This window comes from Salminus brasiliensis, chromosome 14, assembly GCF_030463535.1.
Source record: "Salminus brasiliensis chromosome 14, fSalBra1.hap2, whole genome shotgun sequence".
Lineage (NCBI taxonomy): Eukaryota > Metazoa > Chordata > Actinopteri > Characiformes > Bryconidae > Salminus > Salminus brasiliensis.
This window is the reverse complement of record NC_132891.1, coordinates 8,952,465-9,096,643: the sequence shown is the minus strand read 5'-3', so window position 1 is coordinate 9,096,643 and position 144,179 is coordinate 8,952,465. Positions and strand designations below refer to the sequence as shown.

The following is a 144,179-nucleotide window of genomic DNA, read 5'->3' as shown; positions in this document are numbered from 1 at the left end:
TGACCTCAAGGAAGTGTGGTCTGAGCAAACATGCACAGAAGAGGAAACGCCTTGGGACATATAGCCTAGTGGAGCAGATATCAGGACTCTTGGGCTAAACAATAACACAAAAAGAATCTAAAAAGCCCAGAATTCCACATTTATTTTTTACATTTTTACATTTTACATATATAAAATACATATGCCATAATCCAACCTGTAGGCTAAATGTGCAGCCTTATTAAAACATGTTTTAAAAACATGATTCATTCAAAACAGTCTGTTTTTGGGACTGGACCAGTGATGGGACAAAAGTATTGGGACACCTGCTCAGTCTCAGCTTAGTGTTTCTTCTGAAATTAAGGGTTTTAAAACGAGTTTGTCCTGCTTTTGTTGAGCAACTGTTTCTACAGTCCAAAGAAGAAGGCTTTCTACTAGATTTTGAGGCACTGCTTTGAGGATTTGATTGCATTCAGCAACAAGAACTTTAGTGAGGTCAGGATGTTGGATGATCACCAACCCAACGCATCCCAAAAGTATTGTATAGAGCATCACATTACTCCAGAAAACACAGTTCCACTACTTCACAGCTAAATGCTGGGGCCGTTATACCCCTCTAGTCAAGGTATAAATAGGTTCATGTTCATCTACTACAGAGAGTCCTGTTCTTTAAGCAATACTTCTCTACAGGTACTAGACATGCTGCCCACTAGAATACACTAGAAGAGCGTGCCCACATACATTTGTTCTGAACAGGGTTACACATCACTCCGTTTTCCAAAAAAAAAAAACAACAACTATAGAATAAGGAATATGAATTCTATGGGATAAGCCCTTTTATGATTAGAGAACACACCAGGTGATGATATAGGATACATATTTGTGAAATAACAACAAATACAGATTTTTTTAAATCGTCCCCAATTGCCGCCCACAGTGAGGTGTTTATTAGGGCTGTTGGAATGACACCACTGCCCTGCTGATGCTCCTGCTTATCTGTTTCAGGGATTTCCTGTGATATGGCCCTCTCCAGCTGTGAGGCTGAACTAAAGCAGATGCTGCTCAACCCACACGGGATTCCCTCACCATCGAAAACAAACATGCGCACATACCAGGTCCCACCACAATAATGCTCAGTTTATCAGTGCCACACGGAGCTGCTCTAGGCTTTCCCAAACGGTGCAGCTGTATGAACATCTTACACCTTCAAAAATACAGGTGTCTGGAGCAATATCATAGAAGAAACACTTTTCTCTTGAGTGTGAAATACTTTTAAACTGCCAAAGAGGAATGTGTACACCAAGTGAAGTTCTTTACACTTACACATCTCTATTAAAAACACGGTTCTATATAGAACCAAAAGTGGCTCTTTTATGGCATCGCTCAAAGAACCATTTGAAGAATCTTTATTTTTAAGAGTGTACTCCTATGACTTGTAGGCATTAAAGTGTTATTAGGTATTAAAGTGAATACTGGTGTATGATGCTGTCTCGAGATATTGATTTTATCATATCATGATGAGCTCAAAAACAGAATTGATGCATGATGATATGGGAAACATATTGGTTCTGTCGACAGAAAAACAAAAATGGCCGCCAGGTGTTTGGAATTGACTCTTTTTTTTTTTAAAACAGTATTTGATTATGTAAATTTAATAAAACTATTCTTAATATATCTGCATCTTGGTCAATATACTGTATTTGCATTTCTGTAAAAATAATAGTTAATAGGTATTAACCAAAGATTTAGTATCTACACTGATCAGCCATAACATTAACACCAGTGTAAGGTGAAGAGAAAAACATTGGTTATCACCTGCAGGACAAATGAGCTAAAACTCTCACAGGAACCAAACTGTAATGGCTAGTAGACTGGGTCAGAGCATCTCCAAAAATCAGGCAGGTCTTGAGGGGTGTTGAAAAGGTAAAAAGGCTACAGGGTCATGGGCATTATGCAATCCATGAAAGCTCCACCTTACAAATTGTAGGGCCTGCTCTTAGCGTCTTGGTGCGAGATACCACAGGACTCCTTCAGAGGTCTTGCAGAGTCCATGCCTTGAATTGTCAGATCTGTTGTGGCCACAAAAAGGGAGACCTACTCAATATTAGGCCTGTGGTGCTAATGTTATGGCTGATCGCTGTACACTGGCATCAACATTGAATCGCAAATAGCCCCACCTTTGAGAGTTTTGAGAGAAGCCTTTACATATAGACAAGTTTAAAAAATGAGTGCTAGGAGACGTAGTCTCGTAGCTTTTACACCAATGACTGCATCTTGAAGGACCATCTGTGAAGATTCTCAAGTTTGTGGATGACACCACCGTGGTCAGTTTCATTTCCAACATTAGCAACCACCTGTTGCTAAACCCACAAATTTTTTTTGAAATGGTTGTGGACTTCAGACAACCCAGCCATGCCTTTGTGGTGTCTACTGTGGAGTCACTCAAGTTCCTCAAGTTCACTACCATATCCAAGGACCTGAAGTGGGAGGGGAACACATAGTCTCCATAGCCAAAAAAGTACAGCGGAGGATTTTCTTCCTAAAGCAGCTGAAGAAATGCAACCTGCCACAGGCCCTGAAGATCCAGTTCAACACAGCAATCATCAAGTCTGTCCTCACATCATCCATAACCACCTGGTTTGGATCGTCTACCACACAAGAACGAGCCAACAGACCATCAGGTGCACTCTGCCAATGCTTCAAGACATAAGCCTATATACCAGCAGGGTCACGACGTGTGCTGGCAAGATTATAGCTGACCCTTTTCACCCTGGACATCACCTCCTCTCAACGGTTCCCTCAGGTAGAAGACTCAGGACTATCAAAGCCAGCCCTTTATAGACATGCTCAAAAATGTTCCCCTAAGCTGCTGGCCATATTAACCATGGTGGGCCCTCATATTTTAACTCCACAGATCCTTACTGTAACATTAACATACTGTAAATAACAGTAGATTTTCTGTTACCATGTAATTAACTACATGTGTAATTGTGTAATTACATATACAAAATAATGCAATATCATTATACAAATGTACAGCAACACAACAATAACCTGCACTGCATTTTATCTAACATGTCAGTTTCATTTTGTAGGTCACTGAGCCACACACACCGTGTTTTAAAGAGCCATGTGTTTGGGTGCTTGACACCGCCCTGGCTCCTCCAAGCTGCAGGTTTAGCAGGGTATTAACAGATTTCAGCAGATAATGACGAAGATTTGCAAGAGACTCCTGTTTATTAAACTACTACTGAAACCTTTAGCTAGAATATATGTCAGTAGTGAAAGGATTAGTGGTGTTTATTTGTGCTGGGGAACAAAGTAAGGTTAGCTATGGTCTGATAAATGAGGGCCGTTCAGAAGGAACATAAAAGCATTCGATCACCATAGCCCACAAGTGAAGGCGCACTGAGTCCACTCCAAGCGCATCATATCCATCAAACAAAAATAACCGACCTCGTAAGGTTAAGAGCATTGCAGCAGAGCTCTTTCACAGTCATTAGTCACAATAGATTTTTGCCAGCTCCTCAGCAGTTCACTTACTGTCTTGGACACTTCGATTTCTCTTTCATCTCTGCTTACACGTTACGCATTTACAGTAATCGATCTGAGATTTTACTGACATTGAAACACGACCACTGCCTATTACTGTAAACAAAGGCCTCTTTTCCACTGCAGGGCCGAATGGTGCATGGTGAGCATGGAGGGTCAGCTACCACTGCGTTTGCACAGCTACCAGGCTTGTCCAACATCACTATCACAGCGTTAGTGCAGCCCAGCTCCCAGGCTTACCCAACATCACTATCATGGCATTAGCACGGCCCAGCTCCCAGGCTCACCCAGCATCACTATCATGGCATTAGCACGGCCCAGCTCCCAGGCTCACCCAACATCACTATCATGGCATTAGCACGGCCCAGCTCCCAGGCTCACCCAACATCACTATCATGGCATTAGCACGGCCCAGCTCCCGGGCTCGCCCAACATCACTATCATGGCATTAGCACGGCCCAGCTCCCGGGCTCACCCAACATCACTATCATGGCATTAGCACGGCCCAGCTCCCGGGCTCGCCCAACATCACTATCATGGCATTAGCACGGCCCAGCTCCCAGGCTCACCCAACATCACTATCATGGCATTAGGATGGCCCAGCTCCCGGGCTCGCCCAACATCACTACCATGGCATTAGCACGGCCCAGCTCCCGGGCTCGCCCAACATCACTACCATGGCATTAGCACGGCCCAGCTCCCAGGCTCGCCCAACATCACTACCATGACATTAGCACGGCCCAGCTCCCAGGCTCACCCAACATCACTACCATGGCATTAGCACGGCCCAGCTCCCGGGCTCGCCCAACATCACTACCATGGCATTAGCACGGCCCAGCTCCCAGGCTCGCCCAACATCACTATCATGGCATTAGCACGGCCCAGCTCCCGGGCTCGCCCAACATCACTACCATGACATTAGCACGGCCCAGCTCCCGGGCTCGCCCAACATCACTACCATGGCATTAGCACGTCCCAGCTCCCGGGCTCGCCCAACATCACTACCATGGCATTAGCACGGCCCAGCTCCCGGGCTCGCCCAACATCACTACCATGGCATTAGCACGGCCCAGCTCCCGGGCTCGCCCAACATCACTACCATGGCATTAGCACGGCCCAGCTCCCAGGCTCGCCCAACATCACTATCATGGCATTAGCACGGCCCAGCTCCCGGGCTCGCCCAACATCACTACCATGACATTAGCACGGCCCAGCTCCCGGGCTCGCCCAACATCACTACCATGGCATTAGCACGTCCCAGCTCCCGGGCTCGCCCAACATCACTACCATGGCATTAGCACGGCCCAGCTCCCGGGCTCGCCCAACATCACTATCATGGCATTAGCACGGCCCAGCTCCCGGGCTCGCCCAACATCACTACCATGGCATTAGCACGGCCCAGCTCCCGGGCTCGCCCAACATCACTATTATGGCATTAGCACGGCCCAGCTCCCGGGCTCGCCCAACATCTCTACCATGGCATTAGCACGGCCCAGCTCCCGGGCTCGCCCAACATCACTACTATGGCATTAGCACGGCCCAGCTCCCGGGATCGTACAACATCACTACCATGGCATTAGCACGGCCCAGCTCCCAGGCTCACCCAACATCACTATCATGGCATTAGCACGGCCCAGCTCCCGGGCTCGCCCAACATCTCTACCATGGCATTAGCATGGCCCAGCTCCCGGGATCGTACAACATCACTACCATGGCATTAGCACGGCCCAGCTCCCGGGCTCACCCAACATCACTACCATGGCATTAGCACGGCCCAGCTCCCAGGCTCACCCAACATCACTATCATGGCATTAGCACGGCCCAGCTCCCGGGCTCGCCCAACATCACTACCATGGCATTAGCACGGCCCAGCTCCCGGGCTCGCCCAACATCTCTACCATGGCATTAGCATGGCCCAACTACCGGGATCGCACAACATCACTACCACAGCTTTACGACAGCCCAGCAACTGGGTTCACCCAACATCACTACCGCAGCGGCCCGCCTCGCTTAGTAGTAACTAGCATTAGCTTCAAACACTTACAAATAAACTGCAGGGTTTCTGTATCAAACGTTGATGTTTAACAGCTGTGCTAGACTATGTTCATGAGTGACTGATGATCATCTTTTATGCCAATACCATAGCGCTATCTGCATGCTGAAGTCGACACAAACAGTCTTGTTTAAGTGGATTCAACATCATTTGGCAAACTGCATCTATACAATGCTGCTTGTCAGGGTTCGAGACGAGTGTGGTTTATGCATGCAGATTACACAATGCTAACAGATGAATTTCGGCTTCAGTAAGTCAGTCTAGTGTTAGCTAGCTAGCTACATTAGCCTCATAGTTGTAGTTTAAGACTAAAGAATGAAACTTTGGCATAATTATTATGAGACGCTGTGCACTTTCTAGTCATGCTTTAGAAATACAGGAAATGGAAAAGACACTGTAACCGGTCTAACAGGTCCGCACCAGCGTGGAGAGGTACGACACAGCCTTAGTATCCATTTGACCCTGCAGTGGAAAGGAGGCCAAAGTCTCAGGCCTGGAAAGTAAAGAAGCACTGATACAAAGATCAGTACAAAACTCAAGACTTTAGAACCAGGACCAGATCAGAAACATTTTATGTTAGTTTGCACCTTTTATTAATGAAAAAATATTAAATGACGCATTGGTGTATCACAATAAAAACACTATATCACGATATTGATATCACAATTTCTTTTCCGATACACAATATTTATCACAATACATGTAATCACAGACTAAAACATCAGTAACAACATATTCTTAAAAACTACCATTCAGGTCCTCTCCCATACTGGATACAGTGACTTTTATTCAACATCTGCTGATTAAATTATCTAATTACTAGTAATTATCCAGTCTAATTACACTGTTAGTAATGAAAAATGCAGCTGATCAGGGTTTATTAAGCACTAACAATATCCTCGCTATGCTTAGAAAAGCATATTGTTATCACAATAACAAAATTCATCCCAATATGATATAATATCTTCATAATGTCCAGCTCTACTATCGACTTATCGTACAATATATGGACAGGACCTTAATAATTTTTGCTGACCTCGATATTGCCCATTGTATTTACTTAAAGAGAGCCCATTAAGGGGAATGATAAGGTATGTTGATTAAAATCTGTGGTTTTGTTTTATTTATTTAGGATATTTAAACATTTTTTAAATTCTAAAATATAATTATAAAAATACAATGATAAAACTGTGTATCTCAAATTGGCATCTTTACAGGACAAGAAACGTCATTCTGGAGCATTTCTATTGGAGCACAAAAGAGAATAATTGGGACCCTTGTTCTGGACATGCTCATCTATTATACTCATGTATTGGAGATATTCTGCTTCTTTTGCATGAACCCAAACATTTTGTGCCAGACTGAAGGCCGTGGTGGTGACTCTGTGGTTATAATGTTGGGTTATTGATCGTTTGATATGCATGTCTGTTAAGTGGCATTCAAACTATGTACTGTGTGTGTGCAATCTTTTCTACTGAATTAACCATATATTAGGAGGATTGTACAAGGAAAATAGTTAAACCCTTGAATGCCAAAAGGCTTTTTACACACTTAGGTGTATTGATCAGTAACTACAGGTACTTCTGTACAAACTAGTGGGGCTGTTCTTTGGTAACAGAAGTTTATAATAACACTTTCGGCCCAGCAACGGTCCTTGTATGCAAACGTATATAAGAATATAAAAATGCATTACAAAAAAAAAAAAAAACAAAAAAAAAACATACACTGCCTTGGTTTCTGTAAAACTGAAAAACCAGTATAAGAATATATATATATATATATATATATATATATATATATATATATATATATATATATATATATATCATTATGCAATCTGGCAACCAATCATTGCCGATTCTTTTTTTTTACTCCAGTAATTATGACAGCCCTACTTCCTCTTTATGAATCCACACAAATGTGAAACTCTTCAGCAAAACAAAACATCCACAGTGACCCCGCTGAACCCGGAGAGTTGGACTTTGAAGGACAAACTCAGTGTTTGTTCATGCAATCGGCCTTTTGCTCTGCAAGCCCCACTGTGCAGCCGAGGCTGGGAAAGACAACAAAATGAATGCTGGGAGTCAACTGCGTCGCACTACCAGGGAAAGCCAGTTCCTCACGCAAGGTCACGCTGGGATGCGGGTGTGTGACGTACACGCGTGTACCACGTCTCTGATGTTTTAAAAGGGTCTGATGAAAGTCTAAGATCACAGACACGAGGCACTGAAAAACGCAAAGCAGCATCTACAGTGCATAAATGGAGGCCGACACTTAAGCACGCTTCCTACAACATAAACAAAGACATCCCCATTACTGCCACAAGTACACACGAGTCCGCTATAGAAGTAGGCCTCCTACGGATAGAGTGGAAGAGAGCGAGGCCAAACTCATTCAGAATGGACATTGAGATTCATCACCACTTCCGTAGAACTACTCCTACTCCTACCTCGAACACAAAAATAGAAAGAGAAGTCACTCGAGTCGCTGTGTGAGATGCCATCAATGAAAACGGTGTGCAATTATCTATATTATGTGCAGTTTGCTTTTATATATTTCAGGGGGACTGATAAAAACACTGCTGAATTTGCAGCATGGATGATGCCTTACATCCACACAGACATTTATTATCGCTGTGCTAATCGAAATTATGTGCTAACTACAAATCAATGCTGAAATAGCAAATTATGCTGGAAAAAATCCAGTGAGCTTCCTGTTGTCGTTAAGCCTTAATGTAAAGAATAATTCCACAACATTAATTAAAGGTGACATTTGTGAACTTCTTTCGTTTCTGAAGCTCAGCGGGTAATGTTAGGTCTGCAAAAGCTTGTGCCTGTTCAAGGGGCATGTTTTGTTGAAAATTTAATTAAGGAAACAATAAAATATATATTTTTTCACATCTCAACACATTCAGAAAAACATTTCTATTGTCAAAAATAAAAATCACTAATACAAACACAGCAGTAGCACTTTTGCTGATCTGAAAAATTACTTTGCACATTATTTGTTTTTAATGTTGACAGGAAAAATATATTGGAGTTTTATTTAGATATTATATTAGCAGGGAAGTTCATTAAATCTTTATTGTCCTCATTGGTAGCTTGCAAATATATAAAATAAGCTCACGCTACATGTAAAAGCTGATTTTTTGGACGTTTGATAATCTGGTTATTGAGGGATTCATCACTGAATAATCAATTCTTCCTTTCAATAATCAAAAATTATTTAACATAAAAAAAAGCTGCTTGTAAAAGATGAACTACCGATACTGCACCAATCCAGCCTTTTCAGTTTCGGTACATTAACTCATACCAGTACATTAACTTTGCATATTGGTCGATACCCGATACCAGTCTGATACCATTGCTGAATTAATAAACCGTATACCTCACCATGTGGGAGAGACTTAAGGCATCAGGATTGACTTCAACATTACTTTATATAATATAACAAATGAACACATAGATATAAATGTACTAAATTGCCATTTGTCATTTATTTATTTGCACATTTAGTGCAGTGTCCCACCACCAAATTAAAGAGAAAGGATCGGTTCCATGGATCAGCCTAATTATCCGATACCCAATCCAGCTAATTTTGTTAATATCGGGACCAATATCCGATCCTAATATCGGATCGGTGCATCCCTACATAAGTATTTATGTTTAGTGATCAAAAAGACATCATTAACTAGCTAACAATAAATTACAACTTCATACACATACCTGTGCAGATCAAACAGACAGAATACGTCCAGTGTTGAGCAATTTGGTGGCTTTTACCCAGTTCACTAATTCAGTAGAGACAGCTCTGTCTAACAGACCACTCCCACTACATCTACTGTATATCACTGTCCCATCTCCTGAGTGGACACTCTGACTTAATGAGTTTGTAACAGGCCGTACTAAACAATTAATAATCTGCCAAATGTATTACACAGGTTGATCCATGCATACTTAGGCCTGTAATTGAAACCTAAAGGGCCCCATTATCTAATTTTCCTTTGGCAAACAGGGACCACTTCATTTCACATTATATCCCCACCTAATATGTCTGTGCAGTAACCCCACATTAACTGACCACATCAGCCAGCTACTGGACTGCTTCTGAATGGATGTTCTTACAAATGCAGTCACTGTTGCAAAGATGGAAGAACAGGCTGATTCCTAAATTGAACTATGCAGGATCCACCAGCCTGCTCATTCTCTTTCAGAAAAAAAGACCTGCTAAATGTACCTGCAAAGGTACAGCAATGTCCTTAAAGAGTTTTAAATGTACACTCTTTTATTTTTTCCCAAAGGAAATGTACGCTGTCAAGCAAAAATCCTGTACTTTTTGATATAATAGGAATCTGACAGATGTTCTTTACACTCTGTGAAACGTTGATGAAGACTGAACCAATAGAAATGCTCCAAAAAAGACTGAGAATAACATCTTTGGACATTGATTTCCAATAAATGTTTTTTTTTTGTTCTCCTGTAAAGCAGTGCCTAATGTTTATCTGCTCCAGAGAGTCTTATTCTATGGGCAGCACTTCTTTACAGAGACTAGACAAGCTGAAGTTGAAGGGGCACCCTAAAACATTTGGGCATATTAACAGCTATTCATTTCCCACAAGTTTCTGTACTAAATTCTCATATATTTAGGTCAGCAGTCGTAGGATTAAATAAAGCATTAATAAAGTTAATAGGTTTGCACTGAGCGTTAATGAGACCATTTCTCCCGAGTCCTCCTACTCTGTTCTAAAAGAATGGCTCAGACGTCTGACACAGCCTGCAATAAGATCTAGCTTGTTTTGATTGGACTTCTCGTAAGGGAATCAGACAGCGAACACAGTGCCAGAGAGGAAGCCCAGTGCTTATTTACTTTCCATGGACTTTAAATTCTCCTTTCATGCTAATGGGCAAATGCTAATTTATGGAGATGATATCATGGATGGCAAACATAAAGCTAAAAAAATCACAGTATCTCAATATCGTACTGTTGACATACCGCTCGGCCCTACTCTTGAGGGCCACCCCCAGTGACAGCACTGTATCCTGCAAAATACCATTTTTTGAACTACTAACAATGCGAAGGTGGCCAACAGGCATCTCCCAGTATGAGTATGAGGCTGAGGCCACATTAACAACCTTCACAATGGTCTGGAGCAAAGCCGGCTCATATCAAGGTAAAGTAATGGAAAGGTAAGACTTTGGATTACTAAAGGATCCCTAAGAAAACTAAGGTCACCCCAAATATTGTAAGTGACACTACAAGACACTACAGGACCTCTATAGTGCTGTATAATAAATACCTGTATAATAAATAGAGCGCCGGGCTGTCGATAACAAGGTTGTGGGTTCGATTCCCGGGCTCGGCAAGCTGCCACTGTTGGGCCCTTGAGCAAGGCCCTTTACCGTCTCTGCTCCCCGGGCGCTGGAGTTGGCTGCCCACCGCTCTGGGTGTGTGTGTACTCACTGCCCCTAGTTCACTAGTGTGTGTGTGTGTTCACTACCACAGATGGGTTAAATGCGGAGGACACATTTCGCTGTCCACCTTTACCTTACCTTTACCTTTTTACTAATATGTAATAATACTAATAATACTATATAATAATATTGTAATCTGTATCCGTCCAAAATTGCTCTGAATTTGATCAGTATTTTGAAGCTCTTCCTCTGGCTCTTCGAAATTGGTCAGGATTTGTCTTCTCCGCAAGTTTCCTAACACCGTCCACAATGGGGTGTTAAAATCTGGTCTGGACATCACCTGAACCTCCTCAGCCCTCAACCCACTCCGTCACCTGATGAGTGGTGTAGCATCTGTCATTGTATTGCTGGGGCCTATCAAGTCCTTCTTGGTGGTTCTCCGCCAAATAAGCAGAAGACAGACATGTTGTCCAATAACATGTCATATAAACATCTGAGCAAGACCTCTATATGATACTACTCCTGTCCTCGGTACATGCACGCTGTCCTACAGAAAACTACAGTACAGGGTCTGAATCTACTGCAAGGACGCCCTGAACTTCTAATCACAGCAGACAGGAACAGGGATAGAAACCAGCCACCATATTTGTTCCAGCAGACAATCTGTGGTGTGACAGGAATGACAAATTGAGCTCTGTTGTGGTCCATGTGGCTGCTGACCACACTGAACGAGACATGGCACCACAGTGGCCACAGAAACAGGCTTCCGGGGCTGCCTAGAAAGCAGGTGCCAACCACTGCCCACGAGCCTGATTACACAGGCCGTCCTGACAGGCTTGACAAGCCCGAAGCACACATGGGTTCAGCGAGCAGCGAGGTCTAACTTCACTTTCAGTTCCACCTTAAACGGACACTGGTGCGCCTCGCTGCGCCCCTGCGCAGGTGCCAGAAGGACTCTGCTGCTGCACCATTTAAGGTGGACCACATAATTCGCCTGTGAAGCCAACTTCAGGTTCGCCGTTACAGCACACACACACACACACACACACACACATCGAGATTCTTCATGCTCACCCGAAATCCTGATCCATGGACTTGAAGAAGAATTTGTAGCTGCTGGTGGGCCGGTTGCTGAGGACATTTTTGAAATCCGCGAGCGTGACTTTGTCCGGAGAAACGGTCAGCTTGACTAAATAAGGAGTCTCTTCATCATCGATGTGATAGATTATTTTTGTCTCCGCCATGAGTGGGCTCTGGCTAGATGGTCTGGACAGTCATTGACAACGACACGGAGGGCGTACAGCAGTGGCGAAAATACCCAGCATATGTCTGCAGACCGCGGCTAGGAGGAGGACGCGGAGCTGTCCGAAGACATGGCTGTCAGTCTGTTTCACGTAGGGAAGCAAATAACCTCTCCCTTGGCGGAGTGTGAGATCTCAGACATAGTCGAGCCCGGTCCGGCGTCAGTGAGTCTCTCGGCACGGCAGCTCGGCTCGCCTGGTGGAAAACAGGAAGGGAAGGGATCGGCCGTGCGTTTGTTTTCCCACCCGTTTTCGGCGAAGTCCCGCCTTATCGCGAAGCGATTGGCTAGTCGCTCCGCTTCCCTGCCCTATGATTGGCTGTTGGTTCATATTCTCGAGCGGGCAGCTTATCACGCTGTTCATATGACGTGTATTATATTTTAATCACGTATGTGTTAAAATCTTAAAATAATAAATACTAATGATAAAACACTATTTCTGGTGCGTGTTGTATTTTATAAAGTATTTTTCTGAATAAATCCACTCCCCGTTTATTCTCAGCGTATTTGTATAAATGTGTATATGTTTATTAATACGGTTATTGGTAAAATATTACACAATATTAGTGCATTAGTACTTTATAAAAGCCATATTAAAAGCCCTATACTAAATTTTAAAATGACTGGTTAATTACTGGTTCTATTGCCTTAAATATATGATCTGTTAATTCTTTGTTTATTTATATGTATTGTTGTATATATATAAACATGTGTATTAACTGATGAAGTCGCACGTGTTACATATGAGCGACGAACAGAAAGGCCAGCTAAACCACGTTAAGACCACATTAGGTGTTGTTGATTTTTCAGTGGCAAAAAATGTGAAAACATCGAATTTGTTTATTAAACTCTCTGATATTTATAGACATAATCATTACTGAAATAAAACCATGTGGGTGGATTCACTTGTGAGTATGGACTGCTTGCCAATCCCAATACAGGGGGCAGGTGTTGTCGGAATACGGGTGGGTTTAAAATAACGCCTGAGAGACTGAGTTTAGGAGTTCTGCTCAGCGATTTTTCGTAGGGGGCTGCTGCCCTCTAGTGGTGCTCATAAAAAACTGCATGAAATATTTTCAGAGTAAATTACAATATGGCTTTTCTGCTCCAGAGGTATGATAACAATCTTTTAAAAATATGACTGTTTTATGGCATCACTTTATACGGTCACAATTCTTCCTCTTATTATTATTATTATTATTATTATTATTATTATCTGACCCTTAAAAATATAACAGCTTATAACAGCTTTTACTATAGTAAAAGCTATAAACTATTTATTAATGAAAGTATATGGTTAAAAAATGTCGTGGATTAATCTGCTGATTTTCAACATTTTTTTGTTTGTTTGTTTGTTTCATTGCATTTTCTTTAAATACCAGTATTAAGAAAATGAGTGCATCGAAACGAGAAGAATTGAAACCACAGTTCATGTGTTAATAAATGCTGGATCATTAAATTACGCAGAACTATCACTACTTTTACTTGAGTTTGGGTCAAGGATACTCCACCCACCTCTATCCCACGAAAGGTCGACCACTGGTAAACCTTCAGGACAGAAAGGCCGGATTACAGGTGTCTGTTTTTAAGAGCACCGCTAGGGGGCAGAAAACTACTTCCAAAAATCTGTGAGCAGAACTCTCCCAAACTCTCAAAATCTCCCAGGTGTTATTTCATACCCACCCGTATTCCAAAAACACCTGCCCCCTGTACCGGGTGGGCATGCTGTCCATATGTATTCTGTTTATTCGTGTTTATGGTAAATATACATGTGTTTTAACCTAAAATATAACACATAGATATGATCAGCGTGATAGCCAATCATAGGGCAGGAAAGGGGAGGCGACTAGCCAATTGCGTTGCAGGAGGCAGGGCTTGAACAGTATACAGTAAAATAACAGTCATGTAGCAGCACACCCACCTTCGAATTAGGTGGACACCTTAAATGGTGCAGCAGAGACCTTCTGGGCCTGCTCAGGGTCACAGAAAATGTGTAAGACGCAGATCCAGACACTGTCGTTTTCTAAAGGACTCTACTTAAACGTACAGAAGCACAGAAGGTAAAATACACCAGCAGACGAAGTAAAAGAATTGCTCAGATGTTTGGGGGCGATTCTTTCCCTTACTGTCACTCTTGGTGGATGGAAAATGGTCTATATCACTGATGATGAAGAGACTCCTTCATTAACCAAAGTTTGGAGTGGCTGTGTGTCAGTACCTGAGTTCTAACAGCAGGGGGCAGCTCTTCCTTACTGCAGTGTTCACTATGCCAGTGACTCAGTATCTCACACAGTGCAGCTTCTGTGCTTTTACTGAACACTTACTGAACCACAAAGTACTTACACTGGAAGGAAGTTAGGTTGTATCAAATTCATAGACGATAATCCATAATCAATAGTTAACTAGAAGCAAAGCTGCTTTTTGAACTGTGAAGAAGCCCAGTGAAATACTGAATACTGAATACTTAAGGTCACTCCCTGTGGTTTCCCATATTGGCCATATTGAAGCCTAAAGAAGGACTCAGACAGGTACTGTTCTTCAGCACAAACCTTCTACCTCCAGTCATTTAAAACTATAGGTAATAACAGAAAATGAACGTTGCATTTCTATATAATCTTCATATCTATTATAATATAATCTACTGTATATATCAATGTCAGGACAACACCATTTTTAGAGGTAGTTTTTAGAGCTGCCCTTGATGTAGTTGTTTTTTTTTATCAATATATTTATTAGGTTTTCATGCCATTACATCAAAATTACATATGACATAGATCCATCTGTATGCATCTGTATACATTCCCCCACTCCAAACAAGTAGTGCCATAAAACATCAAGTACATGACACAGAGCTATGAATTATTATATATATATAATAGGGGTTTTTTTTTTAATGACCCAAAATTACTTGGTAAAGTTACAGTTCGTAGAAATGAAGCAATGATACCCTGTACTGTTTTAATCACTTTTTAAGGCAGAAAATTATGCTTTCCGTAATTTTTTTTAATTCAGTTATTCAGATTTATCTGAGCAATAAGAGTCCATTTGTTTAGACAAAGATACACAAACGTGTCAGCCCCTTGGTATCTACCTATCCCAGGGCGATTCCGAGCCGCCCCCCACAGGCCCAAATAAGGACTTCCGCCTAATTTCCGTTCATGTGTTTGGTCACTTGTATCGGTTCATGATTCAGTTTGTTTGGTTCATGTGTTTCACCTGGGACTGGGGGTATTTAAGGAGCCTCCACACCGCCATTCGGTGTTGAGAATTGTATAGTTTTGAACCTTGACGTCACTCGAGAGGTTCCCCCCATGACTGGAGGTGTGTTACGGTCAGCTTCAGCTCGGTATCCACAATTCAGGAGCAGGTCACCCTGCTAACCACGTTATTAGCGAGGCTCGCTCGCTCACTGTCAGGATTCACTGGCTACCCACGTCCCAGCAAGGCGACCCACGCTCGCAGCAGCACGCTGCTGGTTCCCCAGCTCTCCTTGTCCTGTTATTGAGCGCTGCTCTAGTGCCTGCTCAGCTCCAAATTCCTCCCAGTCCCAGGTCTGTTATGTTCGCCCTTTGTGTTGTCACGTTTCGCACCTCTCAGTGCTGCTCATGTTTTTCGTACTCTTGGTGTTTTATGTTTGTTTGTTTAAATAAATGCCCTTGCATTGGATTCCATCTCTACAAGGGTTCGTCCCATCTTGGTCTGGCCTAGCATGCCATGACAAAACGTTTATGTAAATTGCAGTGGTTTTTGTTTGTGAATGTGTCCCTTTAACCATTTCTAAAGCTCTAAAGCACTGAAGCTATAGTTCTTCATAGAACCAAAAGTGGTTCTTCTGTGGCATTACTCCTAGAACCATTTAAAGCACCTTTACTATTAAGAGTAGCTCAAAAGGTAGGAATTACTTTTTTGAAAACGCATTCTTGTTACATTTTATTTCATTAGTGTTAGGCCCTCAGGGGCCTAATACTGTTTGTGTATGGATGTTGCAGAATGTAGAAAAAGGCATATCCCTCACATTAAAGGCACAAAGCCTAAGGTTATTATTCAGAGTGTGTCATTTAGCACGATTTACAAGATTAGACTACTTGGGATGGTTTGGAAAGCTGATACGACTCAATTTAGAGAAAAGTGTCCTCATCACTATACATCACTCCCCACTGGTTTCAGATCAGTCCCTGTTGCTTTGCTTTTAAAGGTACAGAGAATGTTTATTGTCCTTATACTGATACAGTGCAGTAGAATTCCTCTCTTTACATGTCGCAGCTGAGAAAGCCGGGGTCAGAGAGCAGGGTCAGCACCCATGGAGCAGAAGGATTAAACCCTTAAACAGGCTATGGACCGCAGGCGAGCCGAAAGTGTTATTACAAACGTCTATTAGCAAATAACAGCCTCATTAGCTTGTACAGAAGTCCCTGTAGTTATTGAATAATACACTGTATTGTGTAATATGCCTTTTCTGCTTTAAAGCTTAAGGTTAAGCTGCAGAAGTGGTATTGGAACCCACAACCCTGTGGTCAATAACCCAGCACTCTATTAGTCATAAAGTACTTGTGAACACTGTAAATCTGTGAAATTTAGGTCTACCTGAAAACACTTTACCTGTATTAAAGGCAAATAGACCAACCTGAGTTGATTATTTAAAAATAAAGTTTATTCAGTTTTAATGTTTGCCACAATTTGCACAAAGCCCTTTATATCAGCAGCTAGTTTTTTTTTAAAGCAAAATGAACAAAAAAAAACACCATTAAAAACTGCATCCAAAATTTGATTATATTGAGTCATGTCATCGTTTCCCAAAACCCTCACAGTCACCCACATTTTCAGTTTGGAAAACTTGGTCATATTAGGATATGATAAATGATAGTAGGAAATAAATGCAAAACTAGATATACATTATCACTGGATGTTCTCCAGTCTATGTAATGTATATGTTTCTACACTTAATCATAAAATACTTAAGCGCTAATGCCAAGGGCCATATCAGTTACTGATGTGGCCAGAAGCAGTTTTCTTAATTTGTCCTGCTTTTGTGGCGCGACAGATAACCAGCATAGTGCTGTCTGTGTGTGTGTGTGTGTGTGCAAAATCTAATACGAAAAGATAAACAAAAGTCACCAAATAACTAAATACCTGGCTAAATAGCAGTAAGATATGCAGAATATTTAGGTACTCAAAGCAACACTATGTAGAATATCTACTTGAAAAAAGCAAGTTAAAAATCATGTTAATGCTCCACTGACTTACTGAATAGGAAGAATAGTTGCTACTCCAAGTTCAGCATGCTGCTAAGTGCACTCTTTAACTTTTGGTGAAGTGGGCTAGATAACACTCGCGAGATTTGTGTAAAATCAATGTGCTTCTGCATCTTTCAGCTTATCCAGAAAAGCATCCTTTGGTGTCCTTTGGTGGTGGCTAAATTAGTGCAAATTACACTTCCCAAAAGTAGAGGGAGCCCTGGAGCATGAAATACCAATTCTCCATAATGCTGCTTTAAGTAGATTATGTCCATAAGTAGATATCAGATTATGTACATAAGTAGGTATCACTACAGGTGGCTGAGGTTAATGGTCCTGGAATCACAAATATCTGTTAATTTCCTGAGTTTATTATTATTATTATCTGGTTTCTTTGATTTCAGTAACACTCTAGCGTGATTCAGTAAATCTAGACAGCCACACTTGAAAGTACTGTCTGATGAGCAAAAATGTAGGTTTTGAATTTGGTTGAACTGCATTCTACCTGTGCCTCCAACACCAAAAACAAGTCTGATCTAACAGATCAGTCGAGACAGGTTTTCATATTCTTTGGTTTGTCTTCTTGCTTTATATGTATTTATTTTCCCTTCTTTCAACAGGGCACAATTTCAGCTTTAAACATGTATACACATGACTTCCAAATGATACTACAGTAAGCTTTCTTCAAGAAAAGGTTTCGCTGCATTTAAAAAACATTAAAAAAGACAATACTAAAAACATTACAAAAACAATTCTGTAGATGAGCATTTCTGAATATACAGTAAAGATTCCATGTGGACATCCGCAGTCTTCTTGAATCCCATACAGCCTGCCCTGGACCAGCCAGCAGCTCACAAACACTCACTTCCGGGACAGTTTCTCCATTTCTGATATTGAAACAGAAGGAAAGAAAGGCAGATACATATACATGTATTGCATGGCCCTCAACCAACACCTGCTGTAGCCTGAGGGCTTCAAATGAAATCACCTCTGTTGAGATCTATCATTTTGGGGGCGGGATAGTTGTTCATCTCAGCCCTTTCTTTCATGATGTTGTTCTTGTAGTCTAAAAAAAAAAGTAAAAAAAAACTACTATTATAATACATATAGGTAAATGAAGCTGATGGTAAGGATTAAGGGCTTTTTCACACCTATAGTTGACGAGTTTGTAAACTTTGTAAAACGATTTCTTCAGTTTATTGGTCAGACTTGTCTGGGGCATGAGCAGGAAAGTAAATGCAGGATAAAGGCCCTGTGCAGTTTAACGTGGAGCAACAGCGGAGATGGCAAATGTTTTCTCAGCTGTAGTAATATTTTGGTGATATACCAGGTTAACAACTATTTAGCTTATAGCTAATTGGGCCAAATCGAGGTTGAATCATGCTTTCACAACATACTAATCGCCTGATTGTTTTGGTCCGCATCCAAGTGTGTGTACTATATTTACACCTGCCTAAATGAACCAGAATCTGGTTTAACCAGACTAAAAATGCAGGTGTGAAACGACCCCAAATTTCCACTTCTAAGATGTAAATGGACACGTTTTATTACCAAGTCGGAGGTCTTCCTGATTGTAGGCTCTCAGGTCAGTGGCTTGCATTTCCAACTCAATTTCAGTCCTTTCATTCCTGTCCAATAGAGAAAAAGGAACGAGTTTTTAAGGTAGAAAAAGACATACTTTACTGCCATTTCAACCATTTTCATGTACACAATGGAACAAAACAGTGTTCTTCTGGGGTCATACACAGTGCAACATAAACATAGGGTCTGTGTTTACAAGACCACACAGTATAAAAAGACTCACTGTTACACAATTAAATATCTTGCACGCAACATTATTCTGAAGGAACTAAAGACTTAAGAGGCCATCAGCGTTGCTGCACAATGTTAAAGAGTAAATTCACTGCTTTTAGATACTTTATTAAGACCTTGACAAAGGAAGAATAACACTATTCCCAGCAGCAACAAAACACACAAACTTAAATGAATATTCACCGGTTTAACAGGGTCAAAAGAGAGAGTGTGTAATGTGATGCTCACTTGACCATTTAACACTGATCTTAGTGCTAAGAGGTTTTGGGAAACCTGGCCCAAATCAAACATGGATGTTCATCTGATGGACATCTGTTTTTTTCTTCGTTTTCTTTCGTTTCGTTACTTAGATCCATCAACTGCTCATTTACTCCTTAACTGGGTTGTCAGTTTTGCCGTCTTCCAGTCCTTTATCAAAGGTAGTTTTGGACCATGGTGCCACTGGCATTTGGATGTTTTGGGTGGGTGGGTTATTCTGAAATAGTCTAACATTGCACACAGACACAGGGTCAAGCTGGTCTTAAGGCATCATCTAGAAATGTAACACATTCAGTTTAACACTTCAAATATTTAAATACAGTAAAAACCTAAAATAAGACCAGGGTTCCTGTGTGTTCCCCATGGGTTGTGTACCCCAACCCATACATATGCTGCCCCAATGCTCCTGACAATAGGAGGCCAAAGACCAACGCATGCCTGCTTTGACACATACGTAGTAATCCACCAGCTCTTATTCCAAACGGCTGCCAATGTAACATTACTGGGCAACCAACGTGATCGGAGGAAAGCCTTATGTACCCGGCTCTGAAAGCATCACACTGAATGATGGTGGGGCGAGAGTGTCATCTATCCACCCTGGAGAGAGGCAACTGTGTTGTCTCAGGGGCCCCAGCTGCCAATGGCTAGCAGCATGGCCGGAATTTGACATAGCAATCCTCTGGTTATAGTGGTTCCTGGATTTCCCCCACTTTTTCTACCAGTGACAATGAGACAAAGTTGAGTCACTGCTTTCCGATGTCCGGAAGACACAGTGGGAGATTGCATTTCATTGCCATTTTTCTTGTTTTTCACATTTTCGGTAGCTGGTCTTTACTTTTACTTTCATTTTGGTGATTCAAGGTTCTGGAGATTTCAGGTTCAGGTTGAGATTTCTTACCAGTAGTAATTCAATAAAAAAAGATGCTTTGGCATCCTTACCTGCTAGACCTCCGGATATCGGCCTCTAGCCCTGAAACACACATTGCAGATCTTGTTAAAACAGCTAAAAAGATCTTCAACTTGTTGAACGTCCAGCTGTGATGCATACAATGGTATGATTCAAGTATGATGAACACTTGAATCATAGTATTTCATCTGAACAAATGACTCAGTGAGGCCTTTTTTACATTACTAGTAAATCGGTCCAAACCCAAGTCCACTCATGACCATACCTCCTTTCCCTTTGCACTGCCTTGTGGTCATGATGATTCCTATGAGCATGAGCAGTAGCAACAGGAAGAAAGCCAGAATGTAGCCAACTTGGTGCAGCAGGTGAGTTCGGCTCTCGGGCATGATGACGTTAAAGACATGGGACGCCTCAACCATATTTGTACCTGCACCAGACGGGGAGGAAAGGAGATTACAATTACTACAGTACTTGATGCAGCTTTTGATCTTGGGTAAAGCCAAATCCAGACACATTTGATGCTGGAGATATTCTTTCTGAAGCTTTGCTAGATAAAGAAAACAAAGCAATCAAGTTGGCAATGGTTCAGTCACATTCTTCAGGATGATACTGCATTATCCTGGTGCCTCTAATGGATAAAAAGTCCAGGCGGTTTGTTTTTCCCCTTCTCGTGTGTGCCAGTGAGAAAAACTCAGAGGAGGAACAGTGTTCCATGTCAAAATGGCTTAGACATAATGAGTTCCAGACCTGATGTCATGCAGCTGCGATGGAGAAAAAACACACACGGACCAGCCAAGAGGGGGAAAACAGGAGGAGGAACGTGTTGTTTGTGGTTAGCCTGTCTATAGAGCTTCTTCTCCACTTACTTCTTGCCACTAAAAACTGGAAAAAGGTTGAAGGTGATATCATATCTGTCACTTTTGATACTTTACTTTAAATAAACCCAGTCAAATGTTTTGACCAATATCAAATCTGTTTAATATTGTTCATTCTGTGATTTATGGATTAACTGTTTATGTGATATCATATTTTCTGAAAGTAATCTGGCTTAATCCGGACGCATCAGAGTGACATTAACACCACATAAACACACAAATCCTGTCCCTCAGTGTGTATTAAGTATGCTGTCAGCAAGTCTGTTTAAAGGGTAAATGGTGAGTGGGTTTATTGGTGACTTATGAAAAGGCAGCTTTTGGAAGAATTTATCACTATCATTATCTGTAATGCTTTACTCAGGAAACGCATTCCCACTGTATCTCTTCTACTCTCTGACTCACATTATTCATATGTCAGTATAGAGTCATATGCAAAGGTTTGGACTCCACTGTTCTGTTTGAACTTCAACATGCAATTCTCTGCAGATCTGAAAGCACTTTTCCTATTCTGAACTGAACTTAAACATAACATACAGTGAAGTGGCCTTTGTCACTCCACCATTCATGTTTTATGTTTTCCAGTATGTTCAGTTAAGCAAATGAACAGTTATTGTGCAATAAAATGTGTGAAGTCTGTTTAAATCTCTATTTATTTTTACTTACAGAATCCACAAAATATCGAATTTGACCAGGAGTGCCAAACCTTTTCCATATGACTGCGACAAATGAGTACTGGTACTCCTGGTCCAAAAGGGCATTAAAAATACTGACAACAAAATACTATTACATAACTATATTACTAATAAATAGGAGAATAATATTAAATTAAAGCAGCATTATGTGAACATTTGTATTTGTTTACTCTAGGGCTCCCCCTACAGTTGCAATGTGTACTTCACTTTTACACACCCATGATGTTTTCTGAGTTAATGACTGCCCTAGTTTGGTCTGACATCAACGGAAGACTGACCAATGGGCTCTTCTGCTACCCACATCAGACCAGTTGCCCACCCACCTGACTGACCGCAAGGCTCTCCTGCTACTCAAGTCACACCAGCTGCCCACCCTCTGTCTGCCTACCGACCATGTTGAAGTTTGCATGAACTCGAACTGTTTGATGTTTTTAAAGTAGTTTTGACCAGAGGAGGATGGGAGCCGCTTGTGAGCCTTGGTTCCTTGCAAGGTTTCTTCCTCCAGCTCTGAGGGAGTTTTTCCTTGCCACTGTCGATTTTGGCTTGCTCACTGGGGGTCTTTATGTTTTATGTTTTGTTGATCTCTGGTTGATCTTACTGAATTCCTGTAAAGCTACAGGAATAACTTGACAACGCCAGTTATAATAAGCTCAAATATAGACAAATATATTTGATTTGATAAAAACTTGGCGACTTAGTAGGAAGCTGCATGCAGTAGCAGCATGCAGTTACTCCAGTACCAGCATTTCTGCCTGGAATGGCACTGGCAGAGATGGCCTTCTCCCTATTACAGACTGTCTACCATCAAAAAGCTGTAATTTTTAAGTTAAATTGTTGCATAATTGCTTTAAATGTAGTACTACTCTTAGTAACCCTACACAGCAATATTAGAAGTTTTCATAGTTTTACAGTATTATAAGACCTTGTGTGCTTCTAATCTGTTCAACATGTAACACAGAGCTCTTGGGTGAAGTTGACAGGTACTAAAATCTTCAAAAAGATTCACCTTGGAGAGGAATGCAGTTAAAAACGAGATGTGAATCTAACAGAACCAAACTGGCTCCTGGCACAGCCTTTAATGTTACTGCAGGCCAGATGTTGTACAGATGTAGCAAACTTCCTTTTCACACCAAAAAACAGCCCACACTAGCCAGCGCAGGGCTGAGAGATACTGTCATAGGCCAAGAGGTTAAACTTGCAAAACTGAGAACGGCCTTAGCTGCCTCCTGTTATAAAGCAAAAGGTTTAAAAGCAAAAGTGAGCTCAGTCATTACTTAGCAGAGGAAAACCTGAGCTTTTCCAAGCTGGCTTAAGAAGGGAGAATAGTATTATATTCAATATGACCTAATACAGAACAGCAGAAAAATAGCAGTAGCTACAGTATTACCATTCTAGTATTGAGGGCTGAAAGCAATGAAGAGTTAAATAAGCTCCAAATCTAGATTTCAGCCAAGTCTCAGGCTTCATGTCCCACCACCAAAAGACCAGGTGTGTGGGGGGAGTGGGCTAACAGGACTGAGAAATAAAACACAGGAAATACTTGGGCAAGGCAGTGACCAGAAACACAGCAAATCCACATAATGACAAATGTTACTTGCCCTGTGCTGCAGCTTTGCAAGACTAAGATATACAGAAAATAATAACATACAGTCATATGAACAAATTAGGACACCCTATAAAAAACGTCTGTCTTTTCAAACATACACTATATGAACTAAAGTATTGGGACACACCTCTTAATCGCTAAATTCAGGGGTTTCATTCAGTCCCATTGCCGCAGGTGTGTAAAATCAAGCCCTGCCTTTACACACATTAGTCTGAGAATGTGTGGTTCTAAAGAGCTCACTGAACTCCAATAACGTGGTTCTGTAATAGGATGCCATCGGTGCTACTATGCAACGTCAGTTGGTTAAATTTCCCACAAGTACTCCACCATCGACTGTGAGTGGTATTATTGAAATATGGAAGCGCTTAGGAACCACAGCAACTGAACTCACGTAAACTTACAGATTGGGTCGCTGAGTGCCGAGGTAGTGTATTTTAAAAAGACAGAGATTTTCAATGGGGTGTTTTATTTTTTTACATGACTGTATAAGATGAATAAAAAGGTGCTGACTGCCAAATCATAAATAAGACATTACCAGGGTCATCATCCTGGTGTTCTGGGAGTTGTTTGGGAGTTTTTGGATTAGTAGGCTGAGGTTCAGTAGGTGTGGCTGCAGAGGGCAGGCCAGGCACAGAAGACTCCACGATGACCCGGAAGATCCGCCTCTCGTGCAGGCCGCAGTAGTGGTGGTGCAGGTGGCAGGAATACAGGCCTTTATCAGCAGGCTGTACGTCGTCAATAGTGAGAGAGAAATCGCCCATGTAGAAAGCCTCGGCCGAGATGTTCATCTTGCTGAGAAGAAAAAGGGGGCCATATTTTCGCTTCTCCCCCGAGGCATACAGATCGATAAGGCGGTCAGCACGGTCACGGGTCACCCCCGGAGCCTGAAAGTCCCAGTGGACCACTTGCTGTTGGCCCTCCTCCCGGATGCCCTCCCTCCAGAGAGAGCGGCGGTTCACACAGGGTAAAACCACGCTGTGTCCCACCAGCACCACGAACACAGACTTCTCCCCGTCCCACACACGCTTCTCCTTACGAGCTGCAAGGAAGTCAAACACAAGTGTGGGCCGCTTTATTAGAGACACACCTACCGTGTTGGCTCAGGTTGATAGGTAAAGCCTATAGCTAACCTTTTCATATTTTAATCTTTTTAAAAATATCTTTGTGCATCTGACAAGTGTTAGTCGTCTTCTAGCCCTTCATCAGTGGTCAGTTTCTGATTACAGGGCTGCTGTTGGCAGGATGTTTTTTGTGGGTGGACTGATCTCAACCCAGCGGTGACACCTGCAGTGTACCTATGGTGGTCTCTTTCCTCTGATGGACAGGGAAAAGGTGGCCTAAAAATAGTGCAGCAGCATGTATATATACATTTAATAAATAATACTATATACTATTGTAAAAAATAATTCTTGTGGAACCATTGCACGTGTAGGTTATATATATATATATATATATATATATATATATATATATATATATATATATAATTAATTCTGAGACTATATATAAGAACATAGTAAGATTATGAATTATTTCTCCCTGTTTTTACATTTCAATTACAAATTTAATTCTGTCCAAAATGCTTTTTTAAAGACATAATGCAGACAATGTTCTCATTTTGTTTGCATCAAGATTTTTAAAATACATCTAGACATAAGGTTAAAAAATCTCAATAACAATTTTTGCTTTACAAATTTGATCTTGGTTTGTTCTTTAGAAAAATGTTCACATTGTGTATAACAATTTTGGGAGTAACAATTTGTTTGTTTTAATGAACAATAACTTAAATTTAATCATTTTTACTAGAACTTTTTAAACGTAAAATAAGATATTTTTTTCAGTAAATGACAGCTCCTACTATTTGAATACTTTTCATAGGAAAGCTTTTAAGGATGTTCTCTGCCCTACAACACAATTACTCATTCATTTAAAGGCCCCATATCCTATATTTTTGCTGTGTTGTATATTTCTTTTTTTGAGGTACACTAACAATATTTATGTGGCTCTATATTTCAGAAATGTTAGAATACAGTTCTACACAACCATTTTTAAATCCCAATTCATCCTGGTTCTGTCACTTCATCTTTAAGACGTATATAAGACAAATGAGCTTGTGATTGTCTTGTATTTAGCCTCATTCAAAAAGCACTCCTGATAGCTGACATATGAGTGGGTGGAGCTAAACTAGGTAGGCTTAATGGGTGGGGATATGTAAATGAGGTGGTCCTTGTGACCTCAGAGAGACAGGAATTCCAAAACCTGATGTTTTTGCTGCTCAGGCTCCATATGTGGACTGTATGGAGTGAGGAGTGAACAGTGTGTTCTTAAACTGTTAAAGTTTACATCAAACTCCCTAAACAATCCAGGGTAATTCAGTTTTCTGTAATAAGGGCCTTTTAAACAATAAACACATATTATCACATTCACAAAAGATACGGACATATACTGCAGACTTTCTTACGGGACTTAGTAACGTTCAGCTGGATCTGAATGGACTGGTGAATCTTGCAGTAATGGTGATGCAGGTTGCAGGTGTAGATGCCTTTATCGTTCATGTCTACGTCTGCAGAAACAAAAGCAGTGAGCCATTCAGTGAGACCAAAAACATTTTCTATCTGCAAACCACAGCTCGGTTTATAAGGATCTTACTATGAATGATGAGGGAGAAGTTGCCGTCACTGAAAGCGTCTTTAGACATAGTGACGCGGCCCTTGTTGTAGGCGTTGTAGACACGCTCTGCTCCTCCTGAGTACATGTCTAGAACTCGCTCTGTTGTATAATCAGGCCGGTTCCGGATCAGGTCCCAGTGCACCACGCGCTGGCGATCCCGGAGATGGTCCCGCCTCCATACCATATGCTGGTTTTGACATGGCAACACAGCCTTCGACCCTGTGTGAAGAGTGATGTTCCTCGCCTCCACCACTACGCTCTGCACGCTGGTCTGGGCCCTCACTATAACATACACATACTGTGTCAGATACAATATAACAAACTGTTTAACTTTCCAGGACTTTCTATAAACTATTAGGTATGCTCAGATAGGGGGAGTCTAGGCTACTGCCAAAATCCGATCATGTACAGAAATTGGCACTACGTCTACCTGAATTAGCAGTACACAGAAGTATAGCATTTGCTTCTGTATGGTTACAAAAAAGATTAAATTCATTTTATTAGCCCACCATCACCTAAACTTTCTGCTTGTACACACATGGATAGTCCTGCAATTGCACCATTACCTAATGTGCATAAATATACTGTAGATAAGGCAGACACTGCCGTAGCTCACATGACATTCTTTTGTTTTTAGTAATTACTTACCATAAGGTGTGAGGAGGATGGCAGCAACTGAAATGCAAATAACACTTAAGTTAACAGTATGATCTACAATAAAAACGCAATAAGTTGGCAATTGGCATTGGAAATACAGTAGCTCAGTAAAACTAAAAATACAACAACAAAAATGCAGTGTTTTAAACCTCTTTTCCACAAGTTAGCACAGTTCCATGGGGTCTTAATAAAAGGTCTGTGGCATTCTTTGGTCAAAATCTCAAAGATTTAGCCCCACAGCGCCCATTCTCATGCTAAGTAATCTGGTTTAGAATGGCCGGTATAAGTGCCTTTTCCTTTAATAAAAAATAAGCCACTGCTCACCCCACTCCAATGATTTTTCATGTTTATTCTAATTTGTCCCTGTTTGTTTACACCAGCTGGCTAATATTTACTTCACCTTGAGTTCATATTTCTCTCTCATCATTATCTGCTGTAGCCTGCTGTACCTGCCTTTCTGTCCTTAGGTTTTCAGATACTCAAATCAAGAATGATAAACACCCACAATGCAGTTCGATTTCCTTTTTTACTGTCCACAGTCTATTTTTTGGGGCAGTGCATTTTTAAAGTAGCCCAAAACACGGCACCCTACTCAGATGGGGGCAATATAATTCTAATGGATGGCCTGTAACGTAGAAAGCTGAGCCAGATCGGACTAGCATGCTGAACGCTGTTGGAATGTGAATGTGAATGCTGTTTTCTGTTTTCAGACTTAGATAGCCCATGGAAAACTGACATGGATGTCTTATATCACAGTCTGTGGGCTGGTAGGCTCTCCAGATAGCCGTACGTATGTCCACAAGCACTGAAACAGTAAAAAACAGTTGACAGTTCCCTTTAAAAAACAGCTGACAGATAAGTTGTCAAGCGCACATATAACAGTACTCTGCAGTACCGTGTGTGTGTGTGTGTTTGGGGTCTCGGGAGATGCTGTAAGCACTACTGCGTCTGCTGTTTGCTCGTGTGCCGACATATTACCCAGCACAGAGGCCCTATTCATCCCCAGCTTGCTTGCTTTTTGCTTCAATCAACGTCTATGACCCAGAACCTAAACACTGTCAACATTCACCAGACTAAAGCCAAAGTCTGTCTGCTTTAGGACAACTTCTGAACCAGGACTTGCAAACTGAGATCCATTAGCCATTTTAAGTGAAGTAAAGACAGCAAAGCTGGCTGGGGAGGGCGACTGACGGTACTCAGCTGGAGCTTTTTAACTGAACCTATAAATATTCTAAATTTAGCGGCATGCATCCAGCCGTTCATATTAGTCATCCAAATGTGGTCAGCTTAAGTAATGTACTGACAGAGAATGAGGGTAAAAACCCATCTACTCCCAGAGCGCATTAGACCAGGTGGTTTTGCAATCACAATAAGCTTCAAAACATGGCCCACGGCTGAGAGGTATTATGCTTGAGGTGAGGATGCTTTCTTTGTTTCAGGTCCAGTGTTTTGGACCTTAAATCCTCCAGATGTGAGCAAAACACATGATCCTTTCTGTCATTTAAAAAACTGACATTTGATTCAGTAGTACACAAATAACCATCAGATACACTGAATGTCCAAATGTATTAGATATATTTTAGGTGGCACCCATAAGCTTTTCTAGTCCCATTAGAGAAGTACTGCCAATATAACAGGACTCCCTAAAGCAGATAAACACAAACCTATTGGCACCATGCCTAATGCCTTTCACACTGAGTTGTGGAGCAGTGGATCTGTGTTCTCTGGAATTATGTATGGCCTTATACAATACTTCTGGGATGAGTTGGGGAGTTGCGGATGAGATGGGGTGGTTATCATCCAACATCCTGACCTTATTAACGCTCTTGTCGCTGAATGCAATCAAATCCTCACAGCAATGCCCCAACATCTAGTGGAAAGCCTTCCCTGGACAATAGAGTTACTTATAGAATACCCTTGAGTTCAGAAGAAACAATAAATGAGCAGGTGTTCCAATACTTTTGTCCATATAGCCTATCTGCAAACAAGACATCATTAACTAAACTACATTCACACAAAGAAGTGCAAAGAGGCACTTAGGCCCAGTATCTAATGAAAGAAAGAGAAACTGCCTCGTAAACTTAAAGTAGAGTGCCATGCTGTCAGGAAGAATGAAAGTGCAGTTCACATAAAAGAGAGGATCTTGGTAACCACCGAGCCTGAGGACTGGGCTGAGCTGAAAAGGAAAGCATGGCCGCTCTGAAGAAAGGAAAAACAGACATTCATACCCTGTAATTTTCTTTATAAATATTCCACAATGAACCGGCGCCTCACACAGGAGGCTCGGGTAGCACTAAACGCTGAACAATGTGTCAGAAAATTGTCACACAGAAGCATGGAATTAACGCTGATGAGTCAGAAAACTGGCGAAGAACTCACGCAGAACTTTCTCCTCTAGTGAATCAGTCTTGGAAAGTGTGCCAAAAAAGCAGCATTCAAGCAGGCAGGTCAATGAAGGAGAAAATAGAATAGAATAGAATAGAATAGAATAGAATAGAATAGAACAGAATAGAACAGAATAAATCAGAATAGCAAAAGCTTTGTCTTATCCATACAGGACTTTGCTGATTGTGACCAAAGTGGGGTACACATCACTGGTTTTCCAAAACTCACCTGGCTTCTCTAGGGGATCTATAGCATAGTCCAAACGTTAAGATTTTGTGAGGAGGTCACAGGTCAGGTTTCTATCCTCTGACTCCATCACTGTCTTAACTCTCTACTTGACTCCAAGCTAAACTTTCTTGTTGGTTCTTGGCAGTCATATGGGGGTTTCGATTTGTCTTACCTGCTAGCAATTATTGCTGAGAACATTCTTGGTCTTCCTGATCTCATCTTGACCTCCACAGTTTCCCAGAACAGCTGGCTTATCTCTTAATAAGAGTCCGCACTGAAGAAACTGCGAGCTGAAAACACTTGGCTATCTGCTTCTAGCTCTTCGAATATTTAGAAAGTTGCTGATGTTGTTGATTCTGGTGATTTCTAAAGCTTGGAAACTTGTTTCATCTGACAGTTCCATGTCGCACTTCTGGTGTGATCTGCTCATTCAGGCTACACTGATGTCTTATTTTTATGTTATGAAAGAGTGTAGTAACTGAAGAGCATTACTCAGTAACTACAGGGACTTCTGTACAAAAACCCAATGCCAGGCATAGACTAGAGGGGTATACAGGCCCGGGTTGTCAGCATTGAGCTGTGGAGCAGTGGATCTGTGTTCTCTGGAATGATGGACTGTGCTCCATCCAATACTTTTGGTATGAGTTTGGGGAGAATCTTCCCTGGACAGTAGAGTTTCTTTTTTTCTTTAATAACTTTAATTTCAGAAAAAAAAACATAAATGAGAAGATGTCCCAATACTTTTGTCCATATAGCGTATCTGCCACTGAGACATCAATTGGAGACAAATATTACTAAAAAAAAAATAATTAACTAAAACTACACTCACACAAAGAAGTGCATAGAGCCCCACCAGTTTGTGGGCCTGGTGAGGCTATTCTTTTGTAAGCATTTCTTTGGTAGATATTTGTAATAATATAACCATGGGCCATATGCATTGGCCATAGGCTGTTTAAGGGGTTAAACAAAAAGACAAAAATGTGTTATTTGGCCAACAGAACCCAAACCTTTGCATTAGGCATATTTTTGTAGATTTTTGTAATGTTCATTTGATGCAGAAGCAGAAGCATGACGCAGATTTTAAGAAAGCCTGAAGGGAATGACAGATTTTTGGAAGGGCATATCAGTGATACAGTTTTAATTGTGAAAACTGTTACACTCTTAGTAACGTATTGCATTAAAAGTTCTTCTCAATGCTTGTCAGCTTGAGAATATAAATCAACAGTAAAAGCAAATATCTAAAAAACACTCTTTTTTTTTACATAAACTGGAGCACAAAGACAGTAGTGAGTGAGAACAAAGCCAGAGACCCCTGGACTGCTCAGACAGTTTCAGATAAAAAAAAAAAGCATTTCTCAAGCTCTCCCTCTCTCACAGAGAAAACATCCGCTGCGATTAGCAGGCCTGGCTTCAGCCTCTGCTCCTAAAGCAAACTCTCGGCAGCAGGCGTGCTGACGCTGCACAATTCCTACCTCTGATTAACCAAAAATCCAACACTCAACCCAAAATAAGGCTGGACGTACTCCAGCGTGTCCACTAATGGCTGATGAATGCTGTCCTTCGCAGAGATGTGGAGTCAGATCTTTTTCAGCAGTGATTCACAGAGGACTCATACACACTAAAGATTTTAATGACAGGCTTGGGGCCATAACTAGCACTTTTAGCCAAAAGCACAGTCACACTGGGCCTGCACTGGGGATCGTTTACACAAAGAAAGAAGAACCGCTATCAAAAAAAGCTGGAGTATTTTGTTATAATAAAAACATTCAGCTACTTTAAGTGGCACCTACTGCTGCCAGGCGTGGGCTAGATGGGTATAACCCCCTCCCTCCCCCAGCATTGAGCAGTGGAGCAGTGTTCTCTGGAATGATGGACGGTGCTCCCTCCAGTACTTTTGGGATGAGCTAGGGAGTTGGGGATGAGGTGGGGTGGCATCCAGCCAACATCCTGACCTCATTAATGCTCTTGTCACTGAATGCAATCCAATCCTCACAGCAATGCTTCTCCGAAATCTAGTATAAAGCATTTTTCCCTGGACAGTAGAGACAGTTAATCCAACCATAGCAAGCAAACCAAGCAACCATATACTTTTAATATCCTTGATTTCAGAGGAAACAGTGTGTGAGCAGCTGAGCAGACTTTTGCCCATATAGTGTATATATATAACACATATTTATGAATATATGATGAAACACTTTGCAGTCAGACTTTTACAGGAGAAAATAATCAGAATGAGAAATACAATGAGTGTGAATACAATGTAAATATACCAATCACATATTTAAAAAAGGTAAAGGTGCACGTATTTGTCACTGTACAGCGAAATGTGTCCTCCGCATTTAACCCATCTGGTAGTGAACACACACTCACACACACGTTAGGGGCAGTGAGTACACACACACACACACACACACACACACACACACACACACACACACACACACACACACACACACACACAGCCAACTCCAGCGCCTGGGGAGCAGAGACGGTAAAGGGCCTTGCTCAAGGGCCCAACAGTGGCAGCTTGCTGAGCCCGGGAATCGAACCCACAACCCTGTTATCGATATCCCGGTGCTCTAACCGCTGAGCCACCACTGCCCCACTTTATTTATGAATGATCCACATATGTGTATATGTGTATTATATATGTAATTATAATATACTTTTACTCAGAATCTATTTTTGACTCAAAATATTTTGACTTTTTGGACTTAAAATTATTTGAAATCAATAGTAGTGGTTTTTAATGAAAGTTAAATCTCACAATTTAGCAACAAATTTATCACATTTCAAAAATGGACATTAACATCTTAAGCCAATGAGTCTGCAAACAACCAAAACAAGCCTAATGTGTTAATAATAAAGTGTTATTATTTAGAAAATCATTTTAATAATGTTATTAAGCAACCAGTATCCTCCCTAAAGGTAAGTGTTATTCTTAAAACCACATTCAGTCTAAAACCAGTCAGGCAGTCTGAAACAGAACCGCACTGAAATCAGACAGCAACAGAAACAGCCTCCATGTTCAGATTCTGGACGTGTGGAGAAAAGTGTACAACAGAAGAAACAGCTACTCACTGAATAACATCAGAACCAGCTCCGACCAAACCCGTGGAGAGGAGCTCATGTCCATAGCTGGTGGAGGTGATGCTATGAGCTATGACTTGTGGACGGAAATCATCACCTGAGAAGAAGTTTGCCGACCAGCGACAACAAAAACTGCAGCACTGCGTGGACCACTGAGTGCCCTCCTCCTCCAGACTCCCACCATGAAATCCTAGACTTTCCCTGCCCCCATTTCTCTGGACTTCTTTCTGACTTCAGTTTTTTGTGTTGGTGTATTTCTTTCCTGCAGACAGACAAAGTGCCAACCAACATATCATTTAATGATGACTAAGCAGGTAGGTTTATTATTTGCCCCCGTCTCAAACTTATCATAAACACCGGCTAGGACTGTTAGTGTTCATAAAGTGATCATTAGGAACTGAAGAAAACAGCGTTGCGATGCCCTCTACTGGCGACCGGAGAAACTACTGTTTTTTTTGTTTGCATGATTTATTTTGGCAAAAAGGGTAAAAACTCACTCTTGACTATTTTCTGCATTTTTATTTTTATTTATTGATTTATTTGTAGAACTAAACATGACTTGGTTAGTGTTTACTGGTTAGAGCTCTGGGTTATTGATGATAGGGTTGTGGGTTCAATACCCAGGCTCGGCAAGCTGCCACTGTTGGGCCTTGAGCAAGGCCCTTCACCCTCTCTGCTCTGCAGCAATGGCTGCCCACCGCTCCGGGCATGTGTTTACTTACGTGCTTACTGTCCACTGTGTGTGTTCACTGTATGAGTGGGTTAATGGTGGAAACCGAATTCCGTCTGTGTCCGACACAAAGGGTGAATATGGTTGTCTTGTCTTCTTTCTTTAAGACTAATATAGTAGTGGTTGGGTTGGTGTAGCAACAACCGTTGTTGGCTGGGGATTGAATTCCCTGGCAGGTTGCAAACCATGCAACACCAATACACGTCCTTGGGCAAGACTACTAACACTACATTGTTAACACTACCTGTGATTCAAATGTAAGCTGCTCTGGATAAGCATGTCAGCCAAGTACTGAACATGTAAATGATATGCAATGATATGGTTCCCCAGTATGAACATGAATGCACATAGTTTATCGGTATAGGGTGATTAAAATTTTGGTAACTGTCACTATCGTCCAGGATTTTGGAGCATTGCCGTGAGGATCTGATTGCATTCACTGACAAAAGCATTAGTGAGGCCAGGATGTTGGATTATGAGCCCTACCTCATCCCAAAAGTATTGAAGAATTGGCTTCACTGCTCAACAACTTTGCGGTAGTCAATGCCTGGCATTAGGCACGGTTCATGTTTATCTACCCCAGAGAGTCCTGTGGTATTTGCAATACTTCTCAACAGTAAAAAAGTAATGGGTGCAACTTCTAGTTGATGGATGCATTCATTAGAATGGGTGCCCACAAACATTAGGACGTATAGGTGGATAACGAACTTTATAAACTTTTTTTTGTAACATTGACTATATGGACTATGGAGATCTAGTGCAACTTATAGCAATGTCCTACATTATTCATCTCAAGCTAAAGTAAAAAAGCAAAATTTGACTGGACCCTTTCAAAGGTTTGTGTCAAACGGAAACTATTCTATTAATGAGTAAGAAATACATAGACTATAATGAGGTGCTGAAATACGTGTTTATTTCAGTCATAATATTATAAAGTTGATACAGTTGATGAATCCACTCACACATTTCTTCTTCAGATGCAGCACAGGCACACTGAAGGTCTAAATAGCAACACCAGTTCTGAGCAAAGCATTTTCCACAACAATGCTTCATCTTTCCAGTGATCAACTCCACTAGGAAACATTCTGTTTGACATATATACTGGGTGTGATCCATCCATCTGGGGCCTTTTTCAGTCCAGCTCGTTTCCAGACTCTGACTAGATCCTTCTCAAACCTAGCCTGCAAACGACAGTGGGAGACAAGTCAAAAAGACCATGGTTAGAATCACCCTAAATTGCAGGATGCTACAGGTTGTGGAGTGCAGGATTGGAGCATGTACTCTGGCATGGTTAATAAGGGACCTTTAGAGGATGCTGCAAGACTGATAATTACCGTCTGTGGGTGTGTTTAGCAACACTCAGACAACACTCACAACACAGTTAAGTGTGAAATGTCATGTAAAAGTTTACTAATACACTACCGCCCTCAGATATGGTGTGAAGTCCTTATATCTAAATAAGGTCTTAATATCATTATAGATATGAATTTCGTGGCAGAACTGGCTTTCAGTGAACTTTCTTTATGGATCAAAATGAGAAACAAAACAAGAGTTTGGTGCACAAGTTTTCTACAATCACCACCAGATCTAATATTTGCACCTAATATTTGGTTAAATGTACCTTAGGAGGTTTCACCCTAACTAGGCACTTTTGCTAGTAATTGATGCGCTTCTTGCAGAAAGTGCATCACATTTAATACACTTCTACAAAGTACAATCAATAGTGTAGTAAGTACAGAAATGTGTGGTTTGGGATGCAGCAATAACAAATGCAACCATCACAGACTGTCAATGGAAACATAGGAAATGACAGAACATTTGTCCCTGAAAAAACAGCACCATCTTGTGGATTGAGACAGATGTGCTTCACTCTGGCAAGAGGCTTCTTATACACTAAAATATTAATGCTTCAATAATAAGACACTGACATTTGGGTCTCTACAGCATTTTTAACCTGAAACATTTATAAACTATAAAATAAAATAAAATATATTTTTGTTTCTGCCCCTCCTTTTGGCAATGTACAAGCAGTAGTACTACAACTTTATGATGAATAGAGCAATCAAATGGCTCACAATTAGCTGAAATACAATCATGTTACATTCACATATTTTAAGTCTAGGCTTGCATTTTGGGAACAGACAGAAAGGGTTTACAAACACACATTTCTTCATCTTTTCTAGTCCGTCTTGTCAAAATTGAATTCACTTAATAAATCTAACATTATCATGTTATGTTTTCCATAAAGCCACAGACCTGCTTTTTCTTCCGTCTGCCTTCCTTCACCTTCCTCCTCAGGAATTTTGTTCGTTTCAGCAGCTTCTTGTACTTGTGTCTGTTCATCTTTCTTCGCCGGATTTCGAGTACATTCTTACAGCTCAGAGGTGTCGAGCTCTCGCCATCATCCAGCACTGGCAGAGCAGAGGGGGGCAACACCACAGCTTCCTCGATCAGCTCCCCTTCCTCCCGTGGCACAGGGGCCTCCAGAAGCGTAGGTAGTGAGTAGCGCAGCGAGAGCCAGCTTTCTAAAGGGGAAACAGCTAATTTCCGGGGAACAAGGACCTCTTCCAGCTCTGGCTCTAGCACTGTCCATAGCTTAGGAGGGAGTTTGTTGTCAGCAGCTGAAGTAGAGTATCTCTGTGTATGATCAGAAACATAGCCGGCAGAATGGCAATACTGCACAGCATTGCATAGGACCTTGCACTGGTACTGCTGAGAACCTGGTAAAATAAACGTTACCAATGTTCAAATAGGTTCAAGAAATTAAATGTGTTTACAAAACAAAGATAAAGTTAGACCTGTTATATTTAGGCTGATCATAATATATGCTATTGTTACATGAGAAAATTAAATACCTTATTATTAACATGGACAACAATGAAAAACAAACAAAAAAAATCAAAAAGAATTTTTAAAATACAAAATAAATAATAAAAAAGGTAAAATAGACTAAAACATTATTGAATTATATTATTTATTATTATTATTATTATATTATTTATCACACACATACATACATACGTGTGTGAGTGTGTGTGTGTATATACACACACACACACACACACACACATTTACACACACGCTGGTCATAAAATTAGAATATCATGAAAAAGTTAATTTATTTTAGTAATTCCATGTGGGAAAAAAAGTGAAACTTGTATATTATTTTCATTCATTACACACAGACTGATATTTCAAGTGTTTATTTCTTTTAATTTTGATGGTTATAACTGATGCAGTATCTCAGAAAATTAGAATATTGCTTAAGACCAATACAAGAAAAGGATTTTTAGAAATGTTGGCCAAATGAAAAGCATGAACATGAAAAGTATGAGCATGTACAGTACTCAATACTTAGTTGGGGCTCCTGTAACCTGGATTACTGCAGCAATGCGGGGCATGGAGTCGATCAATCTGTGGCACTGCTCAGGTGTTATGAGAGCCCAGATAGTGTCTGATAGTCTGATAGTGGCCCTCAGCTCTTCTGCATTCTTGGGTCTGGCGTATCAAATCTTCTTCTTCACAATACCCCATAGATTTTTTTATGGGGTTAAGGCCAGGCGAGTTTGATGGCTAATTAAAAACAGGGATATCATGGTCCTTAAACCAGGCACTGGTAGCTTTAGCACTGTGTGCAGGTGCCAAGTCCTGTTGGAAAATGAAATCTGGACCAACACCAGCAGATGACATAGCACCCCAAACCATCACTGACCGTGGAAACTTTACACTGGACCTCAAGCAACATGGATTCTGTGCATCTCCTCTCTTCCTCCAGACTCTGGGACCTTGATTGATTTACTTTCATCAGAGAACATAACTTTGGACCACTCAGCAGCAGTCCAGTCCTTTTTGTCTTTAGCCCAGGCGAGACGCTTCTGACGCTGTCTCTTGTTCAAGAGTGGCTTGACACAAGGAATGCGACAGCTGAAACCCATGTCTTGCATACATCTGTGCGTGATGGTTCTTGAGCCACTGACTCCAGCTGCAGTCCACTCTTTGTGAATCTCCCCCACATTTTTGAATAGGTTTTGTTTCACAATCCTCTCCAGGGTGCGGTTATCCCTATTGTTTGTACACTTTTTTTCCTACCGCATCTTTTCCTTCCCTCCCTTTTGTGTCTTGCCCTCCTTGTGCATTTGCAGGTGTTTTGAGTTAATTAGCTGATTAGAGCATGGCACCAGGGGTCTTCAATATTGAACCTTTTCACAATATTCTAATTTTGAGATACTGAATTTGAGGTTTTCATTAGTTGTCAGATATAACCATCAAAATTAAAAGAAAAAAAACATTCTAAATATCAGTCTGTGTGTAATGAATGAATATAATATACAAGTTTTACTTTTTGAGTGGAATTACTCAAATAAATCAACTTTTTCATGATATTCCAATTTTATGACCAGCACCTGTGTGTGTGTGCGTGTGTATATATGTATATATTATATGCACACTTACACTCAGAGTGCACTATTAAATTCCAGTGTAAGAAAAGGAAACTGTCTGTGTGGTTGGTGTGGTGCAACAGATAACACCACCACCTGCCATTGCGTTACAACAACAGCATGTGGGAGACCAGGGTTTGATTCCCGGTCTGGGTGAGTATGCTGCGCTACACCAATAAGGTAAAGGTAAAGGTGCACGTATTTGTCACTGAACAGTGTACACTGTACAGCGAAATGTGTCCTCCGCATTTAACCCATCTGGTAGTGAACATACACTCACACACACACACATGTTAGGGGCAGTGAGTACACACACACCCAGAGCGGTGGGCAGCCAACTCCAGCGCCCGGGAAGCAGAGAGGGTAAAGGGCCTTACTCAAGGGCCCAACAGTGGCAGCTTGCCGAGCCCGGGAATCGAACCCACAACCCTGTTATCAATATCCCAGCGCTCTAACCGCTGAGCCACCACTTGTCCTTGGGCCAGACTCCTAACACTACATTAGCCCACCTGTGTAATACGAGTAACCTTGTAAGTCGCTCTGGATAAGAGCATCTGCTAAATGCCATAAATGTAAATGTAAATGTCTGGTTTTAGGAGATTGACCCACTGTTGCCAGTACTCACCAGGCAACCTGCAAAGCACACTGAGCCGGGGAATCACTCTTGAAACGATCATGACCAGGTTGGTGCGCTCTCTTCTACCTGTATTGTCGCATAATAAAAAGCACAAAGTCAAAATCCTGCAAATAAAAAGCCTTATTGGTCTCATTTAATGCTTCTCTTGACCAGACTGATCACTGCACAAATCCTGGAGATTTAAAAACCTGAATTTAACCAGCCCAGTACATGCAAGACAAACAACGATCTGCGTGAAGGTAACAGACAAATAAATAAATAAATAATAAACAATAAACCACATAAACTTTCTTTGTATAACAAGACTGGATCACACTAGCTAGCTAGGTAGGTAGGTAGGTAGGTATTGGTCAGCCATTAGCTTAGCATAGCTTCGTTGACATGATCGCAACAGTCAGTTGCCAATCATAGGCTACCAGCGTACCTGCCGAAGCTGGTCAAGGACATACACGACAATATAATAATACATTTATATACGATTAATCGCTCTTTAAAAAAACTGACCAAACCGGCGCACCAGTGCCTTCAAATGTCAATGTGACTCGGTACACTTCCTGTCCTCGCGCTTGACTCTTCCTCCGTGTTTGTGAAGGGTCTGTTGTTGGTTCCTAGGAGGACAAGCGAGTCCACTGACTTTACTGATCCCGTGTCTTTTCGCTCATGTGCTATTAAAATATGGCCAATATTGAATTTATGTATAGTTATATATGCATGTTGTGTGGCGTGTATATTAAAAAAAATAAAAAAATTAAAAAAGGGTACAGAGACAGTGTTGTGTGCCCGTTTTGAAATAACACTTGCTGGTAATTAAAAGTGTAATTTTAAAAATGTAATTTTAAATACACCGTCTCAACCACTCAATTACAAAAAAAGTATTATTATTATTATTATTATTATGACAACAACACTAGTACTATTACTACTACTACTACTACTACTACTACTACTACTACTACTAATAATAATAATAATAATAATAATAATAATAATAAACAAATTGTTACAAACAAAACTATCTTCAAACATTTTTACTTATTTAACTTTTTGAGAGCAAAAAATATATTCTGAGTATGGACTTCACAAGAGCTCAGAAAATGTCCATGTGGTATCTGGCACCAAGGTGTCAGCAGCACATCCTTTACATCCTTTAAGTTGTGAGGAGGGACCTCCATCAATTGGGTGCCCATGATTCTGTTGCTTGGTCACTGGTTGTTGTTCTTGGAGCACTCTTGGTAGGTGCTAACCATGGCATACCAGGAACACTCCACAAAATCTGTTGTTCTGGAGAAGCTCTAACTCATCACACTCTCTCATCTAGCCATCTCAATTTAGTCTCAAACAGAGTGGCGCAGATCCTTATACATTTGCTCATGTTTCCTGCTTCCAACACATCAACTACAAAAACTGACTGTTCAGGTAATGCCTAATATTTATAACCCACCTCATGAGCTGCCATTAAGCTGCCATTAAACAATAGTAATCAATGTTATCCACTGTATTGGCTGATAGGTGTATATTTGTTTATTTGTTGCAACAATAGAAATGAAAGGTAATTTGCTGTTTCTAAAATAATAACAGTCACGGAAACAAACATTCCTACAGCTATGGCAAGAAGTTGAGCAAGTTTGACACCATTATAAAGTCTGAATGCAGCCATACTTTCATAACAACAATAGTCGCCTAGATCATATACACAGCTACGAACATAGAGTTCAATATGTAGAGTTCCAAGTTCTCAACTTCAGCCTTCTTATTTACCTTTTCTGGCCAAAAGATGGAGCTATTTAATGAATTTACAGCTTTGGCCAGACACAATAATCACATCAGTGGTAATAATGAATTAAACTGCCTGATCTGAAACTAAAAATAAATCAACAAACTAACAAACATGCTTAGTTTAATGTGAGCTTTTTTATATGATGGATTTCTGCTGGAGGTTCTCTGTGGGTGTGTCTGTGGGTGGCCATCTCCATTTCCTCTCCTGACTACATACTGCCCTGAGCTGCCAGCTTATTACTAATTACTTTATTGTATGCTGTACCAACGTCTACATTGTTGGTGTAGCATTTACATTTACATTAACATTTACATTTGAAGTCCTATTCTAGCACTTCATCAGTGACCACAGAACCACTGTTTGCTGGATGTTTTTTAGTTAGTGGACAAATCAGCAAATAAGTGTTACATCACAAGAAATGTAAACATACCTCATTGCTGTGATACAATATAATTTGAAATATTGACAGTATATCTAAAATATTGACAGTTTAACAATAGAGATGCTTCTTCTTATTATGTCGTTGTTGTTGGTGTTTTCACTTTCCCTTACTGGGTGTCTGTTCAGCTCTACAGAAGCTCTGCTACTTTTGAATGCTAAAAAAAACAAGAAAATGGAAAGCTAATCTATTCTGTACTTGAATGCGTTTAGCATTACAGTCCAAATACAATAACATTTACAGAGCATTTACAGCTCATTTTACTCCTCATATCCTAGTGAGGGTCCTATAGTGATCCTTCTCCAGTAGCTGTATGGCAAGGCCCCTTAGAAACTGGCAGTGTTTAAGACATGACTTCTTATCATTTGATAATGATGATGATTATAAACTGTCCCAACCTCATGTAAAATCAAACGGTTAGAGGACCATGTCCCTTCTGCCCTACCTAAAATCACACCAGTGTTCAAAATCTTTAAGTCTTTGTATAGCTCACACCTGGGACTATACACCTGGGGGATGTTTGACACCCCTGCCCCAGACAATACGTAGCAGTCTAAAGTAGGTGTGAAAGTTTGAATCAGTATATCACTTCAATCACAGCTGTTCCATTAATGCATCTGTGCACACAAGGTTATATAAAAACACGACCTCTATTTTTGAGCCCAGTGTCTGGGGACAATTGAACTCTACCGCTACCTTGAATTGCCTGGAGAGATCCCATGAAATGCACCCAGCTGAGCCAAATGCAGTCATTTTCATAGTCCCCAGGTTAGCGTGCGAGTGTTAATGTGCAACTGTGCCAACAACAATCTTACATAATAAGTCAGTGCCAGGGCCTTTTTTGTTTTTAAGTCAAGTGTTCAAACCTGTTTAAATTCAGTCCTGCTGTATCAAGAGAGAAGTCCTCTGATTATAACCTATCAAAGATACCTTCACACCATAAACCCTTCAGGAATGAACCTGCAGACTGTTATTAAATTCATGCTTCTGGTATTTTATTTTGTGTGCCATGTGTGTTGCCTGGTAATGTGGATTCGAAGGGTTTAAACCTGTTAATATTGTGTTCACTGGTTTTATTTGGTTGTTTTCAGTGTAATAAAGTGTTGGGAGAGGACCTTGTACATACAAGATAAATACAAGATAAATATTCAAACCTCCTCAAATTAAAAGGTACTGTGGTGTTGAATTGAATGACAACAATTATACAACAATAAAATCTCAGTAAACAAAGGAAGAATATTTACTGAAATGTACAAACAGTCACCTTATACCCATTGCCCTTCAGTGAAACAATGAATTTATATCTTTTTCAGCTTTCATGTCAGCCTTTACCATGGTTTTAATGCACCTTGAACCTGTCCCTGGGTGGTGTTCTTATAAGCAAATGAAGGATTGTTGTTGAGCTTCCCAATGAGTTAGTCATGTTTTATCCCAACTACAGGTGAAACAGATAAGCAGTAGGTGTTGAAATCAGCAGTATTAAATAGGCGTTGAATAGTTGTTTACTCTTTTATCAACTGATAAAGATTTAATTTACATCCAGCTCTTAATTTAAAGTTTTTTGCATACTTTCAACGCAGTCGCTGCTCTTGACATGGTCTGAACATTTCATCATAAAGAGACCTACGAATAGAATTACTTAGAATAAAGTCACTTTAACTTACATTTATATAACATGGATATTCCTCACGTTACATTTAAAGGTAAGCATACGTTTGCCTCATTCAAGCAGAAATTCCAACAGATATTTCAGTTCTGGTTAAATAAAAATTTCTGTTCCATTACAGCCCCTACAAAACAGAGCTGTCACATAAAAAAACTACACAAGATTTATAATGCTGTAAAATGATTGTATAATAAGCTATAATACACTGCTTACTAATCTATAATAATAACTCAAGTAACTGTCTGAATCTACTTTTAGTCTTCTGTAGATGTTTTATAATTTTTGTCTAAAAGGGAAACAACAGGCTGCCGAAGATGACGATTGTTCAAATTTACCTGGGGGTATTTTTGTCAAACACTACGCTACTGCCTCTCATGACTCGTTCAGGCAAGCCAGCAGAGTGAAGACTTTGGTGTAAACAAGTCAACACCAACATGATTGAATAACCTACTTATTTATCAGTTCATGGTTCTTGAATGTGGAGCAATCCACGTCTCAACTTACATCCCTCCCTCCGCCACACACCCCCAATCCCTATAGGTTGATTTCTTCACACCCCGCTGTCAGTCCATCTTTTTTGCATGTCTGATTAGTTGGTGTTCCTGTGATGGTTTTCCACTCATCTAATGGTCAGCTGCAAAAAGCAAGCAGGAATTTCCCGCTTGGCTTATTATTAGACTTTTAGCATGCAGTAAGCACGTAACTTACTACTTTGTAAAGTACATCAAATATAAAAATCTATATTAAAACAGATGGAAACAGAGCTCAACATAGCTGAGCTGCGGTTATGTAACACATTGTAAAACAGCATATTTTTATGCTGACTGGGTTCCTCCCTGCGGAACATGTTTGGGTTTTCATTGTTTTACACTTAATTGGTTTTGCAAAAGTAAAATCTGGCAAAAGCCTCTAACCTAGCCATAAGCCCTTTCACATGAACCCATTCTAGATCAATACCTAAATTCAGTAAAATGAGGGGAAATGTCACAGAACTAGATCTGACAGATCTAAAGCAATGAGATTTTGTTTAGTTATAGTCTTAAATAAAAAGTACAAATGCCATTGTTTTTATCACATGTAACCTTCATGCTTTTATGCACAGTGTCAATTGGATTGGATCTATTGTTTTGTGAATAATCAATTGTGCCATGAGATCAAAACACTTAATTTAAATATTATTTAAAATACACTTTACAAGATATTTGTTGATTAAACTCACTTTTTACTCCCACAGTTTGATTTGACCAATTTAATTTAGGAACATATATAGATATAGATATAGATATAGACAATGATGGGTTAAGCTATTTACAGGCTGTACATAAATGTACGGACTGTAATGATTATTAAGACTCAGACCACTGTTTTAATTAAATAATATTTCTAACATATGACACAAAAATGATTTAAAAACTGATTCACATTTATTTAATCTCTAAGTTCTGAATAAAATGTCAATAACATTTGCTCAGAAAAATTATAGCAATTAATTAATAATGACCATATTTTTTAATGCTTTGATCCTGTGCTGAGTTTTTTTTTTTTTTTTTTTGTTATTTATTATTTGGAATATTTTCACTTGATATTAGTATGCTTTTATGTGATGTTTTTCTGTGATTTTAATGTTGGTGCAGTGCCTTCTGGGTATCTTGAAAGGCGCTTAATAATATTATTAATATTACTGTTATTATTATTATTATTATTACTAATAATATTAATACTTATACTCTTTGTTATTGTTCCTGTTAATTATTTGTCCATCAATTATTTTAATAAAATGTGAGAACACAACTTACACGACTAATAATATAAAAATATTTAGTTTGTGAAATTAGGACAGAAATACTCTGACGCACTTACTACCTTAAATCCAACATAAAAACCTGACACCCAGGACTCAGAGAAACTATGTCCCTCAGCACATGATGCTTGAGGGTTAAACCCTTTTGCTGCAGTGCTGCTTAGAACACGGCCCGTCCTGCGTACGTCACGGACAACACCCCCCTCCAGCCCACTGAAATCAGAGGGGTTCTATTTATATGGGCTGGCCCTGGACGACCAGTCATGACGTAAAACCCGGGCCTCGTTCAGACGGAGCGCTCGTTTCCGCAGTTATAAAACAGAAGCCGGCTGCTCCGGTCCGGCTGAGCTGCTAGTGACTCAAGAGCAGCGTGGAGGAGGCTAGCTAGCTAGCTACCGGTTAGCCGTCAGCATAGTTTAGCTTTATCTTTAACAGCGGGAGTGTACGATGACTGCTTAAAATGGCACAGAAAGACACGCTATTACACCTCTTTGCTGGGGGGTAAGTACGATCTCACGTTAAGTAAGCCAGCCAGCCAGCCAGCCAGCCAGCCAGCCAGCCAGCCAGCTAGATCAATTGGATGTTCAGCTACCAGTGCGTTTAACATCGGTCATTGCGTGTCCTGACACTGACAGCTAAGCTAGACTAATTTACGGTTTAGCGTTGATGAATAATATCGATAGAACAGGTCGTCGGCTAATTTATTGGTTCCGGATTGGTTGCTAGGCAGCTCGGTTCGCTATCTTTGAAATTCGTTGCTTTGTCATTGAGATTTGCGCCTTTGATATTTAAATGTTGGAATGTTATGCATTGTTGCGTATCGTGGAACGTTTAATACGTAACAGTTGAGCCAGAAACCCGTGTGTGTGTGTGTGTGTGTGTGTGTGTGTGTGTGTGTGTGTGTGTGTGTGTGTGTGTGACTACGTGTGGCTACATATATTGTGCTATTGGCCGTAAGGTGAAAGGAGACAGCTAGGCTCAGCTAAGAAACCCGCTAGAAACCTCACAGCGGGACCCTGTACGTCATATAATCCAACGTATCGTGAACGTTCAGTGTATGTCCTCTGACTGCTTTGGTGATGTTGGCACTAAACCGCTCAGTTTGAGATGTAACCCATCTGTCGCGACCCCACTGCCTCGTGTTATGTAAGTGTTCCTGTCTCTTCTGCCTTCTGCCTCTTTCCTGTCGCATGACCGCTCCAGGTCCGTGGTCAGTGCTAGCTGTGTAACTTTGCGCATTACTGTACTTCCATAAGCCCGTTAGCTTTTATTACTGACCGTGAGGACTTTAAGGCGAGCACAGTGGAGCTTCTGACTTTAATATTGGAGCCGGAGAAGCCGGAACACTGCGTCCCTTTCAGCTGCTGCACTTTCAGAACATGCGGGATAAGGAGCGTTAGACCGGTGCTCAGTAATCCACGTGTCTAGCGAAGACCCTTTCTAGAGCAGTTTTGGCAGATCGTCTTGCCTGGTGCAGGACTAGGGGTATAATCATATAACGAGAAACGTGGTTGTTGGTATGGGAGACTCCTGTTAGGCCTTTGAGCTTCTCCAAGGTCATCAGCTAAGGTTATCCTTTACTGACTGCCCTGACTGACACCCCCTGGAAATGACAGACACTTGTGACTACTACCAGTTGTCGCTGTCTTGCTTCAATGTTCAGGGTGTTTTCTATAGTTTCAAATGTTAATGTACTTTTACTGCAAATCCTGCTTTTAAAAATAAAGTTTATTATTATTATTAATGTGATTATTATATTTATTAGTATAGGATTAAGCATCAGTGATTCTACGCCGTATACTCTGTTCTAGAATCAGTTGAATGTTAATGAGCTTCTGTAGCTGAACCTCATGTAAAAGCTTTGTCCATAAAGCAGAACATGCATGCATGTGAGAATGCATGATGTTGTATTATATGTATATGAGCTCTAAGGCCATTTTTTTTTTGGTCATTTAGAGAAGTTCAAGGGCCGGTGGAAATGCAGGACTAATAGACTTGTTATACTAAAATGCTTTACATTAAAAAGTATGCATTAGAGACCAGTCATTATTTTCTACAGCGTACATAAATGTAATCAACAAAGTTGAACAAAGTGTGAATTAGTGACCTAGTGAGTGTAAATAAGCCTGGCCTTCTAACCCTCAATATGCCCCTCAAGTTGCATCAGACGCATTAATTACATCTCTCTTGCTCTTGCAGTTAAATTCAAAGAATTCCACAAATGAACAGCTTGGAAAAACCGTTACCGTCTAATTAGTTGAGTGTGACCATCCAGTGTTCAAAATAACCTTATTTCTTTTTCTAATTATAAATCGAAATGACCATGCGGTGATCACTGTTTATTTTTATTGTAATCTGATCACTTATCACTTATTTTATTGCTTTATTAAGAGTAAATTATGGCTTCTAAATGCATGGGTATTATTTTTCAAGCTGTACTTTTGGAGATAAGAGTTTGCTGTCTGTAATAAACACAAAAGGCAATAAAATCTATCTAATCTATTCCAAATCTAATATCTAATCTAAATCTATTTTCTCAGTTTTTATGGTTTAAAGTCTTGCCTAGAAATATTGATATTAGTGTATTAATGTATAAATATGCAGTTTAGGGTTTTATTAGAAATCTAAAGCACAGCTTTGAGTCAAATAGGATGCTTTGGGCTGTTCCGAGCTTATAATAAGCCTTTAATCTATTGGCAAGGTGCCTGTCCCTGTAATAAAATGTCCCTCTCAGGGAGATTCGAGTCTAATCCGCTCCTCACCTGAGGCGTGACGTAAAAAAGGTTGCGCTCCGAAGTCCCATTTGAAAGTGTGACACATCAGTATGGTGTTTGAAGCGGGAGGCCCTGTAGTGACAGTTAAGGCTAACACAAATAAAAGCTAATGGATGGATGTTTAAAGGATGTTTTGTAAATGTGAAGGCGTGTCAGCGTGTCATGTCACTGACTTGGGACAGAATGTCAACAGATCGGACGTCACTTGTTCATATTCTGTCGTCTGTGATGACCTGCTCTAAGCTCGGTCATCATCCCAGGTGGATTTGCAGTTTTGTTTGCTTTTAATATCTTAGTTCAAACGTAGTGTGAAGAATAACTTCATTTAGTAGATACTTTTTGGAGCAGCTCAGACTACAGCACCTATTAAAGTATGCGACATGATCTTTCTTGACTCCCTGTATGTTTAAATTGCCACATGAAACTCCTGGACTGTGTCCTGCTATCTTTAGTGCGCTGGGCTGATGAAAGCCATGCAAATTATTGCACCTTTTACATTTATAGTTTTTTGTTTTCTTTTTTTTGTTATATTAAAGTACTTTTATTGGTCTGTCTTTACCTGTTCTTTTTTATTTTATTTTGTTTAAGACAATTGAACAGTGTAATTATTTATCATTTAAGTATTTCCAAACTTGTGCATTCGCTTTCATGGGATTGAACTCTGATGTTACTCAGATTTGTGATCTGTAGATGTGCAGTCGATACTACCTACGTCATATTTAGCCCTTTTGCAAGAGCTCCGTTTGTTCTCCCTGACCTGCATGACTCTCAAAACAGAGAGGGTGGTGATGACAGAAGGAGTAATAGCTCTCCAAGTCTGCAACGTCTCGTATAGCGCCCATAGTCCACCTTCTCTTTCAAAGCAATCTTAAGGCCAAATGATCAATATAGTTACTGTTCATTTTTATCGAGCAAGTAATCTAATCACTTCAGAATCACCAGTTATTGCACTGCTTTATTAGGTGTAAATGATGGCCCTGCGTTTCAATCACTTTACAATAAAGCAACTGTACTTTTTGGAGATGAGGGTTTAGTAATATTATACTAAATATATTACTATTCTGTTTCCAGATGTGGCGGTACGGTGGGTGCCATCATGACCTGCCCCCTGGAGGTGTTGAAGACCAGGCTACAGTCATCAGGCCTCAATCTAAGACCAGTGTTCCAGGTCCAGCTGGGCACGGTCAGTGGAGCTGGTGTTCTTAGACCTGGTCCCGTCACACCTAGCCTCCTGCAGGTCCTACGGTAAGCTGAATTGCACACGAAGGATGACTTTGCTTAAAGTTCGGAAGCAACTGTGTGTATGTAATCACTGGGCAGTAGGGGTGTGAGTCTCTCTTCTTTAGATGATTCAGAGTTTGCAACTTGATACATAGTTTACAAAATGATCTGACCTGCTTTCATAGCTTCTTGACTTTGCAAGGATCCTCAGTTTCAAGGGCTTTCTGTACTTTATGCCTTTATTTTGTCTGGTAATTTTTACTGCGTTCGTTTCCTTTGTTCCCCAGCTGTGAATATGTTCTGATAGGCTGTGAGAGCAGGAGACGTGTAATCTGCTGATAATATAATAGAATTATAAAGCTGTTGCAATATAAGATAGGTGATGTCCACCTATCTGGTTTTAAAGCTTCTCATGGTGGTGCACTTTACCCCACATTTAGTTATTTACCCCACTTTTTAGTTCTGGCCTACAAGGCTAAAGTAGCTAAAATATAATGGAGGTCTATTAATCTCTTCACTTATTAATTAATTAATTAATTAATTAATTAATTAATCAATCTATTGGTTGATTGATTTACATATTTAGTATTTAAAAACACTACAGTAACAAACATATCAAGCCCAGGGAGCTGGATTAGAGCCTGTTTGGCTGTTAGGCTGCTGCAGCCTTTTATAAAAGCAGATGGGGTACGATTAGGGGGTAAGGGCTGCTGTCTGTCTATCCACCCATTTTTGGGAGGCCAGCCGTAGCAGCAGAGCAGACCAGAGCGAACCGCCTCTGAGGAACTGCTGTCACATGGCTCTTCCTCCCTGGCTCGTATTACACATCGCCAGCACAGGGTGCCCTCATTAATGTCCGTGGGAGTGCTGTGGCTTCGTTTTCAGCACGTCTTCTTCAAACCTCATTGATCCAAAACCTCATTTTTTTATGAGGGCAAAGAAGTGTGGTAAAACAGATCTTTTGTAATGTTCAGGCCATTCCAGAAAAACACAGAGCACTTTTGTGTAAGAACAAACTTCCTTCCTTGAAATGTGATTGTATTCTGTGTAAAAGCTGCTTGTTTTTTATTTATTTATTTTTTCAGGGACTTTGTCACTGTTTGTCCACTATTTAGCATATCTAACGCATAGGCCATATCTGTCTAGCTCACGTTTCTGATGTACCTTAGACACAGTGTTTGTTCTGCCAGATAAAATGGTGACTTTACTCTGTTTGTGGAATGAAATATAGGCTAAGCCCTTTTTCTTGTCTGTACAACTACGACAACTGTGGGAGAAGGTTTTAGGCTGTATGGAAAGTTTAATTGCACAGGAGTAGTCTTAGGTGGGGGAATAGTTATTCTGAGAATGTGTAAACATCATTTTCATGTATTTACCTTTCTTAACAAATTGTTGTTTTTTTTGTGTGGTCCATCCAGCTATGATGTTTATAAGGAATTTACATTTCAAAGGTTTTCAGAGGCACCATTCAAACCACCCTATGGCACTACCCTCTGTAAAACTGTATACCAGGTCATTAACTCTGGCTAATACAAAACCATTTGCATTTTTAATTCAAGCCAAGGTAGACTACAGTAGGAATTATGCCAAAAAAGAAGAGAAACGTGGCAAAGTAGGGCAAATGTTAGCATGTGTGGATACCTGGAATAAATATCCCCTTCGAGGATCCACAATGATTAAACAGTAGGATGAGCTCTCACCCCACACGGAAGGTGAACCATTAAAGGCAGCTGAGCTTATGGACCTGAACAGAGTGCACAAGGACCACAACCTATTGACTGCTGTTCCGTCTGTGGGATCAGCCAGAAAAAACAGCCATAAATACCAAACATTGCTGTTGTGTAATGTGATCCGACTGAACCATGGTTTCTCCTATGTTTGCATTAAACCTTCTCCTCTTTCCTTTTCTTTCATGGGTAGGTCAATTCTGGAAAAAGAAGGACCAAGTTCGCTCTTCCGAGGCCTGGGTCCAAATCTTGTGGGTGTTGCACCGTCAAGGTAACTATTAAATCCGATTGTTGCAGAATCTAGGGCATGACCAAGAGGTCAGCAACATGGCGTCAAGGCTAAACTTCTATGACAGTAGTGTTACATGACCTTACTTTTATCTGCTCCTGAAAACACTTCCTCAAGTTTCCTGGAAGCTTTCTCACTGAGACATTTTCTGTATTAACACACAAAATTAAACTGTCTAGTAGGTCATTAGAATCAGTTTACATGTGTTAACATACTTTTAATAACCTTGCAATGCTTGGTTCAGGATAGGCATTAACATGTGGTTAAATGTAGGTATAACAACCTTCATCTTTGCCAGCACAGTATCCCTGTTTATTGTGTTGGAGGAATAAACCAGATAAAACAGGCTAGATTTACTTGTTTTAGCAACAAATACCACTGTTCTTCTGAGTGGTCTCTTAGGGACACTTTCATATCAGCGTAAACTAGTATTTCATAAACACTGTTGGGTTTTTCCTGTTTTATCTGTAAGCTACCTCAATAAAGCCCTTCTGAAATAACTCTGATTAAGTGTCTGTCCTATATTACAGTTGTTTTTATACAGGTTTTCTCTGTATGGTACTCGTATCCCTGAGCATTCGTGGCCCAATAATTCTGAATAGGCAGTTCTAGCTCCAGCTACTCATTCAGCTTGTTGTAGTGATCTGGCACAGTGTGTTCCAGAAGCTCGTCAAAGCGAACATGCAGTGTGGAAACGGACAGTTCTGGACATTGTCAGGAACTTGCACTGTAGGCTGTGTGACTAAACATGGCAGTCTTTCAATATCACACATTTTTCACATTGAAATGAACTCTCTCTGCAGAGCAGGGAGCATGGCAGGGGGCGATGGGTTCAGCGTTAAGCCATTACGTTCTTTCTTTATCTAAAAGGTTCTCTGGTTTTGTTGTTTCAGGGCAATTTATTTTGCTGCCTACTCAAAGTCGAAAGAGACCTTTAATGGCATTTTTGTGCCCAACAGTGGAGTGGTGCACATGTCCTCAGCAGGGTGTGCAGGTGAGTACTGAGATGTCTATAGAGTATATCTGTAAATAAATTAATGGAGGTGGGTTGCACATATTGTAGATGTTTGGGGGGGTGGGGTGTCCCTTGTATCTCAAATGGCAATGAAACAACCTTCTTAAATTTCAGAAGAATGTGAAATTTGAAATTTGGGTACAATGTAAATAACAGCCCAAAAAAATGAGCAAACATGGAGATGCAGGGTTTTTCTATGGCTATATGACTTCATTTTGATTTGTATGTTTGTTTCAGCTTTTGTAACAAATTCCTTGATGAACCCCATCTGGATGGTCAAAACCAGAATGCAGCTTGAAAAGAAGTATGTTGATCTGTAATTTGTCTTTTTTTTAATTATTTTATTAAGTACTTTTTAGGCCGTCCTACATAATCTCTTATAAAACGGGCTACCTGAACACAGGCTCGAGTATCGGTTATATCATACTGGAGGGTGTATGAAATTTAAATGTATCCCGTGTTACATAGCAATCACAGTAATTAGCATGTGACCAAGGAGGCGACAGTATAAATATCCACCTTGACGAGCCAGCCTTGGCTTAAAGGGCCCAGTCTATAATTATCTCTTCAAAGAGCACAAGCCATTAAATTCCCTCGAGGTCAGATGAGAAAAGCATGTCAGTGGCTTTACTCTGTATTTATCGTCATTTTCATTCAAAGCTTGTATCTCCAAAATATAAACTTGGAGAGAGGAAATAAACCTTCTTGACTTAAAATAGGTCAGTGTAAAAAAACAAAACAAAAAAACTGTGTTCCAAGTTTTGAAGTGTTTGTTTGTTCCAAATTGACACAATGTAAAAAACACCTACTATATTTGAACTATGTCAAAGTAATAATGGAGAATGGAGAATAGATGTTGAATGAATGAATAAACTCAGCCCACATAATGTTCAAACAACATTGCAGAATTAAAAGCTAAGGCCAAAACCCCCACACTTTTTAAATTGTCAGGTCAATCAGCTTAATATAAAGTCACTGTGGAGCCTGAAGCCCTTGTAGCTTAGTTACAAAGTCCTTAAATATCTCTAAACTTGTTTGAAATGGTCAGTGTTGTCTGCTCACTTATTGACTGACGGGACTGTTTGTCCCCCAGGGCACGAGGAGAGAAGAAGACGAATGCATTACAGTGCGCACGTTACGTGTACCGGACAGAGGGGGTGCGAGGCTTTTACCGGGGCCTGACGGCGTCATACGCCGGAATCTCAGAGACCATGATCTGCTTCCTCATCTATGAGACCCTAAAGAAGCATCTAGCGGAAAGTCGACTCACAACTGCCAACACTGATGGAGAAAAAGGAGCGTCCGACTTCCTGGGCCTTATGGTAGCAGCTGCTTTTGCCAAAGGCTGCGCCTCCTGCATAGCATATCCACATGGTATGGATGCCATTTATGACCGTACAATACATAAATACACACGCCCCCAGTAGCACAAGAAGGAATCAGAGTCCTTCAACGGATCCTGTTTGTCATTTCATAAGTGACTGAATTATGGTTAAAGGTCTAGATCAACCACAAACCATGTTTGCTTGGCTTTTTTAAAAATAATAGTTTGATGTTGAGTGAACATGGTTTAAAACCTACCATTCATGGAAATTAAGCTGCAAAAACATTTTGAATTGAGTCACCTCACAAAACCAACTTATTTACATATATGTATGCTTAGTCGTTCAGCAGTTTAGCCCCACCTATTCATGGTGAAGTGATCACCCAGACTTTTTTTTTTTATTTTTTTTTTTTTTATTAAACAAAATACAAAACGGCCAATCATGAACCACAAACATAAACATGCCTCACTATGCATGTGCTTGCCTACATCTGTTAATAGAAACGGACTCATTTTTCCTTAAGCCTTATTTGTTCTAAGAAAAAACAGAAAGTGATAATTTGTTTTAAAAATGATTTCAGAATTATTCAGTAAAAAAGAAAAAAAGCACCATTTTAATATTTAAATATCTGTTTCAGCAGAACAGATCTTTCTCTCTGTGCTCTAGCATGCAAATAGCCTTATATAACTGTACTTGCAAAGAACTGCCTCTAGTTATGCTTCTTATGCCCTTATAAGCCCCCCCCCTCCTCTTTTGAACTGACGTTGCTATCTCTCTGTCTCCCTCCAGAGGTCATTCGGACAAGACTCCGAGAAGAAGGCAGCAAATACAAGTACTTCTTCCAGACAGCGCGTCTGGTTGCGGTCGAGGAGGGCTATGCAGCATTTTACAGAGGACTCATTCCACAGCTCATTAGGCAGATTCCCAACACGGCCATAGTGCTGTCCACCTATGAGCTCATTGTCTACCTGCTGGGACAGCCCTCCAAATAAGGCCCACACACACGTGCACAAAGACTCTCGAAACTGTAGGAAGGCGAATCCTGTTGTCATTGGCTGCTTTTGCTTGAAGAACGGGATGCAGTTTTGCAATAAAATCCAAAGACTTTTAAAGCCTATATTTTTTATTTGGATGTGTGCACAAACACACACGATCAGCTGTACTGATTTTGGTTACGTTCATCCTGCATCCTGATGGACACTTTGTAATGTGAAACGTGAAGATAAAACAGGAATTCTCATTTAAGGGTTAACTCTAAATGTTCGTTATTACATCATTGTAAAGAAAGAGGTCATCTGAAGACACATACTGCTATTAAGTTAACTAAATTATTATTTTCTTTTTTTTTTCTTAGTTTTAGTGTTTGTCTGTTCAGTCATGGTTCTGTCCTACTCTGCTGTATGGTACCTATCCAAAGATGCTGATGCTTAAATTTCCAGTGGATTATGGGTTTTTTTTGTTTCTTTAAATAGGAGTGACACTGAAAGGGAATTAAGGCAAAGGATGGCTCTTTGGGACCTAATGCGTACTTACACTCTCACACTGCAGCTGAGTTCTGCATCATGTAGTGATCTGCAGTTTGACCAAGTCCATGTACTTTAGTTATTAGTTAATGTCTGTTTTAATGTATGTTTGTGTTATATTTTACATAAAAGGAAGCTGAAATGCATATATGACCAATGGTTCAATAAAATGCATAGAGACATAACTTTCATGTGTAAATGTCTGTGTTTTGGTTTCTAGCAGTCAGTATATCCTATAATCTGCAATATGATGGTCACTAAAACAAATATAATGTGCACCATGATATATATATATATAAAACAGACTGGGCCACATCATTACACCGACTTCCTGTTTCTAAACTCATTCTCCACTTCCTATATGGGAGCACTCTGTAGTCCATCTGCTTCTCTTCATAGTTCTTTAACCCTATTTTACCCTGTATCACAATGGTCAGGACCACCACAGAGCAAGTATTAATTGCCCAGTGGATCATTCTTAGCACTGCAGTGACCTTGACCTGGTGGTGGATTAGACAACAGAGCTTCTGGAGTGTTTAAACACTACCCACTCACTGTCCACTGTATAAGACACTCCTAGCTAGTTGGTCCATCTTGTAGATGTTAAGTCAAAGTGCTGCACAGTGTAGCTCATCCTCTGGTCCTTCATCCAGTGGTCACAGAATGCTCCCACAGGACGCTGTTGGCGGTATGTTTCTGGTTGATTGACGACTCAGTACAGAAACACACCACCATCATGTCAGTGTTACTGCAGTACTGAGAATGGCCCACCACCGGAATAATACCTGCTCTCTGGTGGTCCTGTGGGGTCATAACTATTGAAGAAGCATGTGAAAGGAGGCTAATGAAGTATACAAAGAAGCAGACGGACTATGGTATGTAATTATAGACCTTCTCAGGCCCCCTAAGTAAAGGTAAGTGAAGCTGATAAAATGAACAATGAGTGTAGAAACACAGAGGTGGTACTAATTTAACATATGCAGGGTATATATATATATACAGTGCTCTCCATAATTATTGGCACCCCTGGTTAAGATGTGTTCTTTAGCTTCTAATAAATTGAGTTTTTTTCTAAATAATATAGGACCACGATGGAAAAAAGAGTAAAATCCAACCTTTAACTCTTATTCTGCATTCTTCATAAAATCACCTGTTCCACAATTATTGGCACCCCTAACATTTCTTAGGAAATAAATGTAATTAAAGTATTTCTGTCAATTCTACAGTAGTTTACGAAGTTGATCAGAGTATGTAGGAACATTTAATTAGTAATTCACAACTTCCTGTTTCCCTGGGGTGTAAATATGACGTGACACAGAGGCCATTTCTCTTCAACATGGGAAAGACAAAGGAACATTCCATTCAAGTAGGGCAGATGTGTGTTGACCTCCACAAGTCAGGCAATGGCTACAAGAAAATAGCCACTCACCTACACCTGTCCATATCTACTGTCAGAGGAATTATTAAGAAGTTTAAAACAACTGGAACAGTGGTAAAAGCCTGGACGAGGACGAAGTTTATTTAGCCACCACGCACAGTGAGGAGGATGATAAGAGAAATAAAAACGTCTCCAAAGCTCACTGTTACAGAATTGCAACAAATGGTAGCTTCTTGGGGTCACAAAGTCTCCAAAACAACCATCAGGCGCTATCTGCATGCCAACAAGCTGTTTGGGAGGCATGCACGGAAAAAACCTTTTCTCACTCACAATCATAAACGCAAACGTTTGGAGTTTGCTAAGCAGTACTGGAACTTCAACTGGGACCGCGTGCTTTGGTCAGATGAAACTAAGATAGAGCTTTTTGGCAACAAATGCTCTAAGTGGGTCTGGCGTAACACAAGAGCTGAGTATGCAGAAAAGCACCTCATGCCCACTGTGAAATATGGGGGAGGATCAGTGATGCTGTGGGCCTGTTTCTCTTCCAAAGGCCCTGGGAACCTTGTTAGGGTGCATGGCATCATGTATGCTTTGAAATACCAGAACATTTTAAAACAAAATCTGGTGGCTTCTGCCCAAAAGCTGAAGATGGGTCGTCACTGGGTCTTTCAGCAAGATAATGACCCAAAACATCTGGCCAAATCTACACAGAAATGGTTCACCACACACAGAATCAAGCTCCTCCCATGGCCATCTCAGTCCCCAGACCTCAACCCCATTGAAAACCTGTGGGGTGAGCTGAAGAGGAGAGTGCAGAGGAGAGGACCCAGGTTGCTGGATGATTTAGAGAGATTGTGCAAAGAGGAATGGTCAAAGATCCCTCTATCTGTATTCTCCCATCTTGTGAAACATTATAAGAGGTGCTGTTTTGTTGGCAAAAGGGGGTTGTACAAAGTATTAACATCAGGGGTGCCAATAATTGTGGCACACATGATTTGATGTTAAACAATTATTTCTTAATGTGGGATTTTTTCCTACTGAATAAATTCACTTGAGTTAAAGGTTGGATTTTAATCTTTTTCCCATCGTGGTCCTATATTATTTAGAAAAAAAAAATTAATTTATTAGAAGCTAAAGAACACATCTTAACCAGGGGTGCCAATAATTATGGAAGGCACTGTACTTTCCCTCTATTCTTCTGGGAAGGCTTTACAATAGATGTTGTTTATTTGATTGCACTGAGCAACAGGATCGTTGGTAAGGTCAGGTACTGATGATGGATTATTTCTGGATTACAATCGAAGCTCCACCACTCCAGAGAATACTTCTCCACAGTCCAGTCCTAAATGATTCTTTATCTCAAGACCTCCAGGTTCTACAAGCTCTGTGTGTGTGCAATATTTCCCACCTGTCTGGCTGCAATGGGTGCCCTACAGTAATCAAATTCAATTATTAGAAGTGGTGCCTGGATCCTTTTGGGCAGTGTCAAAGCATGGAGACACATGTCTCACTTGCCAGTTTCTCTGGAGGGCACCCAAGCAGCTTTTTCTTGTTGGCACTCCACCACATGGGCTTTATTTTAGCTGAAACAGAATTATTCCAATACACTTTTACAAATATACATATTAATATATTCACACTATACTATCAATATTTATCATTTAAATAAATATACATATAAATAGAATATATTAAGTCATTTTGGTAGTCAATCATTTTTGCTTTATTTGTTAAGTTTCAGTGTGGACAGCATCTCAACTATTTACCAACGATACTGTGGGCTTACGTAGAAAACCTATTTACGATCATTTAAAAATCGTTCACTTAATTTAAAGTCTGTTGCCTCATTAAATCGAGGGAACGATTTACTAATTATTAACGGTCTAAACATATTTTTTAACCATACGTTGCATGGGTGGTAAAGCACTCCCTCTCCTGTTGTGTAGTTTGAATGACACGGAGGCCGGTGGGGACTTTTATTTTGACACTCGCTCCACTCCTCCCGCCAACCCGCCCATTATTGTTGATTGACGCGCGCTTGTGGTACCGCGTGCACACACCAGATGTGTTGCTAACGAAAATTAAAAACCTCTAAACGCAAAACCTGCAAACTCTTCAATGGAGCTCATAAACCAGCTCATACTGCAGAACCCACAGCTCCTGTACGCCGGGGCCGGTGCGACGGCTGTTGTTACAGGAGGCGCTCTGGTGTACAAATTAGCGAACAGGTATCGGATCTCCGCTAGCCGGGCCTCCGTTATCACGGAGCTAGCCTGGTAGCTGCTAGCTAGCTAACGAAGGCTACAACTGAAAAAGTTCTCCTCTTTCTAAACGAGCTGCTCAGTTGTAGTTTTTCGGGCAGGAGGCGAAGCTTCGTAAACTGTCTATCAGCTAAAGACTAAATGGCGAGCCTGACTAACGCTGGAGATTTGTAGCCTAAGCTTCTTACCCGACCGCTGCCTGTAGGATCTTTCCGTTCCACCTTTAATTCTCAGCGCTGCTGCGCTTGAGTTGAGGCGCACGCGGAGGCTCCTGAATGGAGCCACCGCACGATTTAAGGTGGAACGGACCATTGCAGTAAGAAGCCACATTTAGCCTAGCCTTCCCAGATCAGCTAGCTAGCTAGCTATACATGCATGAGTGATGGCTTTCTGTAGCTTGTCGTTTTTATACGACAGCATAACAAACGGACTGTCTGCATGTAGCTGTATGTCCTGAGGAACCTGCCTGACCGCCCAGCTCCTGGTTTAAACGGAGGAGAGCTTGGCTAGATTTTGCACAATCCTGGGTCAGTCCCTGGTCCCTGTCAAATGCACCACCCCTAGGCAGTAGGGGTAGTGTTAACTGTTTAGCTGCAGAGATCTATTGGTGTGTGCAATTAAATGAAATGGGATGGTCGATTTTGCAACATTGCAGCAGTTTCTTTTGCTTTTTACAGATCCCCTAAAGAAAACATGGCTGGATTTAATAAATAATCTACCTAAACTGAGGAAGCAATTTTTTAAATTAAGTAATCAGTTCATGTCTCTAAATACCTTTTCCACCTAAATACGTAAGTGGTGCCATAGCTTTTCAAGGGAATTAGGTGATTATATTTAGTACAGTGTTACTTACTATGATGATTACTTATAATTACACTCAAAGCTGGTTATGACCGATGAATGGTCTAGTCACTTTACCTTTTTACTGTACCATAGAACTACAAACGGGTTAGGCTACTACCCTGCTTAGTTCATTAATATTCACAAAAAAAAACCCTGATCAATATGTTGTTGTTTTTTCTGTCTGTTCTGTAGGAAGAAACCCACTCATGTTAATGTGAATTGCTGGTTCTGCAATCAAGACACAGAAGTGCCATATGGAAACCGGAACTGCTGGGACTGCCCATACTGTGAGCAGTACAATGGCTTCCAGGAGGTATTGCCTTATTTTAGAATTACAGATAAGTGTAATTTAATTCATTTAAGTTCAAAATGCAATCCTGATTTGTGCATTTGTGCGTTTGTTTTGTCCTATCGTTATAGAATGGTGACTATAACAAACCGATACCGGCGCAATACATGGAGCATCTTAACCATGGAGTGTCAGCTGGTGTTCCTGTGTCGGAGGCGCCCAAGACTCTGCAGTGGGTCAACTGCCAGATGCTGCTCTGCAAGAAGTGCAACACTAACCAGACGCTGAAGATTAAACAGTTGGCTTCATTCACTCCCAGGGAGGAAGTAGGTTTTAATGCTGAACTGACCACCTCTCAGTTAACATGAGTCCTGAGCCGTTCTCAAGTCCAAAGTTAAACTTTTCTTTAACGTTGGCTCTGCTGACAGATTGTTGAACTACAAAGTTGTTTTTCCTGAAGTGTGTCCTGTTGCCTGTACATGTTGGCTGCAGTGTTGAAGTCCTAACTCTTGATAAGAATCTTTAAGAAGGTTAATCTTTAAGAGTGAGTGACTCTCTGGAAAAACAAACCTTTTTTTGGTTTTGTTTATATGAGTCATATTCACCAAACCGTTATGTGGACGTTATACGTCTAAGGGTATCAAACTCTTCCGTTATTGAATCTGACATCAGGGCGAGACTGGAGGTTTATATGTCTAAAGCACATTGTTCAGGATCTCCTGGGGCATGTCTGATATCAAAACGGTGTGCACTGCTTTGCTGCGGTTTCCGGGTTGAATGACATGTTTCGCTGAAATTGTTGTCCAAATGGCAGCAAGATGCAGAGCACACAGTGGGTTCTAGTAAAGTCCTCTACAAATGCAGGTGCTGCTGCTTAGTGTATGCAACAGAGTATTAAAAGGACAACTGATTCAGTTTAAATATGTATTTTACTATGTTTTGTCGGGTTGAACGCAGCCCAGGCCTTGGATTAGGTCTTCTCTGGCTAATGTTAGTCTTGCCCTGATGTTTTTTTTCACCGTGAGGGCATCCTCCTTGCACATCTCCTATAAAAATCACTTTATCTCTATGTTGGTAGAGGCATGTGCTTTGACATCAGATGTGGCATCAGCTGCCTGTAGGTCCTATGATGACATTTTAGGATTGTTGGAGACTTCTTTGCACATGTGGTGGGTCTGCTCTAGGTTTGAACTTGCCAAGATGGTCTAACCTGGCCATGTTGGCAGTTGTTTTACTTGTAAATTATTTTGCAGATGGTGATACATAATTGTTCTGAGATCTTTTTAAATCCCTTTCCTGATTTGTATAATTTTATTGCTTCTGCAGGACAACTATGATGAAGAAATTGAGGTCTACAAACATCACCTTGAGCAGACTTACAAGTTGTGCAGGCCTTGTCAGACTGCAGTGGAGTACTACATCAAGCACCAGAACCGACAGCTGAGGGCTCTGCTCTTCAATCACCAACTCCGGCGCAGTCGTGATGCAGACAAAGCCTTCATTAAGGTGATTAAAGTGTACTAGATCTGTAGTGTACTCAGTTGGCAACTTGACAAATTAGCAGTGCCTAGATAATTCAGAGATGTTTAAATGTTCTGCCGATGTCACAGCCGTGTCCATTCTCCTGACTTTCTAAGTTTAGTCCTTTCACTGCTGGTACAGAGCAATGCTAACCAGTCGCAGGTATTTGTTAGGTCACGTGCACACAAGCTGGGCAATTGACACTCCCTTGCAAAGCCTGCTAATGTGACACTATCACTGAGCCAGCAGCTTAAAAACGTAGTTGTGTTTGCCTATGTTGGCTAAAGAAGTGTTAGCTCTTATTCTCCGAGACTGGCAGAAATCATGTGACAAGGAAGCTGCGTAGCAGGTGATTAATTAAGGGGGAAAATGAAAAAGAGAACAAAGTCCTTGGTGTCTCTACCCAGAACGAACAGGTAGGGTCAGTGTTTCACAGTGAATGTAGCCTCAGTCTTTTAAAGGGCTCACGTCATGAAAAGCAGATTTTCCTCACTTTTTTGCTTTTACCTAGTCCTCCCTTACATCAGTTTGCATTACATAGTTGATTTGGGAGAGACTCTATTTTTATTTTATTGTTTTTGTGATTTCACTACGACCAACACATTTATATCATTATTCAGCATCCAGTAGTTTTCAGTTTTGGATAAAGTCTCTTCTGTTTCAAGTACTCAGATATTTGTTTCTTGCTAGATGTAGCCTTAAATGTCTTTCTACAAAACATTCAGAATAAAATGATTAATGCCTCTGCAATACACTGCTTTTGCCTTATGTTACTGACACTGGACAAGTTCCCCGTTTCACCTCTGTAGTTAGACATATTTTACCTAGTTGCCACACTTCATTTTTAGCATAGATAAATGAGAGTTTGTGATGTAAAGATATACTGAAGGACCTGTTTCTTCTTGCTCGGTTTCTGTCAGGTGCTATGCTGCTGCTCTTCCTTGTAGTTTCAGACTTGCCGTACCAGCTTCGAGCATTTTGGCCATGTACATGCCTACTAATCAGCTTCATTTTTATCTTGTACAGAGCAACTACTCTCTTTCCACACCTGCCTGGTTGGTAGCTCTCCGAACCCTGGCCTTCCTCGCCTGTGCTTTTCTGGTCGCAGTGGCCATTTATGGATCAGGGGATTTATCCTCTCAGCCCAACAGCTCTCAAACTCTGAGCGGAGGTGTCGCCCCACCCAAGCATGCCCTGCAAAATGAAACTGACTCCAAGGCCAACAGCAGCACCAAAACTGTGCAAATGTGGAACGATCTGATGGGCCTTCTTCCAGAGGAGGCTGTAAAGAATGTCAAGCTGATCTGGAAGTCTGGAAGCAACCACCAGATGGCCGTTGCTTCTGTGGGCCTGTTGACTTGCATAACTGGTGTCTTAATGGCAGGGCCGGTCAGGTAAAATGCATTTGCTTTTTTATCACGATGCATTTCTTTTATAGGGGTGCACAATGATTCTAGGGTCATGTATCGTCACTGCTAGACAAATCCTTGTATGTGTCTGACAACGTGAACCTGGCAGTTTTTTGTGTGTATTTTGTGATGAATGGACCAATAGAAATGCTCTAAAAAGACTTTTCCTTCTTCTGAAAAGTTGCCATTTTGGTTTTTGCATAACAGCGACAATATAATAGAGACATGTAGATCACTGTTACTGTCACAGTTTCATGTATTGCTATGTTATTTTCTTGAAGGCTGAGGAGGATTGACGCAGTCGCCTCCTTCCTTTGGCTCCTGGTGTTATGCCTGTACATGGTTGAGTGCTACCTCAAGACCGACACCCCCGATTGGCTAGACAGGATCAAGTTCAGTGCCACCTCCGTGTGCTGCTTGGTTGGATTCGCTGCTGCTGTGGCGACACGGAAGCCCGCGAGTCCAAGAAGAACCAGAGGCCGCAGGTCAGAATTTGAACAGTGATCCTTAAAAACCATTTTAACAGTTGAGCAGGTCACAGAGTTTCTCCTCATTCATGTGTGATATTTGTTTCATTTTACTGTCTTTCTCTTCTCCCTTCCACTGACAAACCTGCTATTCATTTGCCATCAGAATTTCCTTTTTTCCTGTGACTGTCATTATTTTGAGTGTTGTTTTAAGAAATGCCAGTCATAGAAACAGTGGAGACAGGATTCTCACTCATGTAATGTGGTGATGGTTTTGGGATCTGGATTTCTGTGAGTGTTGGGAAGATGTAACTCTAGATCTTAACAGAAGACATAGAGGTGACTAATGCTGAAGAAAGACTTGAGACTGCAGATATTGCTTTGACACATGATACACTACTACTACTGCTTGCACTCCTATTACTGCAATTAAAGCTACTACTAGTCCTATGACCAACACTAATGTATTGTTATATTATTCATTTGCAGAGTAAATACTGTATACCAGTAAAATATGAAAGTTTAAAATATGCTGAACAGTAAAGTAAAACAATAAAATATGCTATATAATAAAAGGCATATTTTAGTTGGAATCTGAAATTCAAAGATCTGAAATGTCCAACCTAACTGTGCAGGAAGGGTTTTACAACAAATTTGCATCTGTTACTAACTAAATATAGCATTTTGCTAGCTGTGAATATTCCATGACGTTGTTGCCTAACCTCTAGTTGACCTCCACTTAAAATTGGAGTTGCTTTGATCCATTTGGTACCAAAGTTAAATTTTTGCTACAGTTCTAATGGGGGTACACCTCCTGCCACAAGAACCCAAGCTTGACTCCGTGATTTCCACATCACTCTACACTATATCACACTACATTTAGTGTGTTTAACTAGATAGATTTCCATTTCATAGGACACCTGAAGCTTCACAAACAAAATAATTCACATTCAAAGTCACTAGGACTGATGCACTTATTTATCTCTCATGAAGGTCTGTTTATTTCAAATAGGTGGGTTACTTTAAGAATGGCCTATTTTGATTTTGAAAGTACCAATGTTGCTCAGGTGGTTTGGATGGCATGGATAAGATGATTCTGGTAACATGACATAAAATGATCTGTCCATTCCTGCTTGCATTATCGGTTCACCTTTTTTTAACCTCTATAATATAAGCCAGTGTTTTTATTATTTATCTTGAGTGATAATGCTGATCAAGTTACTGTAATGCTATTTTTAAAGAGATGGATAACATGATGGTATTTAAATGTTTATGAATTTTATACAAGTAGAATCACAAGTGAGTACAATTGCCTTTTTAGGAGGAACATATTTAATCACATTAAGTATTTTAATGTATTTGTGCTGACTGCAAAAGTGAGTGTGAAACTGTAGCTGGGAAAGTACATCTGTAGAACTGTAGATTTTTGTAGCCTCTACATTAATGTAGCTCTCAAATAACTACATTTGAGCGTTTGTAGTATGTTGCTGTGAAGTTAAAGGTCCAATAAGTAAGCAAATTTTATTTGCTTTATTTATCTTTATTGTAGGGACTGGGATGATGTTTGCTCCCAGTATTGAATATTGCTATGTGCTTTAATAAGTCCCGTCTAATCACTACACAGGTGTATCTTTGAATTTGAATCAATATGAATTACTTATTGGACTTTATATTGTTTTTTGGTCTTGTTAATGTTTTGATAGTAACTACAGTGTTATTGACACAGACTTTCTCTGTCAGCATATTTTTTGTAGATTGTCACTTTATACAGCCTTTGTGAGAAAGAGCTTTCTAAAACTGTCGCTCATTAAATTCAAAACCTAACTGCTACACATTTCTCAAACACAGCAAGCTTTTAGGTTACTGTAACATTAAAACTGTTCTTGTCATTCCTGCCATTAAACTTAAAAGGTTTGTAAGGAGTTTTAAAGCTCTTGTTCACAAAAGGTTTACTCCATCCCTTTCCTTGTAATTAGATGACTTGAAATACAGCAGGCCTTTACCAGCATAATGGCATGTTTGACTTGCTTACAAATGTGATGCATTTACATGTGACTAGTTCATTTGCTTTTGGTACCAAGTATTGTTTGGTTTTTCTGTTCCTTGGGAGGTATTTTATATTTCTTTGTGCCAGCATACATTTGTAGCTGCAGTTCAAGTAAACATTGTAATTGCACTTAGATCTGGTTGGTTATTGTTGATGTAGTTTCAGTAAAATGAATTATGTAGTCAGGATAATTAACCAAAGATTTGATTTGGTCGTCATGCAACCTGAACATTTCCATTCATTTTATAATTAAACATGGCAGTTTTATTCACCATTCCATTAAACTGGTTTTAATGTATCTGAAATAAACATTTAGTGCGAATAAGCTTTAAAAGAAGATGTAAAACACATGCCGGCACTGATGCTGAATTGTTTGGTTTTTGTATGAAGTGAAGTAAAAGAAATGATTGTCAAGGTAAAAACTAGCCGTCCTAATGAACGCTTACTCTTTTTATTATTATTGATTTCCAATCATGTTTTGGGCTGATGTGTGTTATAAGCAAAGAAGCATGATGGAATAAACCTTGTTTTTGTGCTTTTTAAACAATGCTCTTGTACGTTTCACTGATATTGCAAATAAAGCACTGTAAAATGGGAGTTGTGTATACGCCTTTGTCTTTAGATCTTCTTTGAACATGCCTGAATATTTTTTTGTACCAATTAAGACAACCTATCAGCAAGTTCTCCTCGAATATAATATGGAACAAGGATTGGATCATTGTGTGGAAGTTAGAACGTTCAAGGTGGCATCTAAGGTGGCCTGCCATAGAGATTGTGGAGTCTCACTATTGAAGATCACTGTCAAAGAATTCAATGTATATTTACAGTAGATTTTCTCCTACAAAAGGCTTGTGTAAAATGACCGGAACTGAGCGTGTTATAAACCAGTTGTCTTTATCCTCTCTGCTCAAGTTGTACATAATGCAATTTTATTTTTTGTCTTTGACCTTTAAGAGTATAAACAGAAAGCGACAGTCTGAGGTAAGGAGCTGCAGAGGTCTGGAACGGACTCCTCATGTCTTCGTCTGTTTTAGGTATCTGTCCGGCAGTTCTGTTGGAATCTGCTACAGTGGTCAGGCTTCCTTGCTGTCTGGATCCTCCTCTTTCATCCCTACACCTCCCCCAAACCTGCCACAGCTTCTCGCCCACCAACACAGCCACAAAGCCCGCAAAGCTTCCCCTTCCTCCCTGCCGGGCCGTCTCAACAGAGCCCTCTCTCTGGGCACCATCCCCTCTCTTGCCCGAACAGGTGAGAGTGCCATTGCTCTTTTTTTCTTTTCCCTAAAAATCCACTTGTCTTTTACATTTTTTACATAACTACCTTTTACACCACTGTCAATTACTCCAGATGCAGTAGATCAGTCAAGACATGTTTGGTATCTGAAATTAGCTTTTTTTTTTTTTTTTTTTTTTTTTTTTTTTTTTTAATTGGATGTTGCTAACAAACACTTGCCAATCTCCTCTGTAACTGTAACCAAGGACATCTCCACTCCACTCAAAATGCATCCAATTTATTTGTTTTCTGTATGCAATACAGACCGAATTCACATAACCGAATGGTGGGGCAGCCGTTTCAGGGTTGGCTTACATGTCTTTTTAATAAAAAGTCCATTGTTGGTTAGCAGCTTCAGCCTAACATCTCATATTTTAAAGTAAAGAAGCACATTTTAGGTACCAGACATGTAATGGCTGATCAACTGCATTTGGGTGAGTAAACATTTACTAAAATAAACTAAACTGTTTTCCCCTTTCCTTGAAAAAGGTATATCCAAAGTTAGTGTCTTTTTAGCTTTGCATTGCCGCTCATTATAGGGTAACTGCAAGTATTGTTTTTGTTTGTATTAATGTGTTAAAAGTATTGTGAGAATATTTAAGTATCATTACACCCCCATTTTTGTAAGGGCTTTATAGAATGTACACTAGTGGACAAACGTATTGGGACACATTCTAGTTAAACACATTCATTTGATTTAAAATTTATTGATTGTTGGTAAGTCTACTCTCCAGGGAAGGCTTTCTACCAGATTTTAAAGCATTGCTGTTAGGATTTGATCTAAGAACTGAAGAGTTAGTGAGGTCAGCATGTTTGATGATAATCCCAAACTCCCCTCATTCCAGAGAACATGGTTCCTTCTCCACAGCTCAATACCCCTCTAGCAGCCCACAACTGGCATTAGGCATGGTATTTCTGTGCTGATGCAGAATTCATTTTCTTTCTTTTTTTTTAACACATGTGCCCATACGGAGAGACAAACATTTATTAAATGCAGAACTTTTGGACTGAATCAATCTGGTTTAAGATTATGGATAACGTTTAATATTTACTTCTCCTGGATTACAAATGCTGTGAAATACATAAAATGCAAACATATAGCACAGAATCGCTCAAATATTCTGTTCTTTTGAAACTAAAGTAGTAAATACAATAACAATATTGGTTTAAAATATCCACTAATGTTAAACCTATGTCTCACAATGTTTTTCGTTTTCTTTAAATTAAATCAATTGGCAATTCATTTATAACTCAACAAAAGTAAATATTAAAGTTCTCCATGATCTTAAACAGGTTGATATAGTTCCATGTTCTGTAATATATAAATGTTTATGTCCTTATCTGCAGATATGTCTATTAATATTGACAAAAAAAATAATATAAGCACTAAAGTTAAGCACTACATTTAAGACAGTCCAGCCCAGAGTGGTGCTTGTTTTACTTACTGATGGTCTTGTTGACTGGTACGTCTGAGAGGCCTATTGTGTGAGACCTTTCCATGAATTAGGAGAAGAAGTGGTCAATCAGCAGGGTTTTGTACCATGTTCTTTATATAGGCCTTGGGCTTTGGCCCAAGTTGCGAGAGGAGCAGCCTCATGTGCTGTCATGCAGAACTTGTGAGGAGATGATGGGAACATTTATGGGTCAGTGATCGTATGAACAGAACAGTGAACCTGCCTCAGTCGTCACTTCAGGTGTTGCCGCACCTACCAGTGGAATTTTACGATCTGTCAAAGAGACAGGGTGAGCAGAAAGGTCTCTCTTGTGTTACCTGCATGATATAGGGGTTTTCCCCAGCAGTAATGGAATGGCTTGTGGGTTACAGGAAGCTACCTTTTTGTTGTATTTGTTGTGAAAAAAAAAGATTGCGCCCTCAACTCCTGTATGTCTCTTCATTTAAGCATGAATGCACTCTGCTGTGATTCATGGGTGAACTGCACTGCTGCATTTGTCGACATTCTGGTTTTCTGTTCTGTTTCAGTGGTTGACTTAGTTTCAGTGTTCAGTGTGTTTCAGTAGTAAAGCAGGAAAGCAGAAAAGCTCTGCAGCACACTCTGGCTGCTCAAAGCCATTAAAAGCCAGGGACAGGACCAGTCTTAGGGAGTGGTATTGAAATGACTGTTATGCCTTGGCTGATGGAGTATGGTTTGTTTCATGTTGGGATCCTCAGATGAGACCATGGCAAACTACCCTCTCCTGTAATCAGGCCCAGCAGGTGTGTTAGAGGAGCCACTTGCTGCCTTTTGTCACACTGAATAGCGCTTTTAATTCAAAATCTGACGGGCCACCGTTTGTGCAGTCTCTAATAGTGGTGTGGTTAGTTGGGTGGCAGCGTTTGAGTTAAAACAAAGGTGGAATAAGGGTTTGAAAAATGATGATAATAGAAGTGTCTAGTAAAGGTCAATATTTTTGAATTATTTCTGTTGAAATTAATGCATTTAAATGGAGTGGTTAATTATTCAAATACTAGTTGCAGGTATCAGTTAAAGCAATTGGCAGTTTTTATTGTATGAAGAGGAACAGTCTAAAATATTATGACTGAACAGGCTGTTGCAGTGCATTTTATACCTTTTTGTGGTGCTTTCTTCTATTTCACATGGTATTCCCCAATTTAGTCATGTCTGATCCTGTGATTACAAAACAAACTAGGGGTTATAAAGGTACGTGTATTTGCACCTGTATGCACCTATTTGCATGCTGTCACTCAGAGAACTACATGGTACATACTATTAATATAAATGTGCACATACCTCCCAGAAACCTTAGATGCTCATTTTACTCTGTTATTTCTCACCTTTTGGATTTGAAATTATTTCACAAATGTTTGTCACATTTGTTTATCACATTTTATGTACATTTTAGATATATGTTTATCATAATTTAAAACAAAAAATGTAAAAGAAAACACTAGTCATGCATTTTCTGGTTTTAGTCATGCATTTAATTAACATCCAAAATTATGGAAGGAATATAAACGTTTTTGTTCGTTTTTTTTTCTTCGAATATATTTGGAATTTATTTAATGTTGACAATTTCACTGACCTCTGTTTAATTAGACAAATATAGTGCAGTGTGTACATGCATATTGAAACGTCAACCAAAATGATTGACAAAAAGAAATCAGTAATACATCAACTCGGTCATGGTGTCTGGGAATAAATGATGGATTCAGGATGTACCTCAGAATTCAGTTTAAAACTTTAAGACCTCTTTAAAAAAAAAAAAAAAAAAAAAAAAAAAGTTTGACTAGTCACTGTGCTGAATATACACTTGCTCTGTTTATTACTCCATATTGTAATACGTATAAGATCTGAGACCTCTGTCTGGCTGACGCCTAGCTTGGCCAAACTCCATTAGCTTTCTGCAAGATCAGCTACACACTGACTAAACATTTCTGAATCACTCATCTCTCGTCAGAAGGCCATGTTTTTTTTATAATACACAATTTTTAACAAGTCTTGAGAGTTTTCTTTCATCGTCCACCTATGCGCCGTCTGCAGTGATATTGACTGATATAGTTGGGGTACTGTCAGCACCTGTTTGAGTGGAGAAAGATATTTCTGGAATGAGTTCAGCAGGTTCCTGAGACTCCTAAACAGCTGGCGCTACCCAATGCTAATTGCATTGCAGATATTCCAAACGTATTTGGGTCTTTTATTTTTGTCCCTTTGTTTTGTTTTTCTCTCTTCAAGCTTTACAGAACTGTTTAGGCCATTGTTCTACTGTACTTAGGAACCACCCTAGAAGTCCTAATGCTCTGGTGTTGGCTTGGAGCCCTCCAGGTGTTGGAGGGGATTACTTTCGCACTCTTTATGCAGCTGTGCTGACCCATTAAGAAGCAGCCTTTTTCACTGACACACCAGAATTCCAGCTGACACTGTTTCATAAAATACTAGGCTTTTACAGCAAAGCAGGGAAACAATAGCTCCATTCAGAGCAATCCAAACCGAAGTATTCTCCTCCCTAAAATGACCAGAACTTTGAAAAATAAACATAGTAAGAATCATCCACACCATTATACTGTTAGGCTGATGGGATGCCCAAAACCTGCGATGTTATAGGGATAGTTTTGCTTGTAGTCTAAGGACTTTATGCTTTCTACATTTACACTTTTAAAAAACAAAGGTACTACAGAGTAATTTGAGCGATGCTGTAATAAAGATAATAAAGATCATATATTTTGTTTGTGTGTGTATTCACAAACTTGCTTCTTTATTGAACCAAAATTGGTTCTTCTATGGCATCACTCAAAGAACCCTTTGTAGCAGTATTCATTTTAAGAGTACAGCCCCTAAACAGTGTTTTACCTGGACACACATACTGGCCATAAAAGTCCTGGTAAACATGTCCAACAAGTCCCTTGTTATGTACAAAACGATTTTGACTCTGACTTATATTCATCTGAGAGGACTCACACTTGCAGTTTTTCCTTTCTGTGCTCATAGATTCTGGCTTCCTCTTCAGTGGTAGTAGGCCGTCCTCACAGTGCAAAGACTCTCCACCTTCAGGTAACTAGCAGTGATGCTCAGTGAAGCTGTAATAAATGGAAATATGTTTGCTGTAGGTATTTACATACATGTAAATAAATGTGCAGTACTTGTTTAAATGACCACATAAAATGCATTTTATCATATATTAAAGTGACCATTAATGAACAGTGAAATATATTATATATAATATTATATATAAATATATTATTATTATTATTATTATTATTATTATTATTATCCCCCCCCCCAATATATGTTTAGATTACTACTCTCTGAAATCTGGAAGTCGGCCTTCCTCCCCTGGCCCCTCCCCAACCCCTTCAGTGGCAGGTTCAGTCACATCCACCTCCAGCTCGGCCAGGCAGCGTCGGCCTCTCATCAGCCCAGCGCGGCTGAACATCAGCGGGCAGAAGCTTCAGCTTTTCTCTTCGCCTTCAGAGTCTATGAACCTGGCTCCACCGCCACCCTGTGTATCAGAACCAAGCCACCTCCCAAGCAGAGCTTTCATGCCAGATGTTCCTCACTTTCCCTCACAAAATCATGGTAAATATTACTGCAACTGTTATTTACATATATTTATATACAATATCTTGTTTAATACAGTACATAAATATTCTTTTTCCAGTGTTCCTGTTTAACATGGTACTTGAATACCTTCCCTCACACACACACACACACATACACACAATCTATGACTTTATGCAAATAAACTTTAAACTTTAAAATATTTAAACTTGTTCGCCAAGCCAATGATAACAAATTTACAATGTATATATTTTAACTAAACTATTTCTATATACATTAATAATATCAATAATGATTTGACTACACTAATTTATTTGTTGGAAAATGTTGGAACTTTAGATTTTTTTTGAATGGCTGCTCAAGGTTACTTTTACATAGGCTTAAGTTTATCTTGTTAATTATTTTCAGAATTGGGTTCGATATTTGATGACGCAAGTGTTTTTGAGCATAACGAAAAGAAAATGGGCAGCTCTTCAGGGTCGTCCAACTGCCATGTGGACACTACAACAGGGAATGAAAATGACAGCAAATCTAACTGGAAAGGTGAGGACCACATGTAGTAGGAGAAACCCTGTCAATGTTTAGAACATTTGGACCAATTATCTGGTCCTCCACCATTGTTTGCCACTTTATTAGATGGTAAAATGCTTTTGTGTGCATGTTGTCCAGTTTTATCCACCAAGTTCTGTTCTGATTGCAGGTCATGTTGGTCGGTCTCTGTGGCCAGGTCTGCTGTTTGCCAGCTTGACTGCCAACCTAACCTTTATTTCATTTTATCTGTATTACAACTGGAGATGAGGAGGTGCTCTAGGATCAGAATCTTCCCGTTTCTGGACCTGAGGAGCATTAACACTACTGGTAGCGGATTTTTGCTGCTTGTCTTTTGATCCACAGAATTAATCTTTTGGCATGTTTGGTCAGGTTTTGTGAACTCTTTATTAGCTGATATGAAATGCCACTTCTGCACACAGACAGAAGCAGCCATCCCAACATGCCCTAAAACACTGCAGATGTCTGTTCTTTAAGATTTTAGGAACATGTTTTGTTTAATTGAAGAGAATCGTGTTGTCTGATCTACCTTACTTGAGCATTCATGTAGATGCTTGATGGAGTGATGGTATGCTGTAAAATAAGACGTTTAAACATCTCCCATCAGGTGTAATATTGCAAGGCTTTAAGAGGAGTGTTATAATGTGAAATTACATGGTGCTATTGTCTGTATGATTGTGCTCATACTTATCTGCTGTCAGCATTGTCCCGGTGTAAAGGTAAGACCAAGGTATTAGTTGCAGCCATCTCTTCAGGTCATAATGTCATGTAATTCTGACTGTACCTGTGAACTTTGGTAACTATAGCCAATTTGTTCTTTACATTTTGTACCTGGTGAGAATATAAACATGCTAATTGCCAAATACCAAATTTGTAGAAAGATGTAAATGATGTACAAGGGTGTTAATCACCATTTATAGGTGTTCTGAGATTGTTTTGTGTCTTTTATGACTGTTCTTCTATTTCCATGAAACAGATGCACACATTTGATACAGATATGTTTATAGAAACCAAAACTAATCAATGTTTTTGTTTTCTAGTTCATATTTTACACATTTGCTTTCAGTTGAAATGCAAACACTAAGCTGAAAATGTTAAGTATTTCTTAAATACTTAATGAGCAACTTGATCTAATTATCTTAGTTGAAAAGACATTCAGGCTCAGAGTCACAAAGTAAATGTGTGCTGTGTGTTTTTGCTGCAGAATTTATATTTTTAAAGATAATGCTGAAGCTGTACTTTAGATTCAAGCATTTTCTTTCTGGTTTTCAATGCAATGCAGTTCTGCTTCTCAGTATACAGAAAATGTCTTAACTAGGACCTTAAGCCGTAACCTGCAAAGTGTGTACAGTGTATTTAGTCAATTGTGAATGTGTATTTATTGGTATGTATAGTGAAAACACTGGCAAGTATGAATGACAAGTCAGGGGTCAGGTAGAAACAAATGTAAATACACTCCATGTAAATAAAACATTCCCACAGAAAAAAGGTACAGTGTATAAAGCATGTTTGTTTCTGGGTTCTGGGCTTAATTTTGCATTCTCTTTGCATATAATACACACTGTAGAATGGTGGACTACTGTTGTAAGGTTCACTATGTATTAATTGAAATGTATTTGTTATATTTTGTATTATTCTTTTAATATACAGATAGAAGTCTGTTACGTATAAAATAAGGATAAATAGTGGGATAATTAGTTCTACAGGCAAATTGCTGTAATGCTGTTTATATAGTATGATAAATTATTTGCAGTGAGCATGTGGCATGTGGCAAATTACTTGCAGTCAGTTTCATGTGTTTCCACTTATTTTGACTCTTCACAATTTCTCTTTGTCTATCTATAAAATGCTGTAAAAAACAAAAACAAAAAAAACAACAACAACAAAACAACACATTACCGTCACTGTCATAAACCTCATATCTCCAAAACAGGAAATTCCAGGAGAAGGAAAAACCTTTAATGGAGGTCAGTGTAAACAAGATTTTATTCAGATGTATCTTATTAAAGTAATAATTTTGGACTATTTCTATTGATGTATTCATCATGAAGTAAATGAATTGAACTGTAAAGAACACCTGCCATATTCACAGATTATCAAAAAGTGAAAATTTGAGACACACTCCTGCATTTTATTATTAAATGAATGTGTGGTTCTGAACCTGTCCCTATTTCCCTATGACTGCTTCAGAGCAGACAGTGTGTCTCCTGAGCCTTGGCGATAGGTATCGCTCCCTTTCCCCACAGCCCGATTCTTTCATGCACGGCTGCAGAGAGAGTGGGTGGTTCTTTCTGTGCTACTACAGACCAACAGTAGCCACACAGTTCCCCTCAATAGGTCATACTAATGGAACTGCGTATGATGCACAGTGTAATGAACGTATAGCCTTGTTATTCAGTGGTTAATTTTGGGCTTGCTTGCCAGCCTAACACTTTTTCCATATTTTGTGGTAGGGTAGCAGGTTAGGTTAGAGAATATAGAGGATAATTAACATCCACCTGGCAATGACCTCAAAAATCCCTTCATGTACTGAATTCTGGGGCTGGCTATATATATATATATATATATATATATATATATATATATATATATATATATATATATATATATATATATATATATATATATAAATAGAATAAAGCTCAGAAATGAGAAGTGTCCACAGCAGCAAAACGGTCCAGATGCTGTGGACATCAGAACAGGATGGTACGGGAATTAGGAGCACAGTGTGAACACCTACAACAGAGCTGAGGAAACAGGTTATTCAAAGTATAACTAGAAAACTGTAAAATGTCAAAATAGCATCAATACAGTCGTCATACATAAAGACGGCAGGCTGCTAGGTGCTAAAAGTCGAGGGTCTCTGGCACTGCTTTAGTCATGTTAGTTACTATATTAGACCTGTTCCTAATGCTAACTATGAGGAGACGTCCCCAGACCACCCTAGTAAAGTCTTGCCCCCCTCATATGTAAATCTGTAGTGATGCCCCTGGATTAAAAGCTTGTGACTTAGACTCCAGTGTCTACAGGAGAGTCTCCAGTGCATTTTCCATCACACAGACCACTGAAATGTGGTCTCTTAAAATAATGATATATACCTTCATTCAGGGAGCGCTGAGGAACATTTTAACCCCCCAAAACTCGTCTAGTACCAGACGCCCCAGGACTAAACAAAAGGGGGTCGCAGGTGGGTCATCAATCAGGACCCCAAAGCTTTCATAACATCTGTCCTTTTAAGTGTCAGACATCTGAAGCAGCGCCTGATTAGCAGCGCCCTCGTTTCTCCATTGATGTCTGCGGTGTGTTCGCTGCGTTGGGCGCTGCATATCAAAAAGTTTACATTTTTGCGCAGCATACAGACAAAACAGGTGTTCACCCCCACACCCCCACACCCCCCAAACTGACCCACCCCATCACGAGAACTTTCGACCTGAGAAAGTTTTCGTGGGAAGCGTTCATTGTAGAGGGTGGAGTTCACAAAAACACCCCCACACACACTCCTACACACACCTGGACGGCTGTGCCTCGAGCCTGCTTGTTTCGCTGAGAGGAGCCTGACACACTTTCCAGCCGGTCTGTCCATCCAGGGGTCTGGAGATCCATCAGAGGGCGAGTATGGAGGAGTGTAGCAGAAGTGGTGGAGACCCTGTTGAGCTCCAGGAGCTCCAGGAGCTCCGGCACTTCCAGCACCAGTCCGAGCCTGACCAGGAGGTCTCTCTGGACACCGTATCGACCAGCAGCAAGGCTGAGAAACCTCCCTACTCGTACGTGGCCCTGATCGCCATGGCCATCCGCGAGAGCGCGGAGAGGAAACTGACCCTCAACGGCATCTACCAGTTCATCGTGTCCAGATTCCCTTATTACGAGAGGAACAAGAAGGGCTGGCAGAACAGCATCCGCCACAACCTGAGCCTCAATGAGTGCTTCGTTAAGGTGCCTCGCGATGGAGGTGGAGGCGGAGGTGGAGGTGGTGAGGGCGCAGGGGGGGACAGGAAAGGCAACTTTTGGACACTGGATCCCGCCTTCGAGGACATGTTCGAGCAGGGGAACTACAGGCGCAGGAGAAGAGTCAGGAGAGCCCCGCGCCCCCCAGCATCGCCCTGCTGGCCTCAGCCCTGCGCGCTCCCGCTCTACGACCTGCAGCCGCACCACCACCAGCAGCAGCAGCAGCAACAGCAGCAGCAGCAACACGGGAGCAGCCGGGCTGACTCTCCTCTCTGTTATTACCCCGCTGGAGGACCCCTGTTCCCCTTTTACCCTGTGCACCCTCTGCATACTCTACCTTCGCCCTACGGCCACTACCAGCGGCATCAGTGCGCCCCGTTGCCCGACAGCGCCCCTCATCTGCAGTACGAGTACAGCCTGGAGCACTCGTTCCAGTGAGGGCGTTAGGACGGGCGTTAGGACGGGCGTTAGGACGGGCGTTAGGACAGACATAAATGAGGTTCGGAGGTGGTTTTGGAGGGGTAACGGATATGTAGCAGGTCGGTAAAGCTGGAACACATTATTTCTCATTGATCTCCATTCATTTAAGGTACTACCACCAACTGAGTGTGTGTCTTTAAAGGTGTAGTTCATCCAACAAAAAAAAAAAAAAAAGAACTTCACCCAGTCGTCCTCTTATCCTAAGACATGTTTGGTCTCTGGTGTTTGCTTCTGTAGTTCAGACTAAGGTATGTACAACACAGGAGACGTTGGGTGACATAGACGTACATTGTCTTTCTAGCCATAGTAGTTTCATTCAGTCCCAGTGCAGAAATAAAGAAGCACATGTCAGACACCAAACATGTCTTATCAGAGCAGCTCCATTCAGGAGAGAGGGTGGCTGACTAAATTAGAATGTCCTCTGAACCATCCCTTTATTAATAATGATGATAAATTAACAATACAGTAAGGAAGTGAGATTTGGGACGTTTTGATCGTCATTCATTTTAGCCGCAGAGGTGGAGTTGTATGGCTTTATGACTTACAAGACTTAATAACTAGCTGCATCAAGAGTGTGGCTTTTAAGGGATGGTTCACCAAGAAAGGTCTTTTGCTGTGAGTGATGCCCTGGGAGAACCTCATGTGGTTCTGAAGAATGATGTGTGTAAGAGAGCTGTTTGAGTGTGAAGAACCTTTGATGTAGAGGTACTTTAACCCTGTTTGAGTGCTTAACATTTTGACTAATTATAAAGATTCTCTTTTACAAATGTGGTTCTTTAAGTGGTTTTCAATGTAAATGTAATATTCATTATTATTCAGCATCCATTGACCGCTCCATTCCACACTAGAGCTGTGAGGCTAAGGTAGTAATTGACGTGTACGTCACGCTAAATGTTTGTCTATTACTAGAATGACTCTATTATGAACTACTTCTATTACCAAAGAAGCAAACTTAGGCCACCAAATACTGGTGTCTTGTTTGATCAGCTGTCTTCAAGAAAAAGAAAGAATTAGCTGTATTAGTTCTCTTTTACAAACATGGTTCTTTACGTGGTTTTCAATGTAAATGGAATATTCTGCTCCATTGACCAATAGATTAAATAGATATATTGATTTTGAATTAATGCTACTAAAAGAACCTGAAAATAAGAGGTTCCCTAACCCATTTGTTGTCACGTAGCCAACACAAGCCCAATGTGCAAAGCTTCCTTCATTATTTCCACACTAGAGCTGTGAGGCTAAGGTAGTAATTGACGTGTACGTCACGCTGACGTTTGTCTATTACCAGAATGACTCTATTATGAACTACTTCTATTACCAAAGAAGCAAACTTTGGCCACCAAACACTGGTGTCCTGTTTGATCAGCTGTCTTCAAGAAAAAGAAAGAATTAGCTGTACTTGTGTGATTCCTGAATGTCTCTTTAATTACTAGAGACAATAACAGCAGATGATTAATGTGAGACCTTTTTTTTTTTCCTCTTACGTTCCCTCATTTCAGCCACAGGGGTGAATAATGTGATCACTTCTAGTGCAGAAGAATTTGTTTTGCATGAAAACTAACAAAAGACACTTGTATGACTAAAGGGAGGAGTGTGATTTAGGATCACTGGACTTTCTGTATCACTGACCCTGCTGACTCTGATCGTTGGATACCGTTTCTTTACCTGAGATTCTAACAGAAAACACACAAGTTGAGGAGTTGCACAACAAAGTTCTGGGGATAAACTGTTTTCGTGAGCTGTTATATACGTTCTTTAACTCCTGTATAGATCCGAAGGCCATTGTCTGACTGTTCTGTTTGCTGGAAAATGACTTTTGGAAAGGTTGGTTTTGGGAAGCAGGGACATGTTCTTTTTCTTCTGTAGATAAAAGTTATTTTTCTACTGATATTTATTTTCAGATATTTTTTTGTGTTACTGATTTGTACTTTAATGGCTTTGAGAATCCGGTGGTTTGCCACTGACTGACAGGGGTGAACAGTGCAGAAGAGGCTTCACTGTAGTTGTTGTTTTTTTTTGTGATTTTTTTTTTTTTAATGTTCCATTTTGTTCACTGACCTGTTCAGAGATATTTTGCAAAGTAAAAGGTTATGTTTTATAATAAAACAGTTTTACCTGGTATTCGCCTGACCAGCCTATTACTGATGATAAGATAAGATAAGATAATTCTTTATTAATCCCACAGTGGGGGAATTCTCAGTGTCACAGCAGAAAGGGATAGCAAGACACTCAGTTACAAAAAAATGTAGATAAATAATTTACACTATATACACAACATAAATAAGAATAAAAAAAGCAATAGCAATATTATTTACAGGTTATTGCAAATGACTCTTAATTGCACAATTGGGGCGAGGGGGGGGGTATTGCACATAGTATTGTTACATTGAACTGAACATGTGTGTGTAGTTAAGTGTGTGTGTATGTGGTCCGCTGGGAGCAGTGCTGGTTGTGCAGTCTGACGGCAGCAGGAAGGAAGGACCTGCGATACCACTATTTCACACACTTGGGATGAAGCAGCCTGTCACTAAAGGAGCTGCCCAGTGCTGCCAGGGTCTCATGCATGGGGTGGGAGCTGTTCTCCAGCATGGATAATGTGCACAGAACCATAATTGATGAATTAGAGATCCCTTAAATAGATACAAATGATCCTATCAAACAGCAGGCTTTTTCAAACTGCCAGGCTCTATTGGCGTTGTGCTTTAATGTTGCTGATCATGTCATTTTCAGGATGTATATTTCCATGGACACAACTGTAAATTGCATTCAATGTAGATTATCAAAATGTTTTTTTTAGTTCTTCCTATATAGAACCATGACAACTCAAAGATGACCCTAAAATAGACCTTTATTAATCTACCAAAACAGCAGTCCTTTTTCAAACTTATTTCATTTTGTGTCATTTTTTCACTTGTTGCATGTTAGTATCACTATTTTTATAGAAACAGCTAAAGATGCTCTTCAGTGTATAATGCTCAAGTTTCAGTTACCTAGAAAATGAGGGGCTTAGACACAGGTTCTTTCCGTATAGGACCATGACAACTCACAGAACCACTGAAATGCTTCAGTGCAGTGGATTTGCCTGGTTAAATGGTTCTTTACTATGAGAGAAAACCTTCAGAAACAGAAAGGGTTCAACTATTGTCAGGAATCTGAGAACCCTTATTCAGAATGTAGGTATATGGCGCCCTCTTGAGGTAATAGAAATGCAGTGATGTGATTCTATGACACACATTTGACAGTAAACTGTAAGTAGTAGTCCATACATGTTTGCCATAATGGCTGTACTGGCTTTGGTTTGTTTGGTTGTTTGTACTGTAGGCTTGTACCCCGCGTAACTTTATGCAAGCCTTGATTGGCCTCTTCCATAAGTGACCCGATCTGGACCAAATGGCAGGGGTTAGCTGGAAGTTATATGCATTTATGAATGCTCTTTAAACAAGCTTTTACAAATGTAAAGCATAAACTGAACAGCCGTTTTATGAGTTACCCCTCCCTTTTCCTGGCAAGACTGTAAGTCAGTAGTGCCCTGAAGGCCGTGCTTTCTAAGTGGGAAGACTTGTGCCTAAGGGCAGAGCAGTTTAGGAGAACAAAGTTGTGTTTATTTGGTGGGGAAAGGCATTTAGCATCCTGCTTATGTAGCTAACCCGCCTTATTACAGGATAATATATATTTAAAAATGCTTTAAATGTGAATTGGTAACAGTTTGTTTACATATTCTTATGTGAAAATGCTTACATGCATAAACATGCACATGTACTGAATATCAGGCCAGACCTGGTCATTTCTAAAAGAGGCCACTGTAAATAAGGCACAGTTGTGCAAAAAATCTAACTGGACAACAGTATGCCAGTCCATTCAGTATGACTGCTGAGTACAAAAGGGATGTGTGGATTAGAGCTTTCATTTCGGTATGCCTATTGTCTATATGTACAGGTACTGAGAAGATACTGTATATCAAAGATTGGGGGATATGGCATATATATGGCTTCATAAATATATATATATATACAAACATATAAAACATATATATAATTGTTTTACACAATATTTTGCACTGAATTCGAATGACTAATTATATGTGCAACTATAGTCATATTGTCCCCTCTAATTTATTTAAAGCATCCTTTTTGTTTTGCGTATTAAATCATCTTAGTATCTTAACACGTTGCGAGACATCTGCTCAACCTTTGTATTATTTAGTAGTCAGTTTAGTTTCACAGTCAACAAAATCTGGGTAAAAAGGCACAGAGGTGAGGCCTTACCAGAAGCAATGGAGTTTAAACACAGTATTTCTTTTTCTTTGTAATAAGAATCCACAATAATAATCAATAAAAGAATATTTTTCTTATATTAATCATTTGCCATATATAACGCTATTTCCTCCCAATGTTTCACCCCATAAGCCAGCATTCCTCATGCAGCCACATCTCTTACAATACCGCCAGTAAGAAAGTCTTGCGTTATTATCTCTTTTTTTTTTAACTCTTAGCCAACATTCGCACTTCAAGTACAGGATGTACTTCATATCATTTCTCCCGAAACCCCACCCTTGTTTTTTATTTAGTTAGCTAAATCAGCATAAGCAGACTGTAGGACACTGCATGTTTGTCCTGACTGTGCTTGTGGCCTGGAATAGGCTCACTTCTTTGTGGTGCTGATTTGGCTGTGTGCCTCAGTGCCCTGCAGTAACTGGTGAGGGGGCGGGAGGATGCGGGTGAGGGGGTCTTGAGCTTTATTTGACTTGGAGTTTCTGTTCTGCACACACGCTTCCTGTTTTCACCAGCTGCGTGCTGTTTCTCGCTTGACACAGTGGTGCAGGCTTTAAAGACGGGGTCTTTAGCCTACACTGTATCGCTGTTGTCAGTGTACTGTCTGTGTTTGTGTGTGCACTAGCTAAAACACAGCTGGATCCATAGAGCAGCGTACAGGCTGTGCCTGCACTTATCTGTCATTTTGGATGGAACCAAGCTGAGTATAGATGGAAATATGACGTTGCAAACTGTTCTAAGCACTGCTGGAAGAGAGACGATGTCTAGTGAGTGTTTCAGGATAACACTAGATGATCAAATGTTGCACCACGGCTTCACGCCTAGTAAAACATAGCGTTACTTTTTACAAAAGAAAGGTTTATTAGGGTGTATAAGAAAGCTCTTATGCATCTTTTTGATAAAACATGGCTGAGGCAGGTTCTGGAATCAGGAACTGTAAACTGAATACGGATGAAAATATGATGTTATAAGCAGTATTAGAAAAGAGACGTTCCCTAGTGCATGTTTTAGGTTCTAGGCCCGGTTTGAGTGGTACAAATAATACAATTTTGTTTCATACACTACTGCAGAACAGTTCTTTGACTTGTAAAACGGGAACCCTTCGGTGCCATATACTGTAAGGATTCTTACAGGAACTCTTGGAGCTGTCATAGTTCAACATGTACCATCAAATTTATGAAAGAAACCCTGAGGGGCCGTTTTGAGGGTGCATTAGTATGTGAATGAAAAATACTAATTAGTCTGCCTTAGGTTCACCACACAAAACAGACAATGCATAACACAGCATATCAAATAGTCAAATAAATATGCACCAGATAGAATTGATTGATTTTTTTTTTTTTTTATGTTCATACTCAGCTTTTCCATTAGCGGCTTTGCTAGGCCCAGATTAAGCCTAGTCTTGCACTAAACTGCCTCTGGTGATTAACCACTAAAAATGCTTTTTGCCTAGGCTTAGGCTTAGTCTGGATCCTATTTTAGGCCTTTGTCTAACGTGGGTAGGATGGGGTTGGGTGGGGGTTTCAGCACTACCACTTCTTAGTGCTTCTTAAGCAAACTCCGAAACCCATCATCTGCTCGCATCAGCGATTCGTTTACTGGAATCCCACCACAGGAGTGAAAAATGGCCACTGTTGTTTTTCTGAATGACAAGTGAACTAGACTGACTTCCCCATGTGCCCATAATCGTAAAACTGCAAGCAGTGGCGTCCAGAAATAGAGCTTCCTTTATTCGCCCACAGGAACACACTTCTGTCCAATTTGTCATATAAACAGAGGAAATGTGTGAGATACATGAAACTGATGAGTTAATGACTAACCCTTCCACAAGTTCTCCATGTGGGGCTGAACTGTGCTAGTGACCTGCTCCTGGGAACAGAGCGAGACTGAAATGCACACTGCAGATGCAGTGATATATTTATCCTACATAGAGCATAAAACTAAACTTTTCCTAATAATGCTGTTAGACAGAGAATAACGTAGTATTAAGTAGGTTGGGCAGTTATGAAGCCACCATCATCTCATCAACCATGGTCATATAATACAAAAATAAACGACTTTCTACATTTTATTATTTATAGTTTATTTATTGTTTATGTATCTTAAAATGCCAAGTGACTAAATGAAAAGCTGAGGGTTTTAAATAAGGCAGTGTGTCAGGCCCAGGGAAAAAGTGAGACGTAACTTCGTCAAACCAGACGTTGGCGTTCACCATTTAGTGAGAGTTTAGGGATCATCATTGTTGTCTCTCACCTTGTTGAAAAACGTAAACAGTGAGACGCTTAATGTTATAAGAAGGCATTTGAATTGAGTCGAATAAGAAAATAATACTTAACGAATATTAAACCACTGCCTTTGTCTAAAAAATCATAAAACCGTACAAAACGTAGCGCGTAAAAAAGAGGTCCGTGGTCTGGCACTTTTACGACGGTCCCTAACAAGCAGGAACGCATGTAGAGGGCTCATCTCGCTGTGCCGCTGTCACTTCCCCACTACTAAAGCAACAAGAATAACCAAGAGTGCTGGCTGACACAGATCGGTGACACATCTGGCAGGTATTTGGGGAATCCTTAAATATTGTGGCCTTCCTAGATCAGCTCCACTCTCCTGTGTGGAAGATCAGAGCGAAAACAAGCCAACAGTATTGAAGGCGAGGAGCATCGCTGGCTCTCTTCAACATGGACTAATGAGCAACCGGCGAGGCTTGCAGGCAAGTTCACGCTTTCCAACATTTCTCTCTTGTTTGTAGCTGTTGGAGCCCTGCAGCTCGGCGTTTCTCGTGGTCTCAGGGTCTCATGGTCCCTGACGCACGAAGAAATGCCACGATTGATCATTCAGAACGGATATTTTAAGCAATCAGATGAGTTAAGCACACTACTATGTCAGATATTGCCCTGTTTCTTTTTACTATTGTTCCAGTGTTATGCTGTGAGAAACAGGCCACACGCGTGATGGTGGCTCCCTGGCCGGGCTGCTTTGGTTGTAACCTTATACACACACAGTCTGCCGCACAGCGTCCTACTGAGAGATGGGAATGGCAGGCAATGGCAGTGTGTGTGTGTGTGTTCATGCACCAGCAGTGGGCTGTGCTGATGTTGACCTGCTATTAAATATAAATAATATCATGAACCATTTGATACATGATTCAGTCATTTGGTTGATATATCAAGCACAGACCTAAACCTAAATGTCTGTCTAAATGTCTATTGAAACTGCATAATACTTGCTCTCTCTCTCTCTTACACACACACACACACACACCATGTTTCTGCTATTCAGAGTATTAGAATAGTTGCGAGCATTTTTCAAAACTCTAAGCTGTATTTCCTGTGTGGTTAATTCAGCCTCTTTGTTCAGTAGTAAGTATTAAAGGGCTCTTGGTTCTTAGGCCTGTAGCAGTGGAGCAGATGTTTCTTGCAGATTCCTCAAGCATACCTGCACTGAACTAGGTGACTGTGTTCAGCAGTGAGGCTGCCAGTAGATGAGTGACCTACGCCATGCCGCCGGGGGTCTACGGCATGCAGGAGGTGTGGGAGAAGGAGGGTCGGGAGCAGGTCAACATGGAGTTCCTCCTCCCCACGGGCATCTACCTCAGTTTTCCCGTAGCGCGCAGTGACACCATCGGTACAATTAAAAAGGTAAAATGGAAAGGTCTTTGCTGCTCTGTCCTGCATTACGCTTAAATAGCACAGTCTTGCCTAAAGTGGGCTGATGTCAGGACACATGTGTAGGCTGTGTAACATTTTATATGGTTGCTCATCATTAGGGAAAGCATGCACATCCAAAGGCTTACAGGCAGGTTCTAGGCCAAGAAATCGGAAAAAAGCAAAAGCCTACATACAGAAACAGAAATGGTGAATGCCTACACGCTGTTCTAACAGCCCCATAGATTATTTATTTCTTTAAGTTTTTAAAGCCAACAAGTCTTAAAGTCTTTATCAGACCTGCCAGTAGGCCCATATATACATAGAATGGTATAGCATCTACGAGAACATTGTGAGACATACAATTCAAGTTGCGTAACTCCTTAAATCAGACGTATTTTCCCCATGAGACCACCTTTCGAGAACCTGCCTCCCCCACAACAAAAACAAATGTACCAGTATGCAAACTACTGGAGTGACCATGTATAAAAACTGTGTATAAAAGCTTTTTTGTAAGAGTGGTTATTGCCACATAATGCCTCACAATTTGTTAATTTAAGAAGGACATTACAGAGCACATCAAAATTAAATTTTATATATATATATGAAATATATATATATATATATATATATATATATATATATATATATATGTATATGTAGTTATTTAATAATTGTAATCAAGGTCAAATAAAAAATGACATTAATCATAATATGGATTTGAGTTAGGTCGAAACTGTTCATGTCTGCCACTGTCAATTTGCATGCCATAAGACCATAAGACCTTCTGCCAAACTTTCTCCTAACTGGCTAAGTGTGTCTCTCAGATGGTGTGGAAGAATGCCAGGAGCGAGCCTCTCTTCAGCGTCCTGAGCGACCCTGATGCCTACGTGTTCACCTGCATCAACCGGACAGCAGAGCGGGAGGAGCTGGAGGACGAGCAGAGACGCTTGTGCGATGTCCAACCCTTCATGCCTGTGCTCCGGCTTGTGGCCCGTGAGGGAGACCGAGTGGAGAAGCTCATCAACACCCAGATCAGCCTGCTGATAGGAAAAGGTCCGCTCATTCTTTTACCAGCAGGCCTGCTGCTCTCTGCCAACTCACGATGGCTTCAGTGTAGCACTTGCTCAGCATATCACTGTGGCCAAGTCTTTCTGTTTGTGTGGGCAGCTGCCAAACGTAGCCTTAAAAATCAGTTTCACAATCGTAGACTACGACCAAATTGTATGTGAAGTTTTTTTTTGTTTGTTTGTTTGTTTGTTTGTTTTTTTTCTCCCAGTCAACCGACTCAAACGGAAAAGGCTTCGATGATGATTGTTGTCACTTGTACTGGTCCTGTTGCTCGCAGTAGGTGCATGAAGTCTTGTTTGGGTCTCGTACTTCTAGGTCTGCACGAGTTTGATTCCCAGAAGAACCACGAGGTGAATGAATTCCGAACAAAAATGCGCTCCTTCTGCGAGGAGAAGGCTCAAGACCGGCAGCGGTTGCCATGGTACCAGTGGATGGAGTACAACTTTCCCTGCGACTTGGAGCCCTTCTCCATCGTGGCACAGAGTGGGAAATCTCGCAGCACTAAAAAGATCATTATCAACGTCAAGTTTGAGGCCAGCGAGGTGAGTCATTTTGTGCCACATGCCCATCTGTTTTGTTTCACATCACATCCTGCTGCGGTTTAATTATTTAAGGATTCATACCCTTGACGTTGTAGCTTGTCTGCTTTTGTCTGTGCCACGATGCTCACGGCGTGTTTATCTCATTCCTGTCACCTTTGAATAGTCGGGTAATAAACGTGCAAAGGTCTAATTTTAGACTGACATACTTTGAGTGGATTTGACATCACAGTTTGACACTTAAAAGACATTTGAGTCAGTGGTAATGCCACGCTGAAGCATCAGCAGTTGCATATGGGGCTTAGTGACCCAGATTTTGTGAGTGAGGGATTGTGTAAGGTAGTATATTTATACAACAACACAGCGCCTGTGAATCCCCCACCTACACTGCTTTGCACCTCGAACTTTGCTTTTCTACTGTACAATAAGACTGAGAGAGACCTACAAGAGTGTGTGAGTGTGGTAGTCAAAGGAAAAAGTCCAGCACATGTTCATGCTGTTTCAAATGCCAGCTAATATCACTAGGAGCAGACCAAAATCTTAACTCTCCTTTAGTGAAAGAGAAAACATCTTATGGAAAAAAACATCTCTGTTACTGGGTTCTCATTAGCAAGACATTTTCTGCCCTGCGTTCAGCCCTGATTGAAGAAGGGGTGGACGATATTTTAGTGGCCGACATAGAATTCAACGATAATTAGAAAAGTTCATTATTGTGCTATCACTGATCATTACAAACAGTAAAACCAATACAACCAAATTATTAAAGAAGTAATGATACACTTCAATAATACCCTTTGCTTCAAATGGCCCTTTGAGCGTCATGGCAGAAGAACCACTTAAAAGACTTGCTTCGAAAAAAACATGCTTATAATTGAGATGTGAGGAAACCGTTAAAGGTTTAAATCACCCTCACTTAGAGGTTCTTTGCCAATTTGAAGGTTCTTCACACTCACAAATGTCTATTACAAGCATAGTTGGTACTTCCATAGTACTACTTAAAGAACCAGTTGAACCACCTTTATTTTTTAAAGTACACATTAGATAACACGGCCACCCCACACATGGACGAGTTTCACTGCTATACACACTATGCTATAACAAGGAGTGAGGCAAGGGCAAGACTCCTAACTGTGCATCCCTGTGCTATTGTAGGTGGCTCTGGGTAAAATGTCAGGTATTTATAACAAATGTTCAAAAAAAAGAATGTAATCACAAAACACTCACAGTAGCATCTGGTTTGACTTAGATGCGTCATGTTTATGTAAAATTAATCCGCGATCCATCATCAGAGCTTAAGGTCTGACATCATTTAAAGTCTTAAGAAGTGCAATTTATTCACATTAACAAAAAATATGAAAGTTCGTATAACTGAGGATTTTCAGTGTGTGAAAAAACTTTTGATTTTTGATAACTAAATCAGGCTATCACAATAGTTTCCAGCATAGTCGTGGTGACAACCTAGATGAGACACCGCTGTGTTCCGGCAAATGGAATTTTTTTTTTAAATAAACGTTCATGAGGATGAATTGTCTTCAGCATTTGACGTCTCTCCAAAAGTAGCTCTGAAGCATCTTAGCTACCAGATCAGGCACCATCAAGGCAAGCAGATAAAAAGGAAGTTTTATTCCACTGTTCACATGGACGATAATAAACATGTTTTTAAAAGCCGAAAAAATATTATTATTATTATTATTGTTGTTGTTGTTGTTGTTGTTGTTATACTTATGTACTTGCTTGGGCAGTGAGTCGAAACCTCAGTCTGCTGCATGGAGAGAAGCTGTCTTATCCACTATGCTTTACCATTGCATCATTAGACTTAACTCTGTTGATAAAGCAGTTTCACTAATAAAGCTGCTCATTGGTCCGCAGGAGAGCTTCATGTTGCAATTGGACCCCCAGGACCTGCCTGTGGTTCTGATGCGGAACGCACTCAAGAAAAAAGCAACAGTTTTTCGACAGTTGAAGCAGGAGAAACCAGAGGACTACACGCTGCAGGTCAATGGGAGGTTTGAGTTCATCTATGGGAAATACCCAGTGTGCCAGTTTAAGGTGAGTGGGCTGTGTTTAGTGTGCCACTTTAAACTGTGTCTTTAGTTTACTGAAGCAGGGGATACATGAGATTTTGTTTTGGAAAAGAGTGCTGAGAGAAAGGGAAGCTCCTAATCGTGCACTGTCAGCGGTCATACTCTAAAGAGAGACCTTCATCTCTCCCTGTTTTCTGCTCCATCATTAATACTTTTATTATTATTATTATTATTTATTATTATTATTATTATTATTATTATTTATTTCTGCTCCATCGTTAATGTTGCTGTATTGACAACCTTTCAAGCTCAGTGTGCAGGAGCAGAGGGTATGACAGTGCTGAGACAGTTGTTGATATAGAAACTGCCAGTACCTGCAGAGATGAGTCATGCGCCTTTACTAGGCTTTTGAAAGTCAACTACACAGAGCGTAATGTGATTTGAGCTGCATTACACTAACTAAATGAACAGGCTGCAGGGTTTGATGCTGATGAGTCTGGTGCTGGGCCTGCGATCGGTCAGTCAGTGTGTTTAGGATGAGAGCAAGGTAAACCTCACGATCACAGCACCCTGATCTCATCACACAGCCTTGTGTGACAGTTAGAGAGAGAGCCTGTATACAACAGCAACTCGTTTACAGTAACTGTATAAATTACCTAATAGGATGCAGCTGATTGCTTGGCAGTTCATTATGTTCTTATCTTAGGAAACGATTTATTTATCTTAAAATAAATATGTTTAAATAGTTTATTTAAAAAATGATATATTTCTCTGCTGGCAAACCTCATAAAATTTACATTTTATCGTTTATATTTCTTATAAAAATGTCTTCAAGTATCATGTTGCCATGACTGGACATTGATGACCCTGTTGCAGTTTTCCAGCGTCCCCTTTTACACTTTCTTCCTTCATTTTTTGCTTATTTCTCTGTCCTTGCAGTACATTTTCTTATGTTTGAATGGAAACCAGACTCCACATTTGACGATGGTGCATCACTCCACTATCGTTAAGTACCAGGAGGAGCAGGGCAGCCTGAGTAACCAAGTCTCCAAGAGCCGCTCTGTGTCTAAACCTCCACCACTGCCTTTGAAGAAGGTGAGAGAGGGTTTTTAAGAAGAATCACACGTTTTCTTCCCCATCTTGCTTGTGTTACACTCACTGACCTTCCGAGAACTCAGTTTGCGGAACATTGTGTTGAGAATACTTTACTTTAGCTCCCTTCTTAGAAACAGACTTTTGCAAGTTGTATATTAAAGTATTATCCATTATTATTAAATCTTCATGTTCAGGAATGAATTATTCAGAAACTGCTACCACTAATATGAGCAGGTTAGTAACTGCTTAACATAACTTATTTCAGCAACTACTATGAATTGTGTTATTAAGTTATTGTTATAAAATTGGGTAACTTTACATTATTCAATAGTTTCTATGAATTATGCACAACTACTATAACTTAATCAGTTACTGCTAAGATTATTAAGTAGCTACTATGGATTGAGCATGACTGCCATAACTTTAGATACTACTAAGAATTATTTAGTGAATGAATTATCCATGACTATTATAACTTATTTGGATACTACTAAGATTCATTCAGTAACTAATATAACTTATTTAGGTTTTGCTAAGAATAAATCAGTAACTGCTATGAAATATCCCTAAACTACTGAGAATTATTTAGTAGCTGCTATAAAATATTTACTAGCTACTATGTATTAATCAACAACTGCTATGACTTATTCAGTTGCCACTTTGAATCACCCAGTAACTGTTACGAAACCTATAGCTTATAATTGAGAAGAAGGAATGGGATTTTGCAGTTCTTTAGTACTCAAGTTATTACTTTCAGAAAGAGAAACTTTATTCATACGTGAGCTTGTGAAGTTATGTCGTCTTATTTAGCTTCATTTTGGTAGTGTTTAGTCATGTATTATTTCCTATTAGTAAAAGTCATTGACTGAATGTCACTGTTGTGAAAGCTCAGAGATGTGACTAATGGCATACATCACTCTAGTGATGTTCATAATTCAGTATATGCAGAAGCCTCACTATGAACTGTCTTGGCCTACGTTTTGAAAGCAGATGAACACGCTAGTAAAACTGACTTGGGTCAAAAGCCCTGGTTTCACACTGTGCAAGTTCCCCTTCTTTCATTTCTTTAGTTTTGTTTTCTCCATAATTGAGAAAAATAAGTCTAACTACACCCACTACGCTCTGCCGCCTTGGTTGTCAAGAAGGAAGTGACCAAGCCGCTGAGCTTAGAGTTTCTTAAGCCAGTCAAAGCTTTTATGGTTTTCTGGTCACATATTGAGCCACAGGCTAAAATGCACTCTTGATTTGGACTCTCCACTAAGAGTCCCCCTTTTTCTTAGAAAAGCATGCTCTGTAACCAGACCACTGGTCTCTTGTGTTGTTTCAACAGCAAAACACGACATCGCTGTGGTCCATCCATGAGCCCTTCTGCATACACCTGCTGCAGGGCTCTAGGGTCAATGCGGACGAAGGCATGAAGGTATGCCCACTGCTTTGGGTTCTTGTTTATTGGTGTTTATTGTTACTACAGTTCTGATGCGGTTGTTTACTATGCTTTCAACCGTAGCAGGCAGCAAGGGGTGAAATCTTGAAGTGTGGTCATGTGACCCTGACCACATATTTCCCATAATTCATCAGAAGCGGTTGAGTAAAACATCAAAACAGGAAGTGGGGAGTGACTATCTGGCTTGCAGCGCTCTCTTGGGCCTAGATTCTTAGAAAAGGACAGCAGTGTTGCTCACACACCACTCGCATCTCTTTTTTTTTTTTGCACTTGTCAGAGAAGTGAAAAGTCATGGGGGGTGGACCAATCCACTTGACGAAGAAGAAACTGTCAAGTCTATTCATTCTTCTAAAAAATGAGAAGATAAAGGAGGCTCCTTTTTTAATCATCTTCCAATTAAATGTGAAAACGAAACCAAATCTGTGCAGATTTCATGTTAGGAAATAAACACGCATCAAAAAAACGTCTGGAGAAGATAAATGATTGGCCTCTGTTCATTATGTTAATCTTCACTTTCTTATGCCTCGAGTGCCAGTTCATTTCCGGCCGTTCCTCCCATGACTGCAGATAAATTTGGCTTGTCATACAATTACCAGTCGTGTCTGCTGCTGTTGCTGCTGCTGGCAGACAGAGGTTCTTCATGATAGCCTGGGGGGGAAACACTCACTTAAATATTTCCTATTTCCTATCGCGGAGGGTGTTCTCATCTGGGTAATGATAAAACTGGGGCAAGCGGCCAAAGGTTCAGCTCTGCGGTGGTCCACAGAAATAATGCAATTTTTGGCATATCCTTTGGCTCACTCATTCATAACTCTGCTCATTCACTTTAAATCCATTTAACTCACTCATTCATGGACTTATTCAGTGACTCAGAATTGGACTTCAGTTCCTAATTTTGCGTAAACACTTGCTGTTCAACTGTTAATCCCAGACTTTCATTCTGGCCTGAATTATTCTTCATTCATTGTTGTGTTGTGATGTTGGCCTTCAGATATCAGAGCTTCTTGACAGTGAAAGAATGAATGCAGAGTACATCCTAACCAATCACTGATGTTATCTGGGTGTTTGGATGAATCAGACAAAATTAGGTAAAAAAATGTTAAAGGTTATGTTTATTAGGCATTTTTAAAATACAGGAAGATATATAGATATAGCACTATATGTCCAGATGTCTATGGTCACCCTTCAGCTGCTTGAAGTTACATCTATTGCTGATGCGCATACACACATCTTGTTTTGTCCCTTTTAGAGAGGTATTGCCAATAGAATAGCACTCTCTGGAGCTGATAAACATGAACCTATTGACCCCATGCCTGATATATATATATATATAAAATAAGATAAGATAATCCTTTTTTAGTCCCACAGTGGGGAAATTCTCGGTGTCACAGCAGAAAGGGATAGCAAGACATTCAGTTACAAAAACCTAGATAAATTACAGTATATACACAAAATAAATAAAAGAAGTAAAAAAGCAATAACAATATTATTTACTGGTTATTTACAGGTTATTGCTAATGACTCTTAATTGCACATGTGGAGGGTATTGCACATTGTATTTTATATATATATATATATACACACTTTGGAAGAAAATAGTGTCCCAATACTTTTGTCCAATTAGTGTATCATGATCACAACTTGTAGCAGTAAATGGCTTAACGGTATCCAGCTGATATCAGCAGAAAGTGCTGGATCAGATATCAAAGTTAGTCCAATCCAGTTGGTGTAGTATATTGGGTAACAACATTGCCTTTCCTGTGGCAGAGTGGGGTGCAATCCTCTGGCTAGGCAAGCCCACCACACTATACTGATACTATACTGAATCCTTGGTCAAGAAACGTTTACCTGCCTGTGTAACATGATTCAAATGTAAGTCGCTCTGGCTTAGAGCATCGGCTAAATGTTCTATACGTAATGTAAAGAGAATTGATCTAACCCATCTATCTTGTAACACATCTATCCTGAAATAGCACTCATGATACAATGTTGTAAACTGGGTGATTTGTCCAGCCTACATTTCGATGCTCAAGACGAGATGAAACCTAAAGCTCAGTATCAGCTAATACTCAGTATTTCAGTATCCATATCAATACTGTTGTCCGCATTATCCTTGGGCCGATAATCGACATTAGCAAGTCATGATGATGCATGCTTTAAACACAGCTTAGAAAGAAGTTAATATAAATGTTTGCTCTGGAAAACAATGCTGGAATACATGCAAATACAGCAAAGCAATCCCTGCACTATGCAGTCTAGAATGGAGACCGCAATATCATTAATGATCCTAGGATTGAACCTTGAGGAACACCTTTGATTAATGGTAAAAATCAGCCTCACTGAGCCTTGCTGCTTGTCCTGAAATAGTTACACATCCAGTTAGAGCTAAGCCATCACCTCTGTTCTCCAAAAGACAGTAAAAGGAACAAGCTTGTCCATATAAAGTGTCAACACAGTTGGGTTTCCAACTATAGCACATGAACAGTATGTTGGTTTTACCCACATCATGCAGCCCTAACCAGAGTACTGAACTACTGCTCTTTTTGCCATTGCAAGACTGATGAGTAGTTGTGAAATATGAATGAATAATGAATAAAAAAAATGAATAAATAATGAATAAAAAAAATGAATAATGAATAAAAAATGATAAATTGTATTTTTTATATAAACAATTATAGTATTCATCTTGATTCCTGAATCGTTCAGCCCTAATGTGTATCTTTTCTCCCTCAGCTGGTGGTGCAGGCTGGCCTCTTCCATGGCAGTGAGCTTCTCTGCAAGGTGGTGACCAGCAGTGAGGTCAGCGTATGTTCGGACCCTCTGTGGGACCAGAAACTGATGTTTGACATAAATTTGTGCGACCTTCCCCGCATGAGCCGTCTTTGTTTTGCCCTGTACGGCGTCTTGGAGAAGAGCAAGAAGCAGCGCTCCACCAAGAAGAAGAACAAAAAGGCTGTAAGTCTCAAAGCAGTGTGAATTCTTTTACTGAAATTCTTCATGATGCTGCGTTGAAAAATGAAGTCTGCTTCACATTTAATGGATGCTATCTGTGGTTTTATTTGCAAGGTTCGCAAATAAAATGTGCTATGTACCAGACGCGCACACAACACGCACGATACACACAAAGTACACACAGCGATAGTCAAATCAAAACCCCCTCAGCTCGCCTCACCACAGAGGACCAGTCATTTTCCTACAGTAGACAGGGTTAGCTGGAGCCACAGAGTTAGTCTCCAGGTGTGTGTGTGTGTGTGTGTGTGTGTGTGTGTGTGTGTGTGTGTGTGTGTGTGTGTGTGTGTGTGTGTGTGTGTGTGTGTGTGTGTGTGTGTGTGTGTGTGTGTGTGTGTGTGTGTGTGTGTACACATATTTGTTTATGGTGTGTGCAGTGGCTCCAGCCAACCAACTCGACTTCTGCTTTCTCTGCCACTTCCCTTTCATAGAATGGGTAGAGAAGTCTCTGAGCGAGGAAATGAGAGTTGTCTTTCTGTCTGCCTCTTCGCCTTTGTCTTATTTTAAGCATCACAGACACCAGAACCATATTTGACTTTGTTTAAAGTGGAGTGTGTTTTGTTAAGGGGATTCACAGTGTGCATAATCTTGGTGGGATTTCTGTATATTTTAAGATTTATTTGAAACTATAATTATAAATGTTATAATTTTATGCAGATTGTATTGCAGATTTATGTATTTATTCATTTTAAAAACATACTTTTTTAAAAATATCATCTTCATACATCAGTACATCATGACGTTCAGGTTTCACCACAATTTGATTAGTTTGGTACATTCATTAAAATGTAAGGAATAACCATAATAATATTATTATAGTAGAATGTTTTTCTGCATTAACACTGTTAATTAACTCATTAACTCAGTTAATATTCATGTAATCAATATGTAATATAGTTGAAACATTTTGAGAAGAGATCAAATTGCATTTAGTCTAGATTTGATATTTTTAGCCTTTGTATCTTCTGTTCAGTGTTCTGTAAGGCCTGAACAGTGTGTGCGTGAAGCAAAGATTTGTTGTGGGGTGACAAACGGATTAATTTAGTTATCTTCCATTAAATTATCATTACACTAATTAAGGCCAGCAGAAAAGGTTTCATGCACCAAAAATAGTAAATTTAACATTTAAAAAAAATGACATAAAAAATAAAATAAAAAGTTTTTTAAAAAAATTTTGTTTGTAACAAGTCAGTTTGACCCGCAACATAACAGGAAGGTTAATAACAAACAGAATACTGAATGGACTATTTATACAGTTGTGTAATATAATCCTTATATAAAACTTTTTAGAAGTGTTTTAGAATTACTGAAAACATTTTAAAATCATTCAGATCATCATCTTTAGACTGAAATGCAACATAGCACATTTTATACTCTGAATTGTTACTTATTAATTATAACTGGGTTTGTTATTTTATATCCCTCACAGTTATGATGTTTTAGTATCTCCATGTTTTCGCTGTTTTAACCAAAGATCCCGACGCACTGAGATGTTGAGAATTCTGTAGTGGAGTACAATGTTCGTGGTGAATGGGTTTATGGTTAATGTGCATCCAAATGAACTCTCAGGTCTCTGTCTCTCAGGACTGCCCTTTGGCCTGGGTGAACACTATGGTGTTTGACTACAAGGACCAGCTGAAGACCGGCGAGGTCTTGTTGTCCACCTGGCCTTCAGCTCCAGGTGATTTCTGCACAGCTGAACATTTCTGCTCTATTCAAGTGTTACCTAATCTTCTGTTAGTCAGCCAGCTCAAACATTTGGAGCATACCAATTGTGTGATGAGAGATGAGATTAAATTAATTGTAAAGCCTGTTATTCTGGTTGATTTGTATTAATAATAATGTTAATAATAATAATGTTAATAATAATAACAACAACAACAATAATAATGATGATGATGATGATGATGATATCTTTTTTTTTTTTTGTAGATGATAAAGGAGATCTGTTGAATCCCATGGGCACGGTAGAGAGAAACCCCAACATTGACAGCACTGCTGGCCTCTTAATTCGCTTCCCCAGCGTCAGACCCCATCCCCTCTACTACCCTCCGCTTGAAAAAGTGAGTAAAACACCTGTCCGTAATTCGCTTAATTTAAATCACACCACACCAACCAGTATAGTTTTGGTATGACTCCCATATCAGAGGTGATATAGCCTACACTCATACTCGAGAACAAAGTAAGCCTATGAATTCCCGGGGACAAAACATACAAAAAATAAACATGTGAATTAATAAATATGGACATAAAAGAATAAAAATGAAGGAAATATTTGATTCATGCAGTCATTTATATATAAATTCACATATTTCTGTATTTCTACATATACACTGTCTGGCCAAATGGATGTGGACACCCCATCTAATGGATGCATTTAGCTACTTGCACCCATTGCTGACACGGATGTGCAAATGCACGCACAGCTTGTCTAGTTCCTGTAGAGAAGTACTGCCAATAGAATAGGGCTAATAATAAGAATAGGGCAGATAAACATGAACCTGTTGACACTGTGCCTAATGCCAGGCGTGGGTTAGAGGGGTATAAAGCCCCCTGGCATTGAGCTGTGGAGCAGTGGAGCTGTGTTCTCTGGAATGATGATGGTACTCCATCCAATACTTTTGGGATGAGATGGGGAGTTGGGGATGAGTTGGGGAGTGAGGATGAGGTCAGGTGGTGATCATCCAACATCCTGACCTCACTAATGCTCTTGTCATTTGCCTTCTTACCTGGACAATAGTGAGACAGGTAATCCAACAAAAGCAACAAGATCAACCTTTTTCAAGATCAACATTTTATTTATTTATTTATTTATTTTAATAAATACATATTCATTGTTTCTTTTGAAATCAAGGGTATGTATAAGTGGGTTTCCCAATGCTCTTGTCCATATATTGTGTTATTTATTTATATATTCAATTTCCCGGTACACTAAGTAGGCTAACTGGGCTAGCATGACAGCGGTTTCTGAGATGTTCACACTTTTAAAAATAGGAAGTAGGAAATAGAAGTGTATTGTCGCTACATGCAAAAATACACCTTGTATCTTCAAAACAGATAAAGGGGGGAAAACTTCTTTACATTCAGTGAAAGTCCATGGAAAACATTTTCCAAGCCACCTTGGAGCATTTTATGGGGCCATTCATTAACTGAACAACTACCACATTCAAATGAAGTCAAGAAGTAAAAAATGGAGATACAGAATTTTTGCGCGAGAAATTTACAGTAAAGTAAATGTGGTCAACGTTATATTGTATGATGTTCGACTTTTGTACTAAGCAATTTGTACTAATTAATACTGAGATATTTAGCATCACTTGGCTATAGTTCCTGTTCCACCTTAAAAGACACTGCTGTCACAATTCGGCACCTGCACAAAATTGATAGAAGGTGGAATTTAAGGTGGAATGACACATTAGAACCTCTTCAAATGCCTCCAGTCTTGTGAAAAGAGGAACAAGACAGCAGCTAACTGCTCTGGAATGAAAACCGTCTGTTTAACTGGTTCGTTTCCAAAGTTCCAAGTTTCCCCTCAGCCTGCATCTGCTCGAGTTCCTGCTTCCTTCACTTTAGCAGCCTTGTTATGTGTAATATGCTCTCTAATGGGACGTGTTTTGAATACTGGCCAGCTGTTATCATTTGTCCTGCTACCTGATATTACTTGCTGAAATATATGAATTTGTACAAAGTTGTGTTGAAGAACTGTTGTGTTGTATAACTTTGATCTGTAGCAGCTCAAAAATGGTTATGGTGAATGGTTACATTTCTGCTATATCCCTTTATCAGTGGTTTTAGCTTTGTCTTCGTTCAAATGAATTGGAGTTGGAGTCGGCTCTCCAACTGCGGGAGTCTGAAATCACTGTATATTCTGATCAAGCTCAAACAGAGAGGGCCGATTATTTACATCTGGTCTACAACCCACCCTGAACCAATTGCTTATTAGAATTACAGTCTGCTCCAGTTGGAGAAACATCTGTTAAATATCGTGACGCATTGTGTATAACATAAAAACACATGAAAACAAACAAGGAAGTATCTTGCTATGATACTTTTACCCATATTGTCCACCCTTGTTTTGAACAAGTGTTCGCAGTACTTCCAGCTGTCGTTCTCTTTATTTATTTTTTTTAGTTGAATGAAGCTGAAAGAAATGGTGAGAGAATCATCGTTTCAAAAGAGGAGGTATGAAGTTTACTCGCTTTTGTGTCTATAAATTCTAAAGATGTGTGATATGTGTGATCTGTAGTTGCTTACCACATAGACTGTGCATTTACGCTGTGGCTTCTCTCGCTGCTGTGCTCAGCACCTGAAACTGAAAGAAATAGTGGACAATAAAAACCACACCGAGTTCTTTGAGGATGAGAAAGAGTTGCTGTGGAAGTTGCGTGGGGAGGTGAGAGCCCATTATCCAGAGAGCCTCTCCAAACTCCTCCTCATCACCAAGTGGAACAAGCATGAGGATGTGTCCCAGGTACTTCAGTCAAAAATGCTGTCTGGAGTGTGTGAGTGTGCTGTTTGCTGTGTGTGTGTGTCATTTATGATTTACAGTGGGCATGCAAACGCCTGGCCACCCGCGGCCATAATATCTGTTACTCTGAATATCTAAGTGAGTGAAAGATGTGGTGGAGTGAAAGACCAGATTTACTAAAGACATACAGTTACAGATGACACATTGCCTTAATATATAAAATATATTTTAATAGCAGTGTTACTTTTCTATTTCTTTTCTAAAAAGGCACAAAGCAAATGTTTGGGCATCTGCATGGTTAGTATTTAGTAACAACCTCTTTAGCAAGTATTACAGCTTGTAAAAACCTTTTGTAGCTGAAGAATCTGTCAGATCTTGTTCTTTCTCACAAAGCGGCATCTAGTTCTGTGAGGTTCTTCGGCTGTTGGAAAGGGTTTTCTTGAAGTTCTGCACTCAGGCATGCTTATGATTACAAGCTTAACTTCATCAATCCACAGGATTTGTTCACAAAATGCATCAGGCCTGTTTAGATGTTCCTTTGAAGACTTCTAACACTGATATTTGGATTTGTTTTTAAATGTTGAGGATTACCTTGTGATCAGCATTCCCACTTTCCCAATAAGGCCATATTTGTGCAGGTGTTGCTGCACAGTAGACCAGCAAATTCAAAGTCTGCTTCCTGAAGGTCTTTTGCAATCCAACAGTGGTTCTGATTTGCCTTTCTAGCAATCCTACAAGCAGTTTTTTCAACCTCGTATATGAAATCACCTGCATCACCTGGCCTTTCTTAACAGTGTTTGTGAACAAGCCATAGCCCTAATCAAGCTAATTAAGGTCTTTGACCTTGGTAACAGTTGTCTGAGAGCTGAAAACCTAATCCAAACCTTTGCATTGTGTTCCTTTCCTTTTTTTACTATAACATTACAATTATTACTCTAATTATTATAATACAAAGCAAAAAAATAATGCACTAATCTTGCTTGAATATTTAAAAAGAGTAGTTCATCTTCTACTTTATCCCTGGAGATTAGTACATCTTCTACTCATTTAACTAAAGTAACAAAAATATTTGACCTAGGGTGCACAATTTTATTTATTATAATTTATTTTTTAATTATTATTTCATATTATATTTATTTTTTTAACCAGTCCATGCAACTGGAAAGGATTTTGTACTCTCGCCTGTGTGCTAGTGTCAAGTCTGATTTTTTTTGTTTCAGATGGTGTGTTTGCTGCGGAAATGGCCAGACCTGCCAGCCCTGCATGCTCTGGAGCTGCTGGACTACAGCTTCCCTGACCCCCACGTCCGCTCCTTCACTATCCGCTGCCTCAGGAAACTGCGGTAGGTGCTTTTATCACTGCCACCCTCACACCCATGCTTCCATCTCTTTGAATCACTTTGAGCTGTTAATTCTGCTGCGCAAAAAAGGTTTGCAGCTGTCCTGTGAAAGACGAAGGCAGGGGCTCGAGAACAGACACTTAGACAAAGCGCAAGCACAACATCTTAACTTTTTCAGAACTTAAATGGCCGCACCTGCTGCCAGTTAAGAGTAACTACATTAGGGAACAGCAGCACCACCCTAAAGGCACTCATAACTGTTAAATGTGTTGCGGTTTTATGGCATTTCATTCATATGTGGTATAGTGTTATTTTTTTATTAAATTATAATTACATTACAAGCTGTAGAAAGCCGTAAAATGAATAATGTTGACATGTACAAACTGATTGCTGGGTTTCTTGCAAGGCCTGATTAAGGGGAACATTTTATGGCCAGTACAGATACTGTTTTTTGGGAGCTAAAATTTAAAAACTAAATTCTGATAATCAGCCTGCAATATTTTTATGTACTAAACAGTGGGTGTGTCCTATTGGGCTTCCCAGCAACACAACCGTCTATATCTTTTGTTCCCTTTAACTCATTGTAATTTTCCACTACCTGCATTTCCACATTGGGTTGTAAAACATATCAGCATGTGGAATTAGAGCTTCCTCTATGCCATTGTGTTTTCCACTATTTTATAAAAACAAGCACAATGCTGCCTTTATTATAGGATGCTCTGCCAGTATTGATTTGTTTTTGTTAGAGTAACAATGAAAGGTCACCTACATTTCTAATTGTACTCAATGCAAATTTTGACCTGTGGCTCGGCCATATTCTTCCACATGTTCTACGTCTCAAAATGTTTGTGGCGGCAGCTTTGAGGTGCCATGTTATTAACGTAGAGGAGTAGATGTAGAGTAGAGGAGAAGTGTAGTGTGGATGGGCTTGTAATTCAAGAAGTCTTTCGTTCTGTTTGACATTGCATTCTGTCTCTATTTCAATAGGGATGATGAGCTCTTTCAGTATCTCCTGCAGCTGGTGCAGGTTTTGAAGTATGAGTCCTATCTTGACTGTGATTTAACCACTTTCCTGCTGGAGAGAGCTCTGTCCAACAAGAGGATAGGCCACTTCCTGTACTGGCATCTCAGGTATACTCTTGCTCCAGAATAGCTCATGTTGAACACATTGAGGTCTCCATACAATACAGCTTATTACGATTATTCCATGATAGTCTTTCCCAATTACACTACATGGACAAAAGTACTGGGACACCTGCTCATTTATTGTTTCTGCTGAAATCAAGTTTACTTTAAAAGAATAGAAAATAGCTGTGTCTGTTGTCCAGGGAAAGCTCTCTAGGGAATTTTATTGTAATTAAAAATGAGAGTGTTAGTGATGTCAGGAATTTGGATGATCAACACCCCATCTCACCCCCAACTCCCCAACTAACCCCAAACATATTGGATGGAGCACCAGACATCATTCCAGAGAACATGGTCCACTCTTTTGTGTGTCTGGTGTAATTTCCAGTCAGGAAACTGAACCCTAGTTTGCCACGAGGAGACCAGTGACCCACTGACCATCAACAGTAGAATCGGTGGTTACAATAAGCCATCAGCTAAAATTTCAGGATTTATTGTGACAGGTCTACAAAATGGTTGACTGAACTGTTTATTTTTCCTGAAGGTCTGAAATGCACATATCCTCTGTCAGTCTGAGATTTGGCCTCATCCTGGAGGCCTACTGCAGAGGAAGCATCTACCACATGAAAAGCCTAACGAAGCAGGTCAGTAGAGCAAGAGAAGCTTTCTAACAGTCGCACAGAAGATCTGTAACAGTCATGTTGACCTCTATGCCTTACAGTTCTGACCTCATTTAACATCTTGGTTCAATATGTTATCTTCAGGTATCCAGGTCTCACCAACATAACAATAACTTTACTGCAAACAGCACATTCTTCTTTGTTCTGTATCTTTGTGGTAACAGTGGTTTACAGGCCAAGCAAGGCATACCTGAGGAGATTGTTATTAGTTTAGGTTATTAGTTAGGAGTTTATTAGTTTTAAACAGTCTTTTGGGGTTCTGTACTGTACTGTATTTACAGCTTAGCTGGGTAGATGCACTCAATTCTCAATGATTTACACCTTAAATTCAATATGCATTTCTTTGATTGCCTGACAGAAGGATAATACACACAGATAAATGTCCAGCACAGTTTAGCAGTGGTAATTTTGTTGTGTACATTACAGAAAAGCCGGTGTGCTGGTGTTGGTCCTCAAGTTTAGCTTGCAGTACTATAGCAGAATAAAGGCGCAACCTCATTACTATGCCTACAATAGTATCTGTGGCTAAGACTGTAAATGCATGTATGTTCTGTTCCCTTTGCAGAATGAGGCTCTGAATAAGATGAAGGCACTGAATGACTTTGTGAAGTCAGGCTGTCAGAAGTCCAACTCCAAGTCACAGATTACAGAAGATATGAAGCTCTGCATTAAACAGGACACATACCTGGAGGCACTGTCCGAGATCGTGTCCCCACTCAACCCCAACATCATCCTCTGTGAAATCTGGTACAGCTCACATCTTATTAACCCCCTGCCCCAAAGACACTTTATAATATTCATCGTTACTGACAAGAAAGCTCTGTTTGATTGAGCACGTACTGACGTACTGACGATGTACTGTGGATTAGAGTCATCAGTGTTCAGATTGTGAAACATTGTGATTCATTTGTTTGAATCAACCACCGTCATCTAATATTAACATTAGAAGAAATACTAATAAACAATATTGTCATTTTCTGTAGCTTATCCATTTATACAGTTCTCAGTGCCTTTGCACACAATTGTATATTCATTGATTCTGAATAGAAGACTGTTAAAAGATTGGATTGTCAGCTGTTCACTGTTAACTGTCAACTGTTCATCTGTTAAGCTTACTCTGATATTTGCTTTTTATCAAACACCAGTTTGTGTGAGTTTTTAGCAGTTGAGTAATGCTATTTTCCTGTTGTTGTGTGTGTTTTTTTTTTTGTATAAGATGGTGTAGATAACATGAGTGACTGGAACTGTGATAGTGTTTAGATGTGGAAGATAACTAGAGTCTTACACAAAACTTTGTATAGTGATTAACTGGTGACCTGGGTTTCCGCTTGTTTCTGGACTGTTTCTGGTTTTTACCAGATAAAAGCAGCCATAATGTACGGTGTAAGAATTATATGCACTGATACAATATGCTCTGTGTACAATGTTACAAGGCTATGATTGCTGGACACTGCTTTGGTTGGAATAAATTGTTTATATTTGTGTTTCAGCACAGACAAGTGTAAGTTCATGGACTCTAAGATGAAGCCCCTGTGGCTGATGTACAAGAACAAGTGGGTGCATTCGGACACTGTGGGCATTATCTTCAAGAACGGAGATGGTAGGCAGGGAAACCTTTTTTATTTTATACACGTTAAAGCTGTCTCTCTTAAATATACTGTACATACCAGTTATTCTCCTACGCATTAATGCACAGGCTGACCCCTCTCTCCATGATGTTTTCAGATCTGAGACAGGATATGCTAACCCTTCAAATGATTCAGCTAATGGATGTTTTATGGAAGACAGAAGGGCTGGACCTTAGGTTTGTATTTGCGCAACAAAATATCTGAGCATGAGAAATCACTGCGTACTTTGCTTGAGTTAGGGTTTGAATAACTTGCATGTACATGTAATTTTTATTTAAAACTGGCGGAAGATCTGAAGAGGTCAATTATTGTTATTATTATTATTATTATATTTTTCACTGATAAATGGTAAATGTTTGCTTTTTTTGATACTGGAATTACAGACATTGATTACACTTCATAATTGAATATCCTATTGTTAGCATATGAACTCTAGTGAAGAGAATGTCCCTTCATTCCGACTGGTTTAGTTCACTACCACCACCCTGTCTGGACAGGGGCACCATTAATACATATAATAATAATAAGAGTCCTTGGTCAAGACCTCGAGTGTTATATTTGCCTACAGTTGTGAATGTCTCTGAAAGGTAGGGATGCACCAATACAGAAACTGTGGCCCAATGTGAATATCCAGCATTTTTCAGGAACATTTCTGTGGATGCCAATACCAATACCTTAAATGTATAAAATGCAGAAATCAGGACCATGTTTGCATGGATCAGCTTTACAGGAAAAATATAACAGTCAAATAACATGCAGATATGCAGTTTAGTATAATAGTCCAGTGTCACCTAAACATTTTACATGTACTAAATATGGATAAGGTAGAACACACAAATGTATTTAGTTATTTAAGTTATGTACAGTAAAATTTTATAAAACTAATTTATGGTTCATCTTTGTTTTACCCCTGAAACAGCCTATGGCCCGCCGGTGGCCTGAAAGTGTTATTACAAAATTCTATTAGCAAAGAATAGCCCCACCAGTTTGTACAGAAGTCCCTGTAGAAATACGCCTTGGAGTGTTAAGGGGTTAGCCCGCCTTACACTTCACATATGACACTGATTGGGTTATGGGGAAATTGGAAATTATAGGGTTGTAGGAAAATTACAGATTATAGGAAAATGAGAAAGTATGGGGTAAATGTAAACTTTAAACTTTACTGAGAAAAAATGTGATTCTAGAGGGGAAAAGGCTATTAGATTTTAGGGAAATTAGAAATAATAAAATTATAGGAAAATAAACGATTATAGTTTTATTACAAATTATATGATTAAAAGAAAATGGAAGATCATAGTATTATTAGAAAAAATTATTAGACGTTATAAGACAATTAGAAATAATAGGATTGTAAGAAAAAGAAAGAAAGAGTCATAGAAAAATAAGAAATAATGGAATTTTAGATTTTCTTTTAGGAAATGATAGAATTGTGAGGAAATTAGAAATGATGGTGTTATATGAAATGTTGAAAATATAGGACTTTTTATTGTTTTAAAGCTCAAAATTGACAGTGACGCTGGCATTGATGTTGTATCAGTACTAGTAACACTCCCAACTGCGTCTGGCTCTGCTTCATTTGAATAAATGGAAATGTGTGGCAGAGTTATGTGAAGTTTATGCAGTGATTTATTGTTTGCAAGTAGTTTTCAAACCTGTTAACTGTTTAGTTGACCAAGTTAATCTGTAATCTTCTCTCTCTTTGGTTTGATATGTAACAGAATGATCCCGTATGGCTGCCTGTCCACCGGGAATAAGACTGGTGTCATTGAGGTGGTAAAAAACTCGGACACCATCGCCAACATCCAGAGAAACAACAGCAACAGTGCTGCCACTGCTGCCTTTAACAAAGACGCCCTTCTGAACTGGCTGAAGTCCAAGAACCCTGGGTGAGTGCATCACACCCGGGAGCTCTTGGTATTTGCTCTGTATCTCACTGTATCTGAGTGCTAAGAATGATGAACTAATTTAGCTCTGTTACCCACTGTCATCACCTGTTTGTCAGCGAGGCGGCAGAGAGCAGTTCTCCTAAACTGACTCATAGTCAAACCACAACTGAGTTAAAACACTCTGCATGCAAATAGCCTAACGCTGACATTCAGACTCCGCTGCACAGCAGTTTAACTTTTAGGCCATTCCCAATTCACCCCGACTTCTAGCGCAGAAGTCATGAGTTCTTTAATCCAGCAAACACCTCATTAGTTCATTACCATGTTTAGTAGCTGTCCTTCAGGACCAGAACTAAATCACAGTTGGGTCGTTTTGCATCTTGCCAATCCAGTTTTCTGTGTTTACTGGGTCCAGTGCTTGGTATGAGTTGTTGAGGAAACCTGCGGTGATGAGGCTGGCTCTGAAAGTCCCGGTGGTGATACACAGTGTGATCCTCGAGCCTCAGTGGTTGAGCAGATAATGTGCAGAGCTCTGCGGTACATTATTCATCATTGATCATATGTTTTGATATTTTATCATGACAGGGAAGGTGTGTGTGTTTTTTATATATATATATATATATATATATATATATATATATATATATATATATATATATATATATGAAGTCAGTGTAAAATTAAAGTCATTTAGAGCATTTCTATTGGCCCATTCAGCAGCATGTATGCACACAGTGTACTGAGCAGCTACAGGGTTCAAACCATGGAGAAACATTACATGGAAATACATGGTGTTCATCTCCTTATTATTATTATTATTATTATTATTATTATTATTATTATGTATACTCTATCATGTGTAAATTAGGAATGAAGCCCTCCCTTAAGAACAGAGTTTACTGTTAATCTAAACCACGTCGTTTGCATGAAACACCCATTTATGGGAAATACATCATAACAGTTGCCACTTTTGTTGCAGCTGGATAAAAATAGAGATTTGCATTTTCAAATTTTCATTTTAATCCCCCTCCCCAAGATGATACAAATTAGAAATCAATTTGTTTCAAATTGTTCAAAGTTTCAATCAATTCCCATATTTCTTTACATGGTGTATCATTTATATGTGGACGGGTCTCTATATTTCTGGAATGTGTGTGGATTCATTTTAATAATCTTAGTAAAATGGACACCGTCAGTAATTAAACATCTATTAGGTAAATAGAAATTATGTTAATCCATGACAGTATAATACCATAATAATGTTAATTAAATTATAAAAGCTAATTCAGTGTGCAGATGGTTAATGCTAACGACTGAACAGATTAGTTGTGGCTTTAGGTTTGCCGAGCTGCAAACCCATCTCTAGCCAGTTGCTACAGATAATATGTTATAATGCAATAGAATGCCTCTATTACCTACCACTATATATACATAAATATATTTATCTAACATAAGCATACACTATATGGAGAAAAGTATTGGGACACCTGCCCATTCATTGTTTCATCTAAAAAAAAATGAAGAAATACATATATATATATATATATATATATATATATATATATATATATATATTATTTTTTTTTATTTATTTATTTTTTTAATAATAATAATAATAATAATAATAAATGAATAAATATTTAAAAAATAGTTTATCCTGCATTTGTTGGAGTAACTGTCTCTACTGTCCAGGAAATGCTCTTAACTACATTTTGGAGGATTGCTGTGGGGATTTGATTGCATAGAGTGTTAGTGAGTTCAGGATGTTGGATTATCACCAATGCTGAGGGGGCTTTATAACCCTTTTGCCCATGCCTGGCATTAGGCATTGAGCAATTAGGTTCATGTTTATCTGCTCCAGAGAGTCTTATTCTATTGGCAGTTCTTCTCTTTGGGGACTGGACAGGCTGTTTGTGTGCATTTGCACATCTGTGTCAGCCATAGGTACCACATAAAGTAGCTAAATGCATTCATTAGAAGGGGTGTCCACAAACATTTGGATATATGGTGTTAATCTTAGGCTACCCTATGAAGTATGAAGCATGAGTGTGTTGCGGCAGGGATGGTGCCCTATAGGCATGGTGTGCTGTGCTAATTATATACATTACAATTACTTATTAATTTTTCGAATGTTGTTGAAGCGCACAGCGAGCTGTATGTTATTGGATTGTTTTTCCTGTTGGTAGAGGATGTTGGACGGGAAGGTCATTGATTGCTCCTATGAAACAGGAGCCCTGTAGAAGTATCCAGTCCGCTCCCTGGAGACGCGGCCGATGTGATAAACACTGGGCTCATGCTTGGTACAAACACAGAAGCGTGAGCTATGTTTGCGTTAGAAAATGAGGAGCTCTAAAGAGCTGTTGATTACACGCAAATTTGCTGTGTTAATTATTTATTGCACTTTTTTTTCTATAGACGGAGAACAAACATGTTTCAGGAGACGTGCTAAATATTTAACACGCTGCCTTGCTCAGCTGTTGCGCGTAGTTGTGGATCCTTTTTGTTTTTGGATCAGCATAGCGGGCAAAGTGACATTGAAAACATAAAAAAAAAGAAGTGTGGTTTGATGGGCTGCAGTGAGGGTAAGAGAGTACAGAAGGGACATCATTAAATATTAACGTGTGTCTTTTTTAAAAGATTGTCTCTTGGGTAAGCCATGAGGTCTCATCTTTTACAATAAGCAAATTCAACCACAGCACCTTGTGAAAATGTTTAACAGATAAGGGAAAGAAGGCTTCCTGTGACTCAGCATCTGTGTGTACGTGTGAGACTGTTTGTCTGTGCATATAGGCAAAAGAGACGCAGACAGAGAAATATAGCAGTAAGAGACAAAGACCTGTTTAAAAGGAAATGACAAAAACAACATCCTTTTTAAAATGATCTCCTTTTTTCAAAAACAGGGATAAACTGGATAAGGCCATTGAGGAGTTCACGCTGTCCTGTGCAGGCTACTGTGTAGCCACATATGTCCTGGGCATTGGAGACCGCCACAGTGACAACATCATGATCAGGGAGAACGGCCAGGTAGGATGAAAATTCTTAACACGACTCCACTAGTTCCCTAGGACAAATAAGTTAAGAGTTCAATTGTTTCTGCAGTAATATTGCTCACCACTAGGAGGCACTAGATGATCGGAGTAGAATCAGAGTGCTAATATTGCCAGCCTGCCTCATGGAGATAGAGATCTTAGTGCTGAGTACCATGTTTAGTATCAGCCAGCCATTTTTGGGGGGATAGCCTGGTTGTGTTGGGATTTTAAACTGGGCAGTAAAGCACACAATGTTCCTGTTGTTGTTTCAGTGGAAAATCTCCATTTAAAATCCTGTGTAGTCCATATCTAGACTTAGTCCCTGTCTGGGGAACTCTTCCCTATATGTCCAATAGGTTGCACACACCCCTGAATTTGTAAATTCAGCTACGTCCTGTTTTAAGCTGCATTACATTACATTTACAGTTAAGGCATTTAGCAGACGCTCTTATCCAGAGTGACTTACAAAGGGGCTTCAGTGTTTACTCAGAAAATATTCTTAGCTAGTTTGTATCAGCTAGAGTCCAAAAGATACTGCTAAGCTTAGATACTACTAAATTCAAAAGTCAGTATGGAGACCACAATACTCTTGGAGATGCAAATACACCTCACCCAAATACTCTTGGAAGAGATGGGTTTTCAGTCAGCGTTTGAAGACAGCGAGTGACTCTGCAGTTCGGACACCCAGGGGAAAAGCATGTCTTCCGTGGATCTTAAAGGATGGCAGGTCAAGCCGTGCCGTACTTAAAGTACTTTTACTCTTGGCAAATTTATTTTTTAGGGTTTTCATAATTCCATAAAGCTGTGTGGCAATGGTCAAAAACCTGTCAAATAGAATGGGACTGTGTGGAGGAACTGCACATGACTCTGAGGTCACCGTTCCCAAAGCCAAGCATCAGCTAGAGGGGTACAGATCAACAGCTGGAGTGGTGTTTGTGACTCTTAACGTCAGTATCTGACCTCACTAATGCTCTTATGACCGCAGTTTTCCAATATCTAGTGTAAAGTCTTCCCAGATCATTTCAAAGCTGTTTTACATAATAATTACATATAACAATAATAATAATAATAATAGTAATAACACTAACACTATTACAGTATGATGGTTTAGTGTTTATTGGGGGAAACTGCATTAGGATTTGAACACACCAAAGCGCTTCATCAGTATGACAACAGGTTCTGTCCACGTCCTGGTGGACAACTACAGTGTAGACCATTCATTAGGTCATTCATAGTCTTACATTAAATCATAATGAACAGTAACAACGTGCTGACTGATATTTGTGTTTATACAGTATGTGAATATTATTGATGCCCTGCGAAAAATCTGTATATCTCCAAAATAGCTACTTTACAGGAGAAGGGGAAAACCTTCATACTTTTTTTTTAATGGAAGTCAATTTAAAAATCATTATATTATTATTATTTATGGGTCATTTTGGAGCTTTTCTATTGGTCCATTCATCATGGGATTTTGATACAGTGTACAAAACAACAACCAGATTCACATTATGTCAAAACCTTAAATGTAGGGACTGTTTTCTGACTTTCTGTATCTCTTTCTGTCTTGTGTAGTTATTCCATATAGATTTTGGGCATTTCCTGGGGAACTTCAAGGCGAAATTTGGGATCAACAGAGAACGTGTGCCTTTCATTCTTACGTATGATTTTGTCCATGTGATTCAAGAAGGACGGACCAACAACAGTGAGAAGTTTGAACGGTCAGTACATGAACAGATTAGCTACAGTACAATTTCAGTTACACAGCCTCCTCCATCTAGCATCGGCCTCTGTTTCAGACTCCACCATTGCACCGCGTCACCGCGTTAGCAATGTGGGATTTCCAGTGGATCATGTCATTCTTGGTGAACAGCTTGGTGAAGTAAATAGGCATAACCTGGACGTAAAGCAGTAGCTTGGCTAAATATAAAACTTTCTCTAACCTCAGAAGTGGTCAGTCAGTAGGTTTGCTTCTTTAGTTTTGCACTGGAGCTACAAGGCTGATGTAGCTAACAAATGTTCTAGATTATAACCAACAAATTAGCATTAGCACTTTTGTACCTATGTACAAATCTACCTATTTAACAGATAATCATGACCTTACTGAAAAACAGCCTGGTCATCTTAAGCTAGCCAAGCTGTTTAAGCTGGTTTGCTAAATGTGGTTATATAGAACAGCATGATCAAGCTTGTCAACCAGCTTAACCAGCTTGCTTACAACCATATGTTATTCCTGGATGAGCAGCTTTTTAACCATCCTGACCATCAAAGACCAGTTTAAACCACTTGAAACCAAATACCAGCAAAAGCAGATCTTGAGTTGGATTTTTCAGCAGGGGGGGTAATACAGTATCAGAAAGTTAGTCTGAGAATGAGTGTGTTGTGATTTAGGTGTGCAGTTGTACAATGCTATTTGGTATGGTGTAAGCTTCCATTGGCTGTTTGCTACATGAGCCGTTGTCCAATTCAAGACTACATTTAAGGGATAAGAGGAAGGTCTTTCCCCACTAAACTATTGCTTTAATGTTTTAGTTCCCACACGTCTCTTTCTTTCCCTGTGAACTGGACAGACCATTAGACTGATCTTGTTTCTAGATGTCATTACGACTGAGGCAGGCAAAGCAGAATAGTAAGCAGTGTTAGGTAAAGCTAAATGACCCGTTTGGTATTATGGGTGGCATCCCGCTGTGTTCTTCACAATGGTGAAATGCTCTGCAGTGGTATTCCCTCTCTTCTGCTGATAATGGCTTATTGTGTTGGCATTGCTCTTCCTTGTATCTGCTATCACTAGGATAGGAATATACTGTTAAGAGGCAGAAAGCACAACAATACCATAATAATAATATCTATAAATAAATATTATCTGTGATTAATGTAAATTATACTTAGTAAATTATACACACCAATCCCTACAAAAACAAGACTGCACAGTTTCAGACTGCAAAATAGTTATATATTTACTTCTACTTTTCTAATTTCTATTATTAACTTATTTCTAACTTTTTTTTTTACTTGTTTTAAATGGCTTTATTAACTGAACACGCTAAAAAAAGTGTTATTGCACTAGAGGATAGTTTTCCATGTTTTAAACAGTATTTCTTGACAAAAGCTGAACAGCTGAATTAGCGGTTACATCTTGAAAAAGGCAATATTATCTGTCAAAGGAATAAAACCCTTTTAGTAGATAAAATCAACCTAAAACAAGAATTTAAAAATAGTACTCTTTAAAGCCCATGAACATGAACCTAATGGCACCATGCCAAATGTCAGGAGTGGGCTAGAGGGGTATAAAGCCGCCTCAGTGTTGAGCTGTGGAGCAGTGGAACTGTGTTCTCTGGAATGATGGTTGGGGCTCCATCCAGTACTTTGGGAGGATGAGTTGGGGAGTTGGGGATGAGGTGGAGTGGCGATCATCCAACATCCTGACCTTAATAACGCATAACGCTCTTGAAACTGGATGCAATCAAACCGCCACAGCAATGGTCCAAAATCTAGCAGATAGTCTTCTCTCGTTTATTTTTAGGATTTAGGAAGAATCAACAAATGAGAATCATGTGTAGCATGCTGATTTTTCCTGCAAATAAGTGTGTGTGTGTGTGTGTGTGTGTGTGTGTGTGTGTGTGTGTGTGTGTGTGTGTGTGTGTGTTTGTGTGTGTTTTCCACAGCTTCCGTGAATGCTGCGAACAAGCATATAAGATCCTGTGTCGGAACGGAACCCTGTTTGTGAACCTGTTTGCCTTGATGAGAGCTGCGGGGCTTCCTGAGCTGAGCTCCTCCAAAGACATTCAGTACTTAAAGGTAAGAAGCACTGAAGGCCTTTCATAAAATACAGACCAAAGATGTCCAAAAGGAAAGAACTTTAGGAGATGTTTGACATTTACTCAGAGTTTAGAAATGTACAAGAACAGACCTCGAGGAGAGATGATTCATTTGAAGGTTCTTCTCAGCCATCATGAGAAACAGATGGCTATGTGAATAGGTTGGCTAAGTGTGAGGATTAAATGGTAGCGGTGCAACGTCAGTGGAACTGACTGAGTTTTTCCCCCCATTCTTAAAGGACTCCTTAGCACTGGGCAAATCTGAGGAGGAGGCGCTGAAGAATTTCAAAGTGAAGTTCAACGAAGCTCTGCGAGAGAGCTGGAAGACCAAGGTGAACTGGATGGTGCACACTGTTGCCAAGGACAACAGATGAATGGCGACGTGTCCAGGAGGAGCTTCTCTGAATCCGTGTTTGTAAGGCAGGATTTGAACTGATGACGCTTCTGGAAGAGTGGACATTGCTCCATCTATCTCTGTCTGTTTCATTTTGCTCTGTCTCACAACCAACAAGCCACAGATTCATCAAAACGCAGCGATTGGTTTGCCGCTAATTTAAATAAACGCTGTTACTGATCTGATGCTTTATCACTGTTTAAGGCACTGGGGAAAGCATTTATGTATTTATGACTTCTAGTTGTACAGAACAGATTGACTACTGGCCAGAGAACAGAAACACAGGCAGTGTTTCGTAGAGTTTACATTCGTTTTTAAACCTTTACTTTATCTATATTTGTACTTGAATGTTTGGGTTGTAAATATTCCTTTTTTGTGTCTTGTATTTGCTATTTAAGGTTTGGAGCAGTATTTCCGGTTATTTTTAATTATGTGTTCAAAAGAAATTCATGAGATTATTCGTATCCGTGCAGATGAGATTATGTTTATGTCGCAGGAAAGCAGAAATGAGCCTGAAAGTGTGGTGTGGTCTTTTTTTTTTTTATAAGATGTTCTTGGCCTGTGAAAATGAAATGCCAGGCATTTATTAGGAGCTGAAAACTTTAGGGCCTGTTGGCCGGGCCAGCGCTGTTCAATGCTTCACTGGGGATGTGTGCACTCCATGAAAACAGATCAGTTGAATTGATCTACCTCTTGGGTAAACTTCAGGGTGAGGTGAAAGATACTGATTTGTCTTATTTTAAATGTTTTTTTGTTTTTTTTTTAACCAGTTGCACTTGTAAACAAAATGTGCCTATGTTCAAGAGTAACTGCACTCAAACACTTTTAGGTTCCAGTTGTTTTAGAATGCGTTTTGTATGAAATAGAGCAGTCCTGGTCCTTTTCCTTCTATATTTAAGTGCAGATGTGTACATTGGGTATTTTGGTTGTAAATCTTGTTCTTCTGTTCCTTATTCTTTATTTCTATTGGTTCTGAAATGATATACTACTATATATAAGGATGAAGCCAATGACTTTAATGAATGCCACTCAGTGTTTGTCACTTTTGCTCTATTCTGCTTATACGACTTTTGTTTGACTGCTTTTCGCAGTTAAGAGTTGGTATGTTAACAATGTGGAAGGGGAGTTGGTCCATGCCAACAAATCCAATCAAAATCCTTGAAATATTCAGACTAAGAATAATGTCTTGATATGATTCTTATAAGCCTTGTAATCACGTCTTTATACTAAGAACTATGGTAAAACTGAGGGACTTCAAAGTCAAATTGTTACAAAAATGTGTAACGGTTACAAATGTAAACCTTTCATTCACCCACGTAGCAATTACTTCACCCTCAGTTCTCCCTCAAAGGGTTAAAGGAAGTCAGCAGTCACTCTTTTAGTATGTGCCAATAAGTTTTTTTCTGTTGTTTTTTTTTGTTTGTTTGTTTTTTTTAAACAAATGTGGTATTCTCTGTGCAATCCTTGTGTGCAAGGTGTTGCTAGATGTACAGCGCATAGTTTGTTAAACAAATGCTTTGAATGTCATAAAGGAATCCAGACAAACTTTCATGGCTGAGTGTTTGTGTGGTGTTTCATAAACCCCACTTTTGCTTATTTTTGTTATTCTGTGCGCTACACTGGCAGCCTGGGAATTAACAAAAGGTTGATTTTAGATGTGGCGTTTGCATCTGGAGTCGTTTCTTAGTATGAGTACCAGTTTACACTGCGAATAATGCTTGAACTGACAGAAGTATGAGCGTTTACTTTAAACAATGCCATAGAGGAACCACTTTTGGGTCCAAAAGGAACCATATTTGTAACATGTGTGAGTGCTTTTAAATTTGTTAAGAACCTTTTCATCAATGCAACACATTGTGGTGTTACAGCTAACTCAGCTGAGAAATCCTGCTTTGAGCAACACCCCCGAGATTTGCTTTAAAAACAATACAATTACAATTTAATTACAATTAGATTAGTGGTAATGCGTGACAGCTGGCATCCTAACTGCTCAGATCCATCACTGGATGGTGCTTCGTCTTGCAGCTGCAAAATGACCCCATACAGTATAAATAGGGCCACAAGTCCAATGTTCTAGACTGTCCAAGTCAATGTGCCTCTCCAAATGCCATTGATTACACTTTTTACTTTATAAAAACAAGGATAAAAACGGGAAAGGGATACTTTACTAGCAGAGCACCAGCAGGGAAAATGAGCTCCTACTGAGGCCTGTGGGTTGCAGTCTTCAGGCAGTCATTGATCACAACAGATTTACAAATTTATATTAAATATGAAGAGAGTATTTTATTGGTCAAAATAACTTTATATAGGAGCTAATTTGACCAATTATTTATTTCATGTGGTGATTATTAAAGAAGCCAGAATTACCTATATAGTGGCATGCAAATGTTTGGACACCCATGCTCAAACTATCTGTTACTGTGATTGGCTAATCAAGACTAAGATTATTGCTTAAAGATGCTTTCCAAAAGGAAAACTGATGCTTCTCTTGATAATTTTAGCCAATAAAACTTTTTTAGTTTCATATTTCAAAGTTTCATTAGTGAATAAAAAGGTAAAAAAAGAGGCCAAAGCCAAAGTTTGGGTGTTGGGTGTTTAGGTGATGTTTAGGTCGGGGGAGCTGAGAGGGACATGGCAAAACCTGCAGCTTGAACCTCTTGAGGTGGCCCAGTGTGGATTTTGAGGTATGTTTAGGATCTGCATTCTGCTGTAGAAGCCATCCTTTTTTATTTTTATTATTTTTATTATTTTTATTGTTTTACAGGTATGATGTTTACTTCTATAATTTGGATTTCATTGAATCCATTCTTTTCTCCACCAGTTTTAGGTTATTAAAACGTGAAAAGCAACAACACCAACTTCATGTCAAATGGAAATTATACAGAAATAAAGCATACACAGCCTACAAAACTACTGTAACCCAGCACTAAGCAGTAGCAGTAGCAGTAGCAGTAGCATCAGCATCCCCAGACCGTGGTCTCGGTTGTTGTTGTTGCCCTTCCCCCCCCGGTGTGTGCAGCGTCGGCGCCCTCTGGCGGCGAGGCGGTTTGAGCCGCCTACTCCGCTCCCTCTGCAGCTCCACACACTGTCGGGATGTGACCCCGGAACAGGACGCTTCCTTAGAAACAACTCCGCATTCAAACAAAACACAAGCGAAAAAACGAGAGAAAAAACCCTGGACCAGGAGAGGTGAGTGAGAGAAGTGTGTGAGGCGTTGGGGTGAGCTGTGTTTCCCTCGGCTCCTCGGCTCCGGCTCTCTGTTTGAGTTAGCTAGCTGCTTTAGCTAGCGTTAGCCTTAGCGCCTGGATTGTGGGAACTTCATTCAGGGCTTTGTTAGAAACCCCGGCGCCCACAGCTGGCGTATAAACGATACCCTCCCCGCTACCCCGCAGGCTTTTAAAAGGGTACCCCGGGCTTACACACCGGCGTGGAAATGGGGGTCTTGTTGCTGCCGCAGTCGGTCTGTTTTCATTATAAACATGTTTGTATGGGCGAGTTTGGGTGTCTGCAGAGACTGGAGCCGGAGCCGGAGCTGAAGCCGGAGCCGGAGCTGAAGCTGGCTCTCTGAGTCTCCAGCCTGTGTTAGCCCACAGCTAGCAGCTCCTGGAGCACACATGAGCGTACAGTGGCTCTGTTTCCCCCTTTAACTGTTTATTAATATCTATAATATATTAATATTAACAGCTGTGTTGTTTTAAGGCGTGATTGATGAAGATTTCAGTCTCCTGAAACATCTGCCATCCACTGGGAGGCTGTTTAAACAGGTCTGGGTTGGACCTGCACAGACGGACCTGGTGTTAATCCGTTATTTTAACCCAATTATTACAATTATATACAGTTAATCCCTGCCTACACACCCGAGAAGCTTGTGGTGATATGCCACACCTAAATGCTCTGAGATCAGACAGTGTACAGATTGTCTGATTATACTGCTTTTGATTATGCCATTTTTTAATGCAGAGTTTCATCTGAGAACCTTGTTTTCAGCCAAAACTGAGGAAGACTTCATACACCCAAATGCTCCGACACCTGCATCTGGATCGTCTGGTTATACATGAATGATCAGGCATTAGATTTGGACTATCTGTATGAATTGGGAGTCTTACAGCACAGTGCAATACTTTCAGCCTCTTGCCATATTGTGCCTTACTGCTGATGATGGTCTATTTTTGGCTTCCCACACCCTTAACTCATTGTGAATACAACATGCCTCAGTCCTCCAACTGTCAGCCTACAGTGTAGTTCACATTCTGCTATGAATCTGATAGCAGCGGGCAGCCTGCCCACTTCAGGGCGCTTGCTGGGAGTGTGCCGGTGGTTTCAGGGCTCACTGGGCAGAGCAGAGCCAGACACTTGTGTGAACTTGGAAATGAAGCTGGAACTCCTTAGGCCTGCACATTCCCCGATTAGGGGTGGGCAGGAGGGGTGGAATGGGATTGGATATGATTGAGGGATTCAGAGATACACCTGAAGTGTTAATTGGGGGGGGGGTCTGAATATGTGTATAGATGTTAATGTTAATTGGCTATAAGTAAGGCCAACATGGGTAAAAATGATGCATGATCATATATATGGGGTATACATACATACATATATATACACACACACATACAAGTGTTTATATATGTATGTAAGTATAACCCAGACAGCTAGGTTCAGCCTAGACAAGTAGAGGTTCTATAACAAGACCGTTTTTGATTGCAGTTTCAAATCAAATACACTCCTATAATCACAACCTGTACAATTTATTATTGATTTAAATGAAAAGATCAGTCTTTTGAGAAGCACTTAACACTAGCTCCTCCCTTTTTCTCCCACTTTACTCTGACAGAGACCTGGTTGCTATAGATGTCCACACAAGATGCTAAATAAGAGACCCTCAGATGTTGCAGATAGTTCAACCAGTATTTTATGTTGTGTGTATTGAAACCCAGACCCACAATGTTGGTAGTTAGACTGGTAAGACTAAGGTGTTGGTCTGCTGTATCCTGATGGATGTTGCCACAATTCTGACTATTTTACACATACACTGTATAGACACTATGTTTCGTTCAGAGCCATTGCCATGTGTGTGTAAAATCAAGCCCCAAGCCATGCAGTCTGCCTTTATACACATTAGTGAAAGAATGGGTGGTTGTAAAGAGCTCACTGAATCCCAGCATGGTTCTGTAATGGGAGCCATCGCCTCAACAACAAGTCAGCTGGTGAAATTTCTTTCTTTCTAGATATTTCACCATCAACTGTGTGGTATTATTTAACAGCCATGCAATAGCAGACCACCGAGCGCTGAGGTGCATAGTGCATAAGTCACCCAACGCTCTGCTGACTCAATAATCTCAGTAACTTAGTTCCAGAAAGGCTATTAGAGCTGCAAAGGGGGACCAGCTTCATATTAATATCCTGTGGATTTCATAAATGGAATGCAAAAAAAGGTCATGCAGGTATCTCAATACTTTTTATACAGTATATTGATATATTTCTTCCAAATATAAAAAAAATTAAAAGTACAATAAAAAGTAAAAAAAAAAAAAAAGTAGTGATGTTTTATTTTTTTGCTTAATCGCCCACCCTTTCTGGGGGCAGGTGCAGCTCATGCAGTGCCTTAGCCTTCATGTCCCAAGGGTGGATCATCAGCTGCCTCTGAGCAGCAGGCTTAGGCCTGGCTCAGACCCCCTGCCAGGCTCCAACACGTTTTGTGCACTGGGGGTAGAGCCCCCCTCTGTGAAGCTCCGTCCATTCCACCCCAATTTCTGTCGGTCAGGCGCAGCTCGGACGCTCTTTATGCCTTTAGGGGTGCTGTTTCATGATCAAGGCCTGGCCATAGCCTTTGAGGAAAACAGCTTATGGCGAGCTGAATGTAGGTTAATTTAGCTGTGTATCATCGTGTGTACGCTATGAGGTTGGTGGCCAGAAATAAATTTGCCATTTTTTCAGCCCGTACTGAGTGGCACTGATTATTACAGTCATTAGTACAGCATGATTAATTGAGTACTATGATTCCTGAGGGAGATTGCTATATGCTAAAAGCATGTCTTAACAAACCTGACATTTGCACTAATGCCTGGGTTGGCTGGATTAGATTGTACTGGATTGTACGGCTATGCTACTTATGTGAGACAGAGGCTGCGACAGCGTGTGATCCAGTCCTCACAGTAGCCAAGTGGAAAGCAGCTTGGAGCAGTTGGCTCTGACCAAAGAGACGGAGGAAAGGTTTTTATGGTTATGGAACGGAAATAACCTTGTTTACCACAGCAAATTCAAATGTAAAATGCTAGAAATTACCGCAGCCCTATTAATTATCGTTCCTTTTGCTTTAGTGCTGATTCATGTTTTTAGCAAAGACTAGGGCCTGACCAATATGGAAAATGAGCAATTATCTTTTTCTCATATTTTTCTTAACCTTAGACTGTTTACTATAGACTGCAGCAGCTCTCTGAGGTTTAAATAGTGAATCGCTGGTGTCATTCTTAAGGTCTTTTGTTGCTGACCAGAAAAGGCATAGCTTGCATTTGTTGAGTATTTCAATACTGATTGTGTTCAAGTCAAAGTGTGGTGTGTGTGTACCAAAGTATGTGACTTTGGTTGTGGTGAAAAATGCCTACAAGCCCAGTTTAACAACCACCTTGTTAATTTTGCTGTAGAGTGAATCACATACATTTCTTATATGGTGTTATTAAAAGGAGGGTCTTGCTCTGATTGGTTGGTTAACAGTACCGCACCGGCTCCCAGGAGCCGGAGAGCATGTCTTTGTTTTTGGCATGGTAGGAAGAACACTGTAATTAAGAGTCTTACCAGGTAGCCTTGCTGTCCTCTCCGGGGCCTCTAGGGGCAGTCTGCATTTAACTAGCTGCCGAGATTGTGTAGTGTTGGCTTTTAGCCTTTTAGCCTAGCTTCCCTGACTGGTGCTTGTTTGTGTGGCATGTGTGGTTAGCGGTGGTCTAGTTTATTTTTGTGTGAGTGGACAGATGAAGAGAAGATGTTCATTTGCTATATTTGGGGGCGGTAATAAAATGAGCCCGGACTGTTACATAACAGTTTTGAGGTTTTGGAATTGGAAAGTTTTAAGCTGTGTTTTGATCATGCCGAATTTTCGTTTTAATGAGGAGACAGTGGTGTTTGAGGTTCATAGCCTCTTATTATTTAAAATACAGTTTATCTAATAATTTATCATCTGATCTACTGCAGTCTTTTGAGCCGTATTGTTGAGTTTCTGTTTATTTGCATTGTGCTCCCTTAGTCTTCTAGAGCCAAATTGACTGCAGACACTTTAGGGTGTGCATGTATGTAAGTACGCGTGTGTGTTTGAGTGGTTCTGGCTAGTTGAGTTGAGTAGTCTTACTTACTGTGTGAGGAAAAGCATATTGATTTTTATTTAGATTTTGTTGTGCTATTTCTGTCTCCAATCCCGGTCGTTCACAGCACAGCTTTATTATGTTGAGGAGCTGTAGCTCTCTCAGCATCGGCAGTGTGCTCCCAAGGGAACCATCCCACTGCAGTAGCTTTTGTATTGTAATTCATGACAAGCACTCCAGTGCAAGACAGGCCTTCGTGTATAGCAGTTACTCCCAATGATTTTTAATTCCAGCTTCAGAATAACCTGGGCGTGTAGCAAGCCTCAAAACTCACTCTAGTATGACAAACTATTACATCTGCTCGTAGCTTGTAGACACAGTACACATTGTTTGTTATACAGCTTACAAAGACTGTGCTGTTTAACTTTAGGATACACCATTCCCTTTTTTATTATATTTATACATTTTAACACTGAACAGAAGTCATTTCTAAGCAAATGGATGTGAAGTGTAATGCAGAGGTTCATGTAATATTTGCCCAGGTAAATAGGATTAATACATACCTCTTGTGGGTCAGACTTCATTTACTGCTATCAAATCTTCATGACCTACTTATCAATCATATCTGCACCATCCGCTTCATCACTATTGTTGCCAAATACAGCAGCCATTGTTTTGTTTTTTTTCGTCCCGTAAATACGAAGTGAGGTTCGCTGTAAAATCCATCAGCAAACATGACGCAGTTAGGCTGAAGCTTATTCCAGCTGGTGCTTCCTTTGCATTGTTTTCAACAGCATTTGTCAGTGTCTCAAACCAGGGCTTTTTCTTAGGTTATTTTTTTTTCTTTTTACATTTACAGCTCCTCTGTGCGGTTCTGCACACTTCCAGATTTGTGCATTAGTACATTCTGCTTCCTAATGCTTGCAAAGTGTATCACAGTATCAGATAGCATTTAATTAATACTTGGTCTAGTGTTTTTTGTTTTTGTTTATTTTTCTACCAGCTTGTTTTGAGTCATCATGGATGTAAACATCTTTATCTGTTCATGTCCATGTAAAAACTAAAAATCAGTATTTTGTATATCACTAATCCAGTTGACCAGATATAGGATTGATTCATAATACCCATAAAGACATTAAAGCTTTTGACATCTGTTGCACACAGCAAAAAAGATGAGTATATGTTCTGTGTTTGTTGTAGTCGTCTGATACTTTTATTGACATTTTTAATATTTTTATTCATTTGGGATGTGCTGTCAAATCTGGACACTTATTTGTTTTTAGAATTTTAAAAACCCTTCAAGTATTTAGTAGTGGTTCGGTATCTGCCTAAATCAGGCAATTTTTGTTCTTAATTTTTGTTTTGTTTAAACAATTGAAATGTTTGACCCAGTGAAGAGCAAATAGGGGGCAGTGGTGGCTCAGCGGTTAGAGCGCCGGGATATCGATAACAGGGTTGTGGGTTCGATTCCCGGGCTCGGCAAGCTGCCACTGTTGGGCCCTTGAGCAAGGCCCTTTACCCTCTCTGCTCCCCGGGCGCTGGAGTTGGCTGCCCACCGCTCTGGGTGTGTGTGTGTACTCACTGCCCCTAACACGTGTGTGTGTGTGTGTGTGTGTGAGTGTGTGTTCACTACCAGATGGGTTAAATGCGGAGGACACATTTCGCTGTACAGTCCACACTGTACAGTGACGAATACGTGCACCTTTATCCTTTACCTTTAAATAGTATTATTTATATTGTGACTTTGGCTAATCCAAAGTACTGGAACTGAGCTAGTATGTAGTGTATATAGTCTGAGCCTTAGGCCGAAAGGTAAAAAAATCTGCCCCATCGTTTTGTGGTGTTATAAAGAAATAACATTTTTAACCTGGCCTTGGAAAACCATAATTGGTGTCCCCTACTACTAAGTGATTGAACAAGGAACTTTTGGTTATAATCAGATTTTCCACAGCATATTGTTATTTCTTAGATCTTTTTGTTTATTTGTATTTCATTTTATATGTCTTCTTAATATGTCTTATATGTCTTCTCTATATTTCTCTATAAGTGACTGACTGGCCAGTTGGACCCCTGTAATGACCCTATTCCTGTAAGCCCATTCCTGCTTCTCCCCAGCTGTTCCAGGAGAGCAGGAGGGGTGGAAATGCTGGCGAGGATGGGATGGCTGTTGACAGATTCACTCCGAGGATATGATTAGCTTTTCAGGATATGTGGTTGTTATCCCCCCCTTAGCATTTTCTTACTGAATCAGTGCACTGCATGCATTGAAGCAAGGCTTGATCAAGTGGCTGTGGAAAGTTCCCCCTGAAGGTCCCCTTGCTTATGTAGACTTGGTTAGATTGGTGAATAGTCCTCCATAAATAAGTCTGTCAGGAACCAATGATTTCATGATGGCAATAGCTGAAATGTGACATACTCTAATACTCTTACTTCTTTGCTTTTTGTCACGTCCTCATGTGTCTGAATACACTGATTAATTCATTTTCAATAAATGTGTATTGCTGTTTGAGTAGATTCCTATTCTAGTAAACGCAAACCTTCTACGCTTCTGCTTCTACACCTTCTAAACTTTCTACACTAAATATTTTATTTAGCATTTTATTGGTTTATTTTTGACTGTGTTTTGATTGCGGTGAGGCATCTTATCAGTCAGTCAAGCATCAGTTTGAGTAATCGCTTGTTGACGGCACTGCATGCTTTTGCCATATGCTGAAGTGAGCATACCAGTATACTGTAGAAGAAGTTGACTGGTGGTCTGTGACCTCCATGACCCTGTCACATGCGAGGCCCTATCAGATTGCACTGACTGTAATCCTCTGAATTCCCGATGCCATAGAGCATTGAGAGCGGCTCTGTGCTAAGCAAGCAGCAGCACCTCTGTTTAGATAATCATGTCTCTCTTAAAATTTGCTTTCTCCTGACAAGCTCATAAACACCGGCATGTTTGTTTATCCGCTGTACTCCGGCTCTGTACAGCCAGTCTGGGGACTGTGGTTGTGCCTGTGTCTGATTAACTTTGCCAAGCTGATTGTTTATCTTTAATTACCAGCTTCTTTCAGTCTTGATCAACAGAAAACAGCAGGGTTAAGTTAGGACAGGTGGGTCAAACACAAATTTTAGTGTTATCCCTAATGTAACACCTTATTCAGCCCTTAGCTGAACCCCGAGTTAAAGCACAGGGAGCCTCAGGGCTGCATCAGGGCTGTCATGATTATGTGATTAAACCTGATTACTAGATTAAAGAGACACTGATTAAAATTGAACTCTGTGAATCCACAATGATGAGTTGGCAGTTTGCATGATGATGATGTGTATTTAAGTGCTGTACAGATCTTTTACATTTACCCTGAGTCTGATTGACATTGAGGCATTTACATACATTTTTTGACACATAGTGTTAGATTCAGTCCTGTGCAGAGGTTTTAGGCACCTAAGGCCCATCTTTGCCATCAGGCAAAACATGGAGCATTTCTATAATTCATTATGAATGTATTATTTATATTAATATTATATTAAGAAGTTAGATTAATGTTTATTTTTATTGAAGTAGTGTTACACAGATACCGATACTGCCACTTTTTAAATATAGAACATTTCTGTTTGCAGACTGCATATACAATTAAATGTTTAAACAACTAGTAAAAGACAGTTCTAAAGTTATTACCATTAGACATATAATAGAACTTTTACATTTGCACATTTTATGGAGTTGTTGTTTGGTTCAGAAGAGTCATGGACTTGTGAATTTGCTGCATGAGCAGTTTTTGTTTTTAAACTGCCGTTTTTGTTTACTGCTCTGAAATGTGAATTTTAAACACCTATTAAAAGTTTGGTCGAGCTTAGATAGATTATGCTCTCCTACCTGCAGTTGTTTCTGCATTGTGGCAAATTTTGTCATAACTCTGAAACTTTTCAAATGTGCATTTACAGATGGATTCAGATATAAATAAGTACAACCTATAAAAAGTGGAACACTATAAGTATCAGGATGTATACCCACCCACTGAGTATTTAAGTCTGAGTTGGTATCGGTGCATCCCTAGATTCCTAATTCATATTTTTGTCCAGTAAAGTGGAAATCAGTGAAAGACCAGGCTTGTTCCTGTTCCATGAAGCCCATTTTTGGTTGTTTTTTTTAGCCTTTAGAATAAAACTGCAAAATCATTGGTCACATTTAATAGCAATGTAATTAATAGTTATGTCGCTAGTGTACATTAAACCCATTACTGTGATTCTCTCTAGATAAGGCTTTATCAACTTCGCCCATCCGTGGCTGTTTGTTTTAAAAGCGTCAGCCCCTTTCTAGTCTTTTGTTCAGAGTGCAGTGACTCTTGTAAAGATATGCACTTTCTAGGGGTTAATTTAACCCCTAAGGACCTATTGGGGTTGCACAGTTCAGATTCTCATGTTTATGTTAGTTACTCAATACTCTGTTTTATACGTAAGCCTGTAGTTTAAGGGGTTAAAGGGTTTTGGTGACCCATTGTTGCCCGAGTATGTGCTTTTGAACAGGGTAAACTGAGATTTAACAGACATGAAAAGTCCCTCTTATGTCCTATAGGCTTCGTCTCAGGGGCCCAGGTTCAGCTGCCAACGATAACACAAGGAAGACTAGAGCCGAGGATAAGGAGGGATTAGGCTTGGTCTGCACTGAGAGTTTGCATGCTTTTAAGATGCTAACATCACAGTTTGTTCACTAATGGATTTTTCATTCCTAAGGTTTAGACCCCAAGCAGCATAAGCTGGGTTAACATTTTATTGGGATTTATACTGGGATAGATTTTATCAGGGTTTGTGCTGGAATAGATTTTATAAGGCTTCTCACACTCTCGCTGCTTCTTACACTCTTTTGTTTTCGAACAGTGAAGGGGCTGTTTTTTGAAGAAAGTTGGTTGCATACAATGAGTTCATAAATGTTGGTTTCAGTGGTTCACAGTCTGATTTTAACAGTGTTTCTTCTGTGTAACTGATAGAATTATTTTTGACTCCAGAAGTAAAATAGATGTTTCCTTTTTGTCTTGTTTTATTTTAGCTTTTGTGTTTGCAAGCTAAAACCCACAGAAAGTAATTGCAGCATCTTAGTAGGAATTTACACCTACAGTCTTTTTAATCACAGTCTTTAGAGCGCCTTCTGGTGGCCTTAAGGCACCATTAACAGACATCATTGCCCAGCCAGCAGCATTGCAAACATTCTCAGAAGGTAAATAAACGAGTTAAGAGTCTGCACACCTTTCTCTGTTTTTAAACCAGCACTGAAGAGCACATTCAGAACTGGGTGGAGGCTAACGCTGGAAGGAGCTGAGGTCAGGGGTGGTCAGGGAGGAGAGTCTGGATTATAGACTGGATTATAAGATATTAAACAATATAAAACAGTCATTTTAAGAAAAGTCTTGACTAAACTATATCAATTAGTCCAGAATCTCTCATTATACAAACTGATATATTAATTATACAAACACACAGATCGAATCGGTATCAGCTGATACTCAGTAAGAGTCTTGGATCGGATCTGGGGCAAAATAACCTAATCGGGACATCCCTAATATATAGCGATACTGTACATAAGGTGACAAATTTGCAATAATTTCTTTATTTTATTATGTTGCAGTTTTTTTCAAACTTTAGGAAAAACTGTCGTAGTATAAAAGACAAACTATCATTTTCTTAAAATCTGGGTGCATAAAAAGTAAACTTATCATTTAAATTGAACAGTGGGATAAGAAGACAGTACAGCGCTGCTAACTAGCAGTCAGGGAATGAGCCACTGTGTGCCAAACATCCTCGCATGAAAAATGTTTATTAAAAACTGACAGTGTTTGAGAATCAATGCAGTATTGCAAAACATCACAATACTCAAGTGTATCAATATTTTCATGCATCCCTGTTTTCTACATACAACCGTTACTTTACTTCGGAACCTGTTTTTGTAAAAGTGCACTTTCCAAACCTTAACAACTCAATGTTGTTTCCTTCATATCTTAATTTGTCAAATATCAGGCAGCATGGTGTGCTTTCAGAAGGCCACAGCAGCTGAAGGTGAGGTATGTGAGGTAACAGCAGGGGTATGAGGTTGTGTCTGGGTGTGAAACGGCAGTGAGCTCTCGTGTTTTCAGCACACAGTGCTGCATCACTCACTGAGACTGAGACTCAGCCTGCTGTCGGGCCTGTCTCACTCGACTGTGGGGCCGAGCCCAACCATGATCAAATGAGCAGAAGAAAAAGGAGAGAGAGACAGAATCTCACTGAAGAGATGCCTCCCCCTGAAGGTGTGTGCCCAGTGTCACAGAGCTGCACAACTGACGTGCTGATCCGTCTCTGTCTTTCATCTCTCCCCCTCTCTCCCCCTCTCTCCCCCCTCTCTCCCTCCTCCCTCCCCCATCCTAGTACTCATCATCCCCCACTCCTGCCTATGAAATGCCAGAGATGAGAGCGTGAATGCCGTGAAGTCCTTTTGACGCCGTGCCCTTTGGTGACTTCCTGATGCAGAGCATCAGAAGCAGCCTGTTATTTTTCAGGGGATTTGGGGGATTTTTCAATTTGGCTGCATCCCGTTTTTGATCACATATTTATGTCTCAAGTGCAAAGCGCAAGCACAAAGAGTGTCGTTTTGATGGACGGCTACATGGTATGCCTCAAGGAACGTGAGGGGGGAAAAAAACGAAGGCCATTAAAATATCCAGACTAAACTCTGTGATTAGGACGTATGACAAAGCGTCACTCAGCGGCCAGACAAACTGTGTCTCAGCGCCTTTGTGTTCCATGTCATGCAATTGGGTGGGGGATGTGCCAGCTTTTCAATTAAACATAACCCCACATCAAACGTGCTGTCAACGTGCATTAGAGAGCCTTTGTACAGATAAGAGTGTGTGAGACATCACAGGACAGGGGGCTCCAAAGGGATTCACTCAGATTTTTCTAAAAACCAAAATAAAGCAATTTGATACTGCGCAGCGTTCTCCCCATCCCTCCACTATCTTTTATCCCCGTAACCTCACCGTTTCTTACTCTTGTCTTCATGTTGTTGGCTCGTCAGGAACATTACTGTAGGCTGCCTTTTTTGTTTGCCATGCCATTATTTGATTAACTGGGAAATATGTTTTGCTGCCTAGACCCAAGAGTGGAGTATGGAGAAACCTGCAGTGTGCTGTAAATGAACGCTGACAAGAACATTGGCTGTGGGACGTATCGCCTGTCACGCAGGAACCAATCCCTTTTTCTGTAATTTGCGTCCTTCCGTGCACTCGCGCTCTGCATCTGTCCTTAAAAGTGCTGCGCGGGGAGCCTAGCTCTAGAAATAGGTCATTAGTGAGTGAGAGCAGCCGAGAGCAGCCAAGGCAAAGAGCTCAGAGAACCCTAGCATTAAATATGGATGAGCCCGATTTATATGGCTCTGCCAACCTGCACCGTGACTTCAAGTGCACCACGACTTCCATCATGATTGCACGCTGCTCGCTCTCTTTCTCTCTCTGTGTGTGTGTGTGTGTGTGTGTGTGTGTGTGTGTGTGTGTGTGTGTGTGTGTGTGTGTGTGTGTGTGTGTGTGTGTGTGTGTGAGTGTCTTCTCTGTCTCGGGAGATGCACTGATGAAGGGCTTCAGATGATTAGAAGAGTTGTTCTGCAGCATCCAACTCTGTGAAAAGATCTTGTGCATTATGCATTCAGTTTAGGCTGACCGTTTGTTCATAGGGATTGTGACTGTGCACTTTTTTTTTAAGATTCAATTAAAAGATTCACACTATATCTACTTAGGGTCCTTAGGGTTGGCCCGAACACTATTTTATTTACAAGCTTAGCATATGTTGGGTGTTTCTATTGGTAAAATCCCACAAAAACATCTCCATTTTTGCCATTTAGACTTTTTGACATGATGTGAGTCTAGCAGTTGTCTTGTGTCCCATTTTCTTGATGAATGGACCAACAGAGATGCTCTAAAATACTCCTTACATTGACTTCTATTGAAAGCTAAAAAGCTTTTTTCTTTCTCCAGTGATTTAGGCGTTTTGAAGACACAATGTTTGTCTCAGCAACAATATACGCTGTATGGACAAAAGTATTGGGACACCTACACATGCAGGAGCTTTTATGGCATCCCATTTTGGATCCATAGGCATTAATATTGAGTTGGTCCCCCCAATAACAGCAGTTATTGAGTCAGCAGAAAGTTGAAGGCGAAAAAAAAAAGACGAAGCTCTTGGATAACAATTACAGAAACAGATTCCAATGTGATGAACAAATACTGCAGTATTTAGATTATTCAGGACAATTTTATGTTTTAATTTTAATAATCTGTACAACAATGTTATAATTATTTACAACAGAAAAGAGCATCAGGGCAGAGCTTTGGGTGATGATTTAGATACGGGTCAAATCAGGTTTATTTTGGTTTCTCTCACAGATCTAGAACAGTTGAGTAATTTGTAAAATTGACAACAATTTAAGTCTAACAATTGCATTTCATGTATTAACATTTATTGCAGTATAAATTATAATACATGTTAATGGCAGTGGCTCATAGCAGGCTATTTAGTCCATTTTGTGCAGCCTTAACTGTTAATATGCTTTGTGTTTGTCAGCGGCGCTTCAGGAGCAGGGGGGATGAACCGTGAGGAGGCCCCTGGGAAGTCTCCTGAGGAGATGTACATTCAGCAGAAGGTGCGGGTGCTCCTCATGTTGAAGAAGATGGGATCAAACGTAAGTGAAAACTAAGCATCTGTCTTTATGCCTCACTGTGGCTTGTACATTTGGCTGGGTTATGTATTTATTTATATTATCTCTGTCCCCACCCTTGCAGCTGACGCCGAACGAGGAAGCGTTCCTGCGGAACTATGCAGGCGTGGTGCACAGTCAGATGAGCCAGCTCCCACAGCACAACATTGACCAGGGTAAGGGAATATTCACTGCTTCTAGACCTACAGCAACACACACCCCTGCTGTTCACTCGCATGGTCTTAGGATGTGGATCTGCACAGTTTAAAGATGGGTGAAAAGGAGTAGGGAGTGTTTTAGGGGGCTTTTAGCATATTAGTATTCAGACTATTTGTATTAGAGTGACTGTTCAGATAATGCTTTTATTGTGTCACACATTTATTTACTCACTCAACACTGTGTGAGATATGAAAGGGAATATATTATTTAGTAAGAGAGCAATAGATGGTCAGAAAATATTACCATATATACCATTATATCAGATATATTACTTATTAACACTAACACTAGTTATAGCAAATAAGCAAACTAAGCTATTCAAATTTCTTTTGCATCGATATCTGAACATTGAAGCTACCCATCCTCTTGCATGGTTGCTACATCTATTGAACACCAGGGGGCACCAAAGCAGTAGAAATGGAGGACTGGAACAGGTTGCTGTCAGTCAAGGGCACAATCTAAACAGGCAGTCCACTGCAGCCATTAGCGCTGCTGGTCTCTACCAAGCGTCATGCTAAATCAGCTTCACCTGGTTATCCAGTCCCTGCTGTCTGCAGTTACTATCCATTGCATATTCTCTCTGGCTCTCTATTCTCTTGGCATTCCTCTGTGATGCTCTGCCAGTGTCTGAAATGTGAGTGTGTTAACTAGGCCCATCTGTTTTCACACTTTCATTACAAAAGGGAACAGGTTTATGATGCTTGAAATGCTCTTTTTAATTTCATTGCACTTTGGAGATAAATGCTGTTTTGAGCCCAGAACACAGGGCCCATGGAGTAGCTGCTAACGCACGCTTTAAAGCTCATGAAATATGCATACTCGCCTAGCTGTTCATAAGCAAGGATGTCAACACTGTGCTCTTTTTAGAAAGATCTTCATAAATAATGCACTCGCATGAGTAAGGTGGATATAAATGTGCATTTCACATCAGTTTTTGCTCTACAGCAGTACTCAACACAATATGCTAGCTTTTACTTGATGTCTGTGCAAGCACTTGGATAACTAGGGTATTAGCCTGGATTCCATTTGCTTAAGCTAGTATTTTAATCCACGTTAACCTTTGTTACAGTAAACAAGGAACATTGTCTGTATTCAGTGTATATACTATACAGTATATAGTGTATATATATTACTGTGCAGGAATATACTAACCTTATAGGTGGACAATGAAACTTTTATATTGGTGTATCTTGACAAATTGCGCAACACTTTTGTATCCGTCATTTCTATTGGTCCATTCATCAGGAAATTCTGACACGAGAGAGGACAACTGCCATAGTCTCAAATTGATTTATTCACACCACTCTAGAGACGGCATAGCTGTGCATATGACCATTTAATCTGTGTGGACTTTCACATTAACACTGCAAATGTGTCCTACACTCACTCACATTCTCATTACTCATTGCTTGCTGTAACATCAGCCATAGCTCTTTATCTCACTCTTTCTATATAGTTATTCTTGTTGGGCTATCCAGTGTCGACCAGAAGAGGGTAGGTTTCCTTGGAGTCTTGGTTCATCTCAAGGTTTTTTCCTCTTAATATGAGAGAGTTTTTCCTTGCCACTGTCACCTTTGGTTTGCTCAAGAGAGGCTTGGACCCGGATCTCTGTAAAGCTGTTTTGTGACATGTATTGTGAAAAGCTCTATATAAATATATTTGAATTAAATACAATATTCAAGGTTGTTGCTTCACAGCAACAATATGCTTTTTCCAAGATTGCTGTTGATCTCAGCAATACTCAAAAAGTACTGACCAACTGCAGATTTTATTACAAAGAGTGTAATTAATCCTGTTTGTTGAATGGACTGCAGCAAGTGATGTACAGGCATTGGATTTAATTAAATATAGAAGGTTTTTGCCTGACAGAAACTGTATGCTTTTTCATTTTTTTGGCATGGATATTGTCAGTGCTCAAAAACACTGTAGTGTAATTAGTCCTGTCTAATTGAGCATACTGCAGTAAATGTATATAAAAGCACTGTATTTGGTGTAGGAGAGAATTTTGACAGGTTTTTAAATAGTTTTACTGGTGCATTTTGTGTACGTGTCAAAACATCACAATTATTTTCTTTTCTGATATAATTTTATATGATATGGTATATGTAGTAATAATACCATATATCCCAGCTTACTCCTAAATGATATATACATTTAATAACTTAATAATACTTTTGGGTAGTGCTAGGTCTACCGGCATATTGTGAAATTACTTCTCTGCAAAACCGTTGCCAAATATTTAATTTAAAAAATATATATATGCAAAACTTTATAAATAATGTAAAATGTGTAGTTATAATATAATATCCATAAAATACAACGTCTTTGTTGCCAAACAAGCTGATGATAGCCACTTTTCATGCTGGAAATGTTCTTAAAAATACTGAAATGTACGATATTATACATTAATGTAATTTTAAGACATGCAAACAGAACAGACACATCAAAAGCTGCTATGTTAGGACATTATTTTAGCACAGGAAAGGAGTACTCCATATGTATGTGTGTTTACTAGTATGTTTAGTGTATGCATCATTTGATATCCTGCTTAGTTTTTAGACATCCCAACCCAACTTTAAATGATGTCTGAAAACCAAACTCAAGACTAATATCTAAAGATAAAACCCTCAATTTAGAATATGAACAGCCCATTAAAGACAAGCTACACACAAAGCACTTCCTGCATTCGTGAGTATAGATTTATAGATTGTTTAGTAAGTGTTCTGTGAAATGATAAGAATCTTCATTGAACTGCTTTGCTTGTACTGAAGAACATACATAGCCTTCAAAACCCAGCTCAGTCATTCACTGCTAGGTAAACCTTCAGAGGCGCCTCCTACATATTCCCGAATCAGAAAGGCTAGTGTAGTACAGGGTCAGAAATGGTGTTTACAGCGACCTGTTTGTGGCGCTGCACATCGTGCATTAGTCACTAAGCCAGTAAAAGAAGCTGCCACAAATCCCTGCCCGTGTGGAGCTTTAAATAACGTCTGTGCTTAAAATGGCGGAGGGCTGCTGAGGTGAGTGTGATGTGTTGATTGCAGAGGGAGCATTCAGTCAGCACTGAGACTCCTCGCTGTCTGTGTGTGATGATAAAGTTGTTCTGTAAAGATTAGAAACATTAGGCTTGGACTTGGTAATTTACATTACATTTGGATTTGCTTGCACTCTTAAAACCAAAGGTGCTTCAAATGGTTATTTGAGTGATGCCATAGAAGAACCTCTTTTGGTTTGATATAGAAGCTTGTTTGTAATAGAGATGTGTGAAAAACCTTTTACGCCAAGTGAAGGTAGTTCTTCCATGGCATCCCTCAAAGAACCATTTCAAGCACCTTTATTTTTTTGAGAGAGAAGGTCGTTCATGCCGCTGCCCAGAACTGAGCTTCTCTCCATTGCAGTGCTCACATAGGCAGAACTGTGGAGTAGAAATTATTAAAGTGTTCTGCACTGTGTAAGTGTATGTGTATGTGTGTATGTGTGTGTGCTGCTCTTGTGAGACAGAAAAACTGAACCCTTTTGGCGTATTTTAACTTTACATGACTCCTTTCAATAGTACAGCTGCAATTAAATACAAGTACGAGTGTTACTTGTATTTAGAGATATCAGTGCCCTGCTGTTTTCTGGGAAAATGAAAGCAGTGTCTCTGCGCTTAATGAATGCCGCATAAAGACTGGAAGTTCATTTGCGGCTGGCACAGTGAGTCGTTTGTATGTGTAGAACAGAATGGGCCAAGGCTCCAGAGACAGGCCGATGGGGCTGCCTCTTTCAGACTCTGTTAGCTATTGTTCTCTCATGTGAACAAACAGTTGTGAAAGAGATTTTTATTGTGAGTGTGAGAGAGGAAAATTAGGGTCTCGACATTCTGCGGCTTTGTCATCTTTTGTATTTGTCAAATTCGACTCCTCAGATGTCGGCAAGTGTGAAATTAGGCAAATGTTTACTGGCTAAGCCGCCGACCGCTTCAGAAAAACAATTCCTCCAATTGACTTGAAAGAGCATTCTAAAAACTGCCAGTTTTGACTGTTTACAAATATATGGGTTAGCAAATTTGCATTGGAGCACATTTAATTGGCTAATTAGCATATATGTGAATTATGTATTTTTTGCATTGCATTTTTAATTGACTCTGGAGCCTTGAAGTTGTTGGGATTAAACTGGTTAGAGGGTTCAGATGGGAGGATGGTGGGTGGAGGCAGTCTTTTGAGCTATGTGAAAGTTCTGGGCTGGTGGAACGCTCCTCGCAGGCTTTGGTCTTGGATAACGGGGATAAAGTGGATGGTCACTTATTTAGACCTACTTTATAATTACATGAATATGTACACATTTTTACTGTTTATAATAAATATAAACTTTTGAAATCTACATGCCAGAAATTGTTCTTAGAAGTGATGCCTTAGAAGATCTACATTTGAGTGCTTAATGAACCTCAGCAGAGGATTTCTTTGAGGAATCATCCTTTGAAATGAAATATGTGCAAATATGAAGAATCTTAAAGAGTCTCAACATGATGTAAAGTGTTTAAAGTAGAACAATTTTTCAGAATTCAGTTGTGTAGAAGGTATTTCAGATGTGAAGCTGAATTACATTCATGTGAAAAAGTTAGGACATCCCATGAAAATGTTTTATCTTTTAAATATCTGGACATTTGATCTTCACGTGAACAATCTGGGGAGATGGTAATATAACTGAACACAAAACTGAAGAAATGGAAAATAACTAGAAAACCTACAAGTTCCAATATGTCTTTACAATATCATGGGCATTTCTGCCATTAATGTAGTTTATTAAATCAACTCTTCTGGTTTCTATCACCACCACTGTGAGCAAATCTGGCTCAGTTTCTCATGGTAAGTTTGTGTTATTAATTTAGCAGAAATTGACAGAATTGTGGAATAGCTCTTTAAATACTGGCTGTACGTACAAGAATGTTTCCCAGTAAACAAGAGCTTACAAATATTGTGTGCAAATATTTTCAAGCGAGAATTGATTAGAGACTCTAGCGGGAGAAAAGTGTCCCTGCCACATTCAGAGAGGAGCACAAAGCCTTTAACTGAGTGTTAGCAAGCGAGGAGGCTTCGACTGAACCTGCAGGCCCCACGCTGGGCTTTGGGGACAGAACAACAGAGAGTACAGTGGAGGGTTTCCATGGAGACGGGGCTGGTGAGGTAAGGAGGAGAGAGGCGGGGCTCCCAGCGGACGGGGCTCCATGGAGTCATGTGACTGCAGGACAGGAGCAGGCCTCATTAGGGGAGCCTGAAGGCAGCTGAAGTGTTAATTATGGGCGGATGGTGTGGATGCCACGTCATTACACCATCAAAAACTGCCCAAAGCATCGTATGACCACACATGCACAGCCATTTAAATGCTGTGACGTATACAGTGCTTCATCCAGTGTAGAAATCAATGCTTTTCATATGCAGCCCTCTACTGGTCTGATAGGCTGTGGTTGTCAATATATAACCCCCACAGCACTGTGGACTGTGAGAAATCAAAGAGTCTGTGCCCCATATTTGGGCACTTTTCTGCCACTGCATTAGACGTCTACCACATCAAAGTCAACACTCCTTTGTTAGCTTTGCTGGCCTTCATAATCCTTGCAGACAGGATAATCCTAAATTCCCCCTTTTCATAACATTGCTTGGACACAAAGGGAGGTTTTAGGACTTTCCACAGCTAAGGACCTTTTACAGCTAAGTGAGTCATGTTTCTCGAAAACCAGCAAGTATGACAAATTATCAGAACGTTAATATGGTAAAGATCTCCCTTGTACAGGTTGTCCAGTAGTAATTTAGTAATTGATAGTAAGCTATCACAAATTGCATCTAAATTTTTGCTGTCCAATGAAAAACATTTTTGTCCATTTTTAGATTTTCCATCGTAGCTGCTCTGTATACTGTATAAATAATTCTGGATGAATAGACCAATTGAAATGCTCTAAATGTCTCAGAATAAACTCTTATTTTACATTGACTTACATTTAAAGTTAACAGCATTTTTGCCTTCTCCTGTAAAGTCACAATGTTGGAGATGTATACAATATAAACTACATTAAATTAACTAAATTATCAACTTTAACCTTGTCACACAAGCTTGCATCTCCAAAATGCTACACATGAAAAATTAACTTTAAACTTTAAAGGAAGTCAATGTAAAATGAGTTTCCAAGTTCATGTTTGAGCATCTTTTGTTAGAATGCAAATAACAATTAAATACAGTATATACACACCTCGTTAAAGAAGCATTATGTAAGAAATGGTACGACTTACCTCTTGGCTTCCCCTACAGTCTGGAGGTGTAACTCTCCAGCTCAATGCTTTGAGCCACCCCAAATAGGCATGCTGTAGGCATGCTGTTTTGGACAAGCTGTGAGCTACAAAAAGTCACAACAATGGTCAGTGGACCATGCAACCAGTGCAACATGATTAAAGCTGCTATTAAGATAAACATGCTACATAATGTTGCTTTAAGTAACTCATATATTTCCACAAAATTGGTGTGACCAGTTCTTATGTTTATGGGCTCATGGTGGTCCTATAGGAGCTGGAGAGAGTCATTAGCTTAAGCGCCTATTCATGTTCAGTGGTGCATGTAGCTCCTGATGCACAGTGTCATGCAATGCATGGTCAATGCATCCAAAAAATAGTTTAAAGGGATTGCCAAATAGTAAAAAAACATTCAGTAAATTCAGATAAACACAACCTCAGTAAAGCAGCATTTTAACACCACAGTGTTGCTTTGTCCTAAGAGGTTATTCATGTGTCATGTAGCAGAAAACATTTAGAAGTTTGCTGACGATTTCCATCTACTGTAGGGATTTGTTCAGTCATGATGATAAAAGCCAATTGTAAACAGTGCCCCGCCGCCTCCCAATCCGTCACTGGAAAAAGGTGTAATAAAACACTGACAAACCAAAAACAGAATGTAATTTTGTCAGAAAATGAATGACGGAATTTATTCCATGTGGCATCCAGGGAAAATCGGGCATTTGTTTGTTTAGTCCCCATTACTTTACCGGAAAGTAAACAGAAGCAAAGCATCATTGCCTTTTTTTTCCCAGTGCATTGAGTGATTTGCTCTTCTAGAGTGTGTGTGTGTGTATATATATGTATGGATGTATGTGTATGTGTGTGTGTATATATATATATATATATATATATAACTCTGCTCCTGAGTCCCGTCCACTTCGTGGAGGTGTAGAACAGCTGAGCTCTGGTCATGTGTCATTTTGGCAGCTCTAACCCTTTTTAAATGTTAGCGGGCACGCACGCGTGTGTGTCATTGTGCAGCTCAGCACACTTCCTGACCATGATTTATGACTTCTCTCTCTCGCTTCTTGAAATGGCCATCTAATTCTGGCTGTGCTATGTTTGCTCAGCCCCACAGCATGTTTCCATCCAGCCTCTATCTGCAACCATAGCAATACACTCTGCCTGCTATTCCTGTCGAGTCATGATCACTGCACTCTACCTTTGGGTGTAAAATGCAGGAAGGAAGACTAGGAAGACACTTTCGGTTTATTGGTGTGTCCAAATGTGAAGAATAAAAGAAATACTGATATATATCCTTAATATGTTACATTTTTTAATTTAATAACATACTTTTATATATTTTTTGCAGAAATGTCATATATACATACATATACTAAAGGACAAAAATATTGGGACACCTGTTTATTACTGTCCTTGGCTTTCTATTAGATTTTGGAGCATTGAGGTGAGGACTTCATTGCATTCAGCGATAAGAACGTTAGGGAGGTCAAGATGTTGCATGATAACCACCCCACCACATCCCAAAAGTATTGATCTGACCAAAGTCAGATCTTTTTTCTTTTCTATTCTAGGACGCAGTGCTTGATGAGGGCATAGAGGTTAAGCTGGGCAATACCGGATGAGCGATAGAGTGAAAAAGCAGATAGATGGAGCAGGCAGCAGCTATTTGTTCACAGGGGTGAGCAGCCTGCCGGGTGGTGATGCAATCTGATTCGGAGCTGTTGCTAGGCGACTGCTCAGAAGGGCCCTGATGTCTGTAGAGCATTGGCTGGTGCGTTGCAGGGAGGGGCACGGCCACGCTGAGCCGAATCCAAACACACCGCCTGTTTTATCCACCCCTCACACCCCTCAGCAGCACTGAGATGGTTTTGTGCGCAGCTGGTCAGGGGGCACAGTTTGTGACCCCTCTGTACCGCGATCAGAGCCTTATGCAAGCATGAGCTCTGTTATGCAACAGAGATGAGACAAGATCAACATCCAGTAGCCACAGTAACTGATATTAGTCTTGTTCACAGTGATGATATGATGGTTTGCTGTTGATGTCATTTCTTAAGCGTGGTTACAATGCAGCATCCAAAGTCATTACATATGAAGTTGTGTCTGGATTTTTATACACACACACACACACACACACACACACACACACACACACACACACACACACAGCAAAACTGTACTGCCTGCACAGTAATTACTGCAACCCTTCCTTCGCATAGCTTCTTACAAACGCCAGGCCATTTGGTTTGCATTGACTCAAGCCCAATAAGCTATTAAAATGCATAGACCAGATGTTCCAGGTAGTAAGACACGTGTGTCATTGCATGTAATTGAATGCCATGACATTACTCTTGCAGATGTTTTGCTGTAGGTGATTTACTGATAAATTGTTCATCTGCAGATTTTTCACATGGTCAGAAAGGTCAGATAATATTTCATAGACACACTGTCTGTGTGGGTTTCTCATATGTCCATCCTTTCATCCAATGGTTCCTTTTCCCCATATACCCAGAGGACAGGAAGTGTCCTTGAAGTATCTGTCCTCTTTTCCCTGAGTTTTCCTCCATGTTCAAGTCTCTTTAGCATGCAGTCAGTACTTCATCTGCTTATATTTCTCCAAAATGTAATGGCATGTTTCCAGTTTATTCAAGCCTATTGTTTGTATAAGCCAATCCCAAGATGTTTCAGAGCGTATCTGTGTTTATTTAACAGTGACTTGGTTAGCTACTAATTACTAATTGCATTGGTGTCCAAATTTCATGATGAATGGACCAATAGAAATGCTCTAAAATGACTTGCGTAAAATCTTTTTACATTGACTTCCATTGACAGGGAAGATGTTTTTTTGTTTGTTTTTCTGTAAATTAGCCATTTTGAAGGTTTGTTTAACAGTGACCTAGAGCTGGGCAATATGAAAATATATTTTCATATCGTGATAAATGTTGCTATCGTGATGACGGTATGGTTTTCTAAGCATTTTCAAGGATACTGTTAGTGCTTAACAAACAGCTGCAGGTTTTATATTATTCAATATTCAATATTGTGATATAGTATTTTTATCGCCCAGCCCTACAGTGACCATATTCTCCAGTCAGCCATAACATTAACACAACCTCCTATCATTATCCATTGAATCAGTTCCGCTGATCATATACAAGCACTTTGTAGTTCTGTGATTTCATGCTGTAGTTCATCTGTTTTTCTGCGTACTTCGTGTGGGTCATTCTCAGCACTGCAGTGACATTGACATGGTGGTGGCATGTTGGTGTGATGTTGCTGCAGATGTGTGGCTGTGTTGCCTTCTGGTTTTAGCAGTTTTATCCACATGCTCCATTCACGTGTCTGTATGTTCTCACTGCAGCTGTGCGCCCAGATTGAGGGAATTAGAACTGTAAAAATTAACAGTGGGAGTAAAACTGTATTCCACACTTTCATGGTTTGGGCTTTGTGGATTAATCTGTAGTTCATGTGCATCCTGAACCGTTCCTAGTTAGCTCAAGAAACAAGTGCAAGGACGCCACCAACTAATTGACTGTTTAAACTATTTGATTGAGCCGAGTAGTCGCTGCACCTGCAGTGGGTAATGCAGAACTTTAACTATTTATCGCTTAATTCATATTCAAACAACACCAGACACAGACCCCCTATGTGCTGCAGAAGGCCCCCTTTATGAAGTTAAATCTTTGCCCTGTTTCATATTGACAGAAAGCTGATGAAAGGACCTAAGCGAACAGGTCAAAGCAATAACTCGTGCCCTCACTTGCCTCACAGGGGAAGCGTGTGTGAGGTGGAAGGATCGCATTCATGAAAGGCAGAATGAGAAGACATGAAAGGGACTCTCCACTCTCTGTCTCACTGCTTTTATTAAGCCTTGGTCAACTATAACCCAGCATAGAAACATCCTAATGATTGCATCTGATGTGGGCCATGGAGCGACCCAATCATAACCTTCTGTGCCATGCACCAAATGTGCCATTACAGGCTCTGAGGGGAAAAAAACACCACCTTAAAGTGCTCACACACATACGAGAGATCTGGTGGTGTGCTTGTGTGTTTAATGCAGTCTCTGACCTACTTTTATCTCGGCACATAATTAAATCCATCAAACCAGAGGGTGTTGTGGGAAGCTGTGAAAGCTTTTTATAGCAGAGGTGCAGGGAAATAAAAACAGGCACTTTTTTAAGCTCCACTTAAAAGGTGTGTGAGCAGTCTAGCTGCAAAGCTGGAGAGGCATGCACAGATCACTTGCGTCTAAAGTCTGTCTGAGTTTACTTAGCAGTGATTGATACTTGTCCTGATGTGGACTGCATTTTAGATACACTGTATAATCAAAAATGTCCACTGCTTGTATGCACTCTATGGATTAATCACTGTACAGTGGAACGCTATGGAGCAGCCCTATGTGAGCCTAAGGCCACCTTGCCCGGTGCCAAGCTTCAACTTGAAGGGTATAATGCCTCACATTTGGAATGTGGAGCATTGGCACCCCATTCTCTGGAGTGATGGAGCTCCATCCAGTACTTGAGCTGGAGTGTAATTTGTGATGCAGAACTGATCATCCAGCATCAGTACCCTCCCTCATTAATGCTTATGTGGGCTGAATGCAGTCAGATTCATACAGCAGTGTTCCAACATCTAGTGTAAGGGTAAGAGGGAACAAACTCTGTTAATACTCTTGATTTCAGGAGGAACATTGCATGAGCAGGTGTCTACGACTTTTAGAACCTGTCATGTATTTCATAGCATTTAATCAAATGCACAGAAAAGCATGCTGGGATGGACCAAATCACTAGGAATACACCTTTTACAGAGTTACTCTTTGGGAAATGTAAGGTTTTGTGATGATGTTCAGTAAGTTTTGATAAATCGCTGAGCGCTGGTGAAAATTCAGGTCATATCTTAGCCAGCACATGTGCTCCAGTTACAGGAGCAGGGGTTTTGGGTCACAGGATCTGCTGTTTTCGACTTGGCTGAGAGTGCAGCTGCCTTATTGAGCTGCTGACAAGGGCAAATCCGTTTCAGCAAGCAGCTTCGATTAGGTCCTGGGAGATTTCCACCACAGCACATAAGAACCCATCTTCCATAACAAACACCCACCCCCCCACCCCCTTAACCTTCAGCAATCTACCTGGCCTGGAACAAGGCCAGCAAACTCGAGGGGTGTGGAGTGTTTGTGCTGATTATTTACTGTTTTGATGAAATTGTATTTGTTCATCCATATCCATCTTGGAACAGCTGGAATTTTCAATCCTGTTTACCTCTCAGACAGAGTTAGTTTTTCGAGCTGAGACAGAATCACTAATGTAGGATTTGAATTGATTAGCACTCCGCTCTGCAAGTCTAGCCTGATACCTGACTAAAATCACAAGTGAAATTTGTTGTCTTTAATCACAGAGCTCCTCGTAAGGCAGAACGGATTTTTTTTTTCGTGTTTCCCTCAGAACCTTTGTGTCTTTTTAATAAAATTGCTTATTTTGTTGGGGTTTTTTTGTGAGAAGTGGTGAACACAACCTCTGTAGTTAATCAAGCATAAAACACAATATTGTCAGCAAATCCTAATGCTCAGCTGCTCTGTCTCTTGAGGTAGTCCATGGTGACTTCTGAGCAGTATACTTCGAATCATTATCCTATTTTAGAAGCCATCCTCTCCTCAGCTTTAACCTTTCGACCAGTGATTTGACTTGTGCATTCAAGATCGGTGGTATTTTGTAGAATCCGTTCATGCCTCCACCTATGCAACATTGTCAGTGTCACTGGCAGCAACACAACTGCCTATGCTTCACAGTTGGCAAGGTTTTCTTTTCATTAAATTCATTTCCTACTTGTTTTTTCTCCAATAGTTCGATTTTGACCTCCTCAGTTCACAGCACTTTCTAAACTCATCAGGCTTCTCGATGTTCTTCAGCATGCTTCAGTATTTCAGTTCAGGTTTTCTTCTTATAACTCTTCCATGAAGATGATGTTTCTGCAAGCAGTGCTGCAAAGAGGAATGAAGCACCACTGCTGTTGACTTAGCTAAACCTTCCTGCAGGTTCTTGGCAGTAATATGTGGGTTTTGATGTACCTTTTGCACAGGCCTTATTGATCGATGTTTGAAGGACAGAGTAACTGTGCATTAGGATTGGCAGAAAAGACTGTGTTTTCTGTGTGAGTAGCTAGAGAGGCTGTATTAACTACTTTTTAAGTTAAAGGCAAAATGAGTCATTTGGCCAAACGGTGCCCAAACCTTCACATACAACCGTATATTTCACATTGTGGATATAACCTCATCCCATATCTGCTACAGCAGAATGACCCATGCAGCTCTTTGCTCTGTTGGTGCATTCGTTTCCATCGTTCTGGTGGATGGACCCCTCAGAATAGATGCACAGCAGTATTGACTTGACTAAATGCTATTGCAAACGTCATGTTGTTAGGAGCGAGATTGTGGGGGATTTGTTGAGCCTATGGATTCCTGTGGACGGCAAGTAACTTCTATAAAGGCACTGGAATCATTAAAGAAGTCTGACTTCCACATCTCAGCACTCCTTGAGGCCTAGCAGCATGTTGTTGTGGACTATGAGAACATCTGTCCTCCTCCTAGTGTGCTGTCAGGGTCATCTTCACCTGCTGCTGAGAGAAAAGTAGTGGAGTACTAGGTAGACGTTTTAAGGGATAAAGATAAACTGAGCATAACAGTAAATGCTGTGTAAGGACATGTGCCGCAACAGATAGGCTAATGATGTTACAGTTATGATGGTTTATGCCTTTCTTAGTGTGTCCTGCAACCCTCATATACTGGAATTGTCCCAGTTCTTCATGCATCTAGGGTACACGGTTGGTTTATTTATAATGTGCTTTGTTGTTCGTAAGGCTCATAATCCTTGCAGCCCTGGAGTGTGCTTATAGTTCATTTAGGCTTTTTTCTCCAAGTGCCTCTTTGTTCCCTCATGACAGTAATATCCTTGAAAAGTGTCTAATCGTAGCAAGAACTGTGCAGTTTGTGTTTCTTTGCTTCCCATGTTGCAGTTTTAGTGCCACAGCAGGGATGCTCTAAGCTTTATAGGAGATTGTTCATTTCATACTTGCTTCAGGCAGGCAGGCAGAAATAATCTTTTTTGTTTTTTATTTTCTTTTTTTGGCTTTTTCTCCTTGATTGAAATCCTTTTTTAGTATCGATGTAGGGGTGGACAGTATGACAACATTCTTACATTTTTGTGATCAGCTACACCACAATACAAAATGCTAAACTCTATGTGCACCTTGAGCCCAATTTAGACCAATTATACACCCTGTAAACATCATTACAAAACAGTAGGGCCGATCATTGGACGATCACTAATGAGATCCTCAGTGAAGCTACGGCCATCTGTGGCCCGAAGTCCCAGAAAGCATTGTTGGTCTTGCTCTCTCTGGGTGGGTAGGATGGTTCCCCTTCTCCCCAGTTACTCCGCATAATGCTTTTCCCACTAGAGCAGGAAAGAACTGCCAGTTAGTGTTCTCCTCCAAGTGTGTTGGGCTGTCTAATGGTGTTACATTAGCACCAGTTCAAAAAACAGAGGAAGTACATGCTAGCTTCACCCTCCCAGCAATGGTGGAATCGTATGATAGAGAGAAAGAAGTCTTAGCCACTAGGGAATGTAATGACTTAAAAATGGGAGGAACATTTGAGGAGGTTTGTTTTTTTGATTTTGCTCATATTTTAGTAATGTATTATTACCAGCCATGCCTATTAGCATTTTTCTGTTCCTTCTTAAATAGCCCTTCCACAAACCCCAACCAAATATCAAGCTCTTTACAGATATCACAATTCTGCTTTCCCTTGTCCAGTACTGAAATTTTGTTTATCAGCCAAAACCTGGGCTTTTTAAATGAGGTACGTCACTTAAGATGAGCATCTACAGCAAGCCAGGTCCTGAAGGACCACTCTTGCCCTCTGCACCTTTTAGTGTTTACTCTGCTCCAAACACACCTGATCCACCTAATCAGCTAATTGGTGTGTTGAGAGCAGAAAACCACTAAATGTGTTTGACAAAGGCTCCTCCAGGACCAGGGTTGGGAACCACTGACCTAAAGGCCATCATTTAGGCTGTCATGCTCAAACTACTCAAACGCTCCACTATCCCACAGGAAGAAACATACAGCTAACCACATCTCACCCACAGTGTGAGTGTACACTACTTCAGGATCCTTTTTTAGAGGATTTGCTCTCTTTTTCCACCATTCAGATCTGATATGCAGCATTTTCTGATATCTGTCCATTTCAGACCAGTTCCATCTCTACTGATGCTGTTTTTGGTTATTATGTGTTATATATTATGTATTATGTGTTACCTCCCCTTACATCACTGTACTAAGTTGCCCAACTGTTTGTGTGTCCACTACCAGGTGCGGAGGACGTGGTGATGGCCTTCTCCAGATCAGAGACGGAGGACAGGAGGCAGTGACCTCTCGCCCCGCAGCGGCTCCTCACTACATCTGAACCCTACCCAACACAACACTGTTGACTGATGGAGAGGGAATGGACCGAGAGCGAGCCGGGAGAGGAGCAGGTCTACAATGTTTACTGCCTGCTCTTACACCCCTCCTCTCTTCCTCACTCCCCTCCTCTTCCTCCCTCACACTAACCGTCACACTAGCAGCTGAGCGCCAGCGGCCCTCGCTGCCCGACGATGTCATGAAAAATGAGTCAGTGTGACTTTTTGTCTTTTTTGTTATTTTTCCCCCCCTTTCTTTCTTTTTCAGTCATCATCAAGCTTCAGGCAGTTGTGTGTTGTGTGTCTGTTCTGGTCAGAGACTGAATGGACCAAGAGCTTCATTTGTCTGCTCAAACAAGAGTTCAAAAAAGTTTGGATGAGTTTAAGATAAATGCACTTTTGGCTTCTTGTTTTTGGGGATGGTGTTTGATTGGTTTTTGTTTGTGTGTTCAGTTCTTGGTTCTTTTTTTTTTTTTTTAATCAGATTGTAATTCCTCTCATCGTAATCTCATCACATTAAATGTGCAAGATGTTGAGGAAGCCACTGCACTACATCATAAAGAACGTGGAGCGTGTGTGTGCGTATGGTTGTAATGCGAATTTTCACACAAAAGTGTGTCCGAATTACCTGACTCACTCAGTCTTTATTTTTTTTTTTTTTGGGGTGTTTGGACTTTTTTTTTTTATTATTGTAAAGACAATACAAAAACAATACTAGTGAAAGGATTGTGCCAACTGTTTCTTTTATTGTAAAATAATTTTAAAAGATATCTAATGAATGTCTCGAGTCCTTATTTATTTTTTCTGGTATCAATCGTAAGACTAAAGGTGAACAACATCCCCTTTTCAGAAAATTGACATTTTACACAAGTTGCTGTAGATTAGAACGAACTAAACCGACTCGGATCAATCCAATCTCAGCCTTGAGCTTTATTACCGCCTGCCTGCCTGCCCTGTTGCAGACCTTTAGACAGTGTAAAGCTAATAGATGCAACAGTGTCATCCAATATTACACAGTATTTCTAGTCCTCCTAGTATTGGCAGTAAAAGTAAAGTAAGTAAAAAGGGAATATTTCTAACAAAAAAAAAATTAACTGCCCATTTTTTTTTATTATTTTTAAACTGGAATTGTTTCAGTTTTAGCCTTTTTTTGAACACACAACATCATGCTCAGTAACTGTGCATTCATGTACTTTTGTTAACTTGCGTAACTTAACTGTAACTTAGTGTTTCAAAAACGATGCATGCCTGCCTTGTGGTTCTATGGTGTACGTTCAAGTAGATCTTTGAAGGTCTTAATATTAAAGCCTCGCCACAATGAACATTTTTGATATCTGTGGAAGCTAGTCCTAAATATTCTGCGAAATGTAAGTGGTCATCTTTGGTATCCTGCTGGCAATAAGTCCCAACACCTAACATCCTCAGTGGTCATGACTCGCTTCTACTTTTGTCCAAACAACCGCATCACCACTTATGAGGACGTCTTCACGACTATGTTTACTGTTGTTTGAAAACCATTTTTAAAAACCTCATGTGTCTATGCATTTTTGTTCTTAAATGATGAAATGTATATTTTTGGGGCGAATCTAGATCACAAATATCGATGTAGAGACTTATTTTGATGGCTGGTTTTGTGAGTCCCCAGTGAGCAGGAGTCTTCTATGGACAGAAATCTTGGACAAAACTACTAAACGTGTTCTTTAACCTTCAGTTGCCTACAATCATGTCTTACTGCACTCACACCAGACAAGGTTTGCCTACATCTCTAGTCTCTGTTTTACATTACGAATGTCCATGTGTCTATTAAACTTTGTGATGGTATGTTACGTTGTTGTCATTTGAGTTGTATATTTTTTGCTATATGGCTGCTTCCATTTTCTTTAACAAAATGCTCTCAAACCCCTGACCCGTTAAAGGAGTTTGAGGCTACTAGTCGCATGCAGCGTAGTCTGAACACTCCACCATGCTCAACATCTGAGGGACTTAAAACTTCTACAGTACAAATACAATACAAATTCTGAGGTATTAATCATGTCTACACACTTTTGTTTATTAACAAAAGTCCAATCAGAGTTATTTAATTGGTATCTATGCAGCTGTAAACAAACAAGTTCTCACATTGGATAAGGAATCTCGAACGAATTTCGGGAAACAAAATCTGACCCTCCAGGCCTTCTTGAAGTCCTAGGCTGCATTTAAATACACATACTATTCTCATGAATGCACTTC

At 40.1% G+C, this 144,179-nt stretch overlaps 7 protein-coding genes across 12 annotated transcripts in view; 4 read left to right on the top strand and 3 right to left on the bottom strand.

Annotated features, from left to right (window-relative positions):
* dvl1a (dishevelled segment polarity protein 1a) overlaps positions 1 to 12,520 on the bottom strand; it is a 46,968-nt gene extending 34,448 nt beyond the window's left edge. Inside the window, exon 1 of one of the 2 annotated variants that reach the window (XM_072696359.1) lies at positions 12,070 to 12,520. In XM_072696359.1, coding sequence (XP_072552460.1) covers positions 12,070 to 12,239 — 170 coding nt within the window. In that variant the 5' untranslated portion in view covers positions 12,240 to 12,520. The remainder of the gene's footprint in view (positions 1 to 12,069) is intronic. The other variant, XM_072696360.1, reaches the window with a different exon arrangement.
* A 4,404-nt stretch (positions 12,521 to 16,924) lies between these two features.
* mxra8b (matrix-remodelling associated 8b) lies at positions 16,925 to 32,868 on the bottom strand. The gene is made up of 10 exons (XM_072697474.1): positions 32,701 to 32,868; positions 26,998 to 27,024; positions 26,329 to 26,631; positions 26,141 to 26,242; positions 24,215 to 24,718; positions 20,772 to 20,933; positions 20,539 to 20,569; positions 19,081 to 19,157; positions 18,518 to 18,595; positions 16,925 to 18,416 (listed from the first exon to the last, which is right to left on the bottom strand). Exons 1-10 carry the CDS (start codon positions 32,753 to 32,755, stop codon positions 18,391 to 18,393), a joined length of 1,365 nt encoding a protein of 454 aa, XP_072553575.1. The 5' UTR covers positions 32,756 to 32,868; the 3' UTR covers positions 16,925 to 18,390.
* A 1,462-nt stretch (positions 32,869 to 34,330) lies between these two features.
* Positions 34,331 to 39,102, bottom strand: aurkaip1 (aurora kinase A interacting protein 1). The gene is made up of 4 exons (XM_072697127.1): positions 39,020 to 39,102; positions 38,504 to 38,581; positions 35,696 to 36,159; positions 34,331 to 34,620 (listed from the first exon to the last, which is right to left on the bottom strand). The coding sequence occupies exons 2-4, from the start codon at positions 38,553 to 38,555 to the stop codon at positions 34,513 to 34,515; spliced, it is 624 nt and encodes a 207-aa protein (XP_072553228.1). The 5' UTR covers positions 38,556 to 38,581; positions 39,020 to 39,102; the 3' UTR covers positions 34,331 to 34,512.
* Positions 39,103 to 44,454: 5,352 nt separating this feature from the next.
* On the top strand, positions 44,455 to 54,248 carry slc25a33 (solute carrier family 25 member 33). 2 transcript variants are annotated; one of them, XM_072696706.1, is made up of 7 exons: positions 44,455 to 44,699; positions 48,044 to 48,217; positions 50,114 to 50,191; positions 51,103 to 51,203; positions 51,462 to 51,528; positions 52,318 to 52,598; positions 53,339 to 54,248. In XM_072696706.1, the coding sequence occupies exons 1-7, from the start codon at positions 44,659 to 44,661 to the stop codon at positions 53,539 to 53,541; spliced, it is 945 nt and encodes a 314-aa protein (XP_072552807.1). In that variant the 5' UTR covers positions 44,455 to 44,658; the 3' UTR covers positions 53,542 to 54,248. The 2 variants fall into 2 exon arrangements, with proteins under 2 accessions (XP_072552807.1, XP_072552806.1); XM_072696705.1 differs by lacking the exon at positions 44,455 to 44,699 and adding an exon at positions 44,980 to 45,344.
* Positions 54,249 to 57,487: 3,239 nt separating this feature from the next.
* tmem201 (transmembrane protein 201) lies at positions 57,488 to 72,612 on the top strand. 3 transcript variants are annotated; one of them, XM_072697381.1, is made up of 11 exons: positions 57,488 to 57,678; positions 58,747 to 58,867; positions 58,975 to 59,169; positions 60,170 to 60,349; positions 61,391 to 61,758; positions 62,055 to 62,258; positions 65,322 to 65,536; positions 70,006 to 70,068; positions 70,375 to 70,593; positions 70,984 to 71,118; positions 71,276 to 72,612. In XM_072697381.1, exons 1-11 carry the CDS (start codon positions 57,569 to 57,571, stop codon positions 71,371 to 71,373), a joined length of 1,908 nt encoding a protein of 635 aa, XP_072553482.1. In that variant the 5' UTR covers positions 57,488 to 57,568; the 3' UTR covers positions 71,374 to 72,612. The 3 variants fall into 3 exon arrangements, with proteins under 3 accessions (XP_072553482.1, XP_072553481.1, XP_072553483.1); XM_072697380.1 differs by having other exon boundaries at positions 70,312 to 70,593; XM_072697382.1 differs by lacking the exons at positions 65,322 to 65,536; positions 70,006 to 70,068; positions 70,375 to 70,593; positions 70,984 to 71,118; positions 71,276 to 72,612 and having other exon boundaries at positions 62,055 to 64,876.
* Positions 72,613 to 82,278: 9,666 nt separating this feature from the next.
* pik3cd (phosphatidylinositol-4,5-bisphosphate 3-kinase, catalytic subunit delta) lies at positions 82,279 to 112,564 on the top strand. 2 transcript variants are annotated; one of them, XM_072696434.1, is made up of 23 exons: positions 82,279 to 82,530; positions 83,287 to 83,458; positions 84,292 to 84,520; positions 84,851 to 85,077; positions 86,944 to 87,123; positions 88,038 to 88,193; positions 89,524 to 89,613; positions 92,371 to 92,592; positions 94,231 to 94,327; positions 94,579 to 94,709; positions 96,778 to 96,828; positions 96,950 to 97,117; positions 98,335 to 98,456; positions 99,441 to 99,584; positions 100,123 to 100,222; positions 100,824 to 101,005; positions 101,749 to 101,858; positions 101,984 to 102,062; positions 103,605 to 103,772; positions 106,673 to 106,796; positions 108,377 to 108,522; positions 110,467 to 110,599; positions 110,859 to 112,564. In XM_072696434.1, exons 2-23 carry the CDS (start codon positions 83,318 to 83,320, stop codon positions 110,991 to 110,993), a joined length of 3,135 nt encoding a protein of 1,044 aa, XP_072552535.1. In that variant the 5' UTR covers positions 82,279 to 82,530; positions 83,287 to 83,317; the 3' UTR covers positions 110,994 to 112,564. The 2 variants fall into 2 exon arrangements, with proteins under 2 accessions (XP_072552535.1, XP_072552534.1); XM_072696433.1 differs by having other exon boundaries at positions 83,284 to 83,458.
* A 1,496-nt stretch (positions 112,565 to 114,060) lies between these two features.
* Positions 114,061 to 143,776, top strand: ctnnbip1 (catenin, beta interacting protein 1). Its single transcript, XM_072696838.1, has 4 exons — positions 114,061 to 114,202; positions 126,877 to 126,994; positions 127,095 to 127,185; positions 141,862 to 143,776. Exons 2-4 carry the CDS (start codon positions 126,899 to 126,901, stop codon positions 141,918 to 141,920), a joined length of 246 nt encoding a protein of 81 aa, XP_072552939.1. The 5' UTR covers positions 114,061 to 114,202; positions 126,877 to 126,898; the 3' UTR covers positions 141,921 to 143,776.
* The last annotated feature ends 403 nt before the right edge of the window (positions 143,777 to 144,179 follow it).

Bases quoted from the DNA above. Each gene is read 5' to 3' on its own strand.
- mxra8b (XM_072697474.1), bottom strand. From the start codon at position 32,755: ATGGACATGAGCTCCTCTCCACGGGTTTGGTCGGAGCTGGTTCTGATG. The intron at 19,158-20,538 runs GTAAGGATGCCA...TCTATTGGACAG, and splicing joins GATATCCGGAGGTCTAGCAG to GAATGAAAGGACTGAAATTG. The intron at 18,417-18,517 runs GTGATTTCATTT...TTTCAATATCAG, and splicing joins AATGATAGATCTCAACAGAG to AAATGGAGAAACTGTCCCGG.
- aurkaip1 (XM_072697127.1), bottom strand. From the start codon at position 38,555: ATGATCGTTTCAAGAGTGATTCCCCGGCTCAGTGTGCTTTGCAGGTTG. The intron at 36,160-38,503 runs GTGAGTACTGGC...TTATTTTACCAG, and splicing joins TGTGCTTTGCAGGTTGCCTG to GTTCTCAGCAGTACCAGTGC. The intron at 34,621-35,695 runs GTCTGTGGCTTT...TGTCGTTTGCAG, and splicing joins GCAGACGGAAGAAAAAGCAG to GCTAGGTTTGAGAAGGATCT.
- slc25a33 (XM_072696705.1), top strand. From the start codon at position 45,256: ATGTCCTCTGACTGCTTTGGTGATGTTGGCACTAAACCGCTCAGTTTG. The intron at 45,345-48,043 runs GTAAGTGTTCCT...TTCTGTTTCCAG, and splicing joins ACCCCACTGCCTCGTGTTAT to ATGTGGCGGTACGGTGGGTG. The intron at 48,218-50,113 runs GTAAGCTGAATT...TTTCATGGGTAG, and splicing joins AGCCTCCTGCAGGTCCTACG to GTCAATTCTGGAAAAAGAAG.
- tmem201 (XM_072697380.1), top strand. From the start codon at position 57,569: ATGGAGCTCATAAACCAGCTCATACTGCAGAACCCACAGCTCCTGTAC. The intron at 57,679-58,746 runs GTATCGGATCTC...TCTGTTCTGTAG, and splicing joins GTGTACAAATTAGCGAACAG to GAAGAAACCCACTCATGTTA. The intron at 62,259-65,321 runs GTCAGAATTTGA...CGTCTGTTTTAG, and splicing joins AGAAGAACCAGAGGCCGCAG to GTATCTGTCCGGCAGTTCTG.
- pik3cd (XM_072696434.1), top strand. From the start codon at position 83,318: ATGCCGCCGGGGGTCTACGGCATGCAGGAGGTGTGGGAGAAGGAGGGT. The intron at 94,710-96,777 runs GTGAGTAAAACA...TATTTTTTTTAG, and splicing joins ACTACCCTCCGCTTGAAAAA to TTGAATGAAGCTGAAAGAAA. The intron at 100,223-100,823 runs GTCAGTAGAGCA...TTCCCTTTGCAG, and splicing joins TGAAAAGCCTAACGAAGCAG to AATGAGGCTCTGAATAAGAT.
- ctnnbip1 (XM_072696838.1), top strand. From the start codon at position 126,899: ATGAACCGTGAGGAGGCCCCTGGGAAGTCTCCTGAGGAGATGTACATT. The intron at 126,995-127,094 runs GTAAGTGAAAAC...CCACCCTTGCAG, and splicing joins TGAAGAAGATGGGATCAAAC to CTGACGCCGAACGAGGAAGC. The intron at 127,186-141,861 runs GTAAGGGAATAT...GTCCACTACCAG, and splicing joins ACAGCACAACATTGACCAGG to GTGCGGAGGACGTGGTGATG.